General features: G+C 43.7%; 2 protein-coding genes across 6 annotated transcripts; both read left to right on the top strand.

Annotated features, from left to right (window-relative positions):
• The first annotated feature begins 33645 nt into the window (after positions 1 to 33645).
• On the top strand, positions 33646 to 73503 carry POU6F1 (POU class 6 homeobox 1). Of its 2 annotated transcripts, XM_066617837.1 has the most exons (13): positions 33646 to 33858; positions 41533 to 41681; positions 44056 to 44212; positions 52312 to 52413; positions 53537 to 53741; positions 57712 to 57833; positions 59641 to 59866; positions 61636 to 61865; positions 65147 to 65275; positions 67938 to 68159; positions 70277 to 70418; positions 70796 to 70970; positions 72500 to 73503. In XM_066617837.1, the coding sequence occupies exons 4-13, from the start codon at positions 52360 to 52362 to the stop codon at positions 72843 to 72845; spliced, it is 1851 nt and encodes a 616-aa protein (XP_066473934.1). In that variant the 5' UTR covers positions 33646 to 33858; positions 41533 to 41681; positions 44056 to 44212; positions 52312 to 52359; the 3' UTR covers positions 72846 to 73503. The 2 variants fall into 2 exon arrangements, with proteins under 2 accessions (XP_066473934.1, XP_066473935.1); XM_066617838.1 differs by lacking the exon at positions 41533 to 41681.
• An 11835-nt stretch (positions 73504 to 85338) lies between these two features.
• On the top strand, positions 85339 to 143398 carry TFCP2 (transcription factor CP2). 4 transcript variants are annotated; one of them, XM_066616277.1, is made up of 16 exons: positions 85339 to 85659; positions 86237 to 86383; positions 111396 to 111547; positions 112903 to 112979; positions 116774 to 116879; positions 118181 to 118287; positions 119574 to 119726; positions 125265 to 125375; positions 127008 to 127096; positions 127748 to 127796; positions 128008 to 128104; positions 129101 to 129191; positions 135481 to 135584; positions 137552 to 137694; positions 140779 to 140830; positions 141143 to 143398. In XM_066616277.1, exons 2-16 carry the CDS (start codon positions 86262 to 86264, stop codon positions 141178 to 141180), a joined length of 1491 nt encoding a protein of 496 aa, XP_066472374.1. In that variant the 5' UTR covers positions 85339 to 85659; positions 86237 to 86261; the 3' UTR covers positions 141181 to 143398. The 4 variants fall into 4 exon arrangements, with proteins under 4 accessions (XP_066472374.1, XP_066472373.1, XP_066472375.1 ...); XM_066616276.1 differs by having other exon boundaries at positions 86233 to 86383; XM_066616278.1 differs by lacking the exon at positions 85339 to 85659 and having other exon boundaries at positions 86160 to 86383; positions 128008 to 128101.
• Positions 143399 to 144179: the final 781 nt, after the last annotated feature.

Raw genomic sequence — 144179 nt, 5'->3', positions numbered from 1 at the left:
GTTGCTGTTTGTGTCAGCGCAGGTGCGCCAACACAAGCAGCAGTGAGGAAGCTGCCGCGGAGGCTTCTGCCAGCCTCTGCATGTCTAGATGCACCGATATGGCTTCCTCCCACAGAGGTGCAGACATGCTTTACGGCACGTTTGCGACCCTCCTATGCCGGCTGAAGGGACTTGGGCCGGCATATGGTGCCTTTTGGGTTGTGCCCTCAGTCTCCTATCTGGGCTATGACCAAAGCCAGACCTGCTTTACTTCTGCCTTATGTGCCTGGAGCTTCAGTCAACAACCTTCTTCAAAGGTGGAAAGTTGAAGTCAGACTAGCAAGTGCCTTGGAAGCAGTCATCTTTGTTTGCTGGTTTTTCAGCAGAGGCTAGCTAAGGAGTAGATGGTTAGATGGGACTCCTTAGCCTGGGAAGGCAGCTCATCTAAGAGAAGAAAAACTCTAATCCCAAACCTCCACTGCCTTGTGGCTACATCCAGTTATGGAAAAGGCTTCAGGAGTCAACCTCAAGGCAAAATCCGGAGCCGGAGTCCCTGAGGCAGTTCATGGCTGAACACAGTCACGTTCTGGCAACTCCTGTGACGCTGCTGGAACCAACCGTATTGGCCTCTGCCTTTCCATTGGATCATTTCAGCGACGTGGAGAGGGGGGATTTGCTGCATGGGTAACAGCCTATCCTCCATGCCTACTTTACCCAGGCTTCGCGCATTGGAGAGGACACTCTGTTCCAGAACCACCATTCAGAGCGCGATCCCATAGTCTTCCGAGACTAAACGGTGCCAACACTAGCTAAGGAACTGCAGACTTGCCATCATCACTTACATGCTTTGAAGGCAGCAATGATGGCCTCAGCCATTAGGGGGTGCAGATTCTCCTTTCCTCTTTTGCCAGCTGGGATTGACATGGATCCAGCTCACAAGTAGTTGCCTGCCAGTCTCCAAGCTTACCTCCTGCCTCTCACACTATCTCCTCCCCCCCCCATAGCATATTTCCCCTTCTCACAGAGGGGTCATATTACAGTAGGTCCCTAGCAGAGATGAAAAGCCATCAAGTGTGCCATCAAAGTTTTTCCCAGCCTGTCCCATATTTAGGAATGGACCTGGCTCCTGGTTTCTTACAGCTCCCCTGAGCCTGGCCATCTATGTCTCTTCCCCCCCATCAAGTTCCTTTTGGACCAGCCCAGGTCCTCCCCAGTTTGGCTCCCATTCCCCCGTCCTTCCAATCCTCTTTTCCTGCCTCCAGTCGTCTGTGGACCCTATTTGCCTGGCTCTGTCCTTATTCCCTCTCTGGTCTCCCCTTGATCCTTGTCCTCCATCCTCCAGGGCCCCCTCAGCCTCTCCTGCATTGGCCTGGAAGCACAAGCTCCACATACTTCCATAGTGCCTTTTGCAACACTAGAAAGCTTGTTACGTGATCGGAATGCCACTTTCAGCAGTGGAGCCCGACAATAGGATTGGGCTGTTAGTTCCACAGAGCACAAGCTACCACAGCCACTCTGTGAACCAACCCTAGAAGAACTTCACGTGGCCCTGGACTCCCTTGCCTTTGGCAAGGGACCTGGAAAAGACAGCATCCCTGCTGAAGTCCTAAAGTGCTGCAAAGAGATCATCGTCACTGAGCTGCATGAAATCCTTTGTCTCTGCTGGAGAGAAGGTGGAGTACCTCAAGACATGAGGGATGCAAACATCATCACGCTGTACAAGAACAAAGGCGACAGGGGTGACTGCAACAACTACCGTGGCATCTCTCTCCTTAGCGTTGTAGGAAAGCTGTTTGCCCGAGTTGCACTAAAGAGGCTCCAGGTACTTGCAGAGAGCGTTTATCCAGAATCACAGTGCAGATTCCGAGCCAACAGGTCCACCACTGATATGGTATTCTCCCTTAGACAACTGCAGGAGAAATGCAGGGAACAACGACAGCCACTCTTTATAGCCTTCATAGATCTCATGAAGGCTTTCGACCTGGTCAGCAGGTATGGCCTCTTCAAGATTCTCCCCAAGATTGGATGTCCACCCAGGCTCCTCAGCATCATCAGATCCTTCCACAAGGACATGAAGGGCACTGTTGTCTTTGATGGCTCCACATCACACCCCTTTGACATCCGAAGCGGCGTGAAGCAGGGCTGTGTTCTTGCACCAACCTTGTTTGGGATCTTCTTCGCTGTCCTGCTGAAGCAGGCCTTTGGAACTACAACAGAAGGCATCTATCTCCGGACCAGATCAGACGGAAAGCTCTTCAACCTCTCCAGACTGAGAGCAAAGTCCAAAGTCCAGCTGAAATGTCTGCGTGACTTCCTCTTTGCCGACGATGCAGCTGTCACTACCCACTCTGCCAAAGATCTCCAGCAGCCCATGGATCGTTTTAGCAAGGCCTGCCAAGATTTTGGACTGACAATCAGCCTGAAGAAAACACAGGTCATGGTTCAGGATGTGGACTCACCTCCCTGCATTACAATCTCTGCACATGAACTGGAGGTTGTCCTTGACTTTGTGTACCTTGGCTCAACGATCTCCGACACTCTTTCTCTCGATACCGAGCTAAACAAACGGATCGGTAAAGCAGCTACCACGTTTTCGAGACTCACAAAGAGAGTCTGGTCCAACAAGAAGCTGACGGAACATACCAAGATCCAGGTCTACAGAGCTTGCGTCCTGAGTACACTTCTGTACTGCAGCAAGTCATGGACTCTTCGCTCACAACAGGAGAGGAAACTGAGCGCTTTCCACATGCGCTGCCTCCGACGCATCCTTGGTATCACCTGGCAGGACAAAGTTCCAAACAACACAGTCCTGGAACGTGCTGGAATCCCTAGCATGTATGCACTACTGGAACAGAGACGCCTGCGTTGGCTCGGTCATGTCGTGAGAATGGATGATGGCCGGATCCCAAAGGATCTCCTCTATGGAGAACTCGTGCAAGGAAAGCACCCTACAGGTAGAACACAGCTGCGATACAAGGACATCTGCAAGAGGGATCTGAAGGCCTTAGGAGTGGACCTCAACAAGTGGGAAACCCTGGCCTCTGAGCGGCCCGCTTGGAGGCAGGCTGTGCAACATGGCCTTTCCCAGTTTGAAGAGACACTTGGCCAACAGTCTGAGGCTAAGAGGCAAAGAAGGAGGGCCCATAGCCAGGGAGATAGACCAGGGACAGACTGCACTTGCTCCCAGTGTGGAAGGGATTGTCACTCCCGAATTGGCCTTTTCAGCCACACTAGACGCTGTTCCAGAACCACCTTTCAGAGCGTGATACCATAGTCTTTCGAGACTGAAGGTTGCCAACTACCAGAGATTTAGACCTGGGTTTGCCATACACAAGCACAGTATCACTAAGGGCACAATCCTAACCCTTTATGTCAGTGCTTTCCAGCACTGACATAAGGGCAGTGCAGCTCTGAGGTAAGGGAACAAACATTCCCTTACTTTGATGAGGCCTCCACGAGTGACACCCAACTGCAGGATGCAGCACATGTCCCATTGACACCGCTATGCCAATGCTGGAAAGCACTAAGGGGTAAGGATTGCGTCCTAAGGCTCTGGCCTGGTGAAGCCATGAGTCAACTAGTGGTAGTGTAACAGCCAAATGTAGCCCAAATTTATTATTTACATTTGTTTTGTGCTGTGGTCACTATGAGTTCCTTTTTGGAAGAAAAGTAGGGTGCAGATTTTGAAAATAACTTTTTTAATTGCTTCTATCTCTGTATTAACATAGCATTATATTGATTATTACCATTCTCTCGCATTGCACTTTTTCCCTTTCCCACTCAAGCAGCATAGAAACATTTGATCACAAATATCAATTTCATCCTGGTTTCATTGAGATGAACAAAATTTCTCCAGGGACTAAAAAATGAGTTAGGAAACCATCTTCCATCCCCCAGGATGAAATTTTTTTCTGTTGAGGAGCTGCACTTGGAAAAGAACTAATATCTAAATTCATGCATAAGAGATCAATGGAAGGAGCAGATAACTTGCAAATATTTTTTAAGTTTAATTAAGCCTTAAGGTGGTTCAAATAGTACCAGTCTGAGAACTCTGCTTATTAGCATCGCATTAATGCTTTGTTAGTTATTTCAGCATATGCTTTAGGTTGTGTTAGTTATTTTAAAGTCTATCCTCTTAGATGTTATCATACAGAAAAAAGTGTGGTGATTTGTGCCTCTGGCTGCCTCCTTTTTCCTAGTGCAGGCAGATTTGTACATAAATGTCTATCATGGTTAAATGATAAATGTACATAAATTTGTACATACATGTCTATCAAATGAGGAAGCTGGTTAGAAGGAGGTTGAAAGGGAAGGTAAAAAGAGTCTAATCTCTCCAGAGTGCATGGAGGCTGCTTAAAACAACAGTAGTAGAGGCCCAGTGAAAGTGTATACCGCAAAAGAAGAAGGGCTCCACTAAGTCCAGGAGGGTGCCCACATGGCTAACCAGCCAAGTTAGAGAGGCCGCAAAGGGCAAGGAAGCTTCCTTCCATAAATGGAAGTCTTGCCCTAATGAAGAGAATAAAAAGGAACATAAACTGTGGCAAAAAAAAATGTAAGAAGGTGATACAGGAGGCCAAGTGAGATTATGAGGAACGCATGGCCAGCAACATTCAGGGGAATAATAAAAGCTTCTTCAAATATGTTAGAAGTAGGAAACCCACCAGAGAAGCGGTTGGCCCTCTGGATGGTGAGGGAGGGAAAGGGGAGATAAAAGGAAACTTAGAGATGGCAGAGAAATTAAATGAGTTCTTTGCATCTGTCTTCACGGCAGAAGACCTTGGGCAGATACTGCTGCCCGAACGGCCCCTCCTGACCAAGGAATTAAGTCAGATAGAGGTTGAAAAAGAAGATGTTTCAGACCTCATTGATAAAGATCAATAAGTCACCGGGCCCTGATGGCATCCACCCAAGAGTTATTAAGGAATTAAAGAATGAAGCTGCTGTTCTCTTGACTAAAATATGCAACTTGTCCCTCAAAACGGCCATGGTGCCAGAGGATTGGAGGATAGCAAATGTCATACCATTCTTTAAAAAGGGAAAGAGGGGAGACCCGGGAAACTATGGGCCTAACATCTATACCGGGTAAGATGGTAGAATGCCTCATCAAAGACAGAATCTCCCGCATACACATAGACGAACAGGCCTTGCTGAGGGAGAATCATGGCCAAGTCTTGCCTCACAAACCTTTTAGAATTCTTTCAAAAGCTCAACAGGCATGTGGATGCGGGAGAACCTGTGGACATTATATATCTGGACTTTCAGAAGGCGTTCGACACGGTCCCTCACCAAAGGCTACTGGAAAAACTCCACAGTCAGGGAATTAGAGGGCAGGTCCTCTCCTTGATTGAGACCTGGTTGAAGACCAGGAAACAGAGAGTGGGTGTCAATGGGCAATTTTCACAATGGAGAGAGGTGAAAAGCGGTGTGCCCCAAGGATCTGTCCTGGAACCAGTGCTTTTCAACCTCTTCAAAAATGACCTGGAGACAGGGTTGAGCAGTGAGGTGGCAAAGTTTGCAGATGACACCAAACTTTTCCGAGTGGTGAAGACCAGAAGTGATTGTGAGGAGCTCCAGAAGGATCTCTCCAAACTGGTAGAATGGGCAGCAAAATGGCAGATGCGTTTCAATGTCAGTAAGTGTAAAGTCATGCACATTGGGGCAAAAAATCAAAACTTCACATATAGGCTAATGGGTTCTGAACTGTCTGTGACAGATCAGGAGAGAGATCTTGGGGTGCTGGTGGACAGGTCAATGAAAGTGTCGACCCAATGTGCGGCGGCAGTAAAGAAGGCCAGTTCAGTGCTTGGGATCATTAGAAAAGGTATTGAGAACAAAATAGCTAATATTATAATGCCGTTGTACAAATCGATGGTAAGGCCACACCTGGAGTATTGTGTCCAGTTCTGGTCACCGCATCTCAAAAAGGACATGGTGGAAATGGAAAAGGTGCAGAAGAGAGCAACTAAGATGTTTACTGGGCTGGGGAACCTTCCTTACGAGGAAAGGCTACGACGTTTGAGCCTCTTCAGCCTAGAAAAGAGACGCCTGAGGGGGGACATGATTGAGACATACAAAATTATGCATGGGAAGGATAAAGTGGATAGAGAGATGCTCTTTACACTCTCACATAACACCAGAACAAGGGATATCCACTAAAATTGAGTGTTGGGAGGGTTAGGACAGACAAAAGAAAATATTTCTTTACTCAGCGTGTGGTCGGTCTGTGGAACTCCTTGCCGCAGGATGTGGCGACGGCATCTGGCCTGGATGCCTTTAAAAGGGGATTGGACAAGTTTCCTTTCTTGGGTTACATTATGGGTTACATTCCCATTATGGGTTACAAGCCATGATGTGTACATGCAACCTCCTGATTAGAGAAATGGGCTATGCCAGAATGCCAGATGCAAGGGAGGGCACCAGGATGCAGGTGTCTTGTTATCTGGTGTGTTCCCTGGGGCATTTGGTGGGCCACTGTGAGATACAGGAAGCTGGACGAGATGGGCCTATGGCCTGATCCAGTGGGGCTGTTCTTATGTTCTTATGGTGGTTCCCAGGCTGCAAAATTTTCTTTCAAAATGCTTATTGGACTCGTATAGAATTGTGTAGGCCAGAACCATAGGGACAGATGTGCCAGATAGAATATGGAAAGGTGAATTTTGTTAGCAGTGCACCCAGCATCAGCACACTGCATTGTTAGACAGCTGCTGGGGTGCCAACACCCTGGTTGGGGCCTACTATTATTGACACGGTTGGAGCTCTGCTAAGTATTGCCCAGCTGCTGTTTTGTTGGTGACCTGTGGAACGCCACAGGTCTGCTGGGGTTCAAGCTTTGCAGAAGCAAAACTTGTGGCCAACATCAACAGAGAATGATGTTGGTGATGATGGTCATTGCCAGGTGATGCCAGCATGACAGGAATTTTCAGTTCCTTTGTTGCCAATCAGTGGGACCTGAGGACAACTGGGGTTGGTCTCAGCCCTTTAAAAGGGCTGAAAGAAGGCAGTGGGAAAAGGAAGGAAGCTGGGAAGAGATCACAGAAGAGAGAGGAAGGAGAGTGGGAAGATAAGCAGGAAGTAGAAGGAAAGGAAAGGGGCAAAGAGGGACTTTGGAGGAAGCAAGGGATGGAGGCAGGCACAAAAGGAGAAGGAGATTTGGAGAAAGGGAAGGAATGATAGACCTATGAGGAAGCTGGTCAGAGACAGGGTCTGGAGAAGAGGGACCTAGTGCCAGCAATAAGAGCTGCACCTCAGGGAGTCAGCCCAACTGGGAGCAAGGTAAGGTGGAATTGCACCCCAGGGAGGAGAGTATAAGGGCCACCCTTCATGCATGCACCCCCACAAAAGATGGGTGGAAGAGGACCTAGGAACCTGTCTAGCCCAATAGGGTAGCTAGACTCAGCAATACCCCCCACTCTCCCAACATATTGGACCACCCTGAGCATCACCTTATGGATTAGACAATGACTTGTGGGGGAAAAAAATGGGGGCTGTCAGTTGTTGCAAGGTTGAAAGAAGCCAACTCAAGGAAGACTCGGTACCCAAGGGTGATAGTTTGCAGGCTGTTTATTTGAATTTGGCAGCCCATGGGACTCGTGTCCAAAGCATGGGGAGTGGGCTTTCAATATTGTCAAGACCATTTATACAATTTTTGGCCCTTTGTCCTGAAATCTAGACATCCCACTGGCTGCAATTTGACATCAGAGATGGGGCAAACACCTAATAGGTTATAGATAAGGTACAATTTGCATTAAAGATACCTGATAGGGGTGTTTCAGGTTACAGCAGTGGTTCTCGAACTCTCTGGGAGAGTTTGAGAGCCACTAAGTTCTTGCGTGGGCGGGAGGGGGGAGGCAGCGACACAGTCCCCAGGATTGCGCCATTCAGGGGGGCTGCAGGGCTTGGGTACATGTACCCAAGCCCCTGCAGCCTCCCGGGGGTTTGGGGAACCCGGCATGACCTGCAGCAGGCCTCCCCGCAGCAGTGAAAGTAGATGCGGAGCGATTGCGCCTCGCCTTCGCTAAAGTGGAGTAAATGTACCCAAGCCCCTACAGCCCACCTGAGCGGCGTGATCCTGGGGATCGCGCTGCTGCCTCCTCCCTGCCTCCAGGCTGCCCCAGCCCCTTAAGGGAGCAGGGGCCAGGACCTGCCTGCTGGGGCGTCACAACGCCCAGTTTGAAAAGCCCTGGGTTACAGGTTTCCATAAAAGGTAGAATTAAGCATTAAAAATATTAAATTACAAAGTTTTCAAAAACCAGCAGGGTGCGCTATAACACCATTTACCCAGTGCTGAATCACGTTCACATAATTCACACCAATTATACTGATTGTTTTGACAGGTTTCATTACTAGGGAAGGCTCTGACTGTCTCTTCCTAGCGCCTTATCCCTTATCTGCATTCCTTTCCCATGTGTATAAACACTGAGAGGCCCTCTGTAAACCGAAGGTTTTTGCCTTTCATTAAGTGTCTCTTAAGACTGTTCTAAAATCTAGCAACCTTTTGATCTCCTATGCCCTGTTTCTAATGACTACTGTGTCCCCTATATGTGGGTTACAATCTGGGGAAGGACTATTCTGTCCTAATTCTGTCTACGTGTGCCTTTTTGCTCTAAAAGCATAAAAGTATAAAATATAAAACCTAGAGTCTCTCTAGTGGATACAGGCATAAATCAGTGAATGGATGTCTTTGCCAAGACGCGTGTGTCTCTGCCAAGACTTGAGGCCCATTTTTCCAGCAGTTGCCTGGTACCTGTTACCTTAAACTACATTCCAAAGTGTTTATGCTCTGAGGCAGATGCAGCTTCAGTTAGACTGGCAATATTGCTTTCTAATAAAGCCAAACAGCTTTTTATGATTTCTGTATTGGTTTGCTTTACCAGTGTGGCTATTGGCTCAGATGGCGAGTCACCCTGGTCATTCTGCCACCTTCTATCGCAGTCAGTGATGACTTTGAGGAACAAAAAAATCCACCACCACTATCATTACAAAGGTAAGGGCACTCATAAGAAGAGGTGTTTGAAAATGGTGTTGTTTATTTTACTCAGAAGTAGGCCCATCGTGTTTAGTAAGACTTAGGGTACAATCCTAAGCAGGTCTACTCAGAAGTAAATCCTATTTTGTTCAATGGGCTTATTCTCAGGAAAGTGTGGTTAGGGTTGCAACTTTAGGCTATAATCCTATCTTACTCACCAGAAACAAACGCCTCTACCCATAAGCCTTAGGTGGGCACACCCATAGAGAATGGTGCCCAGAAGAAATGTCCTGTCATCCTGAGCCTGATTAGCAGTTTTTTATTTGTGTAACTCTTAGACAACCTCTATATAAGATATTATACAGATGGCATTGCCATCTGAACCCTCAGAAGCTGAGCAAAATCTGTTGGCTAACTATTTTCAGATGCTGAAAGCGAAGCTAACAATACAGATTTATATTACGTCTGGTGGTTGCGTGTAGAAATACAAAACTTCTTACTAAGAATTGCTAAAAAAATTATCATTGAAAGTTTAAAGAGAAAGGATAAAAAATGATGATTTACCATTCTTTTGGACTATACGGGATGCTCTTCAGACATGTTCTTTGTAGACAAAGAACTTAATTGTCACAGCAACATATATTCTGGCTCAATAATAGAAGCAAACTTCTCTTCCATCCATGAATGAGAAGGAATGACTATCAAAGACACTTGAGATACCTCATATAGAGAAGCATACGGACTTTCAGCCCAAACCTGTTCTGGCCTACCACCTGTGGAACATGTGCACTGCTGAGAGTGACTGCTCTGTGACGGTTGTAAGAAACAAACGCTTCAGCAGCGCACCAACTCACACATTAGTGGAGTGCTGGTGGGAAGGCCTGAGTCTTCCCTTGCACACTGGTGAATCGCCAGCCACTTGCTGAGATAGGTAGGGTGGCAGGGGAGGGGTGGAGGAGGGCAGGATAGATAGGGCAGAATGGAGTGGAGAAAGAGCAGACTGATTCCAGGAAGTGGGCAGGTTCAGCAACAGTTGTCACAAAATCCTAGCCCCCTTCCCAGACCTGATCCATCAGCAAAGGTGCACTGGATATTCCCCCCCCCCAAGAAATAATATTCTTTTAGCAGATTTTGGAATCAACACTATGTAACAGAAAAATGTAATTTATTTGGTTTTGTTGGTTTTATTGGCTATATAGTAGCCAATAAAATATTAAAACTGGGGGGAGGGTGTGCTTATCCAATCCATGCACGTTCCAGGAACCAGGATCAAATACTGTCTAATACAGGCAGATCCTTACACTTCAGTCCTTAAAAAGTAATACAGTATTTCCCATTAATGTAACTGATTTGATGCTTGGCCTCCATCATCCAGCAGGTGGCGATACTGAGTTATCCAAGCTCTGTTGCTAGACATTCAGCCCCCACAAGCCTGAGACTGCCATACAACCCAGCCTCTCATTTCAGGGATTGTCTATAAAGAAATAAGGCAGCAGTAATGGATACAGGGAATCACCAAAACCATGCTCTGAGTTCTTGAGGAAAAATGTGTAATCTATTTAAATCACCAGGGATCAAGAATATTGGTTCAGAGCTCCTAATTCTGTAATCCGAGTATGTCTGATTCAACCAAGATAGACCCACCCTGGTCCACACTGAAGACCGGGACTACTGATATAATTCTGCAGAGGTTTCGTCCTGTATTCACTACAGGTGTATATCATCAGGAGAAGGTAGATGTATTTCCTTGGACAGCAGAGAGAAATTTTCCAAATTTAGAGCACCATTTCTATACTGACTTGCTTGATAAAGAACCCCTTTATCACTGCAGAAATTTCCTGAGAATCTTGGAGGTTGCACCACAGGTGGTCACAGGTAGGGCAGGTTGGGCACTGGCTGAGGGCTTAGGCACCCATCAGAGGGTCCATCCAGCTGGGCCTACCTCTGAACCCAGCTGTAGCTTCCAGTGTGCCCCCAGGGGATGAGGAGGTGCCATGGGAGACCCTAGCAACCTGAGGTACACACTCAGTTCACCCAGGGTACTGGCCAGGTGTGCTAAGTCTTAATTACCACACATGAATTCAGAAATGCAACACTCAGATAAGAGATGTTTTGCCTTAGAGAAAGTAAAATGTTATGAGTCTAATTATGTTTATTAGATATGATTTTATCATAATGGGAAGCTTCCTGGACCTTTACATTCAATACTCTGTGTGTCCACATGGTCTAAACAGAAAATTAGATTCTGTATATTTCGTGGAGACTATTAGTGAATCCTGAATAGTGCACCCAGAAGTTATGTATTGAACTGAGTACTTGCTCTTTGAAGTGACACTTTGAAGTGACCAGGAAGCCTCTGCAACACACTACTAGGTGTTCTTTAGAGAGTCATATTCATGTTCAGAGATGGCATCAGAGGTGGGCCAGGTGACTCCAAAACCCTCACTTCCAGTGATAGTTCCCAATCTGCCAACAGTGAACAGGTGAGGTTATCAGCACCCCCAGCAACATGGCACCAGAACTGCTTATGTTAGATATGCTGCTAACTGGGCAAAGAGGCACCTTTCAAAGTAGTATCCTCTTATGTTTAGCAGGGGGAGAGCAACTGCCCCTCTTCGCCCCAGCATGGCATCTTTTCCAGTGGCTGTTGCTGGTGCTTCTGTATTTTTTTTTTTTAAGATTTTGAGCCCATTGGGGACAGGAAACCATTGACATTGATTTTATTATATAAACGACTTTGTGAACTATTCTGGTTGAATAGTGGTATATAAGTATTTTTAATAATAATAATTTAATAATATGGGCTTTAAAAAAAGATGTTTTAGGATTAGCCAGAATTTTTCTTTAAAGTGTTTCTATTAATAACGATAGTATTTAGAATTATAGTAAGATTGATGAATTCAAGAACTGTCTTTATTTGGTTTGCATTTTAATATATATATATATATATTTTGCTGGATGCTGTCATACCCTAGTGTATGAAGGGGTTAATTATTGGGGTGCAAACAAATTTTGTTAAGTGCATAGTACTGTTTAAGTGCAGCACTCTTTAGCAATACTGTATGTGCTGCATTTGAGATTCATCACTGAGAACAAGTGTTTTTATGATACCACGGCAGAATTTCCTGAAGTTTCTCTAAAGTGGTTTATCAAAAATATGCCTGTTTAACGTTATGGGCAGCCCAATCCTAACCAGCGCTGGTGCAGTGGGGCCACACTGAGCATTTATTCCTTTTCCTCGTGTAAGGCCCCAGCCTGTGCAATGGAGCTGCTCAGATGCGTGCCAGCAAAATCCCAGACTTGTGGGGCTTTCATACCTGGGAGGTGGAATAGGATGCAGCATAGGTCAGCACCGTCAATCTGACCAGAATCCCCTCTCTGCCTTCCCCAACCCTTACACCCGTTCCCCACCCCCATTCTGCCTTTCCTCCTACCTTGCGCTGCCAGGTAATGCCTTACCTGCTCCATCTTGCGTAGTGTCTGCAGGTCTTCCCAACAGCACAGCCTACTCACTGGCTGCTATGGCATATTTCTGACACCCTAGGCTGGCACAGCCACTGCTGCCCTGGCAGAAGGCAAGAATAGAATTGTACTGTCGGTCAGTAGTACATTAAATATAGTGATGTGTTGTCTGTTCAACCTTGGTTACACATTCAAGCTTGCCATAGGTGGTGGTAACATAACAAGTTTTGTTGAACAGGACTATATGTAGCTTCTTGGTAGGGCTCTAAATACAGGCCTACAGCAGCAGTTCTAGTCTGAGGGAATGGCGCCTCTAGGCTATACTATTGAGCTGATCTGGTCGGGCTGCAGTGGCTGGAGGGAGGGAAGCAAGCAAAGCATCCCGTCTGTGCCCCTGACCTCCCTGAGGTACTCCCTCAGGTACCTTCTAAGATCTGTGGTTCCCAAACATTTTAGCATTGGGACCCACCTAAAAAATAATTTCACTTTACCAGCAACTCAAGCCTGAGTGGCTATAATGGTGATTAGGCAGCAATGCTCCCCCCCCCCCCAGCCAAATAGCAGGTTGTTTAACTCTAATAGCCTAATCTACCCTGTCAATTTCATGATCCATCAAAAATTGGGTTGTGACCCAGTGGTGGAAACTGTTTTTCTGAGATGACTGTGACAGACACAATACCCTGATGAAGACAGTCTCAGAAAAAATAATTGCTGCCACCAGAAGAGAAAAACCAAAAAAAGGATCTTCTCCCTTTCCCTTACCCCTTTTCCCATCTGGAGTGAGCCCAATCAGGGTTCCTTTAGTGTAGAAGCCAGTTGTTTAAAAAAAAAAAGTCACTGGGGAGTCAACTGACCTGGCTACCCTTACTTCTCTGCCTTATCCATTCAACTTGTTGTGGTAGCCATGAGCAATCTGTAAGAGAGCAAAGGCTAATAGCTCTCTGCTCTGATTTGATTGAAACAGAACAGTGAATTCTCAAAAAATAAAATAAAATTAGGAAAAGTTCAATGCAAATACTGTACTTGAAACTGGACTAAATCGGACCTTGGAATTAGAGACAATAGAAAAAAATAACTTATTGTAAGCCACAACTTTTCTCTAGCTAGACTTGCATACCTAGTTGTAATTCCTGTTTGCCTCCTGGGTGCACAGAGGAGCAATGTACAGTTGATTCTGTAGTGTGCTGAAACAAAAAAACTGGTCCTCACAATTCAGCCCTTCTTGTTTATGGGGTTCAAGGGGATTGAGATCCTACCTTTGCCACTGATTATTCCAGTGGCAGGAAATCCTTACCCAGTCCCCCTGGACTCACTCTCAGCAATCATCAAGTGGATGATTGATGGACAGATGACCTGTGGACAGTTATTAGATCCCAGAAGGGTGTCAGTGTTTTTCTCCTGGCATAGTGTTCTTGGTGTCAGCTACACTGGATCTGTCAATGCATACATGAAGTTAAGCCTTTCTTGTGAATATGCAGGTTGCAGACATCATAATGGCTGGCTGTCATAGGTGACTGACAAGACAATCCTACTCAGAATTAAGTCCTATTAATGTCAGTGGGACTTACTTCCAGGTAAGCGGGCATAGGATTGTAGCCTAAGGAAGGGGTGTCCAAAGTTTTTGGCAGGAGGGCCACATTGTCTCTCTGACACTGTGTCGGGCCCCGGGGGGGGGGGGAAGAATTAATTTACATTTAAAATTTGAATAAATTTACATAAGTTTACATAAATGAATATATTAAAGATGAACTTATATGAATGAATGAAGGTCTTGCAATAGCTCAAGGCCTATAAAAGGCCTTGCACAAAGCAAGGCTGGCCTTTCCTTTGCTGCCCCTGCCGCATCACAGACATGAAACAACAAGCAGTGGAGGGAGCCCTCAGCCCACAGCTAACGTGAGAGGTCAAACAGTTGCCCTCATGCTGAGAGCAGTTGTGTCTGGCCAGTGTGGGCTCCAACAAAGTTCCAGAGGGCTAGAGGCTCATTGGAGACTGGGGGCTCCCTGAGGGCTGCATTGAGAGGCCTCAAGGGCCACAAGTGGCCCCAGGGCCGGGGTTTGGGCACCCCTGGCCTAAGGCAAATCAAAGCCATGGAACATACAAACAGGATCTTCTCAATTTGTTTGAAGGATTATTGTTCACAGCAGTACTTAAAGGGACCCTGGACTGCAAATTCATTGCACCTAGCTACAGCTTAGGCATGGCTGGTATTGGAGTGTGATACTACCCAAGATACAACAAGAGCAGTCATGTATGCTTGTTCATGTTTATTCTGCTCTGTTCATGCAAAAAGTGAAGGAAGAATATTACAACAAAAGGTGACTGTGAGTGATGGGACTTTGAAGCATACGTCATACAAATGAAAGTATTTGCTTCTGTTAGGCTGACCTGCTTACCTTACCATAGTTGGAAACGGAGTTCAATGTTGTCTTAACATTCTGAAGCTCTTTCAAGAGTGCCTGTGTTTGCCTCTTCTTTGGCTACTTTATCACTATACGTCTTTGGGCACAATCCTGACCAATTTTCCAGCACCAAGGTAAGGGCAATACAACTCCGAGGTAAGGGAACAAACATTTCCTTACCTTGAGGAGGCCTCTGTGACTGCCCCACCCCCCACTGCAAGATGCAGCACATACTCCACTGGCACAGCTATGCCAGTGCTGGAAAGTTGGTTAGGATTGCGCCCTTAGTGAGTTCCCAGGCAGATCATGCAAACTGACTTGTTTTCCAGTGGATTGAAATATTAATGTTGTACAGTAATTGTCTTATTGCAGGAGTATTAGAATGTATGAATGTTTGATTTTCAAAATAAACTCGATCCTGCAGATCAATTTCACTGTTAATTTGTCAGATTTTGGGCAGCAGTGGTGATCATGAGCAGCATTTATCTCTCCTGAATGGAGAGACTGAGACTTGAATCAGGACCTTCCTGCTCATCTGATGCTCATACCATTAAAGTGCACCTGCTCTATACAGGCATCTCCCTGTATCCACAGGGGATCTGTTCAACGCTCCACACCACCACCCCTTTGCTCATTACCTTCCATTTTGTTTATTAACAAGCAAACTATGAACTAGGTTGATCATATGGAGCGAAGTACTCGGGCTAGGTGTGGGTTGCCATCTTGAGTCTTACAAGAGGAACGTGACATGCAGGCAGGCAGCCAGAACACTAGAAGGAGGAGACTAAGCGAATGTTATAACAGGAAGCAGGAGGCTTCCTTTTCTGACTGTGTCCTCCTAGCATGCAGGCTGCTTGCCTATGTGTCACGTTCCTCTTGCAATGTCTGTAAAAGCAAAAAACATGCCTGCTTGTTAATGAATAAAATGGAAGGTAATAGGCTGGGGGAGGCATGGAGAACCACAGATAACTGAAACAGTGGATACCGGACCCGCAGATATGGGGGGATATCTCACTCCTTTCCCAAGGTACACTTGGCACACTTTGTTAGGCTACCTTGAGGTATTAGCTATGAAGTCACATGTTTTCTGATTGTGTTCACAGACCCAAGGGACGGCAGGTGGTTGAGTCTTACCCTGGAGTCCTTCATGTCTGCAGTCCTGATGCCATGCTAGCAAAAGGGGTCCAAAACAATTGTATCACCGCTGTTCTCAGGCTGCACCAGTCAAACAATCCTAGTTTATGCCTGGAAGCAAATGGCACACATATCAGGGAGAGCCAATCCTTGTCACTTTTGTCTTTTTGCGCACAAACTTCCCTGAGTTTGGAACCAGTGGCTTGATCACACCAATTCTTTAGCACGAGTAACAGCCTGCATTTACCATACTTGCTACTGAAGTGAACCTCTTGTGTACTATGCACAAGGAGAGACCTGATGAATATGCATATCCAGCTCCTGTACAAGCCTGACACATACATAATTCATGAGCATAAAATATTCTTCCTCTCTAAAAGGTGGGAAAACAGACTGGAAAAAATATAGAATGAAGCCAGGTCTACAGCAAATCTACTAAAACTCCTGCTTGAATTTGCGAGCAGGTTGCAAGCAAAAGTCAGACCTCCACAAATACCTGATGTTGCAGAGCAGTGGCCAGAAATTGGCAGAAGGTAGATTCAGATCTACTAGAGTGATTTGCTGTAGTTTCAAGGGTTTCTGACTCTCTAATTGTTCAACAATAGCAACAATAAAAAAAGCCGCCCCGCCCCCCACAGTAGGCTGCTGAAATGAAGAAAGGGTGGAATCCTGAGTGGGGTTTTGTGTGCTAGAACTGTGATTTCAATTCTGGCCCTGAAAACAAACTCCCAACCTGAGGAGAGGCATCCTGTCCCTTAATTCAAACTACGCTTTATGAGAAATAGCAATTTGTGCTTTCATGTTTATTTAATTACAAATATCAGTTGCCTCCAATCCAGATTGTGACAGGGACAAATGGTTAATGTCCCTCATGCCATGGTCCCAATCTAGATTCCCCAATTGATATTTGTGATTTTTTAAAACCACCATGAAAGCACCACTTCTGCAGTCCTTGTCATGTTTAGTTAGACCTCACATGCTGAGCCCCTTTTTTGCTTCTTGTAAAATGCAAAGTAGAGCCTGCAAGTCATGGGTTTGCCCACCCATGCTGTCTAGCCCATCACTCTCCTCCCCTCCACATTTCCTCTTCCTCTCTGTCCCCCTCTTCCTTTTTCAATTCAGGGAGGGGGGGGAGGATCAGTGGAGGAATGCCAGAGCTGGGTGCTCTCCCATTAATCTGCTGCAATTGTTGCAGTTGGCCTCATAGTTGGGCCGGCCCTGGGCTTCTTATGGCAGCCTTGTGAGCAATTTGAGAACTCATCAAAGACTCATGATTTTGTGAATACGTTTTATGAATTTTCAAAACAACAACTCACAAGGGCTTGAACTTTTGTGAGCATTCACTGGGAACACAGGTAAAAGCTCAACCCCATTTCAAGCTGAGCACTGAGGTGCTTCTATAGGGTGGCAGCCTGGAAGGCATATAGCTGGGGCTGTGAGGGTTCATCATGGACTGCAATGAGAGAATGGAGATTGTGGTGAGGGGTTATAGGAGCTGTGATCATAGGGGTTGGTGTGCATATATGTTTGTGGGTTGGAAAGAGCATTTGCACATTTGAAAACAGGCATTTTATGTATGGAAAGTTACTGCCTCAAAGAATGACATCTGTCAAAGTTCATAAGAACATTATGCAGAGGTGATGTTGATAAAGGGAAGGAAAATAATTTTTCATCTGTGGAAAACAATAAGAAAAAAGAGGAAACTTTAAAAGTTGGAATACAGATTTATCAACAAAGGGATAATGAGGCCTGCAAAAAATTTCTGCAGGAAGAGTTTGATAGCAATCAGAGAGAAGAGCTTAATTTTTTTCCATCTATTAATTTGAGGCTAATTCTCTCCTCCCCCTAGCAGCTATTTCTGAACGAAGAAAAATCTAGCAGGGTGTTGAAAAGAAATCGGCTGATCTCTGGGATGAGTTTAAAAATTAATGTGCTCTCTTTTCCTGTATGCATTATATTAATAGTATGCCAATGTATGTAAATGAGCCTGAAATTCAACAAGATGGAAGTATTTAAATATTCATAATCACCATGCAGCATTTGCAAACTAGGTTCTCAGCAGAATTGTGATATGCTGTCTCAAAAAACAGCTGTTCTAGAGCAAGGCATCTTATCATCACGGAACGGGTTCAGTTGTTAATGAAAATGTTGACAGTATCCGTCGTGAATATGTTAGGAAGTATGTGCATGGCAAGAATATCTGCCTCTTGGAGGTTGATTTAGACAAGCATTCTTCTCCAAGTAGGCATTTCAGCATGTGCTTGGGTGGAAAATGTGGGTTTACTTGTGTGCTTAGAGGAGCATTAGCTATGCATGAGGTGCCTAGCTACATGTCCTATGATCATTATGCCCCAATCCCAATTGGTCTTTTCATTAGAGAGCCACTTACAATCCCTTCATAGCTAGAGATCTGTTTGGATCCAGTGGTTCACCAGGATGAACATATACTTGATAGCAGAGCCAGATCATTGGTCCATCTAGCTCAGCACTGCCTACATTGATGGCCAATAACTCTTGAAGGTCTCAGATAGTGGTCTTCTCCCAACCCTATTTGGAGAAGCCAGGAATAGAAACAGACCTTGTGTAAGCAAAGAATGTGCTCCACCATAGCCTTTCTCCTTGTTCATAGGGAGACCTTGTTGTGCCTGCTTATATTATTTGCTTAGGTTGCAATCCAATATACACTTACCTGGGAGTAAGCTCCATTGGGACTTGCTTCTGAGTGCATATATGTAGGAATGCACTGCATACTTGACTGTCCAAATGTGTTCCTAGGTGCTCCTCAGGGCCAAGCTAGGCACAAGCTTGGCAGATGTGCCCGCTGACATGATGGAGAATGCTGGGTGTTTGCAGTGGGTGTCAGCAAGTGAGAGGGAGGGGTGAAGAATCCCCCTATAGCTTCTGATTCTTCCCAACAAACACATCCCCCAGAAGATCCTTGCCCTAGAACACAGCCCAGCTGTGAGGGAAAAAAATATTGGGGAGGTGGGCAATGCAGGGAAGAATCAGGAAGTGCAGGGGGGGTTATTCACACTTGCTCTCAGATTTCTGTCCTGCAAATGATACCTCTCCCACTGCCCACTAGTGTTTCAAATGAAAAATAGGGTCAGAAACCCCATGTTTCCCTTTAAGTGCCTAGTTCAGTGTTGAGGTTTGGTTGACATACCTGTAGCATATGCCTGCATATCTTCTTTAATAGGTACAGTACCATTTTTTTTCCATTATGCATGCATGTGGTGTGTGTCTAATTAGTACCCAATACTAGAGCTCATCTGCCAGCAATAAACTATTTTGGGCATTAGCATCTTGTCTGACTAAGACTTGACAACTAATTTATGACAGCCAAATGTGCATCCTGATTTTTGGGGGGTGGGGTGGGGTGGCGGAACATACATAACTGACAGCCTGATCCTACTGAAACCCCCATGCAGTGATGTAGTGGCACTGGTGTGGTCTCCACAGCATCCGATGGGGGAGTTTTCGCTGCTGGAGGACTCCTTGGGATAAGCCAACAGCCACTGTGGGTCAATTTGAACCTGCACCAGTGATATCTCTGGCGCAAGTCCATGGTGATCCATGCAGGCAAATCCAGCCCAGGAAGGGGGTTTGGATTTAGTAGGCACTGCTGCTGCCGAAACTGCCCTCCTCCTGGGCCTGATCAGCTCAATCCCTGCCCCTTCTCATACCTGTTCTGCCAACGCCCGCTTTGATCCACCTCCTCTCCCATCCCGTTCCACCCCGTGTGGCAGGTCTCCCAAAATCTGCCAGCATGTGTGGGAAGACTCTAGACTTCCCACCAGAGTGCCAGGTGCCTGCACTGGGGCAAAGCACTTTATGGTTGCTTTGCAGTGTCCTATACCAGCAGAACACACATTCCACTGGCACTAGTCTTCAGTAGGATTGGGCTGTGAAACGTTTTATATACTCTTTGACAGGACATCCTGCCAGATGCCACCCTGACCTCTTGGAAGTGGCTTATTCATTTGGTCTATATCCTGTCATACTGAGAATTCCTCATTCATTTAAGTTCATATCTGATTGCAAAAGGCAATTCTCAAAACATAAAGTAGCTTCCTCCCTCTCCTCATGGAGTTATAGGTCCCTTGCTGACACTTTCCTAAGACATGTCTTGGCCGGGGTGGGAAGCAGAATGCCAACCATTTCCTTCCTGACAGCCAGTGTGGTAGAGTAGATGATGACAAACCCTTTCTTTTGAGGATCAGTGCTGGGAAGATGTTGGAACAACCCTCTTCTGGGCTCCAGAAGGGCTATTTCTCTTCTTCTCACTTTACTTTTTTTGAGCATAATAGGATCCTCTTGTTCCTCCAAGAAGCTTAGAGTGGCATTGTAACTTCACACCAATCCTGGCAGGTAAGTTAAGCACAACAGAGACTTGCTCAATGTTATCTAGTGAGCATCTCAACTCAGCAGGGAGTTGATCCTCGTTTTTCTATAGGATCACCTAGTAGGCTGGTCCAACCCTGGAGCAACCTGATGCAGCTTGCGGTCAGTGGTGGATGGTGGGGGAGTGAGGGGGCAGCTGATCTGCTACTACCCCCCTCCAGCCCACTGCAGATGGGAGCCACATTGCTCCATTCGCTAAGATTGGATTATCTGCATCCCTTCCTGTGTCCCAACCTCATAGTGGGTTTAAAGTTTAAAGGGAACACAGCCCATTAAGCTTTAATCACCATATTCCACCCACTGTGCTGGGCTTACCTGCTCCAGCAGGTCCCCTGAGCTTTAGCGCTTGGCTACTTCCCCCTTGCTCCATATTTCCACAGTGATTAAAATATAAAGGGATGCATTCCCTTTAAAAGTTAAACTCTGTGCTAAGATGGAATGTGACAAAAAGGTGAGAAGCATTTTTTTAGTGGGTGTGTGCATGTGCGCATCTCCCCAGCAAAGGTGGCAGCAGCAAGGAAGGGGTAGCATCATGCAGCCAACCCAGTTGAGCTGGACCTGACCTAGGTCAGGTGATAGAAAGAATTTGGATTTCTTTGTTTCTAATTAGGAGCCGAAATAAAAATCAAGAGTTGCTCTCTTTCAGATGGTTTATTTAAATAAGTTATATTTTGTGCTGTTAGAGGGGTTGGTATCATGGGAAAACTATTTTTACTGGACACTGGTAAAAGAGAACAAACTTAGCATGATGTATTCTGCAAGGATGGCATATGTCTCTTCATCTGGTGAGCAAAACGAATAAAAGCATTAGCATTATTAATTTGTTTTAACTTAGGAGCTACATGCAAAGCTAAACTTATAATACACAGGCACAAGCTGCAAAAGTCTAAGCCATGATAGAAAGTGTCCTTTTGGAAATGGACACTAGAAAAGTTCTTCTGTTGAAGATACTTTAGGCTTCCTAAAAGGATAGCAAGTTATTTAAAGTTTAGTTATTTAAAGTGCAATTAAAGTTATTGAAAGTTTAGTCACTTAAAGTTTAACTTCTGGCTTGCTTTTTAGTTCGGTCAGGCTGTGTTGCTTCTGCACTGTCAGCAACTTCTGGCCTGCCTTTCGGGCCGGTTAGGCTGCGTTGCTCTTGCGCTGTTAGCAATTTCTGGCTTACTTTGCTGGTTAGTGAGCTGTGTTGCTCCTTGTTGTTTTGTTAGTGCAGATCTTTTCTGCTGTGCACTTCTTGACTTTGGTGTGATGAATCTACGTAGGAAGTTTTTTTACTCGAACTGCAGTTGGACTCACTAACAGGGTTTCAAAGGGACTTTGCTACTTAGGATGCAACGAGGCCTTTTTGTAGGCTTTCACTCAAATGAAATTACTTGGGGAGATAGAATGGACAGCTTCCTACAAAGGTAATGACTGCGATTGAGCGGCATATTTATGCAAAGTTACTAGATGTCGTTGCAAAGCTTTTACATACTTACAAGTCTTTTTATTTAACTCACTAACTTCACAGTCTTTCGGAATAGAGGTTAATGGCATTAGGGTAGGAGGAACATGTTTAAATAAGAGTTTATAAGGTGACAACCTTGTCCTCTTGTTAGGCAGGGTTTGAATAATGTACAAAGCTAATGGCAAAACTTTTGTTTATTTTATTTTAAGCTCTATACATAGCTTTGTTAGAATACTTTTTAAAGTATAGTTCATTTTTTTTACTTGCCCTGACGAGGCCGGGTGATAAGGTGTATGGTAAGCCTACCTGGTACTTATAGCTTCAGTCAATAATGTGTATATTTTAGCAGTGAAATGTGACCCTTGATCTGAGTTTAAGATGGTAGGTGGGCCAAATTTAGGGCAAATTTTATTTAAAATTAACTTATACACAGTTACTGCATTAGCTTGTTTCACAGGAAAAGCTTCTACTTATTTAGTTAATTGATTTATTATTACAAGCAGATACTTTTTTTTTTGAAGGTACTAGTTTAGTAAAATTAATTTGAATATGCTGCATAGGCTTATGAGCTTAAGGTCGCTCACCTGGGGTTTTCACTTGTGATTTCTTTTTTGGATTGCATTGTTGACAGTAATAACAACTTTTTACTATTTGTTTAGCAGTTTCATGAATTCTAGGAGATATGAATTGTTTAAGTACAAGGTTAGCCATTTTTTTAGCTCTTTTATGAGTATTGTTATGAATTTTTTTAATACTTTATATTGTTTACTTCGAGGAAGCACTAACTTGTGCTCAGATTTTTATATCTTATTGTTATTAGGTTGCAATTTTTATTTTTTTTATTTCTTCTTCTCCACCTTTGGAGCAGCTTTCTGCCACTCACTTATTGGTGTAGTTAGTTGAGCTGCCTGCATTTTTTGCACAGCAGCTGCTTTTGCAGCAGAATTAGCAAATTTGTTTTTTAAAGAGATAGGATTAGTTTGTTTAGTATGAGCTTTACAATGTATAATAGCTATTTTCTTAGGCATTTGAATTGCTTCAAGTAGCTCAGCAATTTCTTTCTTATGAGCAACTTGACTATTAGAAGATGTAATGAATTCTTGTTGTTGCTAGATGGATTTCGCAAAATGACAGACACAAAAACAGTATTTAGAGTCTGTAAAAATATTAATCTGTTTACTTGTGGCATATTTACAAGCGGCTGTTAAAGCAAGTAACTCAGCAAGTTGTGCACTTACTCTAGGTGGAAGACATTTTGCAATTAACACTGTATCTTGAGTAGTAACTGCATATTTTGCATTTTTTTTTTTTATAAAATGCAGACTTATTTATAAACACCTCAAGGTCTAGAGATTTTAAGGGAACGTCTTTTAAATTAGTACGTGGAGTAGATAACAAATTAACTGCTTGCAAACAATCATGCATATATTGCTGCTTATTTCTTTCTTCTTTTGGCAATAAAGAGGCTGGATTGAGAGTAGAACACTTCTTTAAGGTGACTCCATGTGTTATCAACAAGGTTATCTTATATTTTGTTAACTTTTGATTTGTTAAATGTTTGTGATGTTTTGATTTTAATAAACTTGACATTGCATTAGGAGTATGCACTACTAGGGGGTGCTTTAAGACAATGTCTTGAGCTTTTTTTACAATTACTGCAGCTGCTGCTACATTTTTTAAACAACTAGGTAATTCTTTTGCTACTGGATCTAATTGTACAGATAGATAGGCTACAGGTCTAGGTGATCTTTTAAAGTCTTGTGTTAGGACCCCTGAGGCCACTCCCTTATGTTTATGGACAAAAAGATTAAAACTTTTTTATAAGACGGAATATTCAATGCAGGAGCTTTGCTAAGTGCGGACTTTAATTTTTGAAATGCTTTTAATTGCTCTGCATTAGGTTTTAAAGGTTCTTTAGCTTTTTTACATGTTAGTTTAATTAAAGGCTTTAATAATTTTTTTGCTGGTATTATTTATTGGCGACATCACTCCCTAATCTAATCTCCCTAATCCTAATCTAATCACTCCCAAAAACTTACGCATTTTTTTTTTGGTTTTTGGGAAGACATAGTTTTGGATTACTTTGATACGATCAGGATCTAACTGGCGTATTTTTGGTTCTAAAGTATATCTTAAGAACTTTACTTTCTGCTTTGCTTATTGCAATTTTGAAGGATTTACTTTGTGCCCCTTCATGGCTAATTGATTTAACAGGTAAATAGAGTTTTTTTTTTTACTATTTGTACGTGTTTTTGAGGCAAGCAATATATCATTAACAAAATGAAGAAGAGTGGAACACTTAGGTAATTGCACATTACTTAAATCTTGCGCTAACACTTTTGAGAATATAGAGGGAGCTTCTACATAGCTTATTGGCATTTTAGCTTAAGTTATCTGTTCAGGTATGCTTACTTGTGCATGCTTAGGTAAGTTAGGTACACACTTGTGCACATTTGGTTGACCACAAGTAAAGGCAAACAAATATTGTTTTTTTTTATTGACTTGTACACTGAAATACGCGTTAGCTAGGTTTACTAGAGAGTAATACTGGGCATCAGAAGGTATCTGAGCCAGTATTGTACTTGGATTAGGCACAACTGGAAAAGATGGTATCACATAATTATTAATTAACTTCAGATCTTGCACTATCTGATAGAGAGGTTTTCTATCTGATCCTACTTTTTTTTTTTTACTGCAAGTATAGGTGTATTACAAGGCGATTCACAAGGGACTAACACTTCTTGTTTCAGTGGTGCATCTATGAGAGGTGCAAGACTTTCGATTGCTTTAGGTTTTAATGGATATTGTTTTTGCCTTGGTGGAGGCTTTTCTTTTTTCACAACTGGAGAAATAGGTGCTGCTGATTTTACTAACTGTACTGTATGTTTGTCTTTTTACACTATAGGGTTCACTTTATTTTGTAGTCTTTCAGGCAATGCTGCAATCTTTTTAGCCTCTAACTCTGCCAGGAGATGCATTTGATGTAAAGGAATTTTAACAGTTATATTATTAGGTTTACAAAATATTTGCGCATGCAGTTTAGTAAGCAGGTCACGTCCTAAAAGGGTAGGTCATTTTTTCCCTTCTAGGTCATTAACAGAAAAGAATGCTTAAAAGTCAGGGGACCCAGAGAAGCTGAGCACTCAGTGCTTATGAAATGTCTCTCTGGTTTTTTTGTGACTTCTAACACTTCTCTCTTTATTTGTTCTTTAGGAGCTGCCTTCTTTGGTAAAGCTGTATGAGACGCCCCTGTATCAAGCAACAAGTTAAAAACTTGTTCTCCCACTTTCAATGGAATAGTGGGGAATCTTGGATCACATTTAAACTGCAAAAATCCAGCCTCATACACTTCTGGACTCTAGGGGAGCGGCACGCAACTTCAATCAGTAAAGTCTATGAATTGCCTAGCAACAGCCCCTTGGCTGATTTGTTTGAGACCCTCCTGGAACCTTAAAGGACAATTTCTTCGGATATGTCCTGAGCCTCCACATCTGTGACAGATTATTTGATTACCCCCTTGTGGAGTCATGCTACCTCTTATATTAACTCCCCCTTGATTCATTTGCTTTTCTCTTTTACGACTTCTTTTAGTTCCCCTCTGTTCTGGAAAGGAACATTTTGACATTTCTTACTTTGAAAATTTTTTGCCCCTTTTCTGGCAGCTGCAACTATAGCTGCAAGAAGAGAGACCTGCTCTTTCATTTTAGCCTGTTTTTTTTTTCTGCTTATCCATCAGATCCTTCTTTGCATTGAACACTCTGGTGGCAATGCTTACAATCTCAGGTAGATTTTTTTTTTGCATGCCATTAGGATGTTCTTTAAAGCGACGTGTAATATCTTCTGAACATTGAGCCATATACACAGTTTTTAATACTTTCTGCTTTTGCTTTGATTCTGGATCTAAAGCTCTATGCTTTCTAAACTTATATGTTAATCATGTACAAAAATCAGAAGGATGCTTATCAAAACGTTGCACACAGGCAGTAATCTTACTTCAATTTGGAGTAACTTCTCCTGTAGCTTTAATTCTTTTTAAAACAGCTTCTACAAAATTAGACAAAGCTAACTTTCTATCTGGACTATTTACATCTCATTCAGGATTGTATTGCGGCCAATCCAACAAAATCCAAGTAGGAGAAGCAGGCTTTCTCTTTATATATTCTATGGCTTTCAGTTTAACTTTTTGTCTCTCATCTTCCGTTAAAAGATGGTTTATTAATTGCATAACATCAGCCCAGACTGGGGAATGAGTAGCAAAAATGGTTTTAAACTTTTGATACACAACATCTGGATTATCTCGTAGACGTGGTATTGTCTGCTGCCAATTCAGTAAGTCAGAGGTAGTGAAAGGTGTATGGGTAAATACCAGCTCATGACTATTAGCCGTAGGAACTGGATAGGCTCTTAGCGGAGCCATAAAGTTCCCCGGGGTGGATGTTTGCGGCCGAAATCTGTCAAGTCTATGGGTTGTACGTGTTGGAGAGAAAGACTACTTTACACCTGAAGGCACTTTACTTTTAATTTGTGTTCTAGCATAGATTTTTGCTATTTTATTGACTGATTTAGCCACAGACAAATCATGATCAGTAATTGGACTTGTTTCGAGCACAGTAGGATTACAGCTTTGCCTACTATGGGTAGTAGAAGGGATCTTTAGGTTTAAAGCCTGACAAATATTACTAGACTCAGTTCCCTAGGAAAAATCAGGTGACCTAGGGAAAACTTGTTTCCTACCCTGGCTACGCAAGACAGGACTAGCCAGTTGATCTTGAGAAACTGTAGCCCTCAATGTGGTTAGAGGTTGCTTTCCTATTTCTCCAGTTCCAGTTGCCACTACCTGAGCCACTGGAGCAGCTCTAGCTTGTCCCCTAGGAGTCAACAAATGAAATGGATACAGGGCTGGGTTATATTGACCATCCTCTTGGGAAGTGGGATCAGCTTTATAAGGGGTGGACTGTTTGAGGATACCTCACATTTATTTTTTCCTACACACATGGCCTGTATGGCTCGTTGCCCATCAGGAGGTTTATAGTTAAACCATACAAATAAATAATCTGCCTGGCCAGGCCTCTGAGAAAACAATATGTCCCATAAACGATACATCCTTTCCTTAGAGAACGTTCCACAGCTTGGCCACTGATCAGATTCTGGCAATGAAGAGGTAAAACTTGGCCAGGTGACTGTGCATAGGGTAACCATGCGTTTTTTAGATAGCCCCACTGTTCCTGGGATACTATCCCAGTCTTTCAAAATCAGGGAAAGAGGAGCATCAGAGGCACAGCTAGGTGTTTGGCCTATTTTAAAACAAGCTGATTCACCAACAGGTAAGAAGCCCAAAACGTAGGATTGAACAATCCTTTTTTACTCAGCTTTATTCATTTACACAGTCTCTCTCTCTCTCATTCTCAAGCACACCACACAGATTTAAAAATCACAGTTAGCTGACAGGTTGTGCAAAAATGACACTAAGCAGCCCTAGTTTAAACTCTGCTGCACAAGCAGTCCGGGAAGAGCGCCAAGCACTGGCCGAATGCCCAGATTCTTAGCACTATTCAGCTTTGCTGAACCACTCCCTATTTTTTTAAAACTCAGGCTGGAGATTTCACAGCATTTCAGTTGAAAACCAGGACAAAAGTCCAGAAAATCAACACATGGGAACATTCATTTATATACTTGGGAAAACTAGACTTTCCCTGCCCGGCCAGGCTATTCCAGAGTGCCAGCACTCTGCCAGAATCCCTTGAAATAGACTCTGTGAGTTCCCTTCCTCACAGCCTGTTAAACACCCTAGCTGACAAAGATCTTTCAGTCAACTATTCAAGTTAGCTATTCAAGCCAACTAGTCAAATCAATGCAAAAGCAGACAGACAGAACCATTTAGACCTGCACGAACTAGTTAGACAGACAGACAATCCTAAGACAAGGCACAAGGGATAAGCACATGGATCAGAACAAAAGACAGCCACAAGACAGCATAGACACATCACACAGGACACAGGATAGTACACAGAACATAAAGCATAGAACAAACAACAGAAAGGACACAACCATCTCACCCTTCCATATGCTGAATCTTGCAATTTGGAGCCAAATCAGACAGTCTGTCTGTCCTAAGCCAGGGGAAGGTCACTGCACAACAGCTGTCTCAGCAGAGTAGCCCCAGCCTCCTCTAGGCACGCTTCTCCTCCCAAAAAATAAGGGAAGGTGCGCGCAAAGCGCACCCAGCAAGAGGCGAGGCACCCACCAAGCCAACTGTGACTGCGTTGTCCCATCTGGGGTGCCAACTGATAGAAAGAATTTGGATTTCTTTGTTTCCAATTAGGAGCCGAAATAAAAATCAAGAGTTGCTCTCTTTCAGATGGTTTATTTTCTAACAGGCTCGAACAGACTTGTCAAGGACAAGACCATACCCCCTTGTACCTCCCCCTTTTGTGATTATTTTTATAACAGTGGGAAAACAACTGTCCATAACAACCATGACGCAGTTTGGCTTCTCGGGACTTTCCAAACTTCTAGAACTCATAAACTTGGGTCATTCCACCCTAGTTCTGTCTGACATGATCCTGAATGTTCCCTTGCAAAAGTCCCTGGCTACCAGCCACAGTCTAAAAACTGAAAAACACATTCCTTCTTATCTGCGTAAGTAGAGAACTGCACAACCTGTATCCATAGTTGTAAGCCCGAGAACCAATCTTAGAGATCAATATACATTACTTGAGTTAAACAGATACATTGGTGTACATAAGATCAATATACATTACTTGAGTTAAACAGATACATTGGTGTACATACCTGTATATCAATACAGGTAAACCTTAAAAATCTCCCTCACATGTCAGGTCAGCGCGATCATTATTAGAATCATCAAGCCCCTCTGGAAGCATCCTTGCTACTTTCAGTCCCATTAGAACTTTCCTTTTCAAGTTGAGCTCCAGAAAAAAGTTCTGCAGATTTGAAGCAGAAGCTGGCTGTGTGTGATGCTGATTGGCTGTGCTTTTGGGATGTCACCTAGAAACGTCTTCCCAGTCCCTGGAGCTATTTATTTATTTTTCACATTTTTGTACTGCGGTACACACAGCTGCTTCCCTCCTTTTGTCCTCACAATAACCCTGTGAGTTAGGTGAGGCTGAGAGAAAGTGACTGGCCCAAGGTCACCCAGGAAGCTTCATGGCTGAGGGGGGGATTTGAACCTGGATCTTCCAGGTCTACCTCCATTTTACACTTAAAAAAAAAATATTCCGTTTGGTGTTTTGTTCACTTTTTTTTTTAAATTAATGGATAAACTGCTTAAAACCAGCGCATGTCTTTTAAAAAATATAGCTCACATGAAGCATGGAGCGGAAGAGAGGGGCAAAACCGATGACTGAGCCAACATTCAGTGTACAGCTATGCACATCTGTTGTTTAAGTCACTGCATTAGAAGGGGGCAGTGGCTGGGCTCAGACACAAGTGAGGGACATATGATGAGTTCTCTTTTTATTAGAGAATGTTTCAATACATCTGGCTTTGCTCTAAGCCTCTATCAGCTACTAAACATCGCCTTACTGTTTTGTTATGGCCCACACATTTCCCCATTGACAGCTCAATCCTATCAACACTTTCATAGGAGTAGGTGCCATTGACTCTAATGGAACTTACTTCTGAGTAGACATGCATAGGATTGGGCTGTTACTCTGTTTGCTTCTAGGCTAAACAGAGAAGTGGGTGCTCCTATGTTATCTGTTTTGTGCTAGGTGTATATGGGAAGAACTGATCTCTTGATATCATATAGAGAAGCTCACAGAAACACATTCTGAGAATCCCAGCTATAGGCTGGGATGGTTTGAATGGTTCCAATGTGACAATGGACAGTGAGAAAGAAATATTTTTAAAAATCAGCCAGCTGAGTTTAGGAAAAATGGTACAGAAATCTTTTACATAAAGTAAAAAAAAAAAGTCTGTGTTGTGTATTAATTTTGCTGTGTGTGCGTGCGAGTGTGTGTATAAAATTTGCTGTATATTAAGAATATTAATCTTGATTATGCAAATAGCTATTTTGAATACCAAACCTGCATCAGGTGAAAAGGTTATATTGCAGTATATTGGAAGATCTTTTTATCACTTAGAATTAAGTGTCTTCTATGCATTCTTCAAACAGCATACACTGACATACAATAAAAAGCACTATGTTACCTCTTCGTACCCTTTTTATTTTTTTATTATAGTGAAATAAACTGTTGGTGATCTGATATGAGATGTCACTAGCTCAAAACGCCATGACCGAAATGGCATTTTCTCTTTGCGGCTTTTGCTAAAACAATCGACAACTGAAACATGAAAGGCGAAAAGCAATTGGTGCCTGAACAACAGTGTAATTGTCCAGTAAAAGGGAAGCTGTTAACATCAGGCTGCAGTCCTGTGCTGCTGACTTGGGTTTATGTGGTCTTTGTCCTCTGTTTCTCCCTTACATTCAGGCCAATGTGCGAGCACAACCACACACACCAAACATTGTTGACTTGCAAATCAGGAAATTACACCAGAGATCAGATTGGAATATTTTTTTGCAAAATTATAAGTGAACTGATTATTAATTTTTTTATACAGCACCATAAGAGAATACTTATGTGGGCTTATGAGGGTACTGCCAGCCATTATCCTCTGGAATACGCATCATTTGCAATGTCAGGTATTCCAGAGACTCCTGACAACATCCCTGCCATACGGTTGCATTCCAGGGGTTTCCCTCTTGTCCTCCCAATGGTGCCTTCTTAAAGGCACCATTTTTCTTGTTTTCAAAGCAACTGTAGTGCTAGCTTCCACATGTGGCCTGGCAAACCTGACTGATTATAGAGTCAAATGGTGTAGTCTGGGATGCAGTTGGCAGTGGGGCTGGCTAAACCTTGACCTTCTGTACCACTTAAAGGCAAAGAGGTGTGTAGCAATTCCAGAACAACAACTCCCTTATCACCACTGCCTCTTTCTCCCCACCTATCTGCTGTTTAAACAAGCATCAAGGTGGGTATGGAGACAGGAGCACAGTGGAACACAGCAAAAAACAAAAAAAAAAACAGTGACGGGGCAGGCAGATGTGGGGTACAGGTCACCTCTTAACTGTGTCACCACCTCTTCCAACCAAAGACTAAAACAACCACTTTAGTCAGCTTCACGGCTGGGCCAGTTTAACTGCAGGTATGATGATCAGGATTGTAATTTGATTCACCAGCCAATGGCAAGACAGGAAAACCTGACCACCTGCTCTCCTGCTGTTGCTTTTTGCTGGTGCCTAAATGCTTTCCCATGTTCTCCTGCATTGGATTGTTTTTCCACTTTCTGACACCAAGAGAAAAGTTGCACATGCCCTCCACTTGTCCCGCCATGGCCACCACCACTGCTGCTGCTGCTTCCTCCTCACCTGCTCATCAGTTTAAAGAAGCAGCTGGGTAGGAAAAGAGAGGGGACACAGCAAAGCACAGTGATTCCATAATACCCTTCTTTGCCTTTACCATCTCCACCATTGCCTCCTCCTCCTCCTTACCTACCTGGCTATTTAAAGAAGCAGCAGGGCAGGCAAAGAGAGGGCAGAGTAGCAACCCTGGAGTGCCACCCCTTGCATTTATATCCACTGCCTGTCACTTGATCTTGACCGGCCATGTTCAAACAAACAGGCTGGGCACAGCATGCTAGGAGCAAAGCTGCTTGTTTGAACATGAGCAGGGGAGGAACAAGTGGAAGACGTGAATGTCAGGCCAAAGAGAATGTGGGGTGGTCTGCCTCCCTCTCTTTCTTGCCCACCTGGCCTTCTTGCTAGGTGGGCAAGAAGGAGACAGAGCTATCCTGTTTTGTTCACTTTGGGAAAGGGAAGCAATCAAAACAGGATTGCTGTGGCCATGGCCAGCCCAGCCATCAGGTGACCTGATGCAGCTGGCATCAGCAGCAGATGGTGGGGAGCAAGGGGCAGTGGATTCAGCATGCCCTCACCATGGACGCAAGCCACACTGATCTGCTTCTCGCTGGCTCAAGCAGGAAGAGGATAATCTGCCTCCTTTCAGTGCTGTTTCCCCAGGGTTTTTGTAAACCCAGAAGTATGGGATTTCCAGTTTCTCTTACAGGGACCATGCAAATGAAGGAGCTCCTTTGTTTGCTTGGTCCTTTCAAGTAAGACTGGAAGTCCTGCATGTCCAGGTTTGTGAAAACTGCACAGGTGCATAGTAAGGACTTTTATCCCCAATTTGCTGTGGCACAGGCAGCAGGAGCATCCCAAATCACACCGTCCTTGGTCATGCTTTTTGCTTCAGCACCATTGCCCCCATCATTGCTGGTGAGAGTGATACTGGAGGAAAAGAGTGATTGCCACTGCTCCAAAGGATCTCCTCTATGGAGAACTGGTGCAAGGAAAACGCCCTACAGGTAGACCACAGCTGCGATACAAGGACATCTGCAAGAGGGATCTGAAGGCCTTAGGAGTGGACCTCAACAAGTGGGAAACCCTGGCCTCTGAGCGGCCCGCTTGGAGACAGGCTGTGCAGCATAGCCTTTCCCAGTTTGAAGAGACACTTGGCCAACAGACTGAGGCAAAGAAGGAAGGCCCATAGCCAGGGAGACAGACCAGGGACAGACTGCACTTGCTCCCATTGTGGAAGAGATTGTCACTCCTGAATTGGCCTTTTCAGCCACACTAGACGCTGTTCCAGAACCACCTTTCAGAGCGCGATACCATAGTCTCTCGAGACTGAAGGTTGCCAACAACAACTCCTTGTCTTGCTCACTCTCAGCAAGCAGGAAGAGAAAGTGTTGAAGCTTCTGGATAGGCTGCAGATCAGAGGAACATGAGGAACAGATGTGGGGTGCAGGGCAGCCCCAGGGAAGCTTATTAGACCTTGTCCTCTACAGACCAGCAGCTTGAAGTGATCACTAGTCAGCCTCATGGCTGGGTCAGCCCTATGTTTACTCATAGGGAATTCTGCCTATGCCTCTGCTGCACCTCCACCCCTATTTGACACTATTCTGAAGGTTCACCAAGGCATTTTGCAGGATGGGGAAAAATAAATCTGCCTTCAGAGGACGTATTGAACCCAACAGGAACGGGGCTCTCACACCACACACACCCAGCATTCTTTTTCTGCTTAGGATCTTTCTCCCCCTTTCAATTGCAATAAAAAGGAAACGGGGCACAACAATTAGAGAGATATTAGTATATTTGTAACTGGAGAGATACTTGGGGCATTGTGGCTTCAGATCATCCCCCCCCCCCCGTTTCTGTTGCAATCAGAAGGAACAGGGGGCACAACCACTAGAGAGATATTACTAGTACGTTTCACCTGTTTGTGTTGCAATCAGTAGGGGGCACAACAACTAGGAAGATACTACTAGTATGCTTCCCCTCTTTCTGTTGCAAGCAGAAACAACTGGAAAGATACTACTAGTATGTTTTCCCTGCTGCAATCAGAAGGAAATAGGGGGCACAACAACTAGAGAGATACTACTAGTATGTTTCCCGTTTCTGTTGAAAGCAGAAACAACTAGAAAGATACTAAGTTTCCCCTGTTGCAGTCAGAAGGAAATGGGGGCACAACAACTAGAAAGATACCACTAGCCTGTTTCCCCTGTCTGTTGCAATCAGAAGGAAACGGGGGACACAGCAACTAGAGGCACACTTCGGACCCTGGGAGGAGAGAGGGGGCGGGGGAGACCCCTCTTTCTCTCTCCCTCCTTCTCTGCCCCCTCTAGCGGCTTCCGCGGGCAGCTCAGCCTGCAGGATGCGGCAAAGGCCTTTGCATAAATTATGCTCATGACGCAGCAGCGAAAAAATCCCGAGGCTCGCGTTCTGCCCCCTCGCGCCCCCCAGGCGGGGCAGGGCTGGGGCTGGCTGGGGCTGCGGGCGGGGGGCCTGCCGGGGCGCGGGGCTGCAGGAGAGGCTGAGCCCGGCCGGGCCGGGGGGGCTCCCCCCTTTTGTGTGTGCAGCCCCCGCCGCCGCTGTGCGATGAATCTTTAATCATTCCCGGGAAGGGGCAAAGCGAAGCAAAAGCGCGGCTCGGAGCAGCCCGGCCCGGGCAGGGGGCGCGCGGGTCCCTGCCGGCCGCGCAGCGGTGAGTGCGGCGGGGCCGGGGGGGCGGACGGGACCCGGTTCGGTGAATATGCAATGGTCTTAATTAGCATAATTTATATATTTATGATAAAGAGAGGGGGGAACGGCCCGGCAGCGGGGCAGGCAGGCAGGCAGGCGGGCGGGGGCAGCCCTGGGCGGCATGGGTGGGGGCGAGCCCCCCGATCTGCTGCGGGGGGACCCTCCGAGGGGTGGGGAGTGGCGTCCGGGGCCAGGGAAGCCCCTGCGGAGGGTTGCGGAGGTGGTGGGTTGCGGGGAGCCTGGGGCTGAGCGAGCGGGACGCTCCGCGGTGGCTGCAGTGGGGGGGAAGGAGGAGTGGGGGTCGCATTTGGGGTGCTCCCCCTAATAAAGGGGTCTGGATGGAGGCTTGGGGGGCGGCGGCGCTGGGCAGGGAAGGGTTGCAGGAGGAAGCCCAGGGGATCGTCTGCTGGTGGGGAATGGGGGGGGAAGCCAGGCAGTGGGACGATGGATGAAGGGAGCCCCAAGGGATGCAGGGGGGCTACAGGAGCCCAGGCGATGCGGGAGCCCCCTGGGGGAAAGGGTGTGCGTCTGTACAAGGGACGGGGCTGGGAAATGGCATGTGGGGAGGCTACAGAACTGGGGGGGGAGGGCAGGGCTGTGAGAGTAGGGCAGGGAGCAAGGTTGGTGGCCATCCAGCTGTGGGTTGCGGGGACAGCCAAGGGGTTTGCAGAAGTGGAGCCACTGAGCAGCCTGGGGGGGGGGAAGCTGGGGGCGCTGCCTCTGCAGCCAAAGATCTGTCTGTTCTGGGAAACTGGAGTAGCCAGGTGTGGGGTGGGGGCACCCTATGGGTGAGGGTGGGTAGGAAGCCTGAGGGGGAGAGGGCTGCTGCAGCACCAGAGGGTGAGGCAAATCCAGGCTGGAACCCAAAGTGGGTCAGAGAGGCGTGGACTGGCTAAACTGTGGACAGGCAGGGCGATGAAGGAGAAGTCCTTATAGGAAGAAAACTCACCCCAGGGCGGGAGCAGGAAGCAACTATTGACAAGAGGTGCTGTGTGTGGAGAAAGTGGCCAAGCTGATTGAGGTTGAGCTGGAGGACAGCCCTGAAGAGGATTGCTGGGGATGAGCCGGGAAGAAACTTGGGGCAGAGACAGCCCCAAGTGGAGGCATTGCTTGCCCCAGTACGGAGTGCAGAAACAACCCTGGGCAAGCTCCACTCGGAGTACAGAATTCACTGGGGACAGAATTCCAGAAGGGGAGCTGTGCTCACTTGCTATAGGAATGCTGGCACCTGAAAGACTGATTATTGGGCTCTCACAGACCCAAGCCTTCAGGTTTATCAAGTCTTACTCTCAGTTGAAAAATATGCGCACGTGTGTGGTATATACACACACATGCGTGCGCGCCGGCAGAGAAGAAAAGTTTGTAAATAACAAGGCCAAAGGATTATGAAATGCGAAGAGGAAGGTGTTCTGTCACATTTTTGTTCAGGATCTAATAACGAACAGAGGAGCTCTGACTATGGCTTCCTCACCACTAAGGGCCAGTTTTTTTTAAAAGAGTCATATGTGTGTGAACCTTTTGCACAGTGTGCTTCCCTGATTTAAACTTCCCTGCCTCAAACTGCTGTTTGCTGTGGTGGGGAAAAAAAGGAAAGGTTTGTTGTATTTCTTTGCACCTTTGAGGCTAATAGTAGTGCAGGAGGGAGATTTGAACAGTGGAAATGACATGGAGGAAAAGGTTAGACCCCCACTTCCCCTCATGGCATGGCCCAAATGTGAGGCCAGCTGAAGCAGTCGCCTCAGGCAGCAGATGAGTGAGGGAATGTCCATCTCTGTCTGCCTCCACCATGCCACTTTCTCCTTCTACTCCATGGATTAGAAAAAGAAGAGGGGGTGGAGAGGGAGAGGAAATGTGGAGAGTGGGATGCTTAAGTAAGAGGGTTCGTATTTGGCATGCCACCTCAGGTGTCAAGTCTTGGGCTCATCTTGGCTTCAAGTCTGAACTAATTCAGCCCCCTCCTCCCACAGCTGCATTTAGCAAAAAAAAAAAAAAAACACCCTGACAGGAGGTCTAATTACAGACTCCCCCCTCGCTTTCATATCTAGTTAGGCCCTCAAACTGCCGCTGAAGCACACCTGAAAAAGAGTGGTGATTCAGGCCAGAAGACATGGACTCCTGGATGGCTTGCTCTTTTGTACATCCCTTTTTACAGCAATTTAACAGCTTCAGACTAGACAAATCAAGATCTAGTTCACTGAGGTTGTAAACCTGTACCCGGACTGTACCACTTCTTGCAGTTTAAATGATCCTCCGCAAAAACAGATTCCTCCACACAAAAACCTAGACGTTTCTGCAAGAGAGAAGCGTTCTAGCCAACTCTTCTTCCTCACATGCTAGTTTTCTTTAGGTGGGAATGTTTTACAGTCACAGGAGCCGCTACTTGCAATCTCACAGGTTTACTACCTCATTGAGAACTGGACCAAAAACACAGGACGTTTTCGCTACACAGATTTAACTTTTGTTCTGGGAAAACTATGTAAACTGTTGCAGATGAAGTGTAGCAGAAGACTGGTTTCATTTCATTTTAACAGAAGTACATGAATTTAGAAAGGGCTCAGTGATGGAGCACATGCTTTTCATGTGTGTTTAATCAAGCCCAGTCCTTGGCACCTCCAGGGTTTCACTTTCAAACATTATGTTCAGACAGAAAAAGCTTAGAAAGGTTGTCTGCTGGTAATGACACTTGGAAAGTCCTGGTTTGAGACTTTGAGAGTCACTGCCAGTCAGAGCATTTTTTTCCATGGCATTTTTATCCTGCTCCTCCCCCCAAGGAGTTCTGGTGGCATTGATAATTCTCTTAATTTAGAAGGACATCATGTAGTAGATTAGGCCAATATGATAGTAGACTGGCCCATGGTCAGTGAGCATCATGGCTGACTTTTACCTGAGTCTCCTCAGTCTAATCCAACATTCTAGCTACTATACAGTCTATTCTAGGCATTATTGCACTAAGGGCCCAGTCCTATCCAACTTTCCAGCGCTGATGCAGCTGCAATGCAACCCTTAGGTAAAGGAACAAACAGTGTCTTACCTTGAGGAGGCCTCTGTGACTGCCCCCCTCACCACAGGATGCAACACACACCCAGTTGACACAGCTGAATCAGTGCTGGAAAGTTGGATAGGATTGGACCCTAAATGTACTCATCTGACTCAATAAAAGGCAGTTCCTGTGCTTTCTGTCTTACTGTAAAAGAATTGATTAGTAGTTTTGATACAGCCCTATTTTGGATGTATGAAACAGATACTAGCAAAGGGGTGTGTATGTGTGTGCATGTGTAACACACATACAACACTGCTGTCTTTGATGGCTAGTTGATGAGAAAAAGATTGTCCCTTCATTAGGTGCCAGAATTGCCTTCCTCAAGGCAATTCATACAACCACTTGGGAGCTTTCATCCAGTCTCTGGAGCCTTATAATTGTGCTATGTTCTGCTTAAGCCTCATTTGGCAGTTCTGTGATAGTGTGGTTAAAATTGTGGAATTTGTTGTGTGGGGTGGGGTGGGGCATGAGGTGAAGAAATCATAGGGCTGCTTCACTGTGCATACCAAACACTGCATGGATCTACTCAACTCACATTATCTTCTGCCACATTGGTTGTGTGAGCTGAACTGAGTTGGTTGTTTTTAAATGGAAGTGCTTGTGCTGCGGGCCATCAGCAAAGCTCACAAACATGCTCAAAGTCAGATACTGTATGTAGGTGGTGAAGGATAATTGCTTCATCCTCCTTATGACACCTGCGTTGCAGTACTGATAGGAAAGTCCCGTATCTATGTCTAGTTCTAGAGGTTCTGTGATGGGTAACATACAAAAAAAGTTGGGGGCAAGCAACTTTTTTAATCTACGGTTTTCAATATTGCTGACTCCCTTCTACTAATGCAGGCATCCTTTTCAGTATGTTATTAATGAGAGAAAATGGAGGAATTGGGCAGTAGAAACAATGAGGTGGGATGGGGTGACAGTAGCCCTTCTTCCCATCCCCCCCCCAGTCTTCAGCACCTCCGTGATGCTGTTTAATTAAGCTTTTTCACACTGGGTTGCCAGTTCTTTTTTGGGATGTATGGGTAGCTTGCTACTCTCCTCTTTTATGGACTGAATGGGTGGGGCGGGAATAGGAAGAGAGCATGCTTTTATTCTCTCTTAGGGTGGAATTTGATCTAAAGTCAGCTTCTGTGTCACTAATGTTGACTTTTCAAAGCTAGTTGCTTTTTGGAAACTGTACAAGATCTTGATGTTGTCATTCCGTCAGCTGTGCAATTGAGAGAAGCCCCTGTGGACAGTTGGTCTGCCTTTGGAAGAAATGCATACTGCATTTAAAAACCCATTAAATGCAATAGAACTTTAGTAACATTTCAATCATGCCCCTTATGTACATGGGGAAAAAATGATAATTACAGTACATTTGCATCCTGACATCAAAAAACTGTTAATCATGAATTGCAGAGCAGACTCCACCCTGTCATTTCTGTAGGCTTGTATACTACTTCCATTTTGTTTTAGGTTGTATTAACCCATTTTTGCCTGGCCCACAGATGTACACATTGGGTCCCTGTTGCGTATATGCAACATTGGGCAGAAGTGTTACTGTGTCCTCTTCTATTCTGTGCTGCCTCTTCCCGTGCCTTTTCTCCAGAGAACAAGAAGCGGTTTTATCTCCCCATTTCTTTTTTTCAGGTTTGCTGCAAAAGTGAACAAATACGTTTGTGCCTGAAATAATAGAAACAAACCAGATACATTTTCATAAAATTACCATCACAAATGTGTTCCTTTCCTCCCTTTTACCCTCTTGGTTAGAGCAGGCGTCAGATGGAAAGCGGCAAAAGACAATAAAGACTCTTGAGATTTTATTCTAGTGTTTTCTGTCTTGTTAAAAGAGGGAAACCTGGTAAATACTGTAACTCATTTAACTTTTTTTTCTTTGCTTTATAATAGAAATCACAGAATCTTACCACCACCAAAACAAAAAAAAAGCCTATACAACAATTATAATAAAGAAACGTTATTCAAAGGCTTTCTGTTTTTCTGGAAAACAGAAGTCTGATAAATGTCTTCAGAACTAGATCTTCTTTTTGCTCTATAAAAGAAATTAGAGAATATTGTGTGCTGCTGACAATTACACCATATTTTTGTGTTTAGTGTTTTTAAAAAGTACACGAGGAAACTTCAGTTGGCTTGAAAGATTAGAACAAACATTAGAAGTATTTTTTGGATGCCCATGAACTGAAACCTTCATGGGCATCCAAAAAATACTTCTAATGTTTCTAAAGATCTCATCTTGTTCCATGATCAAAAAATTGTTATGGATTTGTGCAGATTTCTGTGATTGACCGATGGAATGCCCTGCCTGATCCTTTGTATGTTTTCTGGAGACTATAGGCCCAATCCTATCCAACTTTCAAGACTCAATGGAGCTGCAGTGTAGCCCTTGCAGAGGCCTTCATGAATATCTCCCCATTGCAGGATGCATTCCTGTTGACAAAGCACTGGAAAGTTGGATAGGACTGGGCCCAAAGTCCCACACTGGTTCCAATGGGACTGATTCTCAAGTAAGTGTGCCTAGGACTGCAGCCTTAGGAAATCAGTGTGCAGCATAGCTCCAGATTAGGGCCTGTCTTTGTATGCTTTTCAATTGTTCAGCATTTTCCCTGCCAATAAAATATTAACCCATTTTTGTCCAGCCCACAGGTGTACACATTTGGTTCCTTATGTGTATATGCAACGTTGGGCAGAAATGACTTAATTGGTTTGAACTGTAGCAGGATAATATGGATTGTCATATGTTGTTGTGACGAGTGTGGCAGAAGAATCTATTTTATTAATGGGTAGTAAAACATTCTTCTTCCCTTGCTGTATTGACTGACAACCTAATCTATCCAGCACAGAAGTGGTGGCTCCAAATGGCCACCACTAGGTCCTGTGCTGGATCTGAGCAGGCTGGAGGTCTCTTCGGAGGAAAGAGGCATTTGTCCCCTTACCCTGGTCCCTGAGTAAAGCCTCAACCTGCTCAGTGGGGCTTTTCAAGTCTGCCAGCGCAATCCTGAGCTGCCTGGAGCATGGGGCTGCCCCAGTGCCAAAATGGCTACCACGGCATCCTGAGTGCAACCAGGCAGCCTGCAGCGGCTCATCAGAGGAAGGGGACTTTTGTCCCCTTCCCCCAGGTAAGGGATGTAGTCCTGCGCTGGAGCTGCTCGATTCTGCGGCGACTCTAGAGCTGTTCCACTCCCTCCTAGGCCTCTGCTTGTCCCACCTGGGCCTTTTCCTCCCCTGTTCTGCCCTCTCTTTGCTTTTTAAACTTTTTTTAAAAGTTCTAGTTACAGAACTTGTACTCTCTGTTTATAAAATCTGGGACATTAGTGCCAAATTTAGACACAGAGTTCCCGAGTCCTTAAGAACTATTCTCTGCACTTTCATTGTTTCAGAAGGTATGTGTATCTCATTCAGTTTGAGCTCAAAACTAAATGTGTTTAGTCAGACATGAGTTCTACCAAGTTTTTCAAGTTTTTTTCCTTTTGATTGCTGAAGTCGTGATATGGAGAGAAAATCATGAACAGGGCAGAAAACAGTGTTATTGCAGAAAAGTGGGGTTTTAAAAAATAATTACAGCTTGAAACCAGGAATGGATGATAATTATTGAATGAGTTTCTAGCCCCAGCACACAGCCATAAGTCGGATCACCTTGACTGTTGAATTCATTGGACGTGGGAGGGAGGTCTACCTAGCAGAGCTTGCATTTTCTTCTCAGGCATGGAATGTGCCTCCTGTGGCTTACATATTTCTGAAGCTCTGTTAGAAGCCAAATGGAGCAAATACCCCCTTTTCTTCGCAGGCAACTTTCCTACCACCTGTTGTATCTGGTTTAAAGCTGGGCTATTATTAGTCAATTCATTTTGTTTTTGGAACAGCCCAATAGTCAAGCCAAGTAGCTAGATCTGCTGATAGCTTACTTTATAACTCTGGGCTCCAACTTTTTCAAACAGCTTTAAACAAATGCTGTGCTATTGGTCCATATGTTTTGCAAATGTGTTTTCAGGGAATCAGTCAGCAAAGGCCTTTGTTAGCTGGCCCAACTTAGCATAGACTTTCCAGGAATGAGAATGAATCATCATCTTGAATTAGATTAGGAACCAAGACTAGCCAGATACAATCTGAAGACCTTGAGATGGCAGAACTTACTAGGTTTCCCAACTGTTTGATTCTTTTTACAGTGAGCCACCATGTTTACACATGGTTCTACCTTGAACTTTTTTTAAAAACCACATTCCAAGCATGAAATTCAATTCTCTTGGTAGTATGCTATGTGTGTGTGCATGCAATATATGTACCTGTTAAAATAATTTTCCTTGAACCCACTCACAAGTGATATGCCAATATTTGTTTTTTCATGTTTATTTTTTAAAAACAAAGTATAAGCATGACACAAAGTGATGTATAACATGGAAAAGCAAACATAGGGTCAAAAATATCTTGAAATTTGTCATTTCAAAAGCGAATGAAAGGTATTCACTTTTAAATAGTAGAGCTTATTAAAAAACAAGTCATTTTCAACAGATCCATTTTTTTACAGTAGTCATAAGAATACAAGAAGAGTCTTGCTGAATCAGCTCAAGTGTTCATCAAGTCCATTATTCTATTTCCCAGAACCAGATGCTTCTGGAAGGTCTATCGGCAGCCTGTATAGGCAAACAGTTTTCTTCCACTGTTGTTCTGCAGCGACTGATATTAAGTGGTATATTTCTTCTGATTCTGGAGGTTCCATGCATGGAGGTTCCATGCAACATAACTACCAGGTAGTAATAGACCTCTTCTCCTCAATTAATTTATCTAGTATTTAAACAAAAAATTGAAAGACATCTAAGCTAGTGGCCATCACCAGATCTTGTGGCAGCAAATTCCAAAACAGCCCTGTCAGTCCCACCAGGGATTGCACACTGATCCAGGGCAGTAGTGCCTTGTGTAGCATGTTCACTCCCTTCCTGTTCCCCTCTCCTCCCCTTGTTTGGACATGCAGCTAACCTTGGTAGTTTGAATCCACTGCAACCAGCCCAGGAGATCAGGGTAGTCAGAGGGGCTGCATGTACAGAACGCCCCTCCCAGAAAAATACTAAATGTCAAGGGTATCAGAAGAGAATCACTCTCTCAATAGCACCTGCAGGACAAGAAGACGTGACAATCCACTGATTTTTCCCTTAAGAAGGCAGTCTCAGAATAATATGCAAAGAGTTTGTTAAAATGGTGATAAAAAAAAAATAGAGAGAGCGAGATAACAACCAATTGAACAAGGAGGATTTCTCTGGAGGAAAAATCCATCACGGTTTACAAGCCATGATGTGTATGTGCAACCTCCTGATTTTAGAAATGGGCCATGTATCAGAATGCCAGATGCAAGGGAGGGCACCAGGATGAGGTCTCTTGTTATCTGGTGTGCTCCTCGGGGGCATTTGGTGGGGCCGCTGTGAGATACAGGAAGCTGGACTAGATGGGCCTGTGGCCTGATCCAGTGGGGCTATTCTTATGTTCTTATGTAAGAAAAGGAATCAGGAAAATCAAATTTGGCAACATTTGGGAATTTGGCAAAAAAGGGGGGTTAAGTCAAAATAGAAAGAACATTGGAACAAGGCAAGAATACCAATCCAGCAATCATACAAGTGGCCAGCAGATGGGGCTGAGACATTGCTGAATCTCATGCATGAGTGGTGTAACTCAGCGCTAGCTGGGAGTTTTTTGAATGAGCTACTAATGAGCTTGTAATACACAGAGAGAAGAGAGACTAAAATTGAAATCAAAATCCTTATGGTTTTTGAGTAAATGCTGTTCATTAACTGTTTGAACCTTTGATGATGGAACCACCAGCTCCTTACACTTGCATCCCGTAAAGGCCTCTGAGAGCTCACTGAGTGAGGTTCTTGGGCTGCTGGAACCAAAGAAGGGTCGACTTCTTTCAGCTCAGGAGTCTTATCCTCAGGTGTAATGACATCACCTGTGACTTGCGCTCTACTTTTTCCCTGCCTGGAGAGCAGCCAGCCAGGACTAGCCAATTTTCTGGCTGTCCTTGAGAACCCCTCAGAAGTGGCAGAACCAGTTCTGCTGCAGTGGGGTGAGCAGTAATGGAGGCCCCCAAAGGTAAGGGAATGTTTGTTCCCTTAGATCTGCATTGCAGCCTCATTGGTGCTGGAAAGTTGGTTAGAATTGGGCTGTAAATTAATCATGCATTATGAAGAAATACTTTTTCCTTTCTACCATATTCAAATGGTTTTTCTGTTTTTCCAGTAGGCAGCTATGTATATTTGTACTACTGTTAATAAGTATGATAAACTCGACATCATTTACAGCTCGTATCTCCTTACCCTCTGATTCAGAACTCGCCAATTTGACCCACTGTGGGTTCTGACCAGGAGGATGACCTGTGCCTCCTGGACGTGATCGGAAGAGTCTTCCAGTTGCACCCAGGAGGTGGTCTGAGGCCCCCAGAAGGTCTTAAAAACGCACTTCTGTTTTTTGGAAGAAAAAAAAACCCCACGAATGCCGAGGTCGGACTGTATATCATCATGATCTTTTAGGCAACATAGCAAAACTTTTTAGGACCAAGGGAAATTAAGTAGTCAAAAAATATGAGAAATAAATCAACACATGCTTCTGAACACTTCCAGGCCTTCTGATCCAGGAGAGAGAGATTTGGGGTACTTGCAATAGTGATGTCGACTTGAGCTGATGAACTTGCACTCAAGTCACTTCAATGATTCATGCGATTCCGCATAGATGACACACTGAGGGCCCAATCCTATCCAGTTTTTCAGTTCCGGTGCTGCTGTGCCAATAGGGTATGCACTGCTTCCTGTGCTGGGGAAGCAGTCGCAGAGGCCTTCTCAAGGTATGGGAACATTTGTTCATTTGTTCCCATACCTTGAGGCTCCATTGTGGCTGCACCAGTGCTGGAAAATTGAATAGGGCCCTGATTCAACTTGACTTGTGACTTGTGTATTTTTAGCAACTGACTTGCTGGCCTTGATTTCAGTAACATAATGCATTGTCTGGGGCTCTAAAATGCAATCTTGATAAATTTGATTAACAACACAGCTTTGTTTAAATAAAGCCTTGTTGAACTTGCCTATAATAATTTTATTTTTGTTACGTAACTTTGTGAATGTCTTCTTTATTTTCTAGTTATTGAAACTTCCCCTCCCACAGACACCACCTCTTTTTTTCTGTTAAAGTTGGCTCCCAAACTTGAGACTGGAAGATTGAGACTTTACCTGAGACTTAGAATAAAAGACTTGAATACATCACTGACTTGCAAGTGGAGAGTTTAAATCATTAACAGGTATGCCTTTGCGTCTGTCTTTCTGAGTTAAAATGAACCCCAGTGATTAATCAATTTAAGCTTTGATTGATTTTACAATTTTGTACACTGCTTTTCAACTATAGTTCTCAAAGTGAACTGTATTCATTTCTTCAGATGTGTAGATAGGTGATATAATCCTCACAATGACTGATCCAGAATACCAACCGCTATCATGGTATCAAATGATGGTTTCAGGTGACTTCTGGCTTTGCTCCCTTGAAAGAGTAATGGTAGCAGTGGGGAGGGCAGATTTTTGGAATTCTCTCCCCAGTCCACCAGGTGCTCTTATTGCCATTTTTGCTACTCTGAGCAGATGGTATAAATGTGTTGTAGTCCTTAACCTACCAGTCAAATTTACTATAGGCTGCATGCCTACTACAGATGAAGCACTACAAAAGAATTTTTTCATCCAGCAAATGACACTGAGCAATTTGACTCTAATGCTGGAGACAGAGGATTTTTGAGAAAGAGAGAGAGAGTTGAAGGTGGTCTGAAAGAGGAATAGCTGCTTATGTTGGTTACACTCATCCCACTTTCACCTCTTGGAAATAGGATTTTGTATTGCTTTAAAATCCTGTTTGACCAGATGGGACAGTGAGACAAAAAGAAATGTGCATGTTTGCGTCATAAGAAGCACTGCCTCTCTCAAACTACTTTCAGCTTACTTGATAACGAACATCTGCCTCCTGCTTAAGAAGCTTCTTCACATAGATCAGGTTCTGTGGCCTACAGTCTGCTTATAGAAGTTGGTCAGTGCACTTGGGATTTGAACCAAAAATCTGGGACATTGGTTCAAACCTTGACAGTATTTTGACAGTGAGGACAATCTCCACAGGCTCCGTGTGTCTTAGCTGTGGCACGTTCAAGGTAAGATTCCCATTGGAATGGTATCTGGGACAGTTATATTTCTGACTCATCAGCACTTGTAATTAAACTTGGCAATTATATTCACAGTGAGACTCGGAGTGTTGCAAATCATTTCTTCCCCCCTTTTTTTATTTGCACATTTCATTTCTTTGTCACCATCTGCTGTGAAATGGCTGTTTTTCTTACAGTGCACACTTTAACATTGCCATCTGGGCAAAATTATTTGTCCCATTAATTGCAAAAATGTGTGAAGAAGCAAAACGAAAATGCTACTACAAACCCGAGGAATGCCTGTTAAATGAGATCCAGCCCACTTGCGAGCCTCAGAACGTTCACAGAGCTTGACATTATGAAATGTCTATTTTAATAGCCTCTCTTGATAATTGGTCTCTGCACAGCATTTGAAAAATCACTCTCTGCTTGACTCTATCCCACAGGGAGGCCTGAAAGGATCTGAATCTCTTTGCAAATGATAAATACTTTAGTGTGAACATTGCAATATTGTGGCTATCTTCAAGCTTTCACTGTGACTTTAGTACTCAGGAATTTGAGATTCTCAAAGTAGCTTTTCAATTTGTTACCATAACTGTGTAAAGAGAAATACCTCCTTAAGGGGACAGGTATGCCTGAGTTTTTTTTTCTCACTCAAGACATATCTATGCTACAGATTTAAACTAGATTTTTAGTCATTTGCTCTTCCTGGGCAAACCTGGGAAGTGTAATTCAGTGCAAGGCTACAGGTTGCTCACAAAATTCTTTAGACTTGGGCAGCCCAACCCTAACCTGTGCTGGTACAGCTGGGCTGCTTGGCCTGTGCTGTATCTAGTTCAAGTTAGGAGGTGGCTGGAGGTCTGCTTGGGGTAAGTTGATATATCTCCCCTTACCCCATGTTGAGCCCCAGTGTACCCTATAGGGCTTCTCAGATCCATGCCAGCTATATCACTGGTGCAAATCCGGGAAGCCCAGCGTAACGCCAGGAAGGCTAAGGTGTGTTAAGATATTGCTGAAGAGGCCTCTGCCAATCCTGCTGCCCACTTAGGCCCAGTCCCGTCCCCCATTCCACTAGTGCCACTTCCTCTTGGGTTAGTGTAAAAGCACTTTATGGTGCTTTTACAATGGTCTGCACCGGTGCAACGACTGCTGCGCCAGCATAGCATGATTTTTGGATTGCACTGTCAGGGCCTGTTCCTATCCAGCTGTTCAGCCCCAATGTCAAAATGCAGCCCCAAGGTAAGGGAACAAACGTTCCCTTCCCTGGAGGAAACCTTCATGGCTGCCCCCTCCCCCCATTGCAGGATGCAGTGCATACCCCACTGCCATGGCTACGTCAGTGCTGGAAAGTTGGATAGGATTGGGCCCTCGGAAGCTACAATTCTTTATGTCCTTTTTGGGTTGGTTCAAGGCCATGGGAGGGGGTGTGGGATAGGACCATGTTGGAGCAAGTAGGAGACAACAGGCAGTAAAAGTGAATAAGTTGGCAGAGGTAGCGGTAAGCAAGGCATGGTGGTGTGCCCCATGCGAGGCCTAGGCCTGCAGGACTTGGACAGCTCCCGGACAGACAACTTGTTGCAACAACCTCCATAGCAGAACTGGGCCTTATGTCATCATGCAGGCCTTGGAAGACTGTCTCAAGGTCCACCCCCTCAGTAAAGAACTGGCTTAAGAGTCTGGCACTCCTCTGGTGCTCTGTATTATTTAGGCAGCGCCGTTGTCGTTTGAGGTGAGGAAGGATAGGGGAATGAGGAGTCTTTGGCAATTGGCAAGATGACTCCTTGAAGGGTTTGGGCTGTTGTTACAAAATAAATAAGAATGTGAGCCTTGCTGTATCAGGCCAAAGGCCCATCTAGTCCAGTTTCCTGTATCTCACAGTGGCCCGCCAGATGCCTCAGGGAGCACACAAGACAACAAGATACCTGTACCCTGTTGCCATTCCCTTGCTTCTGGCGTTCAGAGACAGCCTACTTCTAGAACCAGGAGATGGTGCATACCCACTATGGTTTGTAACCTGTGATGGACTTTTCCTCCATAAATCTATCCAGTCCCCTTTTAAAAGCATCTAGGCCACTTGCCATTACCACATTCTATGACAAGGAGTTGCACAGATTAAAACTGTAATCCTTTATATACTTCACTGAGAATGTCCCATTGAGTTTCAGTGCAGCTTACTTCCAATCACACACATAGGTTTGCACTTCATGCAAGTATATTTCTGTACGAGTACTCCCCTTCTTCTTCATCCCAAAGCCACTTAAAGAAGGTCAGCCCATATAGGTTCCAAGGGCAGACATAGCCTTTCAACAAACACAGTTAAGGCACTGTTGCGTACCAGTATAGGTGGGTATCTTTCATGCAAGATATGGGAGATGAGACAGGTGGAGTGCTGACATGCACAATCTTAATAGCTTACCTTGAGTGACTGAAGGTTGAAGTAAGTGAGCCTTGAGGGACATTGCAATCTTATGAATTCAAACTGAATCTAAAGCTCTGCATCTGGATCCCAGTTCTCACAAACAGTAGATAACGTGATAAAGCCGTTTCTGGGCTGTACCACTTCAAACCGCGTATGCAAGTTCACAGGATGGGATGCTTTGTGTAATGCATGAGGAAGAAATGCATGTTAGGAAGAAAGCTGGGCTAGAAATCTCTCTGACATCTAGTTTTTATCTTTGGATATATATATATATATTTATAGAATTTTTTTTTTTAATGATCATTCAATCCTAGTCCCCACGTGCAGTCAAAGTGGTACAGCCCAGCCTCATGTTTAGTTCTTCCTCTGCTATTTGTGAGATCTAGGCCTAGGAAGAAAACTGATGAGATGGTATTGTATGCTTCAAGCAAGTGCTGGTTCAGGGGTTTCTTGGAGAGGAAAGAGGGGCTGCATTTCAACTTTGGAGAGGAACTATAGGTAGTGGCGTCACTAGGGTTTGCATCACTTAGTGCAGGAGGCCATGATGGACCTCCTCCTATGCAGTGAGCGGGGCAATGCCCCAGGTGATGGGCGTGGTGATGCACCATTGCCCTGCCCTGCTGGTTTTTGGCTATAACATTTGATAGACTGTAGATATTTCAGTGTGGTTCGTTTCATTGCATTCTGCAAGAAATTGCCCATCGAATGACATATAACATGATGGTATTATTCAAAAATATCATCATAAACTGTTGAAAATGTCATTTTAAAATAAAACTGTAAAAATTTTGGCCAGTAGTAGTGTCACCAGTATGTCACCCGGTACAGCCTGAACCCTCCCAGTAATGCCACTGCTATAGGTGAAAGGTTCAGCCTCCATTGTCCCCAGTTGATATGATCAGGTAACAGATCTGGGAAAGGCCTTTCTCTGCCTAAGGCCCTGGAGAGCCACTGTCAGTCAAAGGAAGCAACAAAGGGCTAGAGCTACCAGCAGTCCAACTCAGGATAAAGCAACTCCATTTGTTCAAGTATGTTCATAAGAAAGAATGTAAGCCATAGGCACAGAAGAGAAAACTGTATCCCACTGAAAGGTACTAAGGCAGGGGTGTCAAGGGCATGAAAAATAAGTTTCATACAGAGGGCTGAAGAGCATTTATGATGTCTATTGTACGCCGGAAGTGATGTAACTAGGCAGGAAGTGATATCATTGAACAGGTCTTTAAAAATTGAACAGGTCTCAAAAAATACGCACTTTTTCTCACGAACTTATTAGCTGCATATGACAGAAGAGAAAATACCCATATCTTGATCATATTTCAAGATATGGGAGAGCCCAGTTTTCATGTGGGCTGCCCTGAGGGCTGGATAAAAAGCTTCTGCCGGCCGCATCCTGTCCCCGGGCCTTATGTTTGACACCCCTTCACTAAGGGAATCCCAATTGACAAAAATCCAAGTGATCCTGAGATGCCACAGAAGTTGATACAGAACAGAAAGAGTGGTGATTTGGGGAATGATGAAACTGAAGTCTTTCTTAGGCTTTGGAGATAACCAAAGTAATGTAGGTTCTGATGCCTGAGAGTCAAAGCAGCTCAGTCTGATGGCTAATTCAGGCCTTAGGGAGCTCAAGATTGTGTCTTTGCAGTTTTGACTCTTCACCACTGCTGGCAACCTCTGACACTTTCCTTGGCTGAAACTTGTGGTTCTCCTGTAGCTGTATGAATAAGAATGCCTTCCCCCCCAATGCATCAAGTAAATCTGAATGTCATCCAGGCAAGCTTGCTAAGTGCATCACAAAGACACTCCTCATAAAACATGCATTAGCCTTCTAAAGGCAATTACCTTTCTGTGAGGCAGTAAAAGGACAGGACATGACCCAGTGAGCTATTGAAGAACTTTGAGAGGGGCCCTGTTCTCAACAACTACACCAGATTCTCCTCCCCCCCCCCCCAAAAAAAAACCCAAACTGGTGTGACAAGGAAAAGTAATGCAAAATTGGACGCTTCAAGGAGAAATGTAAATGATAGCAAAGAGGAAGCTGGCCAAGTGCATCTCTGTCAATTCCAAATGGTAAGGCTTTTTTCTTCAAATATCTGAGAAAATGTTTTGAACATAAGAACAGCCCCACTGGATCAGGCCATAGGCCCATCTAGTCCAGCTTCCTGTATCTCACAGCGGCCCACCAGCGGCCCACTTTGAAGATCAAGTTACACAGTTCATGCTTGTGGTAACCATGATTCTGGGGAAACAAGCCACTAAGTCCTTTTAAAGGGAACCTTCCCATAGTCCTTTGAGCTACTTGCAAAAGGGGTGCAAGGCAGATGTTAATGGAATGTAATCATTTATTGCAGCACCTGCAGCCTAACCTTGTCCAACTTTCCAGCACTGATGCAGCCACAGTGCAGTCCCAAGTTAAGGAAACAAACTTTCCCTTACCTCAGCGATTTTCAACATTTTTCATCTCATGGCACACTGACAAGACAATAAAATTGTCAAGGCACACCATCAGGTTCTTGACAATTGACAAGGCACACCATGTTGCCTGTGGGGGGGGCTCACATCCCCCATTGACCCTACTAATTGACCTCCCAAATTCCTGTGGCACACTTGTGGACCACTTGTGGCACACCAGTGTGCCATGGCACAGTGGTTGAAAATAGCTGCCTTACCTTGAGAAGACCTCTGTGACTGCCCCATTCCAGAGCAGGATGTAGCAGAGCTGCATCAGTGCTGGGTTGGTTTGGATTGGGCTGCTACATTTTCTGGGAATGGTGCACAGAATGAGTTTCTGATCCTTTTATACCTGTTCTCAAATGTTGTAACAGTGGCCTCCCCAGGCCAAGAGCAAACACTTTGAGTTTTGAGGAATATAGCAGGAGCGAAGGTGCAAGCTTCCTATTCCTCACAAACCATTTGATGGACAAACCTCTTTGGCAATATCATGCTTTTCCGGTGACCTGGCTAGATCTACGTATTACTGTGATCTGTTTTGGTCAGTCTATAATTACTTTTTTTAAATCGTTGAATTTTTTTTCTGTTAAGTTGTTTTCATGCTTTTATACCTTATTTGCCACCCTGTGATTATCTAGTGAAAAGTGGGCTAGAAACGAATGATTTGAAAGCGTGCCTACATTTGTGTATTACTTTGTCATACTAATTTCAAAAGCAGTTAAACTAAAAAACATCGTAAAATGATGCACTCTAAAATGAACCAATCAACATTAAAGAATAAAAGAGAAAAAGCACAGAAACACAACCCCTGCAATAGCAAGAAAGAAAAAAGGTGAGCAATTTTCAAAGGCCAACCAAAAATGCGAAAGCTGTTGTACCTTTTCAGAAATTTAGCCGGGAGGAGGCTGTACAACTCTTTCTTGCTGGAGATTCCACAGCACTGGGGCTGCTGCAGAGGGGGCACCGCTCCACTGTTTGCAACAGTGTGCATGCTCATTCCGCTGGTGCCAGCCAGCATAGATTGGGCTGTTAAGTCTTGGAGGATGGAATTCAGAGCAGGGCCACATCAGAGGATCTTCAATGATGTGGGAGGGGGAGGTCATAAAATAATATTTCTCTGTTGTTCTGCTTCTCAAATTGTTGGGACCAAAAAGGCTTTTGAAGTGGTGAATGATTTAATAGACTATCACTGGCCCTGCGTCCTTCCCACCTTGGGTATCTTTGTAAGTGCAGCTGCTGCCACCATCAAGTCTTAGGCCTAGGCCAGTCAAGGGTGTAATGCCATCTGTAGCATCACTGGACCAGCAAAGTGGCCTTTGTGGCTGATCCTATGCTCTAGTGAAGGACAGGCAACAGTAGTCCCCTCCAAAAAAATTAACCTCACTATCACTAAAAATAGAGTTCCGACTTATCTCAGGTCTCCCAGTCTTCTCTTCTAAAATATATGAAGCTGTGTTAACCTGAGTCAGACCATTAGTCCAGTACTGCCTCTGTAGTGTTGTGACTGGCATAGCAGCTCTCCATGATCTCAAGTAGCAGTCTTGCTACCAGACCTTTTGCTGAAGATGTCAGGGTTTGAACATGGGGCCTCTACCATTCAGCTTTAGTCTATCCCTCATAGGTCTTTTACAGGACTAATCCCTCTTACAGGGCTCATGCCCCTGCACCCAAGTGCATCTTTCAGGGAACACATGGGGCCATGTGACTATGACTCAGCAGTCAATCAATTAACAGATTCTTTTCTCTTATCACTATGGAAACTAGCTTTGCTATGCCTTGCTATTTAGCACCAGCTAGGTGCCAGGTGCTGTACAGAATTTAGAACTGTGATGCAAGCTCTGCTCAGATACTTTACAGTCTACCATGGATGGACAAGGTGAGGGATGGAGAAGTCAGGGATTCAGGGCTGGCTGTATCATAGACTAGGCATCTGCCTGGAGTGTTGGATGCAAGGAGTTTCCAACACTCTGGAAGTAGTGCTTAAGCCTATGTGAACTGAAAGGGTACTTAAGATAATGCATTTTGATAATGCAAGAAGTTTTGAGATGTTCCCTCTTCCTGTGAACACACCTACATCACCTATGGGTGAGGCAGAAAACCTCAATGGATTGAAATGGGCTTAGGTTGTGGTAGGGAAGAATAAGTGGCAACCCAGGATTTAGGTAAGATGTGGGTCAGGTGGTTAACGAAAGCTTTTGCTAAAGGAAGAAGGTCTTGAAGATCTAAAAGCATGGAATAAAATACAGTGTGCTAAATGCACGGTTGCTGGATAGCTTCCACCTTTGTTTGTTGGGACCACCAAGAAGTGTTCCCAGTTTACTGACCAATGTCCCTGTGACCTTTGCTTCTGCAGCATGTAAACCATCAGGGAGCACCGCCCTCTTCTAGCAAGTGACCAATCATGAACACAGAAACTGTGGCCCCGCAAGAAGCCTCCCTGACCATTAATGAGCAGGTATGTGCTGTTTCCTCCATTTCACAAAGATTCTGTGGAGGGAAAGGATGGGCTGCAGACAGCACAGTGGAGCCTTAGGCAGGATTTCAAAAAGCAGTAACCTCCAGGGGACTTTTGATGCAGCCACTGAGGATTTGCTCCATTGGAGGTCAAGTTGCACTTTATGAGGTTGATCCCATTTAAACACAAACAAAAATGAAATGAAGCAGTGGGAGACTGCCAGTTTGTTTGGATAGCTGCTTAATGCTTTCTCCCTATCAAAGTCACATCTACCTCCTCATCCTGCTGGTTGCCTCATGGTTTTCCCCAACAGCTGCTGTTCCTTATTTCAGAGAGAGAGAGCTTAGTCAGGGACCTCCCATGTAATGTATAGTTAGACCCCAAACTGGATGTGAAGTGACTATGCTAGAGCTAGACCAGTGGGCCGCCATGCACTTTCTGGAGCAACAACTAAGGGTGCAATCCTAACCTTGTGTTTGGGGACAAGGGACTTGTGCCAGCCTAGGAGGGTCGCAAATGTGCCGTAAAGCATGTTTGTGCCTCCTCAGGAGCAAGCCACGCCAGCGCATGAAGGTGTACTGGAGCATGGAGGCTGCATCCAGTCTCCATGGCGGCTTGCATAGCGAACCTAGCATCAGCTGAGCTCGGTCAATGCAAGGCTCTGGGGTGGGTGGGAAGGAGGGAGGAGGAGTTCCAGGGCAGGGGTAGGGAGGGTGGGTGGGGAGCAGGAGGCAAGACTGGAATCCCACTATTATGCCGGATCCCAACCCCCGTTCCCGAGCAGCATGGAGCGGCTTCAAGCTGCTCCGTTCTCCTCTGACTTGTTCCACCTCAGGAGGTGGTGCAAGTCCAAGGAGACTCATAGGTGCTGCAGTGGCTTACCTGGGGGTAAGGGGAAGAGTTTCTCCTTACCTCTGGCTGATCCACTTTGGCACCCTATCTTGTGCTGGATACAGCGCAATCCTCTTAGCCTGCCTGTACCAGCACAGGATAGGATTGCACTGCACAATCATAGCAAAAGGTCTTTTTTACAATTAGTGGTCCAATCAGTGATCTGCTTCTCCCTGCCCATTGCTTTGAGCCCACCCACAGCCTACTTATTCTTTCGTCTCTCTTTTTTCAGGTGATTGTCATGTCAGGTCATGAGACAATTAGGGTGCTGGAGGTGGGGGTTGATGCTCCACTTGCAGCAGAGAATGAAGGGAAAACTCAGACAACAGAAGCAGAGGCTGGAAAAGAGGGCCCAGCAAACTGCCCACCAGTGTCCAGTGAACAAAGAAAGGAAGGAATAGAGCAAAATCCGGAAAAGGCATGTGGAGAGTCGGGTGGTAAGAAACACTTTGTATTATTCTGTTTCTCCTGCTCTTTCCATCCATTCCTTTTGCTCAGGGGAAACATTTCAACATAGAGCCTCTGAGGTGTCCCTTTGTGGTGCGGCATGGTTTGCATTTGGAAAAAGGGCACCTTCTTTTGAGTTGCCAAAAGGTTGATAGAGTTTAAAAGGTATAAGAAAGCAATATTTCATTAGCCAATTGAGAAACAGAGAACATGTGAAAACACATGTGAAATGTACCTCCTAGCAAGGGACACCTGAGAGGTGTGGAATCGCATCCCTGTTATTTACTTCTAGCATCCAGAAGTCATTGTGGGCAAAGGATGAGTAGCTGCTCCAGCCAAGGCCGCTTTCTACTGTACTTGTCGGCTGTCTATTGTCAGATGATACCCCTGGGCCTTTGCAAACCAGGCTCAGACAGTATTACAGGTTCAGGTGACAGTGATGAATGGGAGCAAGCGGCTACAAAATCTGTGAACAGACAAAATGTCACAGCCTCTCAGTCCATTTGCCAAAGATCAAGGCAAGGTTTGGCAGGGCAGGGCAGGACAACCTGAGGACCAGACAGGTGGGCAAACATAGAAAGCACCTGGCTGACAGGGGGGATCTGGAGGAGTTGTGGCAACAGGTTACTGAGATTGAGGAACAAAAGGGGGTCCTGTAAGTTATATAGAAGAAAGTGTAAAATGACTGATTTCCGCCTAGTCACTTGACTCCCTGGCTATGAAGATTCTGTCCCCAAGATTCAGCTAGCTGACCTGTTGAGTTCACCATTTCTTTTTCTAAGACCTGATTCAGATGTGATGCTGGATGAGTTAAAATGGCTTCTGTATGCACCAGTTCAGGAACTGATGTATACAGAAGCCATTTTAACTCATCCAACATCACATATAAATTGGCCCCTTAAACTGACCCCTTAGCTGCAAGGTGTGTGGTGTTAGCATTCCAGGAATCTTTTCCCCTGGCAGATTCCACACACATTGTGCAAGTATGACTCTAATGTGAAGGATCTAGCTCACATTTCTAGGATTTTTGAGAGGGAAAAAAGAAATTAATGGAGCTGACCAGAGTTTGTTTCAGGGCTCTGGGCTAGACCAAGCCTTTGTGACATAAAAGTCACTGTGTTCCAAGATGCAGAGACAAGTAACAACAGTCAACAAAGTGAGGGCAATTGGGGCACAGATGGAACTGGGAAAAGAGGAGTCTATTATATAGAACTTTGGGCTTGCGGTAAGCTGTTTTAGGTGATGTGCTGTTGGGGTTGAGAGCATGGTAGTTTGGAACATTACCTTTCTTTCTCCTAGGGAGCTACAGTAGAACTCGGAGGAAGACACCTATTTTTCCTTTTGAGGCAGTGGTGCACTCCTGAAAAACCAAAAGGAACAAGCAGTGATTGAAGTTCCTGGTATTCACAGAGAGAGAGAGAGAGAGCAGACCCTCCCTCCTCTTAGCTGTTGCAAAAGAAAGGGATGGCTAGGCAACACAGTTTATAGGAAAAACATGTTTGACATCTCTGGAGGGTCAGTATGGGGGAGGGAAATAGGAACATGACATAGAGATGCTCAAAGCAGCATGGGATTCCCTCCCGCCTAACTTCCCTTTTTGGGATAGTGAAGTAGAAGTTCCAGTTGGGTGTTTTGTGTGTGTAGTACTCATGGAGCAGAATACAGGTGTTTCCCCATATCTGCTGGGAATAGGTTCCTGCTGCTACCACGGATACCCTAAACCATAGATAGAGCAAACCTTACTCAAACTCCCCCCTCCCCCTGGTTGTGCTCATGGCTCGCCTCTCTTCATTTGCAAACGCTTTGTAAAAGTCCTACAATTCATCATATCCAGGTGGGAAGATCATGACTGTGTTAAAAGATTAAAATCCATGTGGTTAAAAAAAGTCCAGCGTTCCATTCTGTAACTTTGATTCTGTAACCTTTTCAGAACTTAATCAGGGAAACGAGCCTAGCTATGACAAACTTTGCAGAAGGAAGATTTTTCTTCCTTTCATTTTGGAACACAAAGCAGACAGCAAGATCCTAGACTTGTAGAGTCTAGATGAGTGCTACAGGAGGTGACAGTGAGAATGCTAATAAGAACTGGGCAACCAAAGACTTCCTGTTAGCATTCTCACTATCCCCTTCTGTAGCTTTCCTCTAGAAGCTGAGTCTAGGTTCTCACTGTCTTCCAAAGCAAAAGGAAAACAAATCTTCCTTTTGTAAAGTGTTTGCAAACAAAGAGAGGTGGGTCATGTGCATGATGGGGGGGATCTTAGAAGCACAAATAAGTGAAACTGTGGCTATGGGACCAATGGACTGGGTGGACACCTACACTTGCACTAAGAATTTGAGAAGACTTTTTAATGTATTATTTTGCTATACATGCTGTGAGGAACATGAGGTTGTCTGTGCATAGTGCTCCCTTTGTGTACCAAGTGCCCTTTTACTATGGTTCCCATTACTAACATTCCCCTTTGAGAGACCAGAGAGATATAGCCCTATGTTTTGCGTCTTCACATCTTAGCTGTAGTCCACTAAGCAGGGGCTTATATACTGGGATGGAGTGCTGTGATTGGTTACCAAATGTAGTCTGTAACCTGTGCTCTGTCATGGGGAGGTGGGCAAGGCTGCGGAGTGCAGGAGATTAGATTTCCTATCATTTTCCCCTTCCCCATTGTTCCCTATGGTCTACCTATTCCAGGTCTGGTATTGGCATAGCATTTTTCCGGCATTAGAGGCGTGTCCATCATCTGAAGGGGGGTTGGGATATGGTGTGCACTAACTCTACCTCATTTCACCCACATCCATCCTACATCCTTCCATCTCAGTCTCCTCCCTAATTTGTCTTTTCTGCTGGTGGAGTTCTGCCAACATTCAAGCTACATCCTAGCTATGCAAGGATATTTTTCCAGTATTGCGCCAGCATCTGTGGTACGCCCATCAACAGACAGACTTCTGCACTGGTGGGGTTATTGTTGCACTGGCATACATAGAGATACGCCAGTGTATTTCAAGTTTAGAATTACACTATAAGATAACCAATTAGCAATAGCAGATGTACTATTGGAAAAATGTTTAGATAAGAAACGTGTGGTGGATTTTACTTGCTGTATGATTGTAAGCTTTTATCTGGATGGGATTTATCTGCTCTAAGTCAGTAAAAACTTTCAGCATTGTACTATGTTTTCCCAGCACAGAATCTTTAATCAGTATACTTCCTAAATCTGTAGGGCAAAAGGGGAAACAGGATTTTATTAGACCTCCAGTTTTTTCCTACAAACTAGCATTGGACAAAGTAAACTTCCTTGTGACTTCTGTGATCATTTGTCCTGTGTGTAAAAACGCATCAATTTCTCAAATACCTTCAAGAAACTCCTAGAGAATTGCCATACAAATGTATAGAAAGTACACTTGATTGTCCAGCTGTTACAGCCAAGGACAAATAAACTCTGTGTGCTTCAGGATGGTATCACAGGGTTCTCTGCAGCCCAAATGGCAAACACAACAGTTTCAGTATAAAAATAAGCATGTGAATGTAACTTTGGGCCCAGTCCTATCCAACTTTCCAGCTCCAAAGCAACCACAATGCAGCCCCAAGGTAAGGGAACAAATGTTCCCATATTTTGAGAAGGCCTCTGTGACTGCCTCTACATCACAGGATGCAGTGCATGCCCCATTGGCACAGATGCACTGGAACTGGAAAATTGGATAGGATTAGACCCTTTATCTTCGTGGTCCTCCTTAGACAGGAAAAGCTGCTTCCAGAAAGGCACCTGGAATCAGAGAAATGGGTGTGTGGGGTACTTTGCTGGCCATCTTCCTACTCCAAGTTGCCACTCCAGTGGCTTTTCTTTTCCTTTTTACCATTCCTGGTAGTTCCATCTAGCTTCACTCTATGGAACTGACTTGACTTGCCAGACTATGGATAAAATGTGACTAGATAAACGTAATAGCTCTCCTTTCTTCCTCCTTAAGGTGAAGTGAAAACATTACCTGAAATAACTCATGCACCTGTCCCAGGAGTTGTCCCCTTCAGTCAAGTGACAAGTCAGCAAACACAGACTCTAACTCCTGTCACAGTACAAGCTGCACCACAGGTAACTACCCTACAGTTCTGTGTTGGGTGTGTGGGAGGTGGCACATCGGCCAGTGAACCAAGGAAATAGTGCATTCAATTTCTGCAGTGGGGCGAGAATCTCTGGCAGTGACCTAGAACAGCAAGCTGTGGGCACCATAACTTGCAGAGAAAGTTGCCAGAGGTCCCTTATTTTAAGGAATTCTTAAGGGTTCAGGGCAGACTTTTCAAATTTGTCTTGAATGGTGGCATTTGGACTGTACAGAGTGCTGTGAAGCATGGCTATTCTGAAATCAGGGTTACTGACTATGTTGTATGGAACTCTGATGTTCTGGAAGGAGTCTCCATTTGCTGAGGAGGACTATCCATCTGCCAAGGTTATGTAGAAATCTAATGCACTGCTCCAGAATTTGTTGGCAGGTGTCTGGTGTACGTATTTTTTTTTATCATGTGTGTAAAGCTGTGGGGCATATACAATTCAACAGTGCTAGAACAACAGTGACTTTTCTGAGTTCTGCTCTGTTCAGAGCCTTTGCTATTGCAAGAGCTTGCCATGAGACACTTTCTAAGAAGCAGTTTCCTCTTGTCCTGTAAAACATAAGTTCTAAACCACATATAGGTCTTGTTTATATGCTAAGTCATCCTTTGCCTGCCCAGCACTGTTGGTGTCTAGATGTTCCCAGCTGGAGCAAGTTTTGTGAATGCTGGTATGTCAACAGAAGGGCAGAGGCAACGGGTATGCAGTATGATGCTTCTCCAGCTGGATGAGAAAGGGTGTTCTTGCATTACCCAGTTCCTTTCTGAGAGGAGGAAGCTGCTCTCATTCCTTGTTTCCAACCTCTCTAGAACAGCAGTCTCCAAACTGGAGATTGCTGTACAATGGGAAAGGCACCCCCAGTGTGACCAGTGCTTACCATTCCACCAAGGCGCTGTCCTTTCGCTCTGCCAGTCACCCCCAAACTGTGCTCCAGCCTGTCATGTCTGCTCAGAAATCCGGGTGCAGTAGCTGCTGGGGCAGAACCCGGAAGCTGTGGGTCGGAGCTCGGTTTGGGGGCGATAGGCGGCGGGAAAGGATGGCTCCCCTGTGGAATGGTAAGCGCTGTTCACGCGGGGAAAGGTAATGCAGGGTTCCAGGTCCAGCCCAAGTCTAGAACAACGTGTGGCACAGTTTGCACTGCCAAAGAAAGGCAGGACATGTTTTACTTGCCAAATAAGCTTCTCAACCTGTTTTGTGATGGAGACCCTGATGAACCGATCTACTGGTGAGGCTCAAGCCTGCCACTTGAAATGGAGCAAATCTGCTTCAGCCTTCATGGGGAGAAAATCCACTTCTTTGCAGTGTCTGTTCAGATACTATGTGGAACAGTGAAGGGAAACCAGTTCCTCTTTATAAAGGAGGGGCTCTCTTTTCTTCAGCCATGCCAAATCAGTGATTCCACCCGGGGTTGGTGGAATGCGCTACGTTTCCCCAGGGCACATGCCAGAAATAACACCAGTGCTAACACACCCTTGGAGAACCTCACTGCTATTTGCTGTAAAACGTCATGCTCTGAAACAGAGGGTTTGGTAAAGTTGCAGCCAAGAGCAATTCTTCAGTCTCCCTTTCATGTCAATTTTGCAACCTGCCCCCACTGGGTGTTACAAAGCTGGATCTGCCCAGCTGCTGGCACAGGGGTGCAAAGCTCCAGGTGGCACAACTCAGACAGGCGCCTCCTGGCTGGGCTGGGCCTCCCGTGGACTCGCTAACGTGGCTGCTGCGCTGATGCTGTCTGCAGTGGCGTTGATTTTTTTTTTCCCTTTTCTTTTTTAAATCTTGTTTACTTTTGCAGGTCTTGACTCAGGAAAACTTAGCAACAGTTGTGACAGGAGTAATGGTTCCAGCAGGGACAGTTACTCAACCTCTTCTTATCCCCATCAGTATTGCAGGTCAAGTGGCAGGTCAGCAGGGGCTGGCTATGTGGACATTTCCTGCAGCAGCGGTTGCTGCCCTCCCAGGACTGACGGCTGCCTCTCCTACTGGGGGAATATTCAAATCACCTATAGCCAATTTGCAAGGTAATCATACCTTCTGTAGGATCCCTCCTTGTAAAAAGGTCTCTGTTGCTTGTGCCAACCAAAATCTTTTGTCTGGATTTAAAAAAAAAAAATAATGTATTTACAGCTGCGGTTTTCAAACTCCCCAGGAGTTGGGAAACCACAGTAAGTCCTTGCAGGAGAGGGGAGGGGAGGGAGGCAGCAGGGATGGGGGAAAGGCAGAGACACAATCCCCAGGATTGCTCCACTTCCAGTTTTACGGAGGTGGAGCATGATTGCTCCGCTTTCACTTTTAGAAGCCTGGGGAGCCCTGCAGACGCTCGTGCAGTGCTCCCCCGCACCCCAGGATGGCTGCTGTAGGGACTGGTGAGTGCATCTCAGCCCCTGCAGCCCCCTTAGCAGTGAGGCTGCCTTTCCCCCTGCCCCTTAAGGGCCTTCCCCAGGGCCTTCACGCTGGGCTGTTGCGACGCCCCAGTTTGAATACCACTGATTTACAGTATTGTAAATGTTTTCAAAGAAACAACCAGACAGAAATTCATCGAATGCCAGAAAGCACAGTACATGTATCGAAAACCAAAATTCAACACTGTCCTAAATTAAGACAGGTTTTTACAGAATTAGCAGCAATAGAAAAATCATACAGAAATTAGGTCACTAAAAAAATGCTTTGTGTGTTAGGAAACTGAAGAATTATTGTGGATATGAGAAATAAAGAGTTCGATCTTCTTAAAGATACGCAACATCAGCTAAAAACACTCGTGTCAGAAAGAGGTGGCAGTGGGAAAGAGTTGCCGGCCATGTTTTTGTGTTCATTAGCAGAAGATGTCGAGAATGCAACAAGTTTCCCTATGTAAGAATAACTGTTACTCCAATTCACAGTCTGGGGTACTTGGTGAATGGGCTCAACCATTTGCTTCAGTAGAGGGAACGGATTCACCAGCACAAAGAAATACACTTGCACATTTGCTTACTCCACAAAAATGAATGGAGGAGCTCTTGTAAGCAAGGGAGCTTCATGCATCCATCATACTGCCCCAAATGCACGCAAATTGAGTTGCAGCCCATTGGTTATAAGGTGATTCCCTTGGTTAATTTCACAGGTGCAGGCTCTGTGCTTGTCAGTTTCACTGGGCTGCTATTCAAGAGACTGCTATTCCTTTATTAATCTGTAAGAATTCCTTTTTTATTAGAAAAGAAATAAGAAAGAATGGAAATATAATAATGACAGATTTACCTTCTGCAGGATAACGTATCATTAGGGCCCAGTTCAGTCTGTAATGTGAATGAACCTCCAGCTGACTGTGGTCACCCTTGACAGCTGGTACAGAATACACGGAGAGCTCCCTTCCTCAGTACTGTTGCCTGCTCCCTTCCAGGAGCACATAACCTTTTCTAGCAGCAGCAGAAAGAAACAAGGAAGTCACAGTGAGCAACACAGATTTTCTGTGTTATGCAGAAGCTTTCACTTGCCTACAGCAACAGTGTTTGGTATAAGAAAAGATGCCACCTTGGGTATTCAGTATCTTTTACTATTTCAACCCAAATCCATCATCAGCTGTCTGGATATGAAGCAGCTGCTATTGTACATTAGCCTTAAGGTGTGCTTTCCTTCCTCTTGGATGCCTTTGTTGTACAGGTGTAAAGTTTTCTACTGTTTATATGTGCATCAGAATGAAAGAGTAATATGGCTGTTTTAATTTACAGGGAAGGAATGGTGTGTATATAGGGAACATAGCATTATGGGGATATTTACTATCTCTGTTTTTCTCTTTCTTCTACCTCTGCTGCAGTGCTGAATACAGCAATACAAGCCCCTCTGCAGCCAGCTCAGCCTGTCCAGGCTCAGCAAACAGTCCAGCCGCGGCCACCAGTCCAAACACAGACTGTGTTCCAGCCTCAAACCCAGCCAGCAATTTTACCGCAGCCTGCCGCTGCATCAACGCCACCTATTGCCAAGCCATTGGAAACTCAAACCCAGATAACGGTTCAACCAACAGGATTTGCTTTTAACCCTGGAATAGTAAGGAACTGGAAGGAGGAACTGCAAGCTAACTCAAGATTTTAAAGATGGGATGGAAGAGGAGGAGAAAAAGTTTTAATGAATTTATTTCCTTCTGATACCTCTCATGTGATGTGTAGTTTGGGCCTAGTTCTACATATCTTTTGAATGTTCCAAAGACGGAGTTGTCTAATATCTTTCTGTTATAATGTTGAGATGCAACTCTTGTGTTGTTAGTCATGTGCTTATGTTAGAGGATCTGCACAGGCAATTTAACACTTTCAGTTACCTAAACTTTCAGTAACTTTCAGTTAACTGCTTCCAGAGTGGAAGCTGTTGCAGCAAAAACAATACTCTTATAGTTAGTCTTAAAGACTAATAGATTTAGGCCCAGTCCTATCCAACTTTCCAGCACTGGTGCAGCCACAATGCACCCCAAGGTAAGGGAATAAATGTTTCCATACCTTGAGGACACCTCTGTGACCATGACCCCCCGCACCACAGGATGCAACACACTCCCCATTGACATGGCTGCCCCAGCAGTGGAAAGTTGGATAGGATTGGGTCCTTACAGCATAGCCCTATGCATGCCTACTCAAGAGCAAGCTCTACTGTGTTCAATGTGGCTTACTCCCAGGATAGCTTATATAGAATTGCATCTTTATTTGATGTAAGTTTTCACGGGTGAAAGCTACTTCATTTTATGCATGAAGTGTTACCCTCTGCTGGCAGATCGGTCTACCTATCAATGTAGCATTGCATTTGCACAGGCGTAGAGGAGAAAGTGGAAAATGGGTGCAGGGATGCAGTCTATGACAATTCTGTGTAAAGCTTAAATACCGTAGATACTCACCTATAGTATGTGAAATTTTTGCCGAGTAAGCAAGCTCCAGTTATCACATTGCCTTTTCTCCCAGTCAATCAGAGGGCAGAGCTTTTCAACTCTAAAAAGTTTCCTTTCTCACTAAGCTCAGGTAGGCACCTCATTATTGCTATAGTAACTTTCCTGGGAAATTATAGCCAAAGTTAACCTTTTATTCTCCTTCGTTCCCTTTTGCTGCTGCAACCTGGTTCCTTTTTGCAAATGCAGGCATTTGGCAGAGGTCTGTTTTTTTCAACACCAAGATGGGATCCCCCTTTCCAGTTGAAATAAAATCCAAGGCTACAATTCAGTGCACCATTATTTAAGAACAACCCCCATGGAAAGCAGTGGGTTTACTTCTAAGTAAAAAGGATTGCAAATATATGCAGCTGCCTCTCTCTACTGTGAATTGAATTGCACACTCTCAGTTATGTGTTATGGGTTGTATGTTGTATGTAGAGCTTCTGGCTTAACACACCAGACACCTTAAAGGTGGATTTGATTCCTGGATCTCCTGCAGTGGTTCCCAACCTTTTTCACTTGCATATCCCTTGGCAGCCCATTTCCATAAAGTGTACCCTTCATATTAGCAAAATGTTTGTAATTAATAAGACAAGCCCTCATCTCCTCTCTATGAAAATCCAGACTTCATGTATTCATCACATATTTTCTCTTTTCATCTGTTTGGAGAACAGAAAACTCTGCCTTTGCACTGTTTTGCACCAGAAGTGACCTGAGAAATTCTGGCTGATTGATCACTTTCCATATTATGTTTCAGCTTTTTTACTGTGCTGGTTTTCAGTCACTGGTTCATAGATGAATTGATGACCTAAAACTAGCTATTGATGGGACTTTCACAGCCAGCTAGCTTCCTGCCTTGCTAGTCCTTGCAAGGCTTCCTGGCTTGCAAGGCATTCTGGAGCACAACCTGCCTTTTTCTGCCATTATTCCATTCCTTTTCAAGTACCCCTAAAGGTCGGGAACCACTGTTTTACTGGTATGTTGTTTACAGTGTACTTACTCTGATAGTGTTTACAAAAAGGTGGTGAAGACCAGAATTTAAAAAGAATAAAAATATATCTTATGATCTTTTACTATGTTTTTAATAAATTAGAGACTGCAGTTCTTAGGTAACAATTAATGGTAGGTTATTTTTCAGGATCTGGCCTTGGGAAAAAGCAGACAAAACTATAGTCAGACACCCCCCTAAGTTTAACCCCTGACTTATCCGAGGGTCATAGAAAATTCCATGATTATTGGCTCAAAACCTGCCCTCGACTTATCTGTGGGATTGACTTATAGGCGAGTATCTATGGTATATATTCAAGATGAGCACAGTTACCACTCACAGTAGGTAATAGCACCACCAACATGCTAATTAACTAATTTCTGCCCGGCCCATAGGTGTGCACATTTGATCCCTGTTGCGTATATGCAGTGTTTGGCAGAAATGGTTTAAACCCTGTAGCAGTACAATAAACTACTTACAATAAACAAACACTTGGCACTGTTTGTAGCATCTCTGATGCTAATGCATCTCCTGTTGCTATCCACATTTGCTAATCATTTCAAATGGAGCAACTTGAATGAAAGATCTCCTTCCTTTAACACCCTGAAAACTTTCCTTTCCTAGGGCAGCAGTCTCCAAACCGTGGCCTGCTGTGGAATATCCATCTGGGAATATTTGTCTGGGTGTGGCAGCACCAATGGCCTTCCATTCCACTCTGCAGCCTCCTTTCTTCATACCCGCTCTTCACACAGCCTTGCACTGCTTCTGCTGCCTGTTGCCCCAGAAGGTTCTGCACCCGAATTGCCTGGGGAAGCGGCTGCCCAGAACAAGGCTGTGTGAAGAGGGAGTGTGAAGGAGGGAGGTTGCAGCGTGGAACAGAAATCCTTTGCCAGTGCTGCGTTGCACCCGGATAAATATTCCTGGTGCGCCTGATTTGTTTTGAAGGCCCCTGCTTTTATAGAACAAAACATATTCGACCTTATAGTAACAGGTAGCAGGCTAGCTACGCTTTAAGGCTACTTTGCGCTGTTGAGTGGCATTAGTAGTCATAACAACTAGATAGGACTTTGTAGAGCAAAGATGGCCAACTTCTGTATTCTCAGTTGGTTCTCCAGCTAGTAATCCAGGGCTGCAGGTTTATGTTCTCATTCTCACACCAACAGATCTTCCTGTGACTACTCAGATGCCATAAGCATCAGAGCTCCATGTTTGTGAAGCGCATAGCAAGGAACTGCCATATATGAACTGTAGAGTATCTCTATATCTATCTTGATAACCCTTACAGCAACCTATTAAGGTATTATTATTATCCCTGTATTGAAGAAGTGGATAATGGGGCAGAGGTAGAGAAGTAGGGTCTGCTGTGTATGCAAATTGTGAGCAGAACAATATTTAATCCTTGGTTTCTGGGTTTCCCCCCGCCCCTTACAGATAAGTGCAGCTTCTCTTGGGGCTCCAACTCAGCTTCTTAGCTCTCTGGCTGCCACACCAGTGATTGCAAACACCATTTCCAGTGTGCAAGGAATAACTGGACAGATCCTGACAAATGCTCAGGGACAGGTAAGTGCCACAAGACTCCAAATATGAACTAAAACAATAGGTCTACCCTCCCGCTATTAAAGAGATCAAGGGCCCAGTTCTATCCAACTTTCCAGTGCTGATGCATCTGTGCCAATGGGGTGTGCCCTGCATCCTGTGGTGGGGGGGGGGCAGTCACAGAGGCCTCCTCAAGGTAAGGTAACATTTGCTTCTTTAGTCCAGGTCTGTATTGTGGCTGCATCAGCACTGGAATGTTGGATAGGGTTGTGCCCTAAGTTTTAAGCCTACTAGTTTTAAAGCCTAAGGTTTAAAACCTACATTTTTAAAGGAAAACAATCTTATGGAGTACATTATTTACACTGGAATGAGTCCCAGTAGTGAGCTATGGTCTGAAGGTACATATTGCAGTTGTCTTCCTCAAGCTAAGCAGGCTTTGCTTTAATTGCCTGAGCGGGAGACTTCCTAGAAGTGCTGCTTTGAGTTCTTGGAAGGAAAGGTTATATATGAATGTATTAAACAAAAGCCCTTAAAAATGTAACAATCCATAGCAAGAAAGCTTGTCAAATCTATACTGAGTATGGATACCTTGTTAAATAATAATAATAAATTCAGAGAGCCACACTCAGATTGGATATCCTGGTTTGTTAACTACCTGTGGTTTGTACGTACAAATGTTTTCTGGGTTTGGATATACAGGTTTGCTCTTGACATCTGCAGGGGTTCCATTCCTGGAACCACCATGGATGCTAAAACCCATGGATAACTGAATCCCTGGATTGGTGCCCTCACCTGACCTCCAGATGCGACTGCAAATACCTTCTGGTACTGTCTGGAGGTTTTGGAAAGGCACTTTGAGTTTTTATGAAAACTGGAATTGCCTTCCCTACATCTCCAGGAGGTTTTCTGAGGCCCAGAGAGGGCTCAGCCCCTGGTCCTCAGAAAACCTCCCGGATGCAGCTGGAAAGCACCAGGTTGAATCCGGGAGGTCCTCTGTGGGTCCTCCAGCCAAGAGGAACCTGCAAATGGGTTCCCCACTGTAATGGGGAAACTGTTGTCTGCTATGTCTAAACTTTTGACCAGTTTCTCACTAAGCACCTTGTAGTCATTTAGGAGAACCAAATAGACTGACAACCCAATCCTAACCAACTTTCCGGTGCTGATGCAGTTATGTCAATGGAGCATGTTCTGCATCTTGTGGTGGTGGGGTTGGCAGTCAAGGAGGCCTTCTCAAGGTAAGAGAACGTTTGTTCCCTTACCTTGGGTCTGCATTGTGGCTGCATTGGTGCTGGAAAGTTGGTTAGGACTGGGCTGACTGTTTCCTTCCTTGTAACTTAGCAATGTTCAAAGAAATGTTGAAAGATATGCTGGCTTCTATAGAAACGAAAAGGCATATTACTGTTTTCTAGAGACATCTTAATGAAACATTCCTTTTGTGTACTTTTTCTATATCCTACACCAGTTTTCTGAACTGGTATAGCATACTGGCTGAACGACTGAGCTGCAAATGAGGACTTCCTCAGTTTGAATTCTGCCTCTGCCATGAATTCTGTAGGAGTCCTTAGGCAAGCTGTTCCCTCTCAGCCCCTCCCCCAGCTGCAATATGAGGATAATAACACAGAACTCACAGGATTGTTGTAAGGGCAACATCACAATAATAGAGTCGTTCCCAAATTTTTTCGCACCTGAACCCACTTTTTAAAATGACACTCCATCAGGACTCGCCTAGGTTTACAAAACTTTTTAAAAAGGTCGAGAAAGAATTTGTTTTTTACAATAATAATTCTCCAAAAGATTCTCAAACGTTTATCTCCCTATATTTACATATTCTTGCAAACTGCAGGATCTGAGCTCTACGGCAATTTGCAGTATATGCTGTGGGACCCACCAAATATCAGGTCACAACTCATGACCCACCAGTGGTTCCCAACCCACAGTTTGGGAACCACTGCAAAAATCCATGTGATGCACTTTGCACACTCAGAAAGTACTATACATTTTCTTCAATGAGATTTCAAAGGGTCAGCATATCAGAAGGTCTTTTGCATGTTGATTAAAGACAAGAGTGCATCCATGCTGCTTTCAAAAACAGAATTCTGCATCTTCCAAGAAAAGCTGGCCTGTTTACATTATGCAAATTGGTAAATTTTGTTTTTATTGGCTTATTTTACATAATTCTGTTCCACTCATCACTGGCCCCTTTCAAGGCGACCTTTGGTATCTATAAGAATGAGAACCTTGCTTTAGACAGCAAAGGTTGTTAGGATGCTGAATTTTGCAGACAGTACCAATATTTGTGCTTGCTTGGGGCAGATATGGAACTGCAGAAACACAGACAGCTCATCTCATATTCCATTCTTATTCATTTGGCCACCATCTTGTAAATAGGCACCATTATTAAACCTCTTTCAGCAATAGGAAAATGTGTTGCTGTGAACCCATACTAGCTTGTAACCGTTCAGTAGGTGTGTGTGTGGGAAGGGTGGATAATCTTTTTCCTTTGAATGGGTGAAATTGCAGTTCAAAGTTTTGTCATGTACTGCTTCCTTTTCCCAGCTTTACTCCTATCATCCCCCTTTAGTCTTGCCCTCCCCAACCTTGCTCCTGATTGACATGGAGAAGGGGGAAGATTTAAGAAAATATTATTGTGTTATGCGCATGCATGTTCTCTTATCCTCTCTTCCAGGTGATTGGGACTCTTCCATGGGTGGTAAACCCTGCCGGAATTGCTACAGCAAACCCTGCCCCTGCCACGTTGCCAGCACAGAATCTACATGTGCAGGCAGTGACCCCGCAGCTCCTTTTGAATGCCCAAGGCCAGGTCATTGCCACCTTGGCCAGCAGTACCATCCAAGCAGCAACAGCTGTCCGGAAACCCAACACTCCTGAGTCTCCAGCAAAGAGTGAGGTGAGCTGTGACTGTCAAGGGCTGATGAATCTTAAGGAAATAAGTGGACTTCACAGTCAAAGTGCCTTGTGGGGCAGCCATACACAGGAGAAAGATTGGTGCATTTTCTCTATCTCAGCTTGCCTTTTTTTTTTACAGTCTCTTCAAAATGATGCATCGAGAGAGAAAGATTGGACTCAGGTGTTACTTAAGATGCAAGGCTTCTGTGCAATTAAAAAAACAACAAACATGGACCATTTCCAGCCTGCAGTCTGTTAATAGGGCTGAAGGATTGGTAGGATGCAGTTGAGTGAATTTAAAGAGGGGTGGAAGTTTGTGGGTGGCCAGAGAGAGGAGGAGGCGGCAGGAGTGGCATCCAGAGAATGTGCATGTAGCTCAGCTTTGCAGGCAAAAAGTCCCAGGTTTGATCCCTGGCATCTTAGGTAGGGGTGGTAAAGACTCCTGCCTGAAACTCTAGAGAGTTACTGCCAGCCGGTCTCTACAAGCTAGACTATCTGACTCAGTCTAAGGCAGCCCTCCATTTGGACAAGACTGTAGCCATGTTCAGGGTGATGTGTGCTGAGAAGGGGACTGGAATGAAAATGAAAATTTTGCAGCAAAGGGCTAGTAATCCTTCATCCTGAACAGATTAAGCCATTTCTGCCCAATGTTGCATATATGCAGAAGGGATCAAATGTATACACCTGTTGGCTGGGCAGAAATGGATTAAGCAAACTGGTTAAGCAAACTGTCTGCTTCTTTAGCCTATTTTGTTCTGTTTACCCAATCATAGAGGGGCAAAAGGCTAGGCAAGGCATTGAAGTTTCACCTACTGACCAGTGGAAATCCTGTTCGGCTCTCCTCCCGACTCCTGGGGAGGAGTTGCTTGCTGAGGAGCTAGGAGTTTACTTTTCAAGCTGCCATGGGTTGTCTTTGGTCAGGAAATACAGGTTATAAATCCTTTCACTCAATAAATACAATAAGGAAATTGGGTTGTTGAATGTGTGCCATGACCCTGTTTTGTGTTTGAGGTGATATCAATATTCTGTGTTGACTGATGCAAGAACACATATAAGCCAGGTGCTGCAGACATCAAATGATGAGTGTGCATGTGTGAACCAGGCCCAAGTAACTTTGTCCTGAATGGGGCCACTTTAGAAGCACCCTCACTATTTGTTCAATCTAAATGTGCCTTTCCTCCTAGACTTAAGCACCAAAAAAAACAAAGTTATGCTAGTTTGCACCTGAAGCTGGCTGTGAATGCCACTGATTGGCTAGTGCCTGAGGTATTACCACCACCACCCCAGTCTTTAGAGCTGTTTTTCATATTTAATAGAACTTTTTCTTTTTCAAGTTAGAATGTGACAGATGAGTTAAAAGATGAACATATGTTCAGGAGTTTTAAAACATAAAAAGAGCAGGTAGCCCTCCTGAACTATTTATTATATTTTTATCCTAACTTTCCTCCAAGAGGTTCGGGGCAGTGTGCATGGTCATTGCCATCATCCCCATTTTATTTTTGCACCAACCTTGTGAGGTAGACATGAAATAAAGTCCAGTCAAAGTTTATATGATCCTGCAAGATTCTAGTACTTCCGCAACATTTAGCTCAGGGAGGATGGTCTGTGCCTGTCTGGTATCAAGAACTATTCTACAGCAGCTCTTTTGATTGCTTTCATACAGTGGTTTCATGACTTTAGACAGAGAATCATGTCCCTGGGCAACAGAGCAATTAGAAATAAGTGTGCCTTTAACAGACTAAATGCAAGGCAATGGCAAGAAAGCCCAAACCAGATCAGAGACAAGTTATTGGTAATGTAGGATACCATTAGACAGACAGACAGATACAGTTAGACAGACCAGTGTCTCAGATGTTTCCCTTTAGCATATGCATTCAGCAGTTTGGGATTCAATAGAGCAAGAGCAGTGGGGAAGTTTACTCTCTAATTTAAAAGTAAACAGACAAAATTAATGGATGGCTTCCAAAATGGTACTTCATTGAATTATGAGCAGATCTCTCGATTACCCCCAGATGTATTCCTTCCATCATTCCAATACTCACAAATCCGAAGTTAGTTTCAGAATGTGTCCCTGACAGGCCATTAAAAAAAACCTCTCTCTTTTTATGGCATTGTCAGGTCCAGCCAATTCAACCTGCTCCAACTCTTTCGCAGCCAACTGTGGTCATCGCAAGCCCCCCTCCCCCTGCAACCAAACTAGCATCTGCTCCTGTCCCCATCACCTGCTCGGAGACCCCAACGGTCAGCCAGTTGGTTTCTAGTAAGCATTTCTGCAGTCATTTTCATTTTTATGGCAGGTAGAGGGGTGGCTGCCTTGGGTGGCTGGGAATCAGGAGTGGCTCATGTTTCTGTCCTCTGGCCAGTTGTGGTGGCATGCAAGCTGTAGATCCTGTAGAAACCAGTGAAGTGTGCCTGGTGTGTGAGGATGATGATGATGTTATTCTTGAGTGCTCACACAGGCTGTTGCAAGCATTTGCGGAAGTGAAGTAGCACAATGCCACTATACTACTGCTGCTTAACGGCCAGAATTTCTATCATGGCTGCAGATGGCTAGGATTTCCATGTGGTTTAATCAGAAATTGGGATAAGAAATTCATTGTCTAACAGGCTCACCATTTCTGTCCTCTTCTGCATTAGAGCCTCAGCCTCCGAACAGTGGAAGTGATGAAGATGGAATAAATCTGGAGGAGATTAGAGAGTTTGCCAAGAACTTTAAGATTCGACGCCTGTCTCTAGGCCTAACGCAGACACAGGTGGGACAGGCCTTGACTGCTACCGAAGGACCTGCGTACAGCCAGTCTGCAATATGCAGGTAAGCCAGACTCAGTTAGTGTATGATCATGCACAGACATGGAATCTAGTACAGGTAGATTATCCCTTATCCAGACTCCCGAAATCCAGACTATTCTGAAATCCGGATATTTTTGTCTAAGATTTGTTTTCTGTAGTGTGAACACTAGAAGGTCTAGTGTGAACACTAGAAGGTATTGTGCTCATTCCCACGTACAATGTAGATACAGCTATAAGTTCTACTCTCTGCTCTGGGTTTGTACCTGTATAGACATTGTTGAAAAATGCCAGAGGCCAGCAGACACCTTTATGGGTAACAGTGAAAAGAGCAAGGGGAAGAAGCATTTCCCATTATATTTATGCAATTATTCCAAAATCCAGACACCTTCCTGTCCCAAGCAGTCCAGATAAGAAATACTCAACCTGATTTGGCATTTTACGTTAATTCTGTGCCTATCTTTCCATAATTTCTTTTAAGCACAAATTACACCACAATCGCTCTCCAGATTTTTTCAGTGAAATACAGGCTGAGCGATTGCAGTAACATGAAATTGAACCCAGCAGTGAGTGATGCTGGGAGAAGAAAGTAAGAAATCTTTTCCCCACTGGCCATTGTTGCAATCAAACTCCCCCTTCCCCAACTTTATTCCAAGAGCAAAGTACAGAGACTTGTGAGAATCCCTACATTTTTTTTTTCTGCCAGCAGGAAAGCAGATGGTGGTGTGATTTTTATAGCAAAAATTGTCCATAAGGAAAGTGTTGATCAGTCCCTTCCCTAGATCACCACTGCAATAAATGTTGCCATCTCTCAAATGTGCAAAAAACCCTCCCCCCAAAACAAAAAAACAACTCATCTCAGGAGGTGGTGATTGGATTAAAAATATTTCTGTACCCCTTTTCAACAAAATAAAGATCACAAAGCTGTCTGCAGAGCAGAATAAATGAAAAGATGCCTCTCTGTCCTGAAAGTCTCCCACTTTAAAAAACAAAATCAAACACATGCACAAATTGATCATAGATCTCCCAGCAATTTGAACCTGAAATAGCCCATTAAAATAAAACAGAATCTGATGGTAATTTTTATTCCATTTAATTCAGTTTACTGTTTGCCCCAAATACCATTACAGTCACTTTTTCAATACAATATAGAACACACACAATTTGAGCCATGCTCTGGACTAAAGGTTGGTACCACTGAGGTCTCTCCTTGTTAGCTGGGGAAGTGGGAGATATGTGGTGGCATTCTTTTATCTAGGCAACTGGTTCCCAACCTGTGGTCTGTGGACCACAGGTGGTCCATGAGACCCTGAGAAGTGGTCCGCAAGGGAAAGAAAAGATAGCCTTTGATCATTTCAAGCATCTTATCAAACAAGCACTTCCCCACAGACCACCGGAGAGGGCAGAGAATGGACCTCCCACAGCTGGCACTGCATGTGGTCCACAACCAGTCCCCTTTTTGCCTCAGTGGCCCACAAGCTCCTAAAGATTGGGAGCCACTGGTCTGGGCGGAGCCTACCCATTCATGCTCCTCAATAATCCTTGCATTTGCAGGTTTGAAAAGCTGGACATTACCCCCAAGAGCGCCCAGAAGCTGAAGCCCGTATTGGAGAAGTGGTTGAGTGAGGCTGAGCTGCGGAACCAGGAAGGTCAGCAGAACCTAATGGAGTTTGTTGGTGGCGAGCCCTCCAAGAAGCGCAAACGCCGCACGTCTTTCACACCACAGGCCATTGAGGCCCTTAACGCCTACTTTGAGAAGAATGCCCTGCCCACAGGCCAGGAGATCACAGAGATCGCAAAAGAGCTCAATTATGACCGTGAGGTGGTCCGAGTTTGGTTCTGCAACCGGCGACAGACACTCAAAAACACCAGCAAACTCAATGTCTTTCAGATCCCTTGAAAGGTGGGATCCAGAGCCCTGCATACCCTACGTTGCTGCTGTGAGCACTTTGTGGCTAATTTTCCCTTGCACCCTGCCACCCCTTTTGCAGTGATGACCAGGGTGAAGGGAGTGAGATAAGATTTCCTTCTGTCTTGACGTGTCCCAGCCCCTTCTTCCTCACATGACCCAGTCGTGTACATGTCCAGCCGTGTCCTTCCTCCTGAGTGTTGTACTGGAGCTGTGAAGGGTTTAGGAGTACATATGCATTTTGCTTCTTTCTGTGTCAGACAAAACACTGTCAGCTTTTTTGTTTTTTAAAGGACTTCCTGTGTGTTTTTGAAAAGATAGCATTAGGCCCACCAAAATAATATCCACCAAAATTCCTGTTTCATTTCAAGGCAAAATTTGTGAAACCCTGTTCTGTTTCAGCCTCTTTTCAAAGACACTTATCTTTTCATATGTGGTAACAGATCCAGTTAACAGCATCTAGGCTGCAATCCTATGCGCACTTTCCTGGGAGTAAGCCCCATTGAACACAGTAGGACTTACTTCTGAGTAGACATGTATAGGATTGTGCTGTAATCAAAGTAGTGGCATAATTTATATCTCCTTTTTTCTTGTGAATATTATTATTATTATTATTATACAGAGCACTATTAAACTAAAATACTTTTTATCTGCTGAAAAAAGTATTATTTTTAATCTGTTAGGTTTGCTACAGTCTTGTATTTGATTTCTTGTGATTAACTATTATGAGTTAATGATTACAGACCGTGATTTGCTGGATTAACCCCTTCTCACCAGAGACATTGCTAGGATCTCTCCTTTGTCCTTGTTTCTCTCTGGGAACTTCATATCAAGTGTGGCAGTGATGGTGGTGGTGGTAACACCAAGCAATGCCAAATGTAGGGGACCTCTGGAAGCAACCAGAAGAATCTAAGGAGAAAGGACAGTTGCAATGTGGGGTTTCTACATGAAGTTATGTCTAAGTCTAAGTGGATTTGGGGACTATGAAATGTGCTGGAGGAAGGCCAGGACTACAATCACAAAAGCAGTGAAGAGACAAATGCTTTCTTGGTGGGCAAAATGCATAGCAAAATGTGGTGACGAGGACCATCTACTAGACAGGAATTATATTAGCTGAAGGGGCTAAAAGGGATAAGTGTGAAGCCCTAAATTGCGGGGAGGGGGTCAGAATTTGGAAACTGTGTCAAACGTCTCATATTGAAACCCTAACAATTATTTCTAGTCCTCACTCATGCCAGGATTTTTGCCCACCTGTGCACGTCTTCTGATTTTGAAAGTGGAAGGGTGCATTTGGTCTACATAATGGAGGAATAGCAAAAGCATATGCAGGAGCATTGGGTGGCTACCCTGGGCGCGGTGCTTATGTGAACTGAGGCAGACATAGGAGATCATGCATTCTTGCCGAAATGGAATCTAAGAGTGAATCGGTGTATGTGTGATTTAGGGCATTAACTTTTAATCAATCGATTAATTCAGTGAATCTGTTGAAAACCTTTAGATCAACTTAAAAAGTGCCATCGTTTAACCAACCAGCCTGTTTTATTTTTTAGAAACATGTTAAATAATGTCCCTGCCAAGATGATGCCTGCTGAGAAACCTAAGTGCATCGTCTGAAAACAAAATGTAGTGTATGTTCATATGCAGAATTATGCAAATTTAATCAATTATTAGAAATCATACCAAGGTCTCTTAAATGAAGTGACATCTCTTACACATATTGTCATTTTTTTTAAAGAAATAAAGGGTGCAGTCCTAACCAACTTTCCAGCACTGGCATAGCCTTGCTAGTGGGGCATGTGCTGCAATCTGCAGTTGGGGGGCACTCATGGAGGCCTCCTCAAGGTAGTGCAATGTTTGTTTCCTTACCTCAGGGTTGCATTGCCCGTATGTCAGTGCTGGAAACTTGGTTAGGATTGTGGCCATAGAGTCCAACCTGCCTTCTCCTGCAGTCCCCATTTGACATCCCCATAAGGCATTTAGCTAGGCATGCAGAGACCTGGAGTACAGGATGCCTGCTCGATCATTCCGAGGAAGGTGTTGAAGTCTCCCATTCAAAATAATATGCCAGGTGTGTAGCAGAGGATGCATTGTGCCCAAACCTTTTGTTTCTGCTACAGCTGCAATGGGAGGCGGGGAGGCCAGGCGACACCTCCAACAAATCATTCCAATTTGAATTGCTTGTTAAAATTCACATTTGTACTCTGTATTTTTATTAACATTTCCAATAGATGATATTGAATTTGGGAATATTAGGGGGAGAAAAGTGTCAAAACAATTGCGTCTGGCAAGCTCATACATATAATTACTGCCTTGAAATTATCTAAACTTAAGATTTCAGTCATTTAACACTATTAGTCAAATTGAATTTCAAAAGCAAAATTTGAAATTGTTCAGTGTTCACGTTTGAGTTGAGCATGTGGCTCAACTCCAGGTTCTGTTGACCAAGCTGCAGAACCCCATTAACTCAAAGCAGCCTTGTACATTTCGTTTTGAGGTATGAATTGTTACTAGCTGCAAGGCAACAAAAAGCCAGTAGGATCAATGTTGACCGAAATGTTGAGGACCTTTTAGTTTGCTAGGAAGGGAGATGAGGGCATTTGCTTAATTTGTGAGATGAGCATCCATCATCTCCAGTACAATTTATGCTCCATGTGTGCGTATGACATGACTGAAAGTGAAAGTTGCTTTTCTGTTTTATGGATACCAAAATTTATATTTATACACATATATCCTCTAACTCAGCCATTTTCAACCACTGTGCCGCAGATGGTTTGCAGGTGTGCCATGGGAGTTTGGGGGAGGATCATTTGTTAATAGGGCCTCTGGGGGATGCAAGCCCCTGATGTCAGTGCAGTGTGCCTTGTCAATTGTCAAAAAACTGATAGTGTGCCTTGACTATTTTAGTGCCTTTTCAGATGAAAAAGGTGAAAATCGCTGCTCTAACTACACATATATTAATGCTGCCTTTTCAGCCATCTTTCCAAGCCTTTTAGCAGGCAGCACTGCTTGGTAGGAGTACAGCTCTTAAATTTTAAAATGCTAGCCCTACTACTCATTGTTAAACTGTTCAACCCTTCCACATCAGATTCTTTTTTCCCAGTCATGCTGCTGAAGGAGATGATTTGGGGACCAGCTTGGACCAGGCATCACTTACAGCTGGTTGTCTTCTGTCAGTAGACGATGTTCTAGGTTGGATGACAGTCTTTAGTAGTGCTAAGCTCAAATGTTTAGTTGGTTTTCTTCACCTTGAAGATGAAAGGCCCACCTCATGCTCTGCTTGTAAGCCTCCTTTTGTTATTAGAAAGAAGAATGCTGAAGAAAATGACCTTTGGGGTGATCCCACAAGGCAGTTCCTCACTTCTGTGTTTTGCTTTGCTTTTTCACCATTTCACCATAAAAGTCACCATTTATGTATTAAATCTGGCATTCCGGATGGGGGTGGGGTTGCCTATGTATGACACTGAAACGGTACAGTGTGTATATTCATACATTTACCTGCGTGTATGCCCCATTGAACACAGTGGGAGTTACTTTCAAGTAAGCATACATAGGATTTTAGTATTGATTGATATGCTATATTGAGAAAGGGGTCAAGAACACATCTGCTTCTGCAGAAAAGATATACAAAGCAAAAACTACTGAACCTCAATTGCCTCAGCCTCATAACCAAAGAAGGGCTTAGGGACATGAGTGTTGTATTTTTAATGTGAATGCTGATAGCTGCTGCTGAATCTCTCAATATTTGATTTGACCTTCATAATACATGGTATTTATCTTTCCACCATCGTCATCCACTGGGGAACATGGAGCTAAGGCAAACATATTCAGCAGGTGGCAGCATCGTGCAAACAAAATGTACCTGCAAGAGCTCAAGGCTGTGAAAGGAGATGCCCAACTTATATTCACATTTGGAAGCATATTCTGGAAGAGTAACCACACACAAAAAGAAACATCTTCTATTTTCACTTTGATCACGTGAGTTCACTTTGCAACATAGCTCAGCCCATAATGCATATACAACGAAGCACAGCTCAGACCATAACCCTGTGATCATTCTCTCGTGGCCTAATAAACTTGCAAAACTATTGAGAAAACAAAGTGGGTTAAACCCAGGGCTGGCCATTCCATGAAGCAACCTGAAATGGTCACATGGAGCAGCACAGGTGGAGGGGCAGCCAGTGGGTGAACCCCAGGCCCGTTCTGTCGGCCTCCAGCCTACCACTCCACTGGGTGCTTTGATCCTCTTCTGACTTGCCAAGAGCCAGTTGGAGGAGAATCGCAGCAGCAGCAGCGTAGTTCTGGAGGGAGTGATGGAGAGAAAACGGGAGAACAAAACACTGCTGCAACTCCATATTGCTTCTCCCTGCCCGTCCAGTGCTTATGAAGCATAAAGTGGATAGGGAGAGGTGATTGGGAGAACGCCCCCTCCCCTTCTCTCTCCCCTTCACTTGCCAGGAGTGCAGAGCACAGGCATGATATTCCGCACCACTTCTCTTTTTAATGAACAAGAGCAATGCATGATGGGTTCTCAGCATGTGTGGCTTCTGTTCATTATAAACAAGCAATGTGGAAGAGGGAGGCTGCACATGTCCCAAAGTGGAAAGGACTTCCATTTTTGTAAAAGCAGCTGGGGGAGTGCATTTTGATGGGGGACATGTCCCAGAGTGGAAAGGACTTCAATTCTTCCATTCTATGCCAATTTCCAAACTTAAACTGTGCCCTGCCCAAAGATTACGTGGAAGTGCTGGCATGGTATGTAACTTTTGAGCAGTATTAAATTGTTTTCCTTCATTCTTTTTTTTTTTTTTTAAGCTAAAAGGAATTTATTTTTCAAATAGCCCTTGTATTAGCCATGGATAGGGCTGGCCCAAGACTCCCTGACGCTTGAGACAGCATGCCAAATGCTGCCCCCCTTACAATAATGTGCCGGCCTTAGCATCCCTATGCATTTTCTCTTCCTCTTTGTCCCCCAATTCCTTTTCCAATCCAGGAAGTAGAAGGTGGAGGAAACGTAGAGGCAAGAAGGAGGACAGAAATGGGCACCCCCCAACAATCTGCTACCTGAAGCAATAGCTTCAATTGACCTCATGGAAGGGCCAGCCCTGGGCATGAGGATAAAACTTACAGGAACAGCTAATAAGTGTGAGACCGCCTGGGAATACTGGGTGCTGTAGGCTTATACCATTGTCTTTTGAGACTGAAGGTTGCCAACCAATAAGTGGTATTAGCAGACCTTCAAGTATGATTCGGATCAGGGTCTCAGCATTCAGGGGAGGTCTTTAAGAACTAGTGAATAGTAATGTTCACGTATTTAGACTGCTTTGCAACAACCAAAGTTGTCAATGTGGTTTACGCACTACAGCATATGAGAAGAGGGTGCCCTACCCTGAAAGGGCTCCCCAAAAGGAGATGCCAGCAGATAGCATTAGGGAGGGCTGCCATGCTGAATACAGTATTACTGCAAATATTTATATGCTGCTTCTCAACAAAAAAGTTGACAATCCCTTTCCCAAAAGGACTCACAATCTAAACTGAAGCAGGAGAAACACCCATAAACAGCCACTAGAAAGGAGTCTGCACTGGACTGACAGACCAATCCTGAAGCTGCCAGCTCCACCGGATGCAGCGGTGCCAAAATGGCTATCGCTGCAACCAACTGCATTATTGAGGCTGCTGGAAGTATCCTTGGGGGAAGCTCCAAGCCCCACAATGAGACTTCTCAATTTTGAGCCAGCTACTTTGCTGGTGCAGACTTGAGGAACCCCGTGTCAGGCTTTGCAGACATGGAGATAAGGATACAGTGGAGCAGGGCTCTGCCAGTCACACACCCGTCTCATCCCTGTTCCTCGCCCCACCCCTGCCCTGTTACGCCCACTGCCTGCCCAAAAACTGCTTACTGCCAGCTGGTGCTGCTGGAGCACTGGCCAGCCCTCCACGAGGTGCTGAGGCTCATCACTGGTGGCCCCTCCTCCCCAGGTGCCATGGGCGTGCCTTATGGCACATTTATGATCCCCAGTGCCGGCACTGGTGCTGGAGGGAGTTCAGGTTTGGGCCCTGAGACAGTTACTCTCTCCCTGCTAAAGTCAAGAGATTTATCAGGTGCCTCTCTGCCTGGTTAGCAAGTGTTGCTAACATCATCCCCAGAGAGATGACTGATCAATTATTTATTTATTTACAGGAAACACCAGCAACAGCCAGTGGGAAATATGTCACTTTAAGAGAAGAACTCGGCCCCATTAGCAGGAGCATTACATATGTTTTGCACATATAGCTTAATGTATACAACCTTCTGTACTTACTCTCTGCAAGTGTTTAGCACACAGCCAGAATGTTTTCGTAGAACAAAATGCATTCAAGAGGAAAACTAGGAGTGATTATATGGCAAAAGGAGTGTATAACACAAACAAGAGTAAGAATATAGGTGATGAACACAATCTCCATCAGCTCCATCTCTGCTTTTCAAAGGGTTGCCCTCTGCGTATGTGCTTGACACATGGACTACAGCAGCAAGTGGTAACCTGAATGAACATGAACAAATGAACATGCCTTATACTGACACACTATTGCAGGGCTGGCCCATCTATGAAGCTGTTTCCTGGGGCAACATACTGGCAGGGAGTGCCCTCTTCTGTCCCGGTTTTCTTTCACAGTTCTTCCCACACTTGCTCTCTGGATTGGAAAAGGAAGAGGGGGATAGAGCAGAAGTGTTAAGGAGAACAGTGGGCTAGCATGTCAGACAAGCAGAAGCTGTCATATCACCAGGTGCAGGTGCCAGCATTTGGCATGATGCCTCAGATCCCAGGAGGTCTTGCCCTAGGCTATTGGTCCAGTATTGTCTACTACCTCTGATTAGCATTGGCTCTCCAAGATCCAGAGGTGCTTCCAAGATGGAGATGCTGAGTAATGAACGTGGGACTGGGTGAATATGCAATCAGTGAGCTATGGGATATTCCCATGTGAATTGGCCACAGACAAAACTGTGAATTGACCACAGACAAAGGCAACCCAACATGTTTAACAGAGACAATTCATGTTTCAGCTGAGCCTCCTCATGGGCCCATTCACATGTTCATCACTTGATGACTGCAGCATCTAGCAGTGACTTGTGTACTATGGATATCAACACACAGAATCAAATGCCACACAGAGAAGCTATATATCACATTAGATACAATGCTTTTCAGCAGAGTCAGTTCCCATGTTCAGAGTAATTAAATCATGCACATGGATTTGTGGATGAGCCTTATGTAGGATGACTAACAACAGACTAATCCAGTGGTGTCCAAACTTTTTGGTAGGAGGGCCACTTTACCTCTCTGACACTGTGTCGGGGGACAGGAACAAAGGATTAATTTATATTTAAAATTTGAATAAATTTACATAAATTTACATACATGAATATATTAGAGATGGAACTTATACGAATGAATGAAGGTCTTGTGATAGCTCAAGACCTATAAAAGGCCTTGCGCAAAGCAAGGCTGGCCTTTCCTTTGCTGCCGCTACTGCATCACAGACGTGAAACAGCAAGCAGTGGAGGGAGCCCTCAGCCCACAGCTCATGCAAGAGATTGAACAGTCAGGACTCATGCGGAGAGCAGTTGCATCAGCCAATGTGAGTTCCAGCAACTGTCCGGAGGGCCAGAGGCTCATTGGAGACTGAGAGCTCCTTGCGGGCCAGATGGGGGTTCCCTAGTGCTGCAAATTGCCTCCTGGGCAGGGTTTGGGCACCCCTGGACTAATCCGAATATATGTATTTACCCAGACCTCTTAGTTCAAGGGGACTAACTTACACTCAGGTATGTGTGCACAGAAGCACAGAAGGCAGAAGTCAATGAAAATGTCTTCTCTGTAAGCGTGAAGAGGATTGGATTGCAAGCAATTAAAATTCAAAATATTTAGGGCTTTCTGAGCATGCACAATGCTTCTTAGGCATTTTCTTGAGGTTTTTTCTTACAAAAACCTTGGAAGGAAAATATTATCCATACACTAGACTAGGGAAATGTGGGGGCGGGGAGATTTGCCTAAAGTAACCAAGGCTGCAATCCTATCCACACTTACCTGGGAGTAAAACCCATTGATTATAATGGGACTTCTCAATAGACACTCATGACAGAGGCAAAACTAAAATTAGGGAAGTCTTGCTGAAAGATCCATCTCTTAGGCTGCAATCTTATACTGTACATACTTATCTGGGAGTAAACTGAAAATAATGGGGCTTATTTCTAGGTAAACATATATAGGATTGTGTTGTTAGCCACTATGCTCACCAGGCACTCAGGGGAAGAGGCCCAATTAATTAAATATGTACTTACTTGACGGTAAGCTTCAACGAGCTTAACTGAGTTTACTCTTGAGTAAACACTCCATTGTGAAAATTGCCCATTGACACCCACTCTCTGTTTTCTGGTCTTCAACCAGTTCTCAATCCATGACAGAACCTGCCGTCTAATTCCTTGACTATGGAGCTTTATCAGCAGCCTTTGGTGAGGGACCGTGTCGAATGCCTTCTGAAAGTCCAGATATATAATGTCCACTGGTTCTCCCGCATCCACATGCCTGTCGACCTTTTCAAAGAGTTCTTTAAGCTTCATGAGACAAGACTTACCCTTACAGAAGCCATGCTGATTCTCCCTCAGCAAGGCTTATTCATTGATGTGTTTTGAGATTCTAACTTTGAGATGAGGCATCTTACCTGGTATAGATGTTAGGCTGACCGGCCTATAGTTTCCCGGGTCCCCCTTCCTTCCCTTTTTAAAGATCGGTGTAACATTTGCTATCCTCCAATCCTCTGGCACTGGGGCCGTTTTGAGGGACAAGTTGCATATTTTAGTCAAGAGATTAGCAACTTCATTCTTCAATTCCTTAATAACTCTTGGGTGGATGCCATCAGGGACCAGTGACTTATTGATCTTTAACTTATCAATGAGGTCTGAAACATCTTCTCTTTTAACCTCTATCTGACTTAATTCCTTGGTCAGGAGGGGCCGTTCGGGCAGCGGTATCTGCCTGAGGTCTTCTGCCGTGAAGACAGATGCAAAGAACTCATTTAATTTATCTGCCATCTCTAAGTCTCCTTTTATCTCCCCTTTCCCTCCCTCACCATCCAGAGGGCCAACCACTTCTTTGGCGGGTTTCCTGCTTCTAACATATTTGAAGAAGCTTTTATTATTCCCCTGAATGTTGCTGGCCATGTGTTCCTCATAGTCTCTCTTGGCCTCCCATATCACCGCCTTACTTTTTTTTTTTGCCACAGTTTATGTTCCTTTTTATTCTCCTCATTAGGGAAAGACTTCCATTTATGGAAGGAAGCTTCCTTGCCCTTTACGGCCTCTCTAACTTGGCTGGTTAGCCATGCGGGCACCCTCCTGGACTTAGTCAAGGCCTTCTTCCTTTGCGGTATACACTTCCACTGGGCCTCTATTACTGTTGTTTTAAGCAGCCTCCATGCACTCTGGAGAGATTAGACTCTTTTTACCTTCCCTTTCAACCTCCTTCTACCCAGCCTCCTCATTTGAGGGAAGTCCGCTCGTCGGAAGTCAAGGGTTTTGGTCAGAGTTTTGTCCAATATTCTTCCGCTGACGTGCATGTTGAAACAGATCACAGCATGATCACTGTTCCCCAATGGCTCTGTAACATTGACATCTCTGTCCAGGTCCTGAGTACCGCACAATATTAAATCCAGAGTCACCTGTCTTCTGGTGGGCTCCATGACTAACTACTCTAAGGCACATTCATTTAGCATGTAAAGGAATCCGGTCTCCTTTTTGTGACCAGAACACAAATTGACCCAGTCAATATGAGGATAATTGAAGTCCCTCATGATTACAACCCTGTCCCTCCTTGACACCTCTGATCTGTTTCCTCATTTCAAGGTCCCCTTCCGGTTTCTGGTCTGGAGGACGATAGTACGCCCCCAGTATTACATCACTCCTCAGGCCTGGTAATTTAACCCACAGAGATTCTACAGTGGAGTCGGACCCACCTTCGATCTCTACTTTGCTGGATTCTATCCCTTCCTTAACATAAACGGCCACCCCAGCTCCAACATGCCCCTCCCTGTCCCTCCTGTATAGTTTATAGCCCAGGATTGCGGTATCCCACTGGTTCTCAGCATTCCACCAGGTTTCCGTTATGCCCACTATGTCAATGTTTTCCCTAGTCACCAGACATTCCAGTTCTCCCATCTTTGCTCGGAGACTTCGGGCATTCGCATAAAAGCATTTGTACATGGAATGCCCCAGGATGGGCTGCTTATTAGCTCCTTTATCCCTGCATTCTCTCATTGTGCCATACCATCTATCACATCCCATCACGATACCATTCCCAATTTCTTCTCCTACTCTGCCATTGCCTTGTTGTTCTCTAACCTCCCCATCCTTGTCCCATAGGGATGAGGCGTCCCGAACCGGATGCCCCTCGGCTCCTGTCGGCCTTCCCACAGGGATCAGTTTAAAAGCTGCTCTGCCACTTTTTTAATGTTATGCGCCAGCAGTCTGGTTCCATTCTGGTTCAAGTGAGGCCCGACCCTCTTGCACAGGCCCCGCTTATCCCAAAATGTTCCCCAGTGCCTAACAAATCTAAACCCCTCCTCCCTACACCACTGTCTCATCCATGCATTGAGACCCCTGATCTCTGCCTGCCTAGCTGGCCCTGCGCGTGGAACAGGTAGCACTTCCGAGAATGCTACCCTTGAGGTCCTGGCTTTCAGCTTCCTACCTAATAGCTTTTAGCCTATAGGACCTCCCGGAGGCCACGCACGCTTCTGCAGATAAGGTATTGAGAACAAAACGGCTAATATTATAATGCTGTTGTACAAATCGATGGTAAGGCCACACCTGGAGTATTGCGTTCAGTTCTGGTCACCACATCTCATAAAGGACATAGCGGAAAGGAAAAGGTGCAAAAGAGAGCGACTAAGATGATTACTGGGCTGGGGCACCTTACTTATGAGGAAAGGCTACAGCGTTTGGGCCTCTTCAGCCTAGAAAAGAGGCGCCTGAGGGGGGACATGATTGAGATACACAAAATTATGCATGGGAAAAATACAGTGGATAGAGAGATGCTCTTTACACTCTCACATAACACCAGAACCAGGGGACATCCACTAAAATTGAGTGTTGGGAGAGTTAGGACAAAAGAAAATATTTCTTTACTCAGCATGTGGTTGGTCTGTGGAACTCCTTGCCACAGGATATGGAGATGGCATCTGGTCTGCATGCCTTTAAAAGGGGATTGGACAAGTTTCTGGAGGAAATATCCATTACAGGTTACAAGCCATGATGTGTATGTGCAACCTCCTGATTTTAGAAATGGGCTATGTATCAGAATGCCAGATGCAAGGGAGGGCACCAGGATACAGGTCTCTTCTTGTCTTGTGTGCTCCCTGGGGCATTTGATGGGCCGCAGGAAGTTGGACTAGATGGGCCTATAGCCTGATCCAGTGGGACTGTTCTTATGTTCTTAAGATTGCATTGTGAAGGTAGTTGCGTTGGTTTATGTCTCCCTGATGCTCTTCATCCTAAGTTTAAATACTGTTTTATTAAACTATTGTAAAGTTTTAACTGTTAATTTACTCTGGTTTTTTTTTTTAAGTACAGTAGTTTTATAGATAGGTAGATCGAGCACTGGTTGTTTGTGAACTGCTTTGGGTGGTCCCCCTCTGAAGGACAAAAACAGGATAAAAATCCCCAAATACTGTACACATATCGAAAGGGATACTTACTGGGAGTAAGTGCCACCAACACTTAAGTTCTGTACATGTTTACCAGAGAGTATATCCTATTGAACTCAATGGGACAATTCTGAGTAGACATGTAGACAAGATAGCTGCTAATTACCCTGTAAAGAACTCAGCTCCTGCAGTTTGCAATGCAGCTGCCCATCACCCCGCAAGGAGCTCGGCTCCTGCAGTTTGCAAGAATGTGTAAATATAGTGAGACAGATGTTTGAGGGTCTTTTTTCTGGTTATTATTACTTATAAATAAATACAATATTTTTTCCTAGATCTCCTTTTTTTAAAGCCTGTTATACCTAGGTGGGTCCTGGTAGAGTATCGTTTAAAAAAAGTGGGTCCTGGTGCTTAAAAGTTTGGGAACCACCGACTGAGCAGAAACTTGTGCGTGAAACTCTGGCTCAGATCCTGGGGCTGCACGTTCCCACCGCCCTCCAGCTAGCTGCGTGCTTCACCCGGCCCCTCAACTACTGCTGCAGCCCCAAGACACCCCCCAACCCCACCCACGGGACACCACCCAGAGACCTCCCTGGCTCCACCTTCCCCTCGCCCAGCCCTGCAGCCTCAGTCTATGCAAACTCTGCACGAGGCGAGGCTTCTTCTGCACTCGCGCCCTCCGATTGGACGGCGCGGCTGCGGGTGGGTGGGAAGGAGAGCCGCGATTGGCTGCGAGAGGAAGGGGCAGGGCGTCCTTGCCCGGCCGGGCTGCATGTTATGCGAGTTGGTTCTCTCTCTCTCCCTTGCAGCCGCCGCCACCGCCTCCATATTGAGTGGGGGTGGCAGAGCCAGGCCCTGAGCCCTTGGAGAGGGTGGGCTGGCTGGCTGTCCGTCCAGGGAGGCAGCCCTGCATGTGCAGCTGAGGCAGGGGCTGGGAAGGAGGGCACCGCCTGGGCACTGGGTCTGCCTGTAGGGAGTGGGTGGGTGGGCGCCCCTGGGTGCCTGGGGAAAGCTTGCCCCTCTTGGGGGTCCCTATGGGTGACTCCTGTCGCTGAAGTAGAGGGGTGGGGTTGAGTGAAACCCCCTATTGGAGGGTCATCTAAGCTGGCAGAGGAGGCTCCCCAGTGGAAGTCAGGTGTGTTCAGACTCTGAGGGCTTGTTTGGGTGGGTGGATAGGGGGGCATGACCTAGGAAGGAGCCAGAGGTCCTCTGTGGGTGGGTCCCCTGCTGAGGAGATCTGTGGGGGAGAAGGGTTAAGTCACCCATAGGTATAGGGTGAGGTTGGGTCCCTCAGCAGGTCTGTTGAGGGGGCTAAAAGCAGTGTCAGGAAAACTCAGTGGGGTTGGGTTGCTTTGGGGAGGGGGTGTCACATACCCCCCTGCAGGGTAGGTTTGGATCCTTGAAGGGATGGGTGTGTAAGAGTACCCCAGGCATGCACTCACTGAAAGCAGAGTCTGGTTCTGTGTTTGGGGGTCCTTGGTAGGAACAGTGTGTTGCTGAGGAGAGGGGGAGGTTTGTTTACAACTATGGTGCTTTAAAGTGGTGGGTTGGGTAGTTACTGGGGGGGGGGTTCTGGCTCTCCATGTGGTTGGTGTTGCTTTAAGTGGGGGGGAGGGTTCCAGGGTAGGCATGGTGTCTGAAGACCTGCAAGGGGCATCCTAGTGTGCAGTTGAACTGTCTGGAGGAGTTGTCCTCTCTCTGCTTCCAGCTAGTGAGCTCCTGAGGTGCTGTGCAAAGATGGCTTGGGCTCTGAAGTTACCCCTAGCTGATGAAGTCATTGAGTCGGGGCTGGTTCAAGATTTCGATGCCAGCCTCTCGGGTATTGGCCAAGAGTTGGGTGCTGGTGCCTACAGCATGAGGTAAGGAAGATTGCACTGCCTGCTTTAGAAGGACATCTGAGTGATGGAGTCTCCTATGTGGCTAAATCCTGAAATATTTAGTAGAAAAACAGAACAGCTGTGTGTCAGTTTAATCTGGGTGTCAGCTGCCTCAGGTGTAATTGCATCAAATTGCTGGGTATTTTTGTATGTGTTTTCCCAAGGACCTGTCCCAGGCTTTCTTATCCTGCATCAATTCAAACAAGTGAGTACCAGTGGGTGAATTCGATAGCCTGTTCATAGAAATCGAATAGACCACTCTAGATAAGGGCTGCTTCCTGTTTGCATCATATGCTGCTGTCTTGAGGAGGTACATGATTTTGAAAAGAGTGTGTTCTTGTGTTCCTCTAAAATGGGAAGCAATATGACATATTGATCTGTCATTAAAGCACTGGCTACTCTTCTCTGCTCCTGTTAAAATAACTGTAGCCTAAGGGGGTTTCCTACTGCATTAATTTTTAGAGAGTTGTACAATGGATAGAGGTTAGCATCAAGACTTTCTTTATAAATCATGTATCTGCATGCCACTGTTCTTTTTCCCCTAAATTTTATTATATTGTATAAACAAAACAAAACAAAAAGATACTATTACATCGATACGTGCTTATGAATTTAAAAAAGCCTCCCACTGTTCTTATTATGACTTATTTATTCTACATATTGTACTTCTTATATGGTATTTGTAAACCGCTTTGGGCATTTACCTGGGCATGGGAAAGGCGGGGTAAAAATCTTGTAAGTAAATAAATAAATCAAATACCACCAAATACCTGCCTTGAGTGTCCTCATGGGATAGAAAGGTGGGATATAAATCTCTTAAATAAATAAATAATGCAAACTCAAAAGACTCTTTCAAGTGGCTTATTGCCAACATGTTGGTCCTGCATCAGTCAAGAGTAATTCAAGCTTGGTAATGAACTCAAGCTTACTCTTTATTTAAGGTTACCTTACATGACTTTGCTCAGAGTTGTATACAGCTCATGGCAACAGGTTTTGTTGCTTTTAAAAGCTGCCTTTTTACTGAGGGGTTTGAAGTGGAGAATTCAGGTTTCCCGAGTAATAGTAAATTGGAAAACGCCTTGCACCTGCTTTCCCTACATAATCTTGTTATGGTTGCACAGTTAGATTTCATAAGCTTCTCTGCCCTTGCACAGCACTGCTAGAGGATTCCAACAGCAACTTCCAGAGGATTCCATCTGTTGATAATATTACATGGGGATGTGTGTGTGTGTGTGTGTGCTTGCTTACTAAGTTTCTGTCCCTCATGAATTGTGGACATGAGCCTGAAAGTCTGAAGGCAGTGTTTGTTCAAGGGGCTATCTGGAAGAAAATTTTGATGCCTGTTATGAGAATACTTAACATTTAATTGTTTTTCTTCTGTCCCCATGTACATTCAGATGTAGTTCTTCTGTCTAGTGTTGCATGACTCTTGTTTCTCCTTTCCCTTTATTTTGCCCTTAAAGCAAAATGTCTACACATTTGGTACTGGGTTACAGTAATCTTAAGTAGGCTGTTTAACAGTAGAAGCAACAGTTTCTTAATCTAACTTCTAATACTTATATAATCTTCTGTTTGTGGTAAAACTTTCAGAACATGACTTTTCACAACTTTTGGTTTATTTACAGTAAGCTCCACTTTCACTCCCAACTTACATAAGCAGCTACATTTAAGGTGCAGTAAGGCAGGCTTCATGTTCTCTGAGCTGGCTATCTGTTAATGTTTGATTTACGGACAGAGTACCCTGACCTAACTTAGTACTGTCTTGTACGAATGGCTGCACGTGCAAGCGACACTAAACCAGAATTTGGAGCTTTGTGTGGAAGTACAATATATCTGAAAAGAGATGACTCAAGCATGTGTGCTCTCCCTCCGTTCTTTTTTGTGTAAGAGGGGAGGGATTTAAAGCATCCATTTCTGGTTTAGAATAAACTGCAGTTTGCTGTTACATCAGAAATTGGGAAATGCTGGTTTATTCTAACCAGCTAGTTCACAAACCAGGAACTGAAAAGAGGGTTTTTTGCTTCTTGGATTGTGAACTGTGTCTTGAGATACATCAAGAAAGGTGGTTTAACAGGAAGCTTTAGCTTATTTTAAATCTTCTTGTTCGTGATAGGGAGAAGTGTATTGTGTGAATATGACCAAGAAATGGCAGATGGCCCTTATGGTAAACAGACTATGCATATTACAGTCTCACTTTGTCTTCAGTGATTATCCTGGGGTAGAGAAGAAGGAGCTGTAGGTGAGAGCCTTGTGATAGTTGCTCACATTTCTTGCCATAGGGCTGTAGTTCCCTAACTGTTTGCTGGGGTTCATTAATATACTGTTTTGATTTTTAAAGTTATACTATTCTGTCAGGCCTTGAGGAGACAAAAAGAGACTTGATGGTCTGTGTCATTGCATGGCAACTTTTTTTTCCTGTTTCTGATGATTTGATTCTGTGTTAATGAGTTTGGTTTTCTTTTACTGTTAGATGCCTTGCAAACACATGTGAAGGGCAGAATAAAAATGGAATGATAAGAACTGCTAGTGTGATGTACAAAATAAATTAAACCATGAAAAGCCTCAGAGCCTTGAGAAAAGCAGCAGATAAATCTTCTAAATAAGCTATGCCAAGTAGAGGAGGCTGTGTGCTGCATGATTAAGTGCTCTGACCTTGTCTTCTTCCAGTCAGTATTCTTAAGGGAAGGGGTGACCGGATGGGTCATTACTGTATCTGCGTCTTGTATGGTTGAATCACTCGGGCGCAATCCTAATCCCTTATGTCAGTACTTTCCAGCACTGACATTAGGCCAATGCAGCTCTGAGATAAGGGAACAATCATTCCCTTACTTTGGGGAGACCTCCATGAGTGACACCCAACTGCAGGATGCAGCGCATGTCCCATTGGCACTGCTATGCCAGTGCTAGAAAGCACTGACATTAGGGGTTAGGATTGTGTCCTCAGTCACTCTTAATTCAGAGACTTGGAGTAGTATTATATGCCCTGAACAGTTATTGGGCAGAGATTCAAGGGGGCTTCAGAATGTGAATGAGATAACCTGTATCAGAGTAAACTTTAGAATGGTTCTGGGTATGCCAGTGTCTCTTCAAGAGCAGGGCTGCTTTTGGATATTGCCCAGCTGGGCCAAAAGGAGGCTATACAAGTGACCTAGGCTGCAATCCAAGATATGCTAGAACACAATAGGACTATATCGGAGTAGACATGCATAAGATTATGCTATTATGCATCTTCTTTCTGCTTAAGGACTGAAGGAACCACTGCTGACTTAACCTATCTGTAAGAACTTTTAAATAAATATTTATGTACAGTAGTTCTTCACTTTGTGGTGGCCTGCTAATGTGGTGCTTTTCAATTATATTCATTTTTATTTTTGGTGCTTGTCTTGCTCTTATGGTGGTGACATGTTTTTACAACATGTCATCTCTGAAGCTCCAAGCTCAGCTCCCAAAAGCACACCTCACCTTTCCACCTGCACATTAGCTGCCAGTCGCATTATAAGCCAACACTGCACCTCAGGAAGGTGCCCCCGAGCCATATGGATGCCACATTCCTCATCAAAAGCCTATGATTCACTTTAAGGCGGTCTGGAACCTAACCCACTGTATTACAGATAAGGTTCGGCTGAGAACTACAGTATGAGCTGAGACACTTTTTCTTCCCTTTCAGTCTGCTATGATGGATTTTAGCCTCAGGCTTCATCCTGACTACTTCTGCTTCCAGACTTTCAAAACAGGAGAGTTCAGAAGCTGCTATGCCTCAAATATCTAAAGCCCCTGATATCAACTCATGAATCATGCTGGTAGAACCAGTAAACATATTGCTGTGTTAGAAGGGTGGTGGTGATTTTGCACTATTATTCTGGACTAACACATTTTTTAAAAGGTCCGTTGTCTGGTTTGGTTTGGATTCAACAAGGACTTAAGTTATGATTCAGGTTCTGTTCCTGTTTGGCGGAGGGGACATCAAGGTTTCTGTGTAATTTTTAGAATAAGTTTTATTATGTGCCCTTGCACTCCGTAGTTTCGGTTAAAGAAGTTAGGTGGGGGGGGGAGTTGGACAGGTTTGGCTGGGCCTAGGTGACCTATCTCTGAATGCTAGATTCAAGGAAGTGGCACCAGTATACAGGTACCTTATTGTCATGAGTGCTCTGAGAGGCATTGGGTGGGCTACTGTGAGATACAGGAAGCTGGATTAAATGGACCTTTGGCCTGATCCAGTAAGGTTCTTCTTGTATTCTTATGACAGTGGATGTCATGGATTTGAGCTAGTTTCCTTTCAGATCCCTTTTAGGTCCAGTCTGCAGGCAGTGACAAAAAGGAAACTTGTATTTTGAAGACGTGCTCAAGGGAGGTGACAAGGAAACTGAGTGACTTCTTTAGAAGGACTTCATAAAGAACAAAGTATGGTGTATCTGGTTAGTGTTGCTGGTGCAATGACGTAATCTGACAGTGCGGTTTGTTGAATTGTGTTGATGTACCTGCTGACAATCTCGGGAGAGTTTGGATTCACGTTGTAAAGTGAGTTTTCAAAGTAATATTGGCAAAGTTTTGACTGTATTAATGCATCTGTTGGTATCTTGAAGGAAAGTGGGAGATACTTGCTTGATGCCCTGTAGTCCTGTTTTGATTAGTAAGAAAGGGTGTCACTTTGTAGCCTAGCTTGGTCTTTTTATTTTCCTTCTTGCTGTGGACAGTTGATAGTTATTTGAGCCACACATATATCCCATTAATCTCCATAGAGGCTTGTATGTCAGTCCTGACTTTTAAGCTCTTTAAGGCAGGAAGCAAAAGCAGGTTGTCCAGGGATGATGGGATATCTGTGCCAGGCCTGGGAGGCTAATATGCAGCCAGCTGCTTAGAGTCCCTGTGGATGCCTACCCCGAGTCATTCCATTGCTTCTGATCAACTTTAGTGCTGCATTTCATTTGCTTTATGCTAGATCGGGGTGTCCAAAGTTTGTGGCAGGAGGGCCACATGAGCTCTCTGACACTGTGTCGGAGGCCGGGGTAAAAAAGAATTAATTTACATTTAAAATTTGAATAAATTTACATAAGTTTACATAAATGAATATATCAAAGTTGAACCTATATGAATGAATGAAGGTCTTGCAATAGCTCAAGGCCTATAAAAGGCCTTGCACAAAGCAAGGCTGGCCTTTCCTTTGCTGCTGCTACTGCATCACAGACGTGAACAGCAGGAAGTGGAAGGAGCCCTCATCCCACAGCTCATGTGAGAGGTCAAACAGTCGCCCACACACTGCGAACAGTTGCGTCTGGCCAGTGTGGGCTCCAACAAATCTCTGGAGGGCCAGAGGCTCATTGGAGACTGGGGGCTTCCTGAGGGCCACATTGGGAGGCCTTGAGGGCAGCATGTGGCCTCAGGGCCAGGGTTTGGGCACCCCTGTGCTAGATGATCACATTGGTAATCTTGGTGATAAGTTATTGGGCTCTCCCAACACCACCTGATGTTGCAGATCTTGGAAGAGAACATGACTGGAGAGCTCTAAGATTGCTCTACGAATTTCCTAGGCCTTGCTCTCTCAGGAATAATCTTGTATGCACAACGACTAACATTTTGGACTATAGCTCCAACTTCAGTTGCAACAGTAAGCATAAAAATCTCCTAAATTCCATCTTTTGATTTTTTTGAACTGCAGACCATTGGAGAACCTATAACGTGACCCTACTACTCCTCTCCCCCTGCACCGCTTGTTTACCATCTAGTCAAGTAGTTCCTACAATTCTTTGGGTTATCGACCCCTTTGAGAGTCTCTTGACAGCGATGGACTCTCCTCCCCCAAAACATGTACATAAATGCATGCAGAATTATTTTTGCATCCAGCTCATGGGTCCCCAAAGCACATCCATGGACCTCAAGTTAAGAACCCCTGATCCAGCCTGATGAAGAATCCTATTGGATCCAGAAGCTTGTTGTTTGAGATGTTGCTACTTTTCATTTGATCCTAATGGAGGTATTGCCATATTTTGCTCTGATGAATCAACATGTCCACCTATGATTTTATGGTTTTCAGAGTCTTGCGATGCCTGGCTAGGAGAGGGTCTTTTGAACTGTGGAGGATGTTTTATCAGCATCCTCCTCAGTTCTACTTGGAGTTCTACTTTTGGAAGGTGAAATGCCCTCCAGTGCTAGGTAATGTTCCCAATTTGACTTTGTCTGACTTTTAGCCTACTATAACACCTTAAATTTATTTTCTGCTTTGAGAGTATAAGGTTCACATTCTTACTGTTTTTTCCTGAGCCCTGCTTTAGCAGAAAGTTTTTGATTTTGTACTGGAGACTAGATTGAGTTAATCTGAAAACTATACTTCCAGAATTTGGGAGATTTCACCATTTTTGGCTACCATTTTGTGTGTATGTAACTATCTCACAACCTTTAGAGCAGTGGTTCTCAAACTCTTAGCTCTGGGACTCGCTTTTTAGAATGAGAATCTGTCAGGAACCACCAGAAGTGATGTCATGACCGGAAGTGACATCATCAAGCAGGAAAATTTTTTACAATCCTAGGCTGTAATCCTACCCACACTTATCCAGGAGTCAGTCCCATTTACTATCTTTGTTCAAAGCATATACATAGTAGCCTATTCAAAGTACAGATCTGTAGCATTTCTCTAAATGCAGTCACATACCATGGTAGCATCAAGTCTAATATATTAAAAATAAAATATTTTTTTGGAATTATATTTATTTTATTTATTATAATAAAAAGAAAACAATATTAATACAAAAAAGCTACATAAATACATAAAAAAGAAAAGGGAAAAAACTACATAGTATGTTTAGCAAGAGCGAAGCCAAAAAGTTTTAATTACTTACTACAGTTATATTGATCTAAATTTACAAATTTAGATCATCAATATAACTGCAGTAAGTAATTAAAACTTTTTGGCTTTACCAAAAATGGTTTGTACCATCTTACAAAAGCTCAATCTCCATCAGTTCCTCTTCTGACTAATCTTCAAATCAAAAACTCATTACATCATTACTCTCTTGCAAAAAGTCAATAATTGGTTTTTGGCTATTCATAAAGTTTTTGATTATTTTTCTTTAAAGTCATAAGTTTATTCATTTCTGTGAAGTCCATAACTTTCGCCCACCATTCTTCAATCAACGGTATATCTGTAGTCTTCCAATATTGTGCATAAAGTATTCTAGCTGCACTTATATATACCGGGGTGCCCAAACCCTGGCCCTGGGGCCACATGCAGCCCTCGAGGCCTCTCAATGTGGCCCTCAAGGAACCCCCAGTCTCCAATGAGTCTCTGGCCCTCCAGAGATTTGTTGCAGCCTGCACTGGCCCGACACAACTGCTCTCAGTGTGAAGGCAACTGTTTGACCTCTTTGCATGAGCTGTGGGATGAGGGCTTCCTCCACTGCTTGCTGTTTCATGTCTGTGATGCAGTAGTGGCAGCAAAGGAAAGGCCAGCCTTGCTTTGTGCAAGGCCTTTTATAGGCCTTGAGCTATTGGAAGACCTTCATTCATTCATATAAGTTCATCTTTAATATATTCATTTATGTAAACTTATGTAAATTCTTTCACATTTTAAATGTAAATTCTTTCTTTCCCAGGCCCCCTGAAGCAGTGTCAGAGAGATGATGTGGCCCTCCTGCCAAAAACTTTGGATTCCCCTGATATATAAGAGCAAAGTTTCTTTTCTTTTTTCCACACATTCATATATCATACCCAACAGAAATACTGTTTCAGTTGAAAATACTGTTTCAGGTTTCAATTGTACATTTGTTTTTAAAATTAACCGTTTCTGTGCATATATCTGTGACCAATATTTTTTTGCTTTAGAGCAGCGGTTTTGAACCGCTATGCCACAGCATACTGGTGTGCCATGAGGCTGTCTCAGGTGTGCCGCGGGGCCAGAGGAGGCAGGCAGCAGCCACGTGCGTGGGATAGAAGCGGCTGCTTTGACCGTCAGGCCGCAGCCTGCGAAAAAGAGCAGCCGTGGCTGCTTTGCATCTCTTGCTGCTGAGTGAGAGAGGCTGCAACCCAATCCTCATTTACCTGGGAGTAAGCCCCTTGACGATTATGGGGCTTACTTCTGAGTAGACACACCTAGGATTGGGTATCAAGTCCCCCCTCCCCCGTGAGCTGATTGGGCAGCCAGAGATGCCCGGAGGAGGTCTGTGGCATGAGTGAGAAGGAGGGAGGCAGGAGCAGGCAAGCAGGAAGAGAGCATGTCTGCTGAGGCCACCAGCCCAAGAACTGGCTGGCTGAAAGGGTCCTGGTGCCACAGTTGCCTGCAACTCCCCAAAGCAACCCTCCCTGGCTTGTCTTTTGCCTTTTAGGGGAAGGGCATTGGGCCACAATCCTAGCCACACTTACCTGGGAGTAAGCCCCATTTATACTGGGGCTTACTTCTGAGTAAACATATTGCCTAGGATTGGGCTTTTGGTCACACTCTTCTTAAATACAGGAGCAGGCAATTGGCAGTTCTCCCCACCCCACTCCCTCCCACAGGCACATTCCCCCCCCATCTCATAATCACTGTTAGCACCTCTCTTACTGTCCCTCCCTTCACTCCTCTGCACCTTTCAAAGGTCCAGAATCACTTTCCTCATTCTCTTCCCTGCACTCTAGCTGAATCCTGCAGTTCTTTCAATCATGTGTCTTCATTGCCTCACACCCCACTATGTGCTCAGTCTGACCTCTTTTTGCCAGCACTTTCTGACATTACACTTTAATAACATTTTCCAGAATCTTTCCAGAATCACATATACTTTCCTCTCCAAACTTCTTGTGAGTCTTTGGCTGCAGTCCTAACTACACTTTCCTGAGAGTAAGCCCCATTGAACAAAATTGGACTTACTTCTGAGTAGACCTGGTTAGGATTGTGCCCTTTGTCATGTAATGATTTAATTGTATCAATTGTATTAAAATTAATTGTAATGTAGTAATTTAATGTAAGTAAAAAACTGGTAGTGTGCCTTGACAATTTTAGTGCCTTGTCAGTGTGCCGTGAGCTGAAAAAGGTTGAAAATGGCTGCTTTAGAGCATGTCCACCACGTGTAGTAAAAGGTTCTCTCCTTTTTTTACATTTCCAACACCTATTTGACATACTTTCATATTTTCTTGCTAATTTGCTTGGTGTAATATACCATCTATAAATCATCTGGTATGCATTTTCCTTAATATTAACATTCAAAGTAAATTTTATTTGCTTTGTCCATACTGTAATTTCTCCTATTTTTTCCATTGAAAGTTCATGACCCACATTCTTCACCCATTGAATCATACTTTCTTTAACCTGTTCATCTTCTGTCAAATTTTAGTAACAATTTATATATTTTAAAAATAAAATATTGAAATAATAGTGACCCAACCTGAAATTGGCTTGCAACCCATCTAATGGGTCCCAACCCACAGTTTGAGAAACATCTAGAGTCTAGATCAGGGGTGCTCAATAGGTGGATCGTGATCTACCGGTAGATCGCGAGGCAAAATGAGTAGATCGCGGAGTGCCGACCCCCCCCTTCAGGTGCCTCTGGGAGGAAACGCCAGGAGTAAGGCCCATTGTACTCAATGGGGCTTACTCCCAGGTAAGTGTGGCTAGGATTGCAGCCTCACAGCCTAATCCTAGGCATGTCTACTCAGGAGTAAGTCCTGTTATACTCAGTGGGGCTCAAGGTACCCCAACATACATTGTACACATAAATGTTATGTTATGATGGCGCGAACATTGTAAAAAAAACTCTGGTAGATCTCCGGGCCTTGCTGGGTTTCAAAGTAGCTCTCGAGCCAAAAAAGTGTGAGCACCCCCGGTCTAGATGAAGTTTGCTGTAAAATCACCAAGATTCCTTCTTCTCATTTTACAAACTACAGCCTTTTGGGGAACCTATTTAGCACATTGCTTCTGTTTCTCTCCCTTCTTGCTTATCTAGCTTTATGAAGAATCCTACCCTGTTACAGTTACATTGGTAGGCATTACCCTGCTTGGGATAGTGAATTTTGCTTAATTTTTCCCCTCCTACTTTTCTGTACTTGGTTCATTTGTGTACTTTTAATTATGGTCATCTACTGCTGAAAATTGTAGGCTCGTGAGATCAAGCGTTGGAGAGTTTTTTAAATAGAGCCTTTTCAGCTAATTTTTTAATAGTGATTAGCTCAGTAGTCAAGCCCAGTGACCAGTTTTCAAAAACTTTGCATCTACAAACTGCAAAAATCTGCTGGCAACCCTTGACTTGAACAAGTGCCATTTGTGTCAATTATGTGTTGTGTGTGTGAGAAAACAGGTGCATGTTTGGATGTGATGGCTAAAACTACTCCAGTTGCCTTCCAAAATCTGCATAGCTTAAAAACTACTTTAATTCACTTGATAGCAAAGAAACATTTCTACCTGCTGACTGACCTTGTGCAAATGACTTTATCTCCCTGTGCCTTTGAGAGCCAGCTGTGCAACTGATAAAAGCAAGGAAGATGGTGCTGAATGCCTGATATGTTGAGTGGAGTTTTTCTGAGGAACTGGTTACACAGAACTTGGTGTGTTCTGCGCTGGGAAGGCAGAGCAGCATTTTTGAAAAGCTATTTTTCTTCTGTGGAGCATCCTGGACTTCATTTCTTTCTTGATGTATTCTGTGTGGGTTAGGAAAAAGTATTCCTTACTGCTTCTGAGGGGTATTCCCAGTGTTGCACTGTGCTTATGTTTAAAAAAAAAATAGCCAGCCATTCATTCTTGCAGTATTGAGTTAGACTGAAGAGTTTACCATGTCTAACAGCTGTTGCTAGATCTATCCTCCATGCAAAGAACAGGAGAAAACATGATGTGATTGGAAAGCTGTATGTTAACACTTCTGCTTGTTTGATTCAACTCCCTCTGTTTTTCTACCGCACTGTAAGCTTGTATCTGGCTTAGAATTCAGTAATTCAGTATGCTGACTGCCTCAGATTTCGTTTAATATTCTAGTCAAGAGTCACCCATCAGCTTACAGTCAGTTTAAATAAGCAGAAGACAATATAAAAAACATGGATATACAAACAGAAAAAAACTGGACCCCCAATTTTACACAGATAATGGTGTGTGAGAGAGACTGAGATTTTAAAACAAAAAATTAAACTTCATACAAAATCTGAAGAAGGTGGGCTTTCAGTGGCTGTTGGTATAATAATGGGAGAGAGACATGATCTCTACTGGTAAGGAGTTCCCTATAGAGGCACCTTGTATGAGGAAGGTCTTCTTGTCATTGCCAGCTGAATTTCTATTGGTGGTGGAATGCAGAGTCCTTCCAAAACACCTCAAGGGTTAGACTGCTCCACACAGGATGAAGTGATCCTTTAGACCAGGGGTTTCTAAACTTTTTGGCCGAAGGGCCACATCAAATATCTGGAACAGTGTTGAGGGCTGGGAAAAAAATTAAATTTAAAATTTAAATAAACACATTAGAGATGGAACTTAGATGAATGAATAAATGAATGGGTTCAAATGTCCAAGACTTCTCCAAGCATGAACACAGCCCAAGAAATAAAGCACACAATTAAATGGACCCCCATTTCCCCACCCCACAAGCACAATTCTGGTTGTGTTTGGTCAACTGGGCCAGTGGCTCTCAGTGGATCAGAGGCTGGCCGTGGGTCGGATAGAGGCTCACTGCGGTCTGCATCTGGCCCCCAGGTCGGGGTTTGGAGACCCCTGCTTTAGACACCTTGTTCATAAGCTAGTTGGTGCTTTAAAGCAGTGTTTCTCAAACTGTGGGTGGCGAGCCAATTTCAGGTGGGTCCCTGTTCATTTAAATATTTTTTTAATAGATTAGACCAGCCATTTTCAACCACTGTGCCACACTGTGGCACACTGGTGTTCCATAAATGGTCTGCAGGTGTGCCACGAGAGTTTGGGGAGGGTCATTTATCAGTAGGGCCATTGGGGGATGTGAGCGCCCCTACTAAGAGCATGGTGTGCCTTGTCAATTGTCAAAAAACTGATGGTGTGTCTTGACAATTTTAGTACCTTATCAGTGTGCCGTGAGAGGAAAAAGGTTGAAAATCACTGGATTAGACTAATAGATTAGATTTGATGCTACCATGGTATGTGACTGCATTTGGGGAAATGTGACAGACCTGTATTTTTAACAAGCTACTACGTATGATTTTTTAACAATGATAGTAAATGAAACTTATTCCTGGCTAAGTGTGGGCCTAGGATTGTCAAAAATGTTCCTGCTTGATGATGTCACTTGCGGTCATGACATCACTTCCGGTGGGTCCTGAAAGATTCTCATTCTAAAATGTGGGTCCTGGTGCTAAATGTGTGAGAACCACTGTGTTGAGGTATATATTGAGATAGTTCCATCATTGCCATGATGGCCATGAAAGCCTGAGCCATCCCCAGGGCAGGCACCTCACTGAGGAAGCTGATGTTCTCCAGCACCAAAAGCCTTAACAGTACAGGACCTAAAATCTTGCCTAAAATCATCCCAGCCAGCTCAGACAAGGAAACTGCTGGACATGAGGGTGGATGTTACACCAACAGACTCCCAATTGTGTCTCATTCACCACCAGAACACTCAGTCAAATATGGAGAACTGCTGGATAGAACACCTGGAAAGGGGAATGTTATCAGTATAGGCCATTGTGATGCCATCTCCCTGCTCCTGGAACCAAGGCTACTGCAGTGCCTGGAGACCTGGTGAATGAAGCTGAGAGAGACCAAGTCTTCCCTCTTTGTCCAACCAGATCTCTAAACACGCTAACCTGGTTTCTTCATACAGGAGTATATCCTGGATTAGGCTGGTTTTATTATTGGCTGATCTGGCATTAAGCAACAGTAGCTGCTGCTGCTTTAGGCTAGAAGGGTTGTTGCTGGTAGTCTGAAAATTGGAGGAAGGACTAGAAAGGATAATAATTCCCAAATGACTAATCTGCTTTCTCCTTAATGGCCTGTGCTACATCCACCACCATACTTGCCAAGGCCCACCACCCTACTTAATCGTGACACCAGGAACCTCCACTTCACTGTCCCTCATACAACGCATTCCTAACCTGCGTTGGAATAGCCTGGTTGGCTGACCTGCATTGACTGTATCCAGTGCAGGGTTGGAGGTGAAAGGAGTGCAACTCTGAGTAAAGGGGCTTATGTCCCCTTACCCCAAATAACGCCCCAGCCATCTCATTGGGGCTGCTTGGATCTGCACCAGCGAAACTGCTGGCGCAGATCTGAGCAGCCTGGTGTAATGTGCCAGAGATGTGTCCCACCACCTCCTCTCAGTCCTGGTCCGCCAGCCCTCCCCATGCCAGCTGCCCACCACTGGCACAAACCTTCCTCTTTTGGAACAGGATTTGGAGTGGGGAGGCTGGCGTGCATCCTTGCGCTGGCCTCCCGAACTCCCACAGTGACGCGAACGTGCTTTATGGCACATTTGCAACTCTCAGAAGTCGGCACAAGGGACTTGTACTGGCTTAACCCCAAGATTGTGTTCTCATTCTTCTACAGCAGCAAAAATAAGGATCACAATATAAAAAACTAAAAGCAGCCCAAATCCCATCCCAACAGAAACTGCTTGAACAGACCCAATGCAGAGGGAATAGGAAGGTTCCCACATGCTATGCAACCTCTCTTGCCAGTGTGTTTTTTTTTGAAAAGGAATTGTTGTGTGGCAAAAATATAACAGTAGGAAGTGTTCCATCCACACATAATTGATTTCAGTACTTGATTTTTCAGTTCTTTGGTGTGCTAAAGACAAGTGTAAAGTAGGTAGCAGCTCTTAACCTCCTGCTGCTTTGAAATTGGACTCAAGCAGTTTCTTGTGACAGGCTTTTTAAGCTTTGCCTGCCCTGATAGAGGCAACTGTGCTGACCTCTCTGTCCTGAGAGTGGACTTTTTCTTGTCACTTAATGCAAACATCCCACAGGGCAAACACCTTGTAAACCCATTATGTGCCCAAGCATGCTTTACCTGAACTTTTTCATAAGAGAGCCTTTTAAAAAATGGCATAGGAACTCTCTGATGGTTTGCGCCAAGGAGGTAGATCCTTTTCCTTGTATGCTCTTTGTACCTTTTAGAGTTAGAATTTGGGGCAGCCAATTTCTCTTAAGAGCTATGAAAAGGGTTCAATTTTTCATTTTATATTGATAATTCTAGGGTTATTTTTAGTGGTCAACAAAACAATATAAATTGCAGTCATGGAGCATCTTAAAGTGAAAATATAATGAAATGTTGTTTACCAAAAGGAAACTTCCTAATTGTAGGTAATCCTACAAAATGAGGCATCTAATATGGCTATGATCGAGTCTTTTAGCACAGAGTTTAGCAGGGTTATTCATATTTCTACTGCCATAACAAGGTAGTCTGAGATATCTAGGATGTAAAAGGGTATTTGGCAATAGTACCAACTGAGATAGTGGTAAATGTTACCTTGAATATTAGGGTGGGTTTTATATTGAACATTTGCTTGAGGGTGTTAGTGCTGCCCCTGATTTGCATGTTCACTCACTTTCTCCATTTGAAGTGAGTTTTATTGCTAGGGTATAGCCTTCCTTTCTCTATTTAAATCTATAGAGTTTTATTAACTGAAGGTTTTTGGCCTTTTCCAAAACAAATATATATATATATTTGAGGGGGAAGAAGGGAGGGCCTAGCTAACCATCTCTGTGTTAATGGAATGTATTGTGTGTAATTTTGACTATACATTCTGCATTTGAGAAAATAGTCAAGGTCTTTAATAAGAAATTAAATTTTGGTAAGCATAATAGCAAACTCTACATGAACTTGCTTCTAATTTATTGACCTGCATACTCAAGCTGCTTGCAGAGCAGACACCATTCTAGGATGCTCTGTGTCTGAGAAACTGAACTCTTGAGGGCTCCTATGGATATGGTCCTAGTTTGTGGTGCATTCCAACTCTGATTCTGAATTTCTTTTGTGTTGAGTTGAAACTTGGATGGGCTGTATGGTAGTGGGAATGGGGGTATAGTGAACAGAAGAGGGATTGTGTCTCAGTGCTATAAAGAAGGGCAAGTTGCTGTACAAAGTAAATGTCTTCCTTTTGAGAAACTAGTTTTTTGCTTTTTGTGCCATTGAAAAAAGTGCTGCTATCAAAAGTATAAACTTAACACTTTATTCCATGTAAAAGCTGACACTGCATTTCATATTAAAATTTTTCCAAATGCAGGTTGTCTGTAAAAAGTTAAGAAAAGTGTAGTAGTGCTGAATGTTCTTCTCTTGAGCGCAGCCTCTAAATTGGATATGGTGATGTGCATAGTTACAGCTGGCAAGAGGTTTGGCAGAGTGTTGTAGACGGCAGCCTAAATAAGGCCACACAGGGATATGTGAAGTAGAATTGGATGGGATATGAGGCTTAGGAATATGGTGACATGCATAGCCCCTGTTTGAAGAAATGAGGCATTGTTGGTCTTTCGTATACGGTATCCAAAATGCGGTTGGAGATATTTGGGTTGGAAGTCATGGTAAACATAACCATTGTCTGCGTCCTTATTCATTGGTGAATGTGCCATACATCATGTGACAGTTGAAATTGCTATGCAGCCATTGTCCATGAATATTTATTAATTTAAGATATTTACATATCACCCGTCTTCTGCTAGGACAGTGCTCAAAGAGTTTAACAGAATGTGCCAAAATAATACAATAGTGCAGTGGTCACACATTTAGCACCGGGACCCACTTTTTGGAAGGAGAATCTGTCAGGACTCACCAGAACTGATGTCATGACTGGTAGTGACATCATCAAGCAGCAAAATTTGTAATAGTCCTAGGCTGCAATCCTATCCACACTTACCCAGGAGTAAGTCCCATTTACTATATTGTAAAAGAATATACATAGTAGTTCGTTAAAAGTACAGGTCTGTAACATTTCCCCAAATGCAGTCATATAGCATGGTAGCATCTAGTCTAATAAATTAAAAACAAAATATTGAAATGAATGGGGACCCACCTGAAATTGGCTCCTGACCCACCTAGTGGGTCCCGACCCACAGTTTGAGAAACACTGCAATAGCATATTAAAAATGAAATTAAGCATAATAAAAACTAAAGCAATACATAGAGCCAACCAAAAAACATCACAACAAAATAAGAACAATATCAGAACAGCCAAAAAACAGGGTGGATCTGAAAGCACTGGCTCATAAAATTTTATGCCGTTGTTGAACAATTTAAAAATATTTGCCCTTGGGGGAAGGGACAGATTTGGAACACAAAAGCTTGGTGATTTTGTAAACTTTAACGTCAAATCATTTACACATAGAAAAGACTTCTTTCTGAGCATGCTAAAACATAGTTGTTTGACAGTTACAGTCTTGCAACTTAGCTTCTTTGGTTAACATGAGTAACTTAAACCCAAAATGCAGGCAGGATAGACATACTCTATACACCAAAATGGAACAGGCAAAATGGACTAACAGGCTATGTGGAAGCAGTTATAATACCCATTTGGATCAAATTGAAAAATCACCAGAGCTAACTTGAGTTTCACAAAGCTTGACAAAGAATGCTGTGAAACTCAGCTGGCTCACTGCCTTGTGATTTTAGTTGTCCCTGAAAGTAATCCTTACTGAAAGTTCTAGGTTTGCCAATGAGTCTAGGGGGTTGCTGCAAACTCTGGGAATACATGCTACATTGGGTGTCAGTTTTGTATAGACACATCATTTAGAAAATTCAATAGAAATTAGGCTTGTGTCAACCGGTTTCATAAACCTCTGATGTGGCTTTTTCCAGTTCTGATCTATAGCTAGTAGACATGCTAATCTTTTGGAACAGAGAGCCTCATAACAAGATGCTGCATTCTAATTGTTACATAAGCCCCAGGCAAGGCTGTTGCAAGTTCTCTACTCAAAGTGTTGTTAATGCATCCAAGGAACCTTCATCAAGGGGCAAGTTAGAATGAACAGTCTGAAAAAGAGGGTACTTTACCTGCTTTGATGGGGGGATTTAGTCTAGTGTAAAGCCTGATTTGCCACGAGTTTCTTGCAGATCCATTTTATAGCTTAGGCAACTTATTGAATGGTCTCTCTGACTATGACCACTGAGTCATAGTCTAGCCCTTTGCCAGTACAGGCAGTCCACAGCTGCAACATCCCTGATAAAGGGCTATCCTGCCTCTGTTTAAAGGCCTCCAAGGACATAGAGTCTACCACCTTGTGAGGTAAACTGTTTCAATATTAATAGTTCTTCCTAATGTGTAGTCCGTCGTCTCATTCAAAAGAAGTCAACATGCTGGATCATGCCAAAGGTCCATGTAGCCCAGCTTCCTGTATCTCACAGTGACCCACCAGATGCCTCAGCTTGTAATTTAAACCCATTTTGTCCTGAGCCTACAGTCCAGAGCATCTGAGAACAATTCCATGCCACTTTTTGTATTACAGCCTCTTAGATGTTTGCAGAGGGCTGTGTCCCCTTTGAACAGTCTCTAAGCCAAACATGCCCAACTCCTTCACTCTTTCCTCATAGGACATGGTCTCCAGCTGGTTACCATCTTAGTTGCCCTTCTCTGGGCTTGCTCCAATTTGTTAATATCCCTCTTAAATTGTGGCACTCAGAAGTGGATACAGTATGTCATGTGGGGTCTGACTAAAGCAGGCTACAGCAGTACCATTATTTCTCATTATCTCAACACTGTACTTCTGTTGATGCAACCTAAAATTGCTTTTGCCTTGGTCATTGTGTCACGCTGCCCTTTCATGTTTATCTTGTGTTCTACTAAAGCACCTAGACCAGCGGTTCTCAAACTCTCCCAGAGTTAGAGCTCTAAGTGTTTGCAGAGATGGGGAAATGGTGGCGACGTGATCTGGAGGATTGCGCTGCTGTCAGGAACATGGGCTTTTTCAACCTTAACTGTGTCCCTGCTGGCCTCCCTGGGGTGTGGGGAGCCTTGGCAGCTTGTGAAAAGTGGGAAAAAAACATTGCGACCCACTTCCAGTTTTGCAATAGCAATCCAGAAGTGTGTTGTGGTTGCTCTTTTGCTTTTTACAAACTGCAGGGAGCCCTGCAGAGGGTTCTGTGGGGCTCCCCGCACCCTATGGAGGAGGCAGAGACTCAGTAAGGTTGAAAAAACCCCTGAGTCGCTGATGGTGGTGTGATCCTGGGGATTGTGTCACTGCCATTCCCCCACTCCTGCTCCTTAAAGGGGCAAGGACACTGCTCCTCAAGCTGATGGGTTGCAAGCTACCAGTTTGAGAACCACTGACCTAGACCTTTTGCTATTGCCTAGAGGCAAGTATCCCCAATCTTGTATACAGTGAGCCTTCCTTATCTGCAGGTTTAGGATTTGATTTAAAGTGGGTCCCAACCTGCAACCAGAACTGCCTCACCTTACCTCCCGATGCGACCAGAACTGCCGAGAGAGGGAAGGGGATAGTAGGGGGAGCTCACAGTATTAACTCTAGCTTCTTGTTCTGAAACTCTTAGGTTTCAAAAATTGCAAAACTCAAAACCCAATCCTAACCAACTTACCAGCATCCATGCTGCTTCAATGCAGCCCTGAGGTAAGGGGACAAATGTTCCCTTGAGGAGGCCTGATTCGTCACTGATTTCCCCCCCCCCACCCAAAGAACGCAGCATGTGCCCAGTTGGCACAGCTGTATCAGTGCTGGAAAGTTGGTTAGGATTGGGTTGTTAGACAGCAAACGAGTCTGTGGTTGTACCACTTATAGTTTGAGACAGCCTTTTTATTTGTATGATATGTGGAATTAACATAGCTAGAACATCTTTAACCTGTGTTGGCAATGAATCCACTGCATGTGTGTCAAGTGTAGCTGTGTTACAAAATTGATTTTTATCTGGTCCTTATTTTAACCTTACTTAGTCACAAAGATATGTAGAAAAATATGGGTCTTCTGTGTTTTGGCTGATGGTATCCAATATAAATTTAACTTCATCCAGTAATAAGTTCCGGACTGGTTCCTAAATCTTTTATTATTGAAGACTCTCAAATTGTGTCTGTTCTGGATTTATCCCTTCATTCTTTATTAAAGTCAATATTCCATTTCAAAACAATTCCTTCTAAAACTGTTAGAGCTGATGGAGGTCCCTGCTGTGTAGGTGGCAGCCAAGGTTCAGTCCGCTCAGCATGACATGGGTGGTTCTCAGTTTGACCATAGTCAACTATGGTATGGCAGAGGTGCTAGAAAAGGGGTATAGGCTTCCCTTGCCATAAGTAACAAACTTGACCTGCTGGTCTAATTGTACCCTGTGGTCAATTAGTTTTAAATTGTGTTCATCATTAACCTCTTTTCAGCTGTAATACAGTAACTTCAGTAATGCCAAGAGTCTACAAACCTGGGTGTCAGTGACGATCCCCCACCTCCTCCTAGATGTCCTTCACAAAGATACCACACTGCTTTCTTGAGTTCTCCATTTGTTGTAGATCAGTGGTTCTCACACATTTAGCACTGGGACTCACTTTTTAGAATGAGAATCTGTCAGGACCCACCAGAAGTGGTGTCATGACTGGAAGTGATATCATCAAGCAGGAACATTTTTTTACAATCCTAGGCTGCAATCCTACCCACACTTACCCAGGAGTAAGTTCCATTTAATATCGTTAAAAGAATATACGTAGTTGCTTGTTAAAAGTACAGGTCTGTCACATTTCCCCAAATGCAGCCAAATACCATGGTAGCATTAAGTCTAATATATTAAAAATAAAATATTGAAACGAATGGGGACGCACCTGAAATTTTGGCTCACGACGCACCTAGTGGGTCCCATCCCACAGTTTGAGAAACACTGTTGTAGATAATTAGATGGAGTGGTAGGGTTCATGCTGGGCTTTTTGAGCCAGTAGCAGTGGAAGACTTGATTTCTGTGTTCTTCAAAGCCCTGAGTCCTCTTGCCTACTGACATGGGAAGGGGGAGTGGGCAAATTAGCTTGGGGAGGGTAGTTTTAGGAGTCTCTTAAGAGATCATTAAACATTACAATGCTTTGCACTACTATGTGTGTAGTGGGCCTTATATAAAATGACTAATTTATAGGGGAAGCCAGCAAAGTACTGTTTCTTATTAGCCTTGTACAGCAAGTATATTGAATGATACACAAATGTTTCCCAAACTGTGGGCTGGAACCCACCAGTGGGTTGCGAGCCAATTTTTGGTGGGTCATGAAAAATGTTTGAAATATTAAAATTTTGCAAGTACTCTTATTCAGTTTGCAGAAGAAAATCATGAGCTGGAATGCTAACCTGTGGTATGCAGTGCTTCATATGTCTAAATTAAAATTTCACATTTTCCCAGTAACTTGTGTGCTGTAGGTCATGTTTGAACCCAGTTTCAGTCTTTTACCTGGTGTGGAAGTACCTAACTGCATATCTTGTTCTCCAGTTCAACCTTCTGGGTACTTTGGAATGACTGTAAAGGTTTGGGGAAACAGTCCTTGAGCTCCATTTCTAGGGAGAGTCTAGCAAATATCTACATGCATGTAGAATATGTAAGGTCTCTAGCAGCCTCAGGATCATAGGACCCATGATGAGGATGAATTTTCACACAGCAGGACAGATGTTATCGACTGGTTTTATCCATAAGAACAGCCCCACTGGATCAGGCCATAGGCCCATCCAGTCCAGCTTCCTGTATCTCACAGCAGCCCACCAGATGCCCCCAGGGAGCACACCAGATAACAAGAGACTTGCATCCTGGTGCCCTCTCTTGCATCTGGCATTCTAACATAGCCCATTTCTAAAATCAGGAGGTTGCACATACACATCATGGCTTGTAACCTGTAATGGATTTTTCCTCCAGAAATTTGTCCAATCCCCTTTTAAAGGCATCTAGGCCAGATGCCATCATTACATCCTGTGGCAATGAGTTCCACAGACCAACCACACGCTGAGTACAGACATTGAGTACTTCTCAAGGACCTGGGATGGATTTTCCTCTTATTTTGATGTTATAAATATTGTTAAAAATTTTAAGCTGTTCCAGTCCAGCTTTTTTTTTTAGTTTGTTCATGGTAATTTCTGTGATCCCTGTGCTGTTAAGGTGCTGTTCCAGTTGTTTTGGTATTGTACCAAGGGTGCCAATCAGCGCTGGGATTACTCTGGTCTTCTGCCACAACTTTTCAATTTTACTTGTAAATCTTTGAATTTGGTTAATTTTTCCCCAGTTTTTCTTCTACTCTATTGTCACCTGGTATTGCTATATCAATTCTTATTCTTAAAAATAAAAACAGATAAATAAATAGAATTGTTCCTTTTTTGATCTTTTTTGTCTAATGAACCTTGTCATTTTAAAAAGTGGGTCTTGAGTGCTAAAGTTTGGGAAGCACAGCACTAAATCAAGGTTTTGGGTTTTTAAACCTTCTCCCACTCATTTTATTCAGAAGGTTAGGGTACATATAATAAGCCCTTCTGATGAACATTAAACCTCTGAAGTAGAAGGGAAGAAGTGGTGAAAAAGTACCAGATCTTCTGCATACGAAGATAGTCCTCTACCACTAAACTGTGAGCATTCTTCTGTTTCTCTTCATTGTAGCCAATGGTGTGAGCAGTTGTGGCAATGTAGCTCATGAGTGTGGATATTGCCTCAGTGTTAAGTTTGCATGAGAAATCTGTATAATGCCTCACCATTCTAGTTGCCTCAGAAGTTCCTTTCACTACAGTGAAAGATAATTCACAACTTTTGATCAATTGATTGTATTGGTGAATTTTTGGCATCTTTGTTAATGTAGCTTCTCAGATTGGAGGCTGAAAAATTCACCGTTTATACAATGGAATTTATGACCTTAATATGAATGAAGAAGGCATTGCTTCCTTGAGTCTTCCTTTTGGGGGTTGGAAGTGGAATGTGTTGCTGATCTTTGAACCTAAATATTTCGCTTTCCTGTGACTGAACAAGCTGTGATATTAGATTCAGTATCAACTGCTCAACACTGCAAGAGAGGGAGATGACATAGTGCTACTCTATAAAACCACTGGATTGTGGATTGTGGATTGTGACCAGTGTATTTCAAAGAACATTTTGAGCAAAGATGTAAACAGCCATCGTTGCTATGGTGAAGCAATCTTGTGTGTCTGTTAATGAATTCCTAGTAATCTCCACTAATCTCTTGATGGAAAGAATGATTTAAATCCCTTCTTCCTGGCAGCATCAGCATTGCAGCACCAATCTTGAGATAATTGAAATTTTTGTGGCTCCTGCAGGGTGTAAGGCTGATCTGTGCCTGTCTTTTCCATAGAAACTCTTGCATCAGTTTTAATATGTCACAAGTAAGTACGTCACTTATGATGGTTTGGGGGTACACTTCTCTGTACATGTGACAAGAATATTTCACCTGAGGCAATATGGTGTAGCCCATTAATGACAAGTTTATTTTATTAGTTGTACTGGGAGATTCCATTGCTGAAGTGAGATCCAGATCTTAGTTCAAAGGTTAATGCTCTGTTAGGATCAGAGTCCTTATTTTTACAAATCTCTGCATGCGCACACACTCTGCACACACAAGACAGATTCTTTTTCTGAATATTGATTTTGGAATAATGACTGATCAGTTGCTGTTGGCTCTCTTTTGTAAATGGAACCAGTGGCGTTGCTTATGATGACATTCATTTCAGTAAAAGTGTGAGGCCTCCCTGTGGGGGAAGGGGAGGGCCCGCCTGGCCTTTCCGAGGGGGACCCCCTTGTGGAGGCCTCAGAACAGTTCACCAGAAGAAGGGGGGTTGTGTCACCCAGTTCCCCCTCTTTGGGTTAGCAGCATTTGTCAGTCAGGAGCAGGGGCTGCTAGCAGCAGATCCTCCTGCCTGCTCTTCTAACTCCCAACTGCCTTGTCATCCCTGGCCTCCAGGTTTATGTAGGGCAGACCCCTCCCCTTTGGCCCCTCCCTTTCCCTCACAGGGATGGTACAAAAAGGGCGTGTCTCACCTGGAGCTGCCAGGGTTGTTCCTGAGATGGCTGGGAAGGCTGCTGCCTCTACTCTGGTCTCTGCCTTTGGGGGTTGGGCTGGCCCTGCCCACCTGGGTCCTGTAGCTCTGTCAGGAGGTCCAGCTGTGGGCTCCCGATGTCATAGCCAGGTGCCCTGCCCAGCAAGGCAGGTCCCGGCTGGTTGGGCGAGGGAGTGCTCTCCTTCCCCCCCCCAAGGCAGAGGAGGGGCAGCTGCCCAGCAGCCAAATGGCCTGCATCCTGTCTCCCCCCTCCCTCCTCCAAGTCGGGGGTGAAGCGGGGGGTTTGGCACACAGCGTTCCCCTGCTGTGCTTTGCCGCCCACAGGAGTGCCCAGGCAGTGTATGGGGAGGTGGCCCCATGCTCCCCCGGCTTCCTTCCTGATCCTCAGACCCAGAAGTCCTCTCCCTGGGTAAGTTGGGGACCTGTGGGAGGAGGGGAACCCCAACACACTTTAATTATATACTTATTTATTTTAATTTGCCTGATGATGTCACTTCCACCATGACATCACTTCTGGTGGGACTTGGACAGATTGTCATTCTAAAAAGTGGGTCCCAGTGCTAAAAGTTTGAGAACTGCTGCAATAAGGTGTTAGTAAGCTGACATCCTGGAGGTGTGTGTGACACCACTGGTGACCAAAATCACTAAAATCATAATTTGGAAGAATAATACCGTCATGTTATATATCAGTCAATGTGTAATTTCATGCAGAATGTGTTCTGTCTTTGTTCTATCAAAAGGTACAGCCCAAAGACCAGTGGGGGCGGAGCGATGGTACACCACCACACCCACTACCTGGGGTATTGCCCCACCCACTACATGGGGGGTGATGCGTTGGCGTCCTGCACCGGGTGACACAAACCCTAGTGACGCCACTGAAAGGAACCGATCATTCCTGGGTTTTAATTCAGAGAGTTTAATTTTGGTCAGTTTCATGGAGATTCCAGCAAGGGCATACTGCATACAGATGCCTCAGTCCTCAGGTTCTTGAAGGGCTGTCAGGTTTTTTCACACCTGCAAATACTGTAATTTATGGACAAAGAATGTTACCTGTCATTTAGATATGGTTGCTAACAGCGCAATCTTACGCATACTTACTCAAAAGTCCCACTGTGTTCAGTGGGCCTTACTCTTAGGAAAATGTGCATAGGATTGCAGCCTCAATTACATTTAAGTAAAATAAGTAGATTAACTGGCACCTTCTGGCTGGCTGTTTTTCTGAGGAGGTTCTTGGTGCTGAAAAAACTGCTCCTTTACGGTGAAGTGTTAACAGCAAAAGGGTAGGGCTTGTAGCTCTTAAAAGGCAAATCCTGAAGAAGGAAAGGGGGGATTTTCCCTGATCATTTTCTCCACACCCACAATCATAAGCTGTGTACATATTCTTCTTTGGGGCAGGTTGAGGCAATTTCAGGACCTAGTCAATTAGCCTACCCTTATTGACAAGGGAGTAGACAAGAACTTGTCCTTATTGACAAGGGAGTAGACAAGAACATAAGGAATGGGATGACTCGGAGTTGTGCAGAGTTGCTGTCATTTGGGGCACACTATTCAATATAGATTTTTAGGTTTTATTTTTAGAAAGACTATCTTATTTGGGGAAGGAGGTGGATGATCAGCTTGAAGTATTACAAATAACATGGTAGTGCTTCAGATTAGTAGCTGTATAAGGCCAAGAGTAGCTTCTTATAAAATCTTTATTCAAATCTTAACCAGAGGACCAATGTCCTCTGGCACCCTACACAAGGAACTGGCTTATTTCAGGTAGACAACAAACTCGCTTGCCTGTTGAGATTCTGTTTGGTGGCTTTTTATCTGCTTTAACATTCAAACTGCAATTACAATGGCAAGAGTTCTGTGTGCAAACTGGGGGCAAGGAAACAGAACAGCTCTTAATTTAAACCCGTGTGATGTGATCAAATGCATCCCATAAGGATTGCAGGCAGGAAGTTGTTCTCACAAGAGCTGAACATGAGGCTCTTGCACATTGTATAGGGAAGATGATGGAAATCTTGTTTAATATTCTGAGCTGCTATTTAGATTTGTCAGACTTCTTACTGTTGTCCAAAATGTGGTCATGAATAGCACCTGTAAAAGGGCTTCTGTATAAGGGTAAAGCATTATCTTGACCACAATTTCCTTTTTATAGTGATGTCCTTGCCTTGCCCATCTTCAAGCAAGAAGAATCCAGCTTGCCTCCTGACAACGAGAACAAAATCCTACCTTTTCAATATGTGCTATGTGCTGCCACTTCCCCTGCTGTGAAACTGCATGATGAAACTCTCACCTATCTCAATCAAGGTGAGCTATATACTTCTGTTACCAGAAGACAGATGGGAAGATGCTGCTTTATGGTGCTGTGCACATTTATTGCATCCTTGTTGCACGCTTGCCCCTTTGTTCACCTCCCAAAGCACAATCTCAAGGTCACAACACAGATCATTTGCCTTTCTGTGCCTTTTTGCTTCCCTTGTTGTGCTTTCAGTTGGCATAGTATGTGAATTTATTTCAAAATTCTGTGTCTGATAGGTAAAGTGGATATTCTAGTCTGTGTTGGTTATTTGGATTATGAAACTGGGAGGCATTGGACAGAATCCACCGATTAATAGACATGGAGTATGCACAGTGTTTAGTTTATGTTGGGTCTGTAATCTTATGACAGGAATAAGTTATGCTCTTTGGTCATAGTTAATGCCTATGGAATAATTTCAAACTGGAAATAACAGCTACAGTTTCTTGCTTAGTGAAATTCCACCTCCTCTACTTACAGGGTGACCCCCCCCCCCAAAAAACAGAACCCATAAAAATTTTATTAAATCCTACAAAGATCCAGTAAATTTCAAAATGTCTTTTCTTTGGTTGACCAAAACATATTGGGGAAGATTATTGTTCCAGCATTTCATGCACAATGTCGACTTGTATACCCTGAAAGAAAAAAGAAGAAAAATTAAAATTAACAGTTTTATTCAAAGATTTGTGGGTTCTGTTTTTTTTGAGTCACCCTGTACTTGGCCTAGTAACTACCAAGGGAGCCTAAAAACACACACACACTCAAAACCTCAAACATTTTGTTGTACCTTCAATGTTCAAAATATGTTCCTTACCTTATTCATCCATATTCAAGTCTGAAATAGATCAGTTATGGTCCTACAATCTGTAAAGTGTAAATGAGACAATGACTGGTCAGAATTTCTCTGGAGCAATGGGAGCAAATTTCATCATTGGGCACACTGGCTCCAGACCTGATACAACATTGGTATCTTGATGATTGTACAACATGAAACAGGTGAAAAGAGAGCCTGTTTCCTCTTTGGTTTGGTTTTTTAAAAATTTCTGTTAATTTGGTACAGTTCAGAGGAATGACCAGACCTAACCAGGTTACAAGTGGATTTTGGTCTAATCAGTTTTGCTCCTAAAGAAAAATGCATTTTTTCCTCTAATCAGACTATGTGAACACACACATGACTATGTGCTCAGTTTCAGTTAAAAAAAGGCCCCCTATACATCTTTTCCAAAAATATGCTCTGTGTGTGAATGTATTCATGCTTACAAGTGTTGTCAGGTAACCACGTTTTCTTTCAATCAAAGTTGTTAAGAGTGAGCTTATTTTAAAAAAATCATTTGTTGTAGTAATCACATCAGACATTCCTCCTCAGGTCAATCTTATGAAATCAGAATGCTGGATAACAGGAAAATGGGAGAATTGCCTGAGCTAAATGGGAAACTTGTAAAGGTGAGTAGATCAGTGTTTCTCAAACTGGGTTGGAACCCACTAGGTGGGTCGTGAGCCCATTTCAGGTGGGTTCCCATTCATTTCAATATTTTATTAATATATTAGACTTGATGCTACCATGATATGTGACTACATTTGTTCTGGCTTTTAACAAGCTACTCTGTGTATGCTTTTAACAGTGATAGTAAATGGAACTTACTCCTGGGTATGTGTGGGTAGGATTGCAGGCTGGGATTGCTAAAAATTTTCCTGCTTGATGACGTCGGTTCTGGACATGACATCACTTCTAGTGGGTCCTGGCAGATTCTCATTCTAAAAAGTGGGTGAGAACCACTGGTGTAGATGATAATGTATCCTTTCTCAAATGCTGAGGCTGGTTGACATGCTTTGGAATCCAGTTTGAATTATGCCTGTCACCACACATATAATTGCAGCAATCGCTGAAGCTGCCATGTTGGTGGGGCTATTCCAGTCCTGTTGAACTACTGTAGTTGGTCTGGCAGGACAAGCTCTGAAATAGCTTCTGATAAGTTATTTGGGATGCATTTCCTGAGAGCTGTTGTGCAAGGGTTGTGTTCTCAGAAATGTTGGAGGTGGCAGTCCACTGAGCAAAAGGTCAACTGGCTGAGGTAGAAGGACATGGCAAGATAGGCAGCATGGACACTAGGGACCAGGAAGCTTATGTTGGGAAAAGGACCATCCACTGTTGACAACACACTTAATGAAGTCCACAGGCAGGCTACAAGGCGTCAGCGGTGGCATGAAAGTGGGGACAACTGAAAATAATAGTTGATTATCAAACTTAGCCACAATGTAAGGAAATCCTGAGTTTAAATCTTTTAAGAGATCCAATATCAAACCCAAGCCAAGTTTTGAGTTGCTGAGTGACAAAGACCAACTTGCTTAAAGACAGCTTGCATCTCTTTCAGAGGTTTTGGAGTTTAAATTTACCAAAAGCACATGGAGAAGAAAGCATTGCTAATCTATAATCCACACTACAAAGAAATGGCTTGCTCTTATTACAGAGGGATACAGAGGGATCTTAGTACAGAGGGATTTATAAGAGGGTCCAGCAGAATGCCTGTGGAATGCTGACTGGGCTGCCATTCTTGCATTGAGCAGGGTATCTGAAAAGTTCAAGGTATCTTTCAATTCCAGAAGTAGGAACAAGAAAAATTTGTGTTGTGTGCTTATTAACTTGAACCAAGTGCAGAAAAAGTCACTACAGGTTGAGTCTCATTATTTGAGAGGGTTTTTGAGAGATTTGAGAGTTTTTGATAGGTTTTTGAGAGATTTTGAGGGTATTTGAGAGATTCCCAGAACTCACTGCAGCAAATCAGTTTAAAAAACAAAGTCCCTTTGCTCAGGTGATTTAAAAACAGCCTTGCTGACCTTTGTGATGTTAAGATAAAGTCATTAAGAGGACAATGCAACAGTCACTTTCTCTCCAGGCCCTAAGAAAGGATTATCTTTCTTTCATGTGTTCAGGGGGAAGGGAGGGGGTCCCTTAGAGAGAATGATTGATGGATTGTCAGCTGGCTGCCCTCTCTTTAACTATTGTAAAGGACTATTTTCCTTTCATTTAAAGGGCACTTCTCATCTCTACAACAGTAAGAAAAGTATTTTAAAGAGGTGCATTTTCCCTTCTCCAGGGATCAGTACATTCCTTCTCATTTGCAGTGGCCATTCCTGTTGAGTAAAATCCATGTATAAAAAATCAGTGTATAACAAGGTTGAACCTATATAATGTTTAGAGCAGTGCTTCTCAAACTGTGGGTCAGGACCCACTAGGTGGGTCGTGAGCCAATTTCAGGTGGTTCCCATTCTTTTCAATATCTTATTTTTAATATGTTAGACTTGATGCTACCATGGTATGTGACTGCATTTGGGGAAATGTTACAGACTTGTACTTTTAACAAGCTACTATATATATTATTTTAACAATGATAGTAAATAGGACTTACTCCTGGGTAAGTGTGAGAAGGATTGCAGCCTAGGATTGTTAAAAATTTCCTGCTTGATGTCGCTTCCGATCATGACATCAGTTCTGGTGGGTCCTGACAGATAAAAAGTGGGTGCTAAATGTGTGAGAACCACTGGTTTAGAGGATGTGTGCAGGATGGGACAGAAGACTTCGGTCTGGAAGGAACTGACCAGGAAGAGGTCAGTTGCTGTTAATAGCCTGCCAGCACATTTTGATCCATTTGCTGCAGATTTCTTGTGGTTTTTGAATAGATTCTCCACAATGAACTCATGCTGCATTGCAGATCAACTAATTCCATTCTGGTGTTGACATTCTTTATTTCATACCCTACTCTTTCAATCTAAAGTGGAAGCAGAAATCTTTTGAGCAGGGATCAGAGAGTGGAAGATACCCAGGCTGTTACACTATGCCTTTAAAAACACCACCACAAAAAAACACATCCTTCACACAAATTGGCTTGTCTTTGAACTTGCATACTTGGCTGTCTCTTATACTTGAGCAAGCAAAGCCTTTGTCCTATGACAACCAGTTCTTTCCCATTGGCCCTAGAGCTCTGAAAGCAATACTATTTACTAGACATAAATGGTTTCCTGGTAGAGTACTCTGGAGCAGCTGTGTGCACAAAACATCAGCCACTCATAATGGGAAGTGTTATACATGGCTTATGCAGTGTTTCTATGCAAGTAAAGTACTTTTTTCCCTGCCAAAGTTAACATATCTGTATTTGTATAAATGTTTAGTTTATATACCATCTAGTTTTCCTAGCATCTTCCTCCTGTACTGCATTTTTTAAACTCATGAAGTTCTGCATTTTCCGTGCACACGGTCGAGTGCACATTCTGGGATCTGATGTAAAATCAGTATACCAACTTTCATGCAATATAAGGTTCATTCAGTACAAGTGTGTGAGTGATAGCTTCTAACCCTTTGGGTTTGAGTTGGTTAAAAAACATACAGGTGTCGCTAGGATCAAGGTCTGCTTCAGATGTTGCATTTACTGCATAAGAAGCCTTGTGAGTGTGTGGAAGGGATGCTCTGCATTATGCAAAAATGCAGCGAAAGTGTGTGCTTCTGGGGATCTCCAATTTATCTTGGTCCTGGTTCTCACATGCATGTTGGTGACTTGACTGTAACATCACAAGATGTCTTACAACTGTGAGTGGGTGTCTGGTGATCAAATGCCAGAAGTAGATCTCACATCACATTAAGCAATATTTTTCAGCAGAATCTGTTCATGTGTTCAACTGCCAGGAATCAAATGTAGATAGAACAGTGATATGTGGCCATGCTCCAAAACTTAGAGCCCGTTAACACATTACCCCAGTGTGTATATGTGGTAGAATGCAGGAATGAGTCTTTGGCTCATATACCCACTCCAGCCATGCATGGAATTTGACTGTAAATGACCTACCCAGCTAAATGCGAACTGGAGTATGCCCTCTTCACACTAATCATCATTTTTATGGTGAACAGTATGTGTGAATGAACCCATAGCATATGAAGCTACCCAGCTATGGTCTTCCTAGTCCAGTATTGTTTGTTTCAATTAGCAGCAATTTTCCAGGATCTTGGCCAGCGATCTTTCTCATCATCTGCTGATCCTTTCAGTGGAGATGCCAGCAACTGAATCTTGAACTTTTTGCATCCAAAACAGGTGTGGTATCACTGAGCTTCCTTATTCTATGCTTTGTGGGGAGGTAAAGAAAAAATGTTCTGTTCTCTCTTGCCTCTTCCCTAAGCGGATCTAAATGAACTGATTTCTAGAATGTGCATGATCATAATCAATGGAATTAATCTTTTTGTTGCCTAGAGCATATTTAGAGTGGTCTTCCACGATCGGCGGCTTCAATATACAGAGCACCAGCAGTTAGAAGGCTGGAGGTGGAACAGGCCAGGGGATAGGATACTGGATATTGGTGAGTGGCTTCAGTGTTTTTGGAATAATTTAACATTGTTCCTTTTGTAAAGTGCGGTTTGAAGGGGATTGACAAAATGCCACCACTGGTTACAAGCAGAGTTGAGGATAGCATGGAATCTTTAATTTAAGAAAATGCACCTGGAATGACTCAGAGAATGAGTTTCCTCCATGCTTGCAGTCCAAACTCTTGCCATGTTTTGTGGAAGGAATTTGCACCCAGCTTGGATGATTCATTCTAAGTGTTGAAATCTTGCCGCCTTCTGTCAAATGTTACCTGGCTCAGTTATATGGGCTATCTTGATCTGTTTGCTCTCCTTTCTGCATTACACTTGTACACTGCTGTACATTCATCATAATATGGATTGTGTGACTTGTGTTGTAATGTGGACTGCTGGGTAGATGCCCTACGTTTGGACAGGGTGATAAGTTAGATGAAACCTTTCTAGCTTCTTGCTCTTATACTTTAGGTCAGTTTGACTAGGAGCTGTGACTAAATAGGAAGGAAGAGATCTTTCCATTACTAGTGTATTCACTGTTTTGAGTTTAGCAGACCTTTCTATATGGGTATCAGTAGTGAAAACCTTCAGTGCTTCAGGTTTATGTAAGCTTCTTAGTATAGTAGTGTTTTTTGTTTGCAACTTGTCTTCTTATTATGTTTAAAAATTATGCACTTGGTGTTTAGCTCAGTGACTTTTAAAAGTTTGTGTGTTTCTTGCTTCCCCTTTTTCTTAATCAATACGAATTATCAGAGCTTCGTGCGTGAGATTGGGCAGAATTTGTTCTGAGTCTTGGCTCGTTTTAACAGTTCAAGAAAGGGCTTTTAAATTATGGCTGCAAATGCAAGTTTGAAAGTATATGGGTAATGTATGGTAAAATCTCAGAAACGAGGCTGGTAGATCTTGGGTAATGCAAAGTAGAACTTGTGTACCCTACTTTGTTTTTTACTCTCTCTGCTCCCCGGTGACAAGTAGAAACAGAATAAATTATGAAAACTAATCAAATGCAAGCAAACTTGCATAATTCGTACAGATTACAAACAGCTGTTATCGGCACAGCTTCCAAAATTCTGACCTGAGTGCGTAACACCTTTTGTTTCCAAATTCTTCCTGAACTACACTGGCATGATATTTTGATACACAGCCTTGCTCAGCTACGTATTCTAAATCCTTGGTTTTTCCTGTTATCCAGACTTCAAACTCTTCATGTGAAAGTGCCATACCCATCCACTAGCATTTGAATGGACTTCCTGTGCATCTCCTAACCCTGTTCTAAAGTGAATGCGACTTTTGTTTTCTGCAGACATCCCAATGTCCGTAGGTATAATTGATCCAAGGGCAAACCCAACACAATTGAATACTGTTGAGTTTCTTTGGGATCCTTCAAAGAGGACTTCTGTGTTTATTCAGGTAAGCTGAGAATATACAGGTGGTTATAGTTAAGCCATTTTTTCCCAATGTTGCATATATGCAGCAGGGATTAAATGTGTACACCTGTGGGCTGGGCAGAAATGGGTTGAAGTAACTGTTTCAGTGTGAGGGGGGATATCTTAGAAATGTGCTTACAGAGTAGGTGTGATCTCATTCCTGATCCTTCCAGCTAGGTGGCTGACTTGTTTAACATCCTTTACTCTTTGTTAATTCACTTCCCACTCTATAAATGATATAGGATCAGTCCTTTGTTTCTCCCTCTTACTGGGTATGGTATTAAAGTATGTTGAGGTCTCCATATAGCCTCCTTTTTTGGATCTTCTTGCCCCTGAAACAATTGTGCTTCTAATTCTTAGCTGCCAGACTCAAACAGAATTTGGCATTGGTGGTTAAATTAAGTACCCACCGTGTGTGGAATGGTGAAAAAGTCCATTTCCGAGCGTTGGGGGATTCTTTTGAGTACTGTATCATTCCATTAAGAGGCTGACATGCTTTTCTGTCTTAGTTATAACTGAGAAGGCGCAACAAATTGTAATTTCTGCTTGGGAGGCTTTCTGTAATGAACTATGAGAACCTTGAACTAGAGAGTCATACTTATTAGCTTTAACAGAACTAAGCAGAAATCCTTGATTCCCAAAACTGACAGGGAGTTACTGTTCTCTTCACTGCTGTGAGAATGTAGTAGAGTATATTGATTGTTGAAGAGACAAAAAATGTGCTATTCAGTTTTAATTTTGGTTTATATCTAAACTAAATACTTTGGGGCAGATCAAAATGTTGCCAAAATAGAAAGGGGGCAGACCCTTTTAGAAGGGCTGATGTGCCCCATCCAGTGCAGATGAGTATCTCAGAATTAAGCTGCATATTTGATGTTTACTATGTAGGAAATATTTGACCTATCCTAAAATATACCAGAGCAACATTACTATTTCACTCATCTTTGCTGTTTGTGGAGGTGGGTCACTGTGACAGGCACTCTACCAAAGCTGCAAGCTGCTGAAGGTCCGTAGGTGAATTGGGAAACTGAATTTCTCTCTTACTTGACTTGTGTTCTATCCATACTGGATTATGCAACCTATTTTTATCTTTAAAACAAGTGCTGCTATTTTCCTTCCATGCTCGGTTTCTTTGTAAAAAGATGCAATAGTTGGTGTCCTTTACTGGAACTTGCTTAGTGTCATGTTTAATCCATCTGTGCACACTTTTCACTGTAGCAGCATTAAGGCTACATCTTGGAACATCTTCTTAGTAGTCTTTCTTTCCAGGTTCACTGCATCAGTACAGAGTTCACTATGAGGAAGCATGGTGGAGAAAAGGGTGTACCATTCAGAGTCCAGATTGACACCTTTAAGGAGAATGAGAATGGAGAATATACAGAGCATCTTCATTCTGCCAGCTGTCAGATCAAAGTCTTCAAGGTACAACTGTGCTTTAGGGGGCACAATCCCTATTAAAAGGCAAGAAAACAAAATCACTCTCCCAGAAATAAATGGCAAAGTAACTCTGTCTCACTTAAATCTTCATGAGGTCCTCCCCGCAACTCAGAATGCCTGCTGAAGCCTTCTGGCCAGCACTTCCAGTTTTCGTGTGAACTGGAAGTACCTGCTAGAAGGCTCCAGTAGTCATTCTGAGGTTTAGAAAATGGATCAGACTTCAGAAAATGGGTCAGACTACGGATTTCTGCATCCGTGGTGGTTCCGAGAACAGAAACCCTGCAGATACCTGGGACATACTTTGTTTGGGTATTTGGTTTAAAGCAGTTGCTTCCATATTGAAGTCAAAATAGTCTTATACCTAGCTGACTAGGACTCGGCCCATAGAAACCTCTTTAGGAATAGTTGAGCCAAAAGCCCTGTCTGGCTTTACAGTATTATATTTGATCTTGCAGAACACCATTCGCTGTTAACCCATAGTACAGGCTATCTTTCCTATAGACCCTGAACTTGGTGTTATAGCAACATAATTGTATGCAGTTATTTCCTACCAGAAAAATCTGAGTTGCCATTTTGTGGAAAACTGTGGAATGGGGAGGTATGAGGGTGGCAGTCCCACCCTCACAATTCATATGTTGGTGTTAATTTAATGCATAGTGCTACCAACATAGTGGAATGGAAATCCATTCACCCTTTTTGAGGAAACTAGGCATAGAGAGAGCAGTAAGCTCTTGCCATTTCAGTTCCTCCATAATATACTTTCTGTTGCATTCACAGATTGTCAAATGCCCCGAGAGAGAAACCCCACCAAGCTCCTATTCCAGTGGATAGGAATAGAATTGGGTCTCCTCTCAATGTTTAAACTCTTTCCATACAATCCCTGGAAAATTTCTTGTGCTTTCTTAATGGGAAGACCTCAAACAGACTTAGATATTTGAGAGAGAACCTGGCAGCATACATTTGCACCAATTTTCAAGAGCCAGAAGTCAAATAAATGGCCTTACGCATGTTAAAACAGTACTGTGAAAGGGTAGTGATCTTGGTGGTGGTTATTTTATAGGGTAAGAGTGTCCAGTTGCTTAAGGTTTCTGGGACATGCTTTCCTGCCTCTACCTCCAACATACTCCTGCTGAGAATGACAGTCTGGTTTACACTGAGATCTATTTTTCATGATTGTTAGCTGCAAAAATAGTTTGCCTTCTGGAGGCCAAACTAGATATGGCCATGGTAGACCCGTTTGCTTAAGTCTACATTTATCCCAAATGTATATGAAATGGGGACTTGGTTTTTAAAGCAAAAGGTGCATGCAGCTGAGGGGAAATTAAACTTGCCTTCTACTGCTTACCACCCTGTATCCTCCTCCCCCAGGTGCTTTTCTCCCAGTCATTTCTGATATGAGAGCTCAGTGGAGGAGAAAATTGCTCCTTTTTGGTTCTTAAAAAAAAAACACACCTCCCGCTGCTTTTATATGTGACTGGACAGGTTTAAACCAGCAGCTTCACTGTCATTGCTTCTAGTTTCACCCCTGAGTCTCTTAGAACATTTGAAATGACTTTCTTATATTCCCAAAGGCAGGCTTCTGTATATAAACCCCTGTCCAAGGTGAGAGCTTCTAATTCTTGCTATGTATAGGTATTCAGACAGATTCCAGAGTGCTTACCTAGATAAAAATCTGCGGGGCTTCAGCAAGAGAATGCAAAGGCCAAAAGGGCAGCAGAACAGGTTTTTTGTGTCCACGTTAATTTTCCAGAATGAACTTTTAAACCCCAGTAGAGAAAGTAGATGCCATTCTTGTCTGTGGCCAATCCAGTACCCATACTGGGATTCTGGGAAATTCATATTTATTTTTGTAGAAGATATACAGTTTACTTATGTATTAATTGTATTGGCAACCTTCAGTCTCGAAAGACTATGGTATCGCGCTCTGAAAGGTGGTTCTGGAACAGCGTCTAGTGTGGCTGAAAAGGCCAATCCGGGAGTGACAATCCCTTCCACACCGGGAGCAAGTGCAGTCTGTCCCTGGTCTGTCTCCCTGGCTATGGGCCTTCCTTCTTTGCCTCTTAGCCTCAGACTGTTGGCAAAGTGTCTCTTCAAACTGGGAAAGGCCATGCTGCACAGCCTGCCTCCAAGCGGGCCGCTCAGAGGCCAGGGTTTCCCACTTGTTGAGGTCCACTCCTAAGGCCTTCAGATCCCTCTTGCAGATGTCCTTGTGTCGCAGCTGTGGTCTACCTGTAGGGCGCTTTCCTTGCACGAGTTCTCCATAGAGGAGATCCTTTGGGATCCGGCCATCATCCATTCTCACGACATGACCAAGCCAACGCAGGCGTCTCTGTTTCAGCAGTGAATACATGCTAGGGATTCCAGCACGTTCCAGGACTGTGTTGTTTGGAACTTTGTCCTGCCAGGTGATGCCGAGGATGCGTCGGAGGCAGCGCATGTGGAAAGCGCTCAGTTTCCTCTCCTGTTGTGAGCGAAGAGTCCATGACTCGCTGCAGTACAGAAGTGTACTCAGGACGCAAGCTCTGTAGACCTGGATCTTGGTATGTTCCGTCAGCTTCTTGTTGGACCAGACTCTCTTTGTGAGTCTGGAAAACGTGGTAGCTGCTTTACCGATGCGCTTGTTTAGCTCGGTATCGAGAGATCGTTGAGCCAAGGTACACAAAGTCATGGACAACCTCCAGTTCATGCTCAGAGATTGTAATGCAGGGAGGTGAGTCCACATCCTGAACCATGACCTGTGTTTTCTTCAGGCTGATTGTCAGTCCAAAATCTTGGCAGGCCTTGCTAAAACGATCCATGAGCTGCTGGAGATCTTTGGCAGAGTGGGTAGTGACAGCTGCATCGTCGGCAAAGAGGAAGTCACGCAGACATTTCAGCTGGACTTTGGATTTTGCTCTCAGTCTGGAGAGGTTGAAGAGCTTTCCGTCTGATCTGGTCCGGAGATAGATGCCTTCTGTTGCAGTTCCAAAGGCCTGCTTCAGCAGGACAGCGAAGAAAATCCCAAACAAGGTTGGTGCAAGAACACAGCCCTGCTTCACTCCGCTTCGGATGTCAAAAGGGTCTGATGTGGAGCCATCGAAGACAACAGTGCCCTTCATGTCCTTGTGGAAAGATCTGATGATGCTGAGGAGCCTGGGTGGACATCCAATCTTGGGGAGAATCTTGAAGAGGCCGTCTCTACTGACCAGGTCGAAAGCCTTTGTGAGATCTATGAAGGCTATAAAGAGTGGCTGTCGTTGTTCCCTGCATTTCTCCTGCAGTTGTCTAAGGGAGAATACCATATCAGTGGTGGACCTGTTGGCTCGGAATCCACACTGCGATTCTGGATAGACGCTCTCTGCAAGTACCTGGAGCCTCTTTAGTACAACTCGGGCAAACAGCTTTCCTACAACGCTAAGGAGAGAGATGCCGCGGTAGTTGTTGCAGTCACCCCTGTCACCTTTGTTCTTGTACAGCGTGATGATGTTTGCATCCCTCATGTCTTGAGGTACTCCACCTTCTCTCCAGCAGAGACAGAGGATTTCATGCAGCTCAGTGACGATGATCTCTTTGCAGCATTTTAGGACTTCAGCAGGGATGCTGTCTTTTCCAGGTGCCTTGCCAAAGGCAAGGGAGTCCAGGGCCACGTGAAGTTCTTCTAGGGTTGGTTCACTGTCAAGCTCTTCCAGCACAGGCAGGCACTCAATGTTGTTCAGTGCTTCTTCGGTGACTACATTTTCTCTGGAATATAGCTCAGAGTAGTGCTGCACCCAGCGTTCCATCTGCTGCGCCCGATCCTGGATGACCTCGCCTGTGGCAGACTTCAGAGGGGCAATTTTCTTCTGTGTTGGACCTAGGGCCTGCTTGATACCATCATACATCCCCTTGATGTTGCCCGTGTCAGCTGCTATCTGTATCTGGGAACAGAGCTGGAGCCAGTAGTCGTTAGCACATCTCCTGGCAGTCTGTTGGACTTTGCTGCGAGCAGTTCGGAGGACCTGCAGGTTGCGCTCACTGGGACAGGCCTTGTATGCTGCTTGAGCTCTCCTCTTTTCCTCAATGACTGGTGTCAACTTCTCAGAGTGGGCTTCAAACCAGTCTGCCGCCTTGTTGGTCTTCTTGCCGAATATGGACAAGGCGGTGTTGTAAACGGTATTCTTGAAATGTTCCCATCTGTTGGATGCGTTTGCGTCGGCCGGGCCTGGAAGAGATTCCTCAAGCGCTTGTGCAAATTCCTCCACTTTTCTCTGATCCCGGGTCTTGCTGGTATCAATGCGAGGTCTTCCTTCCTTTTTCGTGTGATACAGTCGCTTTGTTTGCAGTTTCACTCTGCTGCACACCAGGGAGTGGTCAGTGTCGCAGGCAGCACCATGATAACTGCGTGTGATCTTGATGCTGGGAAGGCTGGAGCGTCTGGTGAGGATCAGGTCGAGCTGGTGCCAGTGCTTTGATCTTGGATGTCTCCAAGAGACTCTATGTTGGGGCTTTGTGTTGAAGAACGTGTTGCTGACACAGAGACCGTGATGACAGCAAAACTCTAGCAGGCGTTGGCCATTTTCGTTCATCCTCCCAGTGCCAAACTGACCTAAGCAAGTGGGCCATGAACTGTTATCAGCACCAACTCTAGCATTGAAATCGCCGAGGATGAACAATGGCTCTTTTACAGGGATTTTCTTGACAGTGGTGGCCAGGTCATCATAGAATTTGTCTTTGGCTTCTGCTGGAGACGACAGAGTCGGTGCATAAGCACTGATGAGAGTGATAGGTCCTGCTGATGACTGGAGCTGCAGGGACAAAATTCTTTCACTTCCTACAGTAGGTGGGATGATGGATTTCAGCAGGGTATTTCTGACCGCAAAGCCAACGCCATGTTCCCTGGTTTCGTTTGGTGGTTTTCCCTGCCAGAAAAATGAGAAATTTCTCTCCTTGACAGATCCGGAATCTGGCAGCCTTGTAATCTGGCAGATTGTATTAATTACAATCCTGATATCTGTGCCTATACAACATTTAAATTTGACAGCAGTGTAATAAAGAAATACATAGCCATTTAATTAACCCCTTCAAAGGTCCAACATGTAAAAAAGGCTTTGATCAGCCTTTACCCTGATGAGCTGCTTTGGGCAGGAATTCCTGTAACATGGGTATCACCATAGTCAAGGTTCTGATGTTCCAATCCAGGAATCCAGAATCCTAGCAAGAAGGCAGCACACCTGCAGTTGCTTTCAAGATGCTGTACTTGCTCTTTTCCCAATCTAATAGATGTTGGGGCCCATTTTTTGACAAGTGGTGGGGAGAAGCATGGTACCTAGTCTGAACTTTGAAGAGCAAGATTTGCTACTTTTGTATCCTTCTTGAAGTGCTTGGAAGTGAATTTGTGGCAGATCTAGTTGCCCCAGAGATTTTCAAGCTCTGTCTTCTATTTGTGTCAGTGTTCACAGTGTATTTGAATGTGTGAGCTCATGTGCCTAAACCTAACATTCCAGTGAACCACTTGCTTTGCCCTTTCGGCCCTGCATTAATTTAACTAATCTGACTTGTTTCCAGCCCAAAGGAGCTGATAGGAAGCAAAAGACAGACAGAGAGAAAATGGAGAAGCGAACACCGCATGAGAAAGAAAAGTATCAGCCTTCTTATGAGACTACGATACTTACAGAGGTAAGGAATCCAGTGTACATCAAAGCATTTAGGACAGCTATTTTTCAAGCTCTTTCATCTCGCAGCACACTGACAATGTGTTGAAATTGTCAAGGCATGTGATCAGTTTTGTTTTGTTTTTACAATGGACAAGGCATGCTGCACTGCTGGTGGGGGGCTCACATCCCCCAATGACCGTACTAATTAATCCTTCCCAAACTATTTGGGACACCTGTGGACCATTTGCAGTGCACCAATGTGCCATGGCACACTGGTTGAAATTCGCTGATTTTAGGGTCTCTGTTTTGGCAAATAGCTACTTAAAAGCAAGACACCCCCATCCCCTGGAAACCTTGACTGCAGGTAACCTGCCTACAACGCTATGCCAGTAACCAAAATGTTGCAACTGTTGTGTATCAAGGTAATGTTCATGGTATAAATCAGGGGTGTCAAACTCATTTCAAACCAAGGACCAAATAGCATTCATGATGCCTCCTGAAGGCTAGAAGTGATGTCATAAGGTAGGAAATGATGTCATTAAACAGATCATAACCAAAAACAAGCACTTTTTCTCACTTAGGAACTCATTAGCTTGCAAATGACAGAAGAGAAAATATGCAAATCTTGATCATATTTCAAGATATGGGAGAGCCCAATTTTCATGTGCTCTGCCCTTTCAAAAATAACACCTCAGCACCGCTCAGCTGATGAGAGCCTGAGGGCCAGATAAAAAACTTCTGCGGGCCACATCCGCCCCTGGGCCTTATGTTTGACACCCCTGATATAAATGGTAATATAGATCTGAATTGTCTGGGCTGAGCAAAAGCATGATGTTGCATGTAAATGCTAGTGACTCATTTTAAAAGAGATAAGAAGCATATAGAATCTCATGTGGGTAGATCACTTACACATCCAGTCCCATGTTTAAACCAGGCCTGAGTTAGAATTACAGTTGGAACATAAGGATGACCTGAAAGTGCATAGGAGGGAAAAAATCTTCTTTATTTTCATTATCCTGACTGTGACTGACATGTGACTGAAACTCCAGAATTAGCTATTACATCTTAGCTTCTGCTTCACCTTCTTTTTTTTTAACATAATGCAAAAAAACAAAAAGTATGTACAGTACAGAGCATTCAGCTTGGTTTTTCTTTGATCTCTCAGCATCACTTTGATGCTTGTCCAATTTTCTGAATAAACCTTGTTTCCTGTAGCATTCAGGAAACAGCAGCTGTAGTTGGGACTGTTTTGAGTTCTGTGACTCCAGCTGAGAAAAAATGAAGCAACTTAAGTAAATGTGAATGAGTATACCTTCTGGTTTCTCAAGGATTGGCTTAGTAAAGGAGAATTGAAAAAATATGGAGCTTTAAGTTGGATGGACAAATAGAGACAAGCAAGGGGGTTGGAACTCCAGTGTCCTACATGGTTCCTTGTCCACTCACTACAGGCAGATCTATTCCAGCCTTGTTCTGGCATTGAGTTGTTTTCCTCAGATGCATTCTACAAGCTTGGAGGCGAAGATGTTCCAAATGCAAGACTGTGTTTGAAGAGTAAATGCATAAAATACATGCTTCCTTCCATTGGAAGTAGTACTGGTGTTAAGAAGCATTGTAGTGTGTTCTGGGAATCTCACAATTGGATTTTCATTTCCAGTGCTCACCATGGCCAGAGATTACATATGTGAATAACGTACCATCCCCTGGCTTTAGCAGTTCTCACAGCAGCTTTTCTATCAGTGAAGGGTAAGTCTGGGTAGTGGAATTGTTTTCCGCCTCTTGTCCACTTTGCCTTTTCAAGTGTGTGTTCACTTACTTTCACTTTTACCTGCTAGATTACAATGCTCTGAAGCACATTATATACACACTTTGTCTTGTACTTTTTATATTGAAATCTCTGATGGCTTCTGATGTCCTTCAAAACTCCGTAGGAGGAAGGAAGGAAAATTAGGTTAGTCTCTCTTCCCAGCTCCTTTGTAGAATGGCACTCCCTTCTACTCCACTTAACCTATGATTGAGAAGTTCATCAACAGCATCTTTAATTCAAGTTCTTTATTAATTTGAACTTGGATCTGACTTGGGACCTTTTCAAAGACCTCAGTTATTTATCCTTGTTAAAGTTGGAGCTAACATAAACACTGAGTGAAGTCAAGGCCAGAAAGTGAATTGGTGCCAAAGAGAAACAGCCTGGAGAGGGGCTGCAAATTTCTGTGACCTGCTGCAGATTCCTTAATCATGATTGGGGTGGGTCGTGTGATTATGCATTGGTCCTATAGCAAAATGTACAAGAGCCTCTGCATGTTATTTTAAGCCTCTGAATGTCCATTCAATTTGGACTAGCAAGCAGAGAAAAACATATTTCAACTGCGTTCTGTTTGTTTCTCTTTCTAAAACTAGAAACGGGTCTCCAAATCACCAGCCTGAACCTCCTGCCCCAATCGCAGATGTAAGTCACATTTCATGTCCTGGGTTTTCATTCTCCCTTCCTCCACCATGTTGTAATAGGGAAGAGGTGTTGTCTCTGAGCTGGCTGGCCAAAATGCACTCTTCCTTATTCGTCTGCTCTGCTTGCAAGAGTGCCTTTGATATACACAGTGACTCTTGGAAGTGTGCTCTAATGCAAGAACAAAATCACAGTTCTCATTCCTCTGTCCTAGAACCTCTTGCCAGCATCCACGCCTCAGGAAGCTCAACAGTGGCTACATCGGAATCGCTTCTCAACTTTTTCACGGCTTTTCACAAACTTCTCAGGTAGTGAGTAAAAGCCTGTTTTTCAGTATCGGTGACTTCAGCATATGTATTCTTCCCCCCCCCCTTTGTCAATGTACTTCCACCTGTCTTTCCAAATTTTCTGGGAGCCTCTTCAAACTTGTTGCTAGTTCTGTGCCCTATCCTTTTCCCTCCATCCATCTTTTCCTTCTCCATCCTTTTCCTTCTCCCCTTCCATGATAATAAAGCCTGTCTATAGGAGCATTTGTGAACTCTGCATCTCCCCTTGCAGGGCTGGAGACCAGATTGTGAGTTATGGTGGTATCATCCATTGCAGGAGTAAAGGTCGAGTATCCCTAATTTGAAATGTTCCAAAATCCAAAACTTTTTGTCTGTTTAGCAGCCGATACAGATATTTGGTAATATTCTGGTAATGCTACTGTACCGCTTAGTTATCCTGAATGCATTTTTTCACTGCGTTAATGGCATGCTGTTATTTTTTATTGTTAAGTACTTATGTGTGAATAAGACTTGGATCCCATCCCCAAGATACCTTATTATATACACTATTTGCAAATATTCCAAACTCTTTAAAAAAAAATACAAAATACAAAACACTTCTGGATCCAAGCATTTTGGAGAAGGGATACTCAACCTGTATAATAAAAATTGTATTATCTGGCCTTTGGTAACCTCTGCTAACCATAATCTTCACCCTCTGCCTCAGCCAGGTAGAGATGTCACAAGGGCCTTGTGGGGAAGAAAGTGGAATGTCTCAATTCCTAGAGTGCCCTCATGAAGAAGGAAGGTGTGGCACCACAGAAGGAGCCGTGTTGGGGTGGAGATGAGCTTATGCATCTTGTTAAAGCATTGTTAACTGGCATATTTGGATAAATGGCAACTCCTGTTGCTTTTGTGTGCCAGATAACAGCACTTCTACTGTAAATGTATAGAAAGTATTTTGTGAACTTCGCTGTGTTGAAGCAAATATTAACTCTTTATTTTCTCACCCCATCTCTTCTTTCCTCCATTTAAAAAAAGGGTCAGATTTATTGAAACTAACCAGAGAAGATGTCATACAGATTTGTGGTCCTGCAGATGGCATCAGGCTCTTCAATGCGCTGAAGGGACGGTGGGTATCTTCTAAACTGACTTGAAACTGTTGTTGAGACTTCATATTCTGGTCAATATTGGAGTGGGATTTCTGGTTTAGGAGTTGTGTGTGTGTGTGTGTGTGTGTGTGTGTGTGTGTGTGTGTGTGTGTGTGTGTGCGCGTGCGCGTGTGTGTGGATTTTTGGCTCTTGGAAACCCAGTGGCTTGCAGGTAACATCTGAGGGACATTGAGGAGAACTTTGACATGGAAGTGTCCTGTAATAATCACAGGTGTAAAGGCAGGACAGGCAAAATAATGCTGCCTGGTCTCTTGGGTAGCACAAGTTTGAAGTATGTATTCAATTCTTAACAGAACTTAACTGCTAGAAATATTTTTCCATTCTTGCCTTTAAGGTGACTCGGGTAGGCAGATGGTTTCTTCATTAATGAAAGTTTGCTTTCTAAAGTTTCCCTTTTTGTTCTCTGTGAATTATCTGCAGTTGTCTGATTTTGATTTCCCATATCTTCCCCCCCCCCCAAATGCTAGACTTCAGAGCAGCAAAGGGCTTCAGAACTTTACTGTTCCTTGAATTGCTGCTAGCTAGTCCCTCAAGTGAAGGAGTGGAATCTGACAGGCTTCTATGTGAATAAGTTAGGTTTTTGATAAGGGTCAGTAAGAGGTCATGCCAGAACCAAATCATACCACAGAGTTAATGTACCAGTTCTGATTGTTGAGATAGTGAGATGTGTTGCTGCAGTGGTGGTGGGGGGAGAATTGTAGTGGGCTTCACTAACTCCACAAACTCAGCACTTTTTGAAATGAGCATTGCTCTGAGTATGTTTCATATGTTGATCAAATACTTGCTTCTGCCCCAGCATACTAATTACCTTGGTCATAATCTTTAAAGGTGATTGTGGTGGTGGGGAGAAATGCATGAGTCAAGAGAGCAAAAAAAGGGGGGGGCAGCTTGTGGAAGGTGGGTGTTTTGGGATTGCCTTCCCACTGCAGCTGTGGTAAGAAACTGGAGGGAGATGAACCTGACTGGTGTAAAGAATCACCAATAAGCCTGGGTTCTCTTCCAAGATTTCTGGTTACTAATGCTAGCCATACGCCTCCTTCTCGCCCACTTTCCAGTGTACTGTAGCCTCTCTTTAGCTTTACATTAAGGGCTTCAAAGGAACAAGTGAATGCTACTCTGTATCAGTGTATCAATTTGGGGAAAGGTTTAGCAGGGGAAGGTTCTGGAAGTAAGGTCTGGAAAATTGTGAAAGGCAGGTACTTGAGTGGGTCACATGTCAAAAAAATTGAAAAATAAAATACCTTGAAGTGAGGGGAGATCACAGAGGACCCCTATGATAATTCATTCTAGAGACACCATTTGATTGTGAAAATATTGCAGTGTGAACCCAATAATGCATTGCCTTTTAGTAATTTATTTCAAGACCTTAGATGTTGAAGTTTCTTCCACAGAACTAAGCTCTTCCATCTTAAAGGTAGAGAGGTTAAAGGGGCCTACTGTGCTGTTTAGGGTCATGGTTATCAGTTTGCACAGTGTTGTAATTATAAAACACAAATTACAAGGCTGTATCCTTTTCCTCAATACAAACAGCCATAATTTTAAGAACACTGTTGAGATGCTACTTAGAAGGCCTATGCTTGCATTGGAAGTTGCATTGGCTAAGTACTTCTCTCCAGATATGCAGCCATAAATGCTGTGTGTAAAATGCTGCTATTGGCTGTGATGCTACCAAAGCTTGTATTTGCATTGCTGATTGGTTTATCCATCACCTACAAAGTCCTGTTGGCAGTAGTTGTGAGCCCATAGTAAAGTAAATAATTTATTGTATAGCAAAACTTAATTTTGCTATGGAGAGTCCATTGCAAAGTGATTTGAACTCTCCCCAGCAGTGTCTAAATTGTGAGCCCTTTTGGGACAGGGAGCCATTTTGGTTTTTCTCTGTAAACCGCTTTGTGAACTCTTTTGTTAAAGTGGTATATAAATACTGTTAATAATAAAAATAAAGTGTGTACTGGAGTTTTAGGGGTTCTTTTAAATTGATGCTAACCTCTAGAACAGCCTGCAGGTTTCCCTGTTTCCCTATATTTGCCCAGTGTTCATATATTAGTAGTAGAGCACATACTTTGCATACGGAAGCTTTCAAGTTCAACCTGATTCAAGGATCTTGGGTAGCCGTGCTTGGAGAGAACTGAGGAGCTGCTGCTTGTAAGATTAGACTTTCCTGGGATGGGGAGGGGGGAACAGTGAGTATAGGCGAGCATATGGAACTGCCTTGGCTTCAGTTCCCCTATGTGTAAAATGGAAACTAGTGACCTACCTTGGAGGGTGGAAGCAAAGCTCATGATGATCTTCATAAATGATTGGTAAGCTGCGCTCACTTTACAGGATTCGCAGGATAAGTGTTGATTCTGTAATGTGGAAAAAGCACCTGGCACAGTCCTCACAGGGCTGCACTACTTCAGAATGCAGGTTTGGGGGAGCCAGCCAGCCAGCAGCTGAGCAGACGTGCCTTTCTTGAGCTCTTGAAAGGCATTCTGTTTTTCCCCAAAAAACTGCGGATCCGAGGAGACCCGAGGATTGTTTGTCAGGAGAGACAAACTCCTCCATGTGATGGCTGATCCCTGAGGAGATAAAGCCCAACCGGGGGGGGGGGGGGAATCCCAGGAGATTACACTGTCTTGGCAGCAATGGTGAAGAATTCCTTTTGAACCAAGCTGAAGGCCCCGCAGGGAAAGACGTTGAAAGACTTAAGTAAGTGCTATTCCGTTTGTGTATGCCTGGCGTGGACTGAGTAATTGATTACCTGATTTGGTTTTTTCTTGCCATGAGAAGAGGAGGGGGGAAATTCCCCCCAGCTGTTTATCGATGTGAGGAGAAATCGTAGAAGAGATTTACCAAGCTTGTTATAGATATATGAAAATATAATTACAACTTTGAATTTCGGTGGATTACAAATTAACTGTCCTTGGACAGTTACTAAATTACAAACTAAATTACTTTAGTTTGTGTATTGGAGCGTTTATTGGTTTAATGCTGTTGTTGGTGATTGCCTGAAACAGCGGCTGGATTCCTGTGGATTGAGGAATGGCGTTGCCAAGGCTACAACTATAAACAAGATAAAGAAATATAAACAAAGCAAGAACAGTGCACCAGTAACATCTAGTGGGTTTAAAAAGACATTGCAAGAACTGGATATGTGTCTATAAGTGGAGCAAGGAAAATAATACACTGAGGACATCTAGTGGTCTTAAAGAACATTGTAAGCAAAAGGCTTTACTTGACTTTATAATTTTCTTTTGATATTGTTGATGAGTGATTAAGGACTGATTGTTGATGTGATGTGATGTATAGATAATTGAAAGTGATTTGTTAACAGATATTTGAGCTCTACAGGAAGGAAGAACAAAGATGGCGGCTAAAACAGTGAAAGTTCGAAGCTTGTCAGTGTCGGAGATGGGACTTGGAAAATTAATACAAAAGGAATCGAAAGGGAAAGACTGGAAACAGGCTGTGCAAGATAATATGGAATAACTGTTGGCAATGGTACAGCAACAAATAAACCAGTCTGTACAGACCCAAGCCAGTGTAGATGCTTTAACTAAACAATTAAATGAACTTATAAGAAAAGATCAAGATAAAATATCAGAAGACAGAAGAAAACCAGCATGATGCAGAGACAATGTTAATGGAAATGCAGATGGATAGTGCAGCTCAAGTGGTGAGGATACAAAATATACCAGAAGAGAAAGGAGAAGATACGTCGCGATGGATTGTCAGATTAATATCAGAATGGATTGATACACTGATGGAGATATTTAAAGAACTGGATCCAGTGAGAAGAGTGAGCACTTTTTATCTGAGAAAACACGAATTATCAAGAGAAACTTATGTGAAATTAATCAGAACCTTTTACAGAGATAAATTCCTGAAGGCCTCACAGGAAAAGGAATGGATAGCAGATGACAATAAAGTCAAAATTTTGAGACATGTTCCATGGAGAGTGAGGAAGAAGAGGGAGAAAATAATGAATGTGGTGGAAATGGACAGGCTTTCAGAAATTTTGGATCACCAATGAAAACTGACACAAATTGAGCAATGGAAACCTTTTTATGCTTGGTTGAAAATAGAGTTTTAGAGATATATGATAGGGCATTTAGATGATTGTATTACATATATAATTTGATATGATTTGATAGATGAATGATGAATGAAAATGATAGTAAGAAGTAAATTTAGAAGAGGGAATTAAGATATGTAATGATTTATTAGTTTCAGTGATATATGATATATGATTTCCTGCACCGTGTGTGTGTAGTGAAGTGTTATGTTTTTTGTTATGTGTGTTTATATTTGTTTTTGAAAAAAGAATGCAGGTTTGGGAATTGCATGTATAAAAACTTTTTTAAAGAACACTTTCTTTCTTGCAGACATCTGTGCTATTGAGCAACATGATACATAATCAAATATCACTCTTCCATAAATTCAACCAACTTGGCCATGAAGAGCAATAAGAGATATTCTTGCTAACGCTATCTAGACCACAACTGAAATTGCCTGGGGGCTGCTTCTATATTTTTATTAACCTGAGATGCATGTATTGCTACATTTACAGCACAAAAGTATTTTTGCTACAGTGTTAAGTCTTTGCTTTAACCCATTCTTTTAGCCCCCTTTAATCTTTTCCCATAGTTTTGTTTCTCTGCATCATTATATGCAACTATCCCATCAACTCACTTTTCTTTTTCTCACTGCCCTGCCTAGCCCTAGGGCTTCTTGTGCTAGCAATTACACTGTCAGCCTAGAAGGGGTGTTAGAAGGGGTGCTTGAATAGCTCCACAAAGAGAGAGAAAAGAATTGCAAACAAATGAGTCTTTGGGATTTGGTTATCCGATTGAGGGACCTGAAAGGCTTCTTCCCTGTTGTACCTGCCCTTATATTAGGACAGTGATTCTCAAACTATGGGTCTGGGACCCACCGGTGTGTCGTAGCCCGATTTTTGTTGGGTCGTGAAACATGTACATCTAGGGCAGGGGTGCCCAAACCCCAGCCCGGGGGCCATTCGATGCCCTCTGAGACCTTCAGTCCGGCTCGGAGGGAGCCCTCAGTCTTCAATGAGCCTCTGGTCCTCCAGAGGCTTGCTGGAGACTGCGCTGGCCCAACACAACTGCTCTCAGCATGAGGGCAACTGTTCAACTTCTCATGTGAGCTACAGGCCAAGGGCTCCCTCCACTGTTTGCTGTTTCACATCTGTGATGCAGCAGCATTGAAGGAAAGACCAGCCTTGATTTGTATAAGGCCTTTTATAGGCCTTGAGCTATTCCAAGACCTTCATTCACTCATGTAAGTTTCATCTCTAATATATTCATTTATGTAAACTTATTCAAATTTTAAATGTGAATTAATTTTTCCCCAGCCCCTGACACAGTGTCAGGGAGATGATGTGGCCCTCCTGCCAAAAAGGTTGTACACTCCTAGGGTTTAAAAAGCTGCTATGTCGGGTGGGGAGCACTGCTGCCCAATCGGCGTTATATCCACACCCCTTGGCATTTATAAATCAGGCACCAGCCTCTAGGGCAGTCATTTTCAACCACTGTGCTGTGGCACACTGGTATGCCACTGGGGGAAGGTCATTTATTAATAGGGCCAATAGGAGATGTGAGTCCCCACTGGCAGCATGGAGTGCCTTGTCAATTGTCAAAAACCTGGTGGTGTGCCTTGACCATTTTAATGCCTTGTCAGTGTGCCATGAGATGGAAAAGGTTGAAAGTTACTGCTCTAGGGCCTCTCAAAAGTTTGGGAACTGTTGTATTAGGATAATCCTCAGATCTTTCTCTGCCTGTTGCTTGAAATGAATCTGCCAGGTGTCACTAAACATCTTACAACTGTCGAAATGATTCAGACATATAAATTGCTTACTTTCTTATGGTTCTCTGTCTCAAGTTTTCTATGATCTGAAAACTCCCTTTAGAAACATTTGATAAAGGACCACGCAGTAGGGGAAAATCTTGGTGACTGTTAAACTATTTGTGTGGAAAGCAGAGGTGTCTTGATATGGGAGAGAAGGGAAGAATTCAGACATGCAGCACTTCATCAGTGCTGCATGTGATAAAATGAAAGAATGATAAAATTCCTGGAAGTGCTGTACCTTGCGACTTTTCTGGTTGTTTAATTAGTAGGGCTTGATTTGTGAAGCTTTCTGCCAACTTGAAAGTGCTATTAAAATGCCTTTTAAAGTTATTCCCTTCTTTCCTTGCTCTCCCCTTTATTTCCTGTTAATGTCTGCTTACATAAATCTTCCTTACTCCTCAGGATGGTACGGCCAAGGCTGACTGTCTATGTCTGCCAAGAGTCTCAGCAGTTGAGGGATCAGCAGAAGCATGAAGATGGGGATGCAGCCAACAGTACTTTCTTCGGTAAGGAAAGCAGTCTCTCTCCTTCTTCTGGAGCTCTTCAGCCATGGAATTGTGCTCATCCCTCTTTCCAGGAGGATATCTAACGTAATTCAGAAAGTTGGAGGAGTATAGTGACACGGAGAGAAGAAAACTCTTCTTGTAACCAAAATGACTTGCTATCACCAGGTTGCTTGCTATTAAGAGTAAATGATGCACATAAGGAATAAAAAACTGAGATTGAGGTAAAAGATCAAAGAAATACTTTAAGTTCTCAAATATATATTTATATAGCATCAGGTTTAGGATCAGAAGTTCTAACAACTTACAAGCATAAAACAATCTATTTTGTCACTCTTGATTTGAGAGTACTAACTGCTGAAAGAGCTCAACAAACACTGCCATCTAGAAGTAAAGACTTAGAGACTGTTAACTTTCACTGATGATTGACAGGTTGGAAACTTTAGCCTCATGGAACACTTCTTCGCTCCAAATGTCACTCTCTGCAGCCAATGTTGCCCTTATTTCTAACACAGGGGCAACTTTTGTTCTAATAAATGCCATACTGACTCCAAATACAGTCAATCCTCATCAGTTGTGCACTCCGTTCCAGTGGATTTGCTTATCCACAGGAAACAAGAGTGCGACTTAACCTGCACCATTCACAGCCTGTTCTCAGCTACCTGTGGGTGCTGTTCTGAAGCTTTCTGCTGCTGAAAGGTTAAGTACAGCTCCCCTTAAGCCCATTCTTTCCATAGGATAAATGACTCTATGTCAGCTGATTCAGTATCCACTGGGTTTTCCAGGAACCTAACACTAGTAGATAATAAAAATTGACTGTATGTAGTCTATTACATTGTAGGCTCAGTATTTAGCCTAGGAGTGGCAAACTTCAGGCTTGTGGTATCTGTTTTGTTTTTTTAACTAGAACTCTGAGGTCCAACAATCAGAGGTAGGTGAAAAATACTGACATGGAGATGCACTTAATATAAAGGATGTGTGTGCCTCTTTGCATACGCTTAGCTCAGGGACGTATCTGCAGTACTAGAATTGAGTGTAGTCTTTTCTAACACACACAAATTCACTTCTGGTTAGCTCCCTGTGTCAAATTTGGGGAGGGAGGCAGGGGGAGAGAGCGTTTTTGTTGTTGCTATTGTTAAACAGTTGAGTCCAAAACCCTTGCCAATGTTCAGCAGAACACCAAAAGATCTACTAGTAGATCCTAATGCACCTTTTGCCCTTCTCTGGTTTAGTTGATTAAACAATCAGTTAACATTATTTTGAACAATTTTTTTAAAAGAGCTCCTGAAAATAAGGCAAGAAAATTTTGTTGAAAGAAAAGAATTCTTCATATTAAAATCAAATATGTATAAATCCATGGTGAAAGGCACTTTCTCAGAAGAACCATTTCTCCTCCTCTTCCCAGGGAATGCCTCTTCTGAGGTGATGCATACCGTGCAAAAGGCGTGCTTTGCCTATGAGCATTCACTTTTTCTTCAGAACTATTATTGTATGCAAATTCATGCAGATGAAATTAATCTCTTCCAGAAAAAAACCTTAGTTCGACTGATCTTGAGTTCTAGTTGATTGATGACCCACTTAGTAGGTTCACTAGGCAATTCTTAGGCCTCATGGAACTGCCCCCTAACCTGTGTATCTTCAAAACTGCAGTAACTGCTAGAAGTGATAGACCTGGAACAATTATTCAGTCAACAGGGAAGAGTGTACATTTATTTTTAATCTGAGAATGTTTAACTGTCGGTAGTTTGCTTCAGAGTCTAATAAAAATGAGGTAGATAAGAACAAATCAAGGAATATAGCTCTGCTCTTAATATAGCAGTATTGAGGGGATGCTAAGTGTGTCCTATTCAGCTTCCTTTATACTCTCTAGGGATCACTGGGTGAGTGTTGCTTTTTAAAAAATACCACGCTTCCTCTTTCACCTTTACGGCCAACTTGGAAGTACACATTAACGATTCTTGTCTCTGCAGTCTATCATGCCATCTATTTAGAAGACTTGACTGCTGTTGAGCTGACGGAGAAGATTGCCCAACTCTTCAGCATTTCCTCTCAACAGATCAGCCAGATATACAAACAGGGACCCACAGGGATACATGTACTCATCAGCGATGAGGTAAGTATCTCCCGGAAACATTGGGATTGTGAAGTTTAAAACAATGTTGCAGGCTCATGCTGCTCCTCTGACTGCTTAACTTTGGAAATTTTAAATTTAAAATGTATTGCTTGCCTTTCTGAATGGAAATTTGCCCAATCTAATTTATAAGAAGCTTAAAAATAAAATATACCACTAACATGAAATAATTTTAAAATATTGAACATGTATGCTACTTTCCAAATGGAAAGCAGGTGTAGGTGGGGTTGAGTGTATGAAAGAACAAACACAATACTTACTACTAGCCACTGATCAATCTGTCCATGATTTTATCCTGTCTCTTTTTAAAACCATCTGTGGCCTAGTGGCCATCAGCACACCCTGTGGCAACAAATTGCACAGACTAATTATGCACTGTGTGAAATATCTCCTTTTGTTATTCCTAAATCTCCTACCAATCTGATTCATTGAAATACCCCTAGTTCTAGTATTGTGAAAGAGAGAGAAAAACGTCTTTCTATCCATTCTTTCCACAATATGTATAACTTTATCACTTTCCCATCTGTCCTCTATCTCTTAATCACCCTTTTTCCAAGCTATCTCAAATGCAGTAGCCTTACCTCTTAAGGAAGATGTCCCAGCCCTCTGATCATTTTGGTTGCCCTTCTTTGCTTGAGAATCACAACTCTTGTTGGATGGGTTGCTCATTTACATGCAAGATTACATTTACATTGCAAGATTGAAAATGCAGAAGCAGTATTTAGTGGCAACTCAGAAGCCAGAGCAGGGATTGGAGGTGGGGGCTTTTGTGCTCTGTGCCTCTGTTCTTCTCCTATGTTGGCTAAAGCAAAATAAGCAAAATTCAAATAACATTCAGGTTGCTGAATTCAGTTTAGCATCCAGCAGAAAGGTTACAAACCCAGAAACTGAAAGTATTGTTCAGGAAAATGAAAGTTCATGAAACAGGCGAGTTAACCCATTTCTGCCAGCCCACAGGTGTACACATTTGATCCTTGTTTCTTGAAGCAGAAATGACTTAATGTTATTACTTTGAGGAAAGAAACTTAAAACTGGCCAGCTGACTGGATAATGTCTGGGAGGGAGAGCCAGTGTTTTCCTAAATAAGTTGGGCTCCGTCAGAGCGCAGAATCATCTTGGATAAGAGAGTCAGGGCATAGAGAGCAGTCTCCAAATGCCACTGGGCAAGAAGCAAGACAGAAAGTTGGGGTGCACAATACAAAATATTGTTTAATTTGAAACCTAGCCATAATAGGGTACTAGCCTAGTTAGTTTTAGCTGGATTCATTTATTCCTGATTATAGTATCATCCTATATGCTCTTATGGCATGTGTTAACTTTGAATTTTTGCTTTTCCCACTTGGCAGCATAACCAGTCCTGCTCTTTGCAGCATTGGTAAAATGGGTTGAAATAAAATTGAAATAAAAGGAGTTTCCCCCAGTGTAAAAAGGAAAAAGGCTGCTTTAGTGGAGGGAGCCACACTGAAAGAATTTCCACTTGGTTGCATTGATGAAGTCTACAGGAGAGGAGGAGCAAGAAGGGAGCTAAGCAAGATATGTTTGTTCACTTTTTCCTCCCACTGATAGTCCTGGTTAATGTTGGATTGTGACACTGGTGTATTGAAGTTCACTCTTCTCCTCTGAGCCCTCTTCCACTATTTTACAATGTGAGAATGTACTCTGCAGTTTCTGAATAGACTTGAGAAATGGCAGTTTCTGAGTCCCGTGCTGAATTGCTTGTTGACTTACTGAAAGCTGCAGTGACAATGACATACTTTAAAAAAGGGAAGATAAACGTCTTGTGAGTGGGAAGCCTTTTGGACCACCAAACCATCTTTATTGCGTTGACAATTTAAACCAAATTGGGTGCAATTGACTGGTTTCTTGTTTGAATGAGAAACAAGTACCAATGAATTAGCTGTTTAATAGTAGCTGTGACCTTCCTTGGAAGGAGGGAAACTTGGATAATTTGGGAGAGACTTCACCCCTGCTAACTGGGTAAGAGGCACTTTTTGGGTGGGTGCTCTTTTATTTAGCAGGGGGAGAGTAACTGGTCATCCTCACCCCAGCACTGTCTTTTCTAGTGGCTGTCTGCTGGTGTTCTTTTGCATCCTTTTAGATTGTGAGCCCTTTTGGGACAGGGAGCCATTAGTTTGTTTGATTTTCCTCTGTAAACTGCTTTGTGAACTTTCCTTTGAACAGTGGTATATAAACAAGAACAACTTGCACAAAGAGAAATAGAATGGAGCATTATTGTGGTTCCTGCACTAGATGTTAAAGGAATGTACAAAAGGGCAAGCATACCTTTTAATAAAAATACTTAAGTCACTGTCCTTTGGAGCAAGTGATTTCAGTAGTAACCATTTAAGAAAGATCACAAAGAAGTGAGGTCTCTGCACTTCTCATGTTACAGAATGTGCTCCACACAGTAAGGCAGTTTAGTGGCTGGATAAGGCAGGCCTATCAGACTGCTGCTGTGTGTAAGCTAATGTAAGCATACCTGTCAGACAATGGGGCAAGGACCAATCAGGGCAAAGTGCTGAGTCATTGCACAGAACAAGGAGAGATGGGAAAAGCTGTTGCAATCCCCACCCAGGATGACGCAATGACATTCCTCAGTGATGAGGTCATGGCCTTTCCCATTGGCTGACTGGAGTATAAATGTCCAACAAGCACACTCCACTGTGTGAGTTGTAGGAGTGAGTTGCTGCATGAATCTCTGCTGGACTAATACCTGATTTGCTGACTATGGACTGTTTGCTGGACTGCCTCTGCTTGCCAATTTCTGGAAATGCCTTCTACTTGTAAATACTGCCTGTAAATAGATTCTGGTGTTGGTACTTCTTGGGTCTTGCCTCCTTTTTTTGGCGTTCTTCCCTGTGCTCTGAGCACCACACACTGCAGCTGCTGGTTTGCGCTTTGTGTTTTGCCCATTCTCTAACATCTCAGGTAAACTTATTACTGAGAAACTGAGAGGGAATCTTTAGATGGGCATTTGCTTGAAACACCATGTCAGACCTTACGGTTTTCTTATAAATGAATCATGCTAGGATTTCTAAAGACCCTGTTTTTTATTCATGTTTTCAGATGATACAGAACTTTCAAGATGAATCATGTTTTGTCTTGGACACAATGAAAGGTAACTATCTGGTCGAAGCACAGTTATGTGCATCCTGAGGTATCTGGTTGGCCACTGTGAGATATAGGAAGCTGGACTAGATGGGTCCTTGGCCTGATCCAGCAGGGCTCATCTTATGTATCATTCTTGTTCCTTGGTCGTCTTTTCCCTTATATGGAAAATTTAGGAGAGCCCTCTTCATTCCGCATAAGGTATCTAAAGAAACCTATGGGAAGAGTTAAGATATCATGCATTGCTTTCTATTCATTTCAGTGGGTCTTGGGTGGGTACCCATGTTTAGTCAGTGCCTGATACCTTGTGTTTGTTTTACAGCTGAAACCAATGATAGTTACCACATCATCTTAAAGTAGATGGGGACTTGAATTTGCCACATCTCTTCTCATGCACAGACATGCACACAGCTTCGTTTCCTGTTTCAACACCTGGACTCCCAGCAGAGATCCACAAAGCAACTGAAATGCACCTCGCTACTGCAGCATGTTGTCTGCTGTTAAGTGAACAACTTGTACCATTGCTGGCATGCAGGTAGACGTCTGTCGTAAGCACGCTGTCGCTCGTTCAGAGTTCAAAGACACAGCTACATCCTCTTGCCTCTTAAAAACTGCCAAGCTTAACCAGGGATAGAAACTTTCAATTATGTGTTGGGGAGGTGGGGCAAGAGAGAAGGACTTGCCTACAGAGTGCTGCTGCAGTGTGAAGATGATTGTGCTCTGGGCACCCCTGGAAGTGAGTTTCTGTTTTGGTGAGCTACTTGATGACCTGTTTCATCTGTTCCAGCTTCCTGGATGTGTACTTGACTGATAGAGCCAAGGAGATAAATCAAGTTTTTTGTTTGTTTTTTTTAAACTAATGTTAGGTGAAAACTTTCTCTTCTGATTCATTTAGGTAAAGGGATATGTGCACATGAGTGATCTGTGGTTGTGTGTGTTCTGCCAGCATAAATTAGGAGAACTCATGGATCTATGAAATTAGCATTCATAGGGATGCCTGTGGCCCAACTATGCTCCAGTTCAAGAGACTTCAAGTGCAGAAGAAGATATGGCTAACTGAACATCATGCGCTGTCTTTTTGTCTTTAAGTAAAGAACCCGGTTTCCTGGGGGGTGGTGGTGGAAGGTGGATAGCAAATTCTCATTTGAGATTGGTAGAATTAATGTCACTTAATGAAATCCCACAGGAGGCCAATGTAACATTGTCCAAGAAAGGTAGCGATAGTGTATAATGCTTGTTGAAAAGCTTGTGAAAGCTCCATTATGACAAAGTGCCTGCATATCCGTTTCCAGGGCAGCAATCCAGTCTTTTGGGTAATGTCTTCAGCCTTCTGAAATGGATGCCAAAATGCATTTTCTGAGCTTTGGAAGATGGGGAGTGCTTACAGCTTCAGAGATGATTCCCTAAATCCAGATATGAGCAACTTGTCTGAGGGATGAAGCCTGCTTCTCCTTGCCTTCTAGTCCTCTAGCAGAGTCCTCTAGCAGAATTCATGACAATGCTAAAAGCTCCTCCTAGTTTATTGTGCAAGCTGCACCCTTATGTGTATCAATGATACTGTGTTAACATGTGGTCAAGTCTTCAGAGACATCGTGGTGGCCATTAAGTATGAAGTTAATGAAGGCTGTGTTTCACCTAAGTGAAGAAGGTGCGAGGAAAAGAACTTTTATTTTATTAAATTAAACCTAATTATGTATCCCCTCCCCGAGTGTCAGATTGAGAAGTTTTTGATTTTACACTGTTTTCTACCAAGAGTAAATATTTTTAAAAATAGATTTAGTATAATGGCTCATTAAAAGGCAAGAAACTGGACGAGCACAAGTGAAAATAAAGAAGAAAGGACAAAATCTTTAGCAGTCAGTGTTTACAGCTGAAATACTATCTTATATAAGTAATTAAAGTACTTGTTTTCAGCCAGTCCCTAGTTCAGTTGCCCTTGGGAATGGAAATGTTTAATGGCATAGCCTATTCCCATTCCAAGTAGATGACCAAAGGTGATACTTTGTTTGCATTAAGGGGCTATCAAGACTCTGCAATCAATTACATGAATGGTTCAGTAGTGTACTTGATCAGACTGGAAATAATGATGGAACCAAATTAGTGATGACTTAGTGATGACTTTTCTAAGTTCACGTCTTGGTGGCCTCTGCTGGTAATGACCCATATACACAATTTAGCTGTTGACTGACAGCCATAAAACTCTGAACTAGCCTCTCCTCAAGAATAATCAAAGATGGTGCAGAGTAAATGATGAAGCATGAGCTGCTGGTGGTTTTTTAGTATCTGTTGAAAAGATAGGTTATCCCCTCTGTCTAAGCTGTCTGCAGTCCTTAATTTTCAGTGCACAAATGGCAGCATAACTTGTGTTCCCACCTCCCCTCAAATAACCTTGCCCTTAAACCCCACTCCCAAGTGACTGTTTTTTCTGCAAGCATCTATAGGGCTGTAGCTCATGAGTTTGTCATTCTTCCAGGCACTGTGATAGCATGTCATATGTTTTTGTTTTTGTTTGTTTTGGCTAAACCATAGAATGAAGCTATGAATTTTAAAACATGGCTGTGAGTCTTTTTAAAATAAATAATTAAATAAATGTTGTGGGTGCTTAAATCATATACCATGAAAGTTTTGGGCCATATAACAGCACTTGGAAGATTCAAGTTCAGTCTTTTTGTTTGAACTGTTGAAAAAGAACTTAAGGCATAAGAAACTGACAAATATCACCTCTGCTCATATGTGTATTGGCAACCTTCAGTCTCGAAAGACTATGGTATCGCGCTCTGAAAGGTGGTTCTGGCACAGCGTCTAGTGTGGCTGAAAAGGCCAATCCGGGAGTGACAATCCCTTCCACACCAGGAGCAAGTGCAGTCTGTCCCTGGTCTGTCTCCCTGGCTATGGGCCTTCCTTCTTTGCCTCTTAGCCTCAGACTGTTGGCAAAGTGTCTCTTCAAACTGGGAAAGGCCATGCTGCACAGCCTGCCTCCAAGCGGGCCGCTCAGAGGCCAGGGTTTCCCACTTGTTGAGGTCCATCCCTAAGGCCTTCAGATCCCTCTTGCAGATGTCCTTGTATCGCAGCTGTGGTCTACCTGTAGGGCGCTTTCCTTGCACGAGTTCTCCATAGAGGAGATCCTTTGGGATCCGGCCATCATCCATTCTCACGACATGACCAAGCCAACGCAGGCGTCTCTGTTTCAGCAGTGAATACATGCTAGGGATTCCAGCACGTTCCAGGACTGTGTTGTTTGGAACTTTGTCCTGCCAGGTGATGCCGAGGATGCGTCGGAGGCAGCGCATGTGGAAAGCGCTCAGTTTCCTCTCCTGTTGTGGGCGAAGAGTCCATGACTCGCTGCAGTACAGAAGTGT

Source organism: Tiliqua scincoides, chromosome 2, assembly GCF_035046505.1.
Source record: "Tiliqua scincoides isolate rTilSci1 chromosome 2, rTilSci1.hap2, whole genome shotgun sequence".
In the NCBI taxonomy this organism is placed as follows: Eukaryota; Metazoa; Chordata; class Lepidosauria; order Squamata; family Scincidae; genus Tiliqua; species Tiliqua scincoides.
Note: the sequence above shows the minus strand (reverse complement) of the source record. Positions and strands in the feature narration are given on the sequence as shown.

Coding starts and splice junctions, on each gene's coding strand:
- TFCP2 (XM_066616277.1), top strand. CDS start 86,262: ATGGCTTGGGCTCTGAAGTTACCCCTAGCTGATGAAGTCATTGAGTCG. Junction 86,384..111,395: donor GCTGGTGCCTACAGCATGAG/GTAAGGAAGATT, acceptor TCCTTTTTATAG/TGATGTCCTTGCCTTGCCCA. Junction 127,797..128,007: donor CTCCTGCCCCAATCGCAGAT/GTAAGTCACATT, acceptor CCTCTGTCCTAG/AACCTCTTGCCAGCATCCAC.
- POU6F1 (XM_066617838.1), top strand. CDS start 52,360: ATGAACACAGAAACTGTGGCCCCGCAAGAAGCCTCCCTGACCATTAAT. Junction 57,834..59,640: donor CAGTACAAGCTGCACCACAG/GTAACTACCCTA, acceptor TTACTTTTGCAG/GTCTTGACTCAGGAAAACTT. Junction 70,971..72,499: donor AGCCAGTCTGCAATATGCAG/GTAAGCCAGACT, acceptor TTGCATTTGCAG/GTTTGAAAAGCTGGACATTA.